Here is a 138,258-nt window from a genome sequence, read left to right as displayed (position 1 = left end):
GCATGTGTCGTCAATTTCGACCAATCAGAAGTAGGTATTTCATAACATATATTATTTTCTTCAATATAAAAAATTGTTATAGAGTGCCGAAATCGATTGACGCAAAAAATTCATCAATCCATCATGGAATGACTGAGCAATAAGCGTTTGAAATTGGACAATTTGCATGATGTACTCAGGTAAGGTAAGGTAAGGTATTATATTATAGAGACTTTAAACTTTTTCAGTTCATTCGTCTCTAGCCTTGAGGAAGGCCCTTTGAAAAGTCTACTCTACTCCAGCACTACCACCTCGACCATCTTGCCTTGAGAAAGGCACTCGATCCCTCGCCGTCCAGCTCGTCCAGCAACGATGTTGTCCAGTCGGTGTCCACGCAAGATGATGACGATGTACTCAATTTTCGATTTTCAATTTGTACCCCAATATGTTCCCGAAAGACGTAATCCTACGTCAAAAGAGGAAAACTTAGGCCAAATCAAAAGTCCCTTTTTTCGACAAATTCAAAGATTCTTTATTTTTTCAATCAGTTATTTTGAAATTAAAGGGTGTGTCACATCAAATTGCATCACGGAAAAAACGCTGTAGAAATTTAATTTTTAGGAATTATATCTTCAGCTTTCGCTTATAATCAGATAAGAGTGTATAGATCACGTTGGCCATGCTTCACTGTCAATTTTTCGTAAATTTGGAAAAATGTCGTCGAACGAAAAAAAGCGTCGTGAATTATTCCTGCGCACTCATTTCGAGAATCCGGAGTTGTCACATCGGGACATCGGTAAGATGCTGGGAATCGTCCAATCCACGGTCAGCAGAGTACTAAAACGATACTTCGAGAACCTAACCATCGAACGGAAGGTGAAGAACGGCAAAAATGGATGCTCCGTCAGTGAAAAAGATCACAAGTGCGTAGTTAAGCAGTTTAGACGTGATCCGAGAAGTTCGGTCCGGGATGTCGCCAATAAGCTGAATTTGTCAAGTTCATTCGTCCAGCGGACCAAGCAGCGGGAGGGCCTGCGTACATACAAGGTTCAGAAGGCTCCTAACCGCGACGAAAGGCAAAACATGGTGAAGAAGACGCGAGCCCGGAAGCTGTACACCGAAATGCTGACGAAGCCGCATTGCCTGGTAATGGACGACGAAACCTACGTCAAAGCGGACTTTCGTCAGCTGCCGGGCCTGTTGTTCTTCTCCGCAGAGGACAAATTCAGCGTTCCGGAGGAGATTCGCAAGCAGAAACTATCCAAGTTTGCCGAAAAGTACATGGTGTGGCAAGCGATCTGCTCTTGCGGAAAGCGGAGCGCCCCCTTCGTGATGACCGGCACGGTAAACGGACAGGTTTACCTTAAGGAGTGCCTACAGAAGCGTTTACTACCACTATTGAAGCAGCACGAGGGCCCGACCATCTTCTGGCCGGATCTCGCTTCGTGCCACTATTCAAAGGACGTGTTGGAGTGGTACGATGCCAACGGGGTCACCTTCGTGCCAAAGGAAATGAACCCGCCCAACGCGCCGGAGCTTCGCCCAATAGAGAAATATTGGGCGATTATGAAGCAGGCCCTCCGGAAGAACCCAAAAGTTGTCAAATTGGAGGCGGACTTCAAGAGAAAATGGATTTCTGTTCAAAAAAACTACAACCTGACGTTGTACAGAACCTTATGGAAGGGGTAAAGAGGAAGGTGCGAGCATACGGGCTTGGGCTCGAAGTATGAATAAAAAGAAAATGCCAAAAGTTGTTTAATAGTTTTTATTTTACTGTCTAAAATTTTCAAAAAGATCGGTCTACTGGGCGAATTTCTACAGCGTTTTTTCCGTGATGCAATTTGATGCGACACACCCTTTACTATCAGTAGCAGTATGTTGATTCAAGATATTTCGTATATCAGTTTCTAGATTGTATTCAACAACGTTTGATACTTTCTTACCGTTTCCGGAATTGCTAGATATGTAGGGGAAACCAGGGTAAAACCGATACCCTAAGAATTTCCACATATTCCCATGTGTCTTCGACCTGTAATCGTTACAGAACCTCTCTTCAACTGTTTATGAACCATTCTACAGTATCTGTTGATCATTTTTTTAGTAGAACTCAAATTTTGATAGAATATGAAAAACGATGTTTTCAGGTGGAATGAATAGGAGTGCGGGTGAGATCGACAACCTGTCGGGTAAAATCGACACCTTTGAAGAAAAGAATGAAAACTTGTTACAATAATTCCAAATTATCAAGAGGTTATCTATATACTATGAGGACACTTTAAGATCCTAACTTAGGTGAACATCCAAATGCCGAATGCCAAAACATTGAAATGAGCCGATTAACGTTGAACGAAGGGATACCATGAGCTCTGCCAGGCTTTTATTGTTGTGCAGGCGATCTGGCGTACTGGTAACATCCATGCCTCTCACGCTAAAGGTCACGAGTTCAATTCTCACTCCCGACATTCTTCCAAAAATGGAAGTAAAAGTGACGAACCAGCCAAATGAGTTGAAAGTCACTATAATACAGATAAAAAAAAAGCTGTTTTATTGACATGCCCGATTCAACGTTGGTTTTGGCTGTTTTATCAGTTCAGCTCAGCCGTTTTGTCTTTCGAATATAAACACGAGGCATCTACAAAAAGTACATTTTTCCTGTCTGTGAAACACAAACCAGGTTCCGGTTTTACCCTGACTGAAGGTGTCGGAGTTACCCCGAATGGACTCGAAATTTCAAAACAATGTTTTCGAGCATTGATAAGCAACAGCACCACCTACCGTCTCACAAACTACACTGAACAGTGATCTACGATGAATCAAACTCATAAAAGTATCGAATTTTACAAAATTTCCCGACATAAAAACACTTAAATTCCACGAGCGAAATTTTACATGAACTGTCTCCTGTTTCATAACCGGTTCTGTTTTGTTGTTTTGACAGCAAAGCGACTTCCGCAGCTGTGGAGTGACCCGAAACGTAAGAAATGACAAGTGTGTACACGAGACATAGGAAAATTTTCAAAAAATTGCTTCTAACTGAAAAAATCAGGAGGTGTCGGTTTTACCCACAGTGTCGGTTTTTCCCTGATTTCCCCTATTTATCAGTGTCAAATTCATCTGTCGAGCTGCTATTCACATACTGAACTATTTATTCTATCTTATGCAGATTGATGTCAACCAGAAATGCAAACCTGCCTGATTTTTCAGGCTTTTTGGCTCGTGTCCTGATATCCTGACAAACGCTCAATTTTGCCTGATTTTTTGAATGATCCTGACTTTTCTGATTTTGAGCTTTTATCACAATAGATAAAATATTTTTTTTATTTTTTTATCCAAAATATATATTTTTATTAAGGCTCATATGGCGTCAGCCTAACGGGGCCGGGAGTTCAATATTTCGACAATGTTTGCTTACAACTATGTTAGTAATATGTAACCGATTACTCGCGGTTGGCTCGAGGTTAGTATTACAAGTGTTCTCATAATTGGTATGTTGCAGTCTTCGATGCTCTGTACGTGTGCCCGAAACGGGATACCTCCTATTGGGATGCAGCTGACCATTAATCAGCAACGCCCCCCTAGTCTGCACCCCATATCTAGTGGTGCGTCTTTCTCAACTCGAGGAATCCAGGATAGAATGGTCACTAGCCGGCGCAATCATCAGCTCGTGTAGAGTTGTCATAAGCGGTACAACCTTTGGCTCTTGTTGAATGATCAGTGGACTGCACAACCTTTGGCCCGTGTATCTGTAAAGAGTGTGTGTATGTATTGCCGCGACTAAGTAAAAGTTTATAGATCGGATAGGAGGGGTATGGAACAGGGACACAACGAAGGAAACATCATTAAACGTTGACATCGGCGTTTCTGAGGAACATGTATAGATGAAGCAGAAGATCAGGATCACGGCTACCTAAGATATCCCGGACGGGGATATCCGATTGTCTGCCCTGTGCTCTCAGTGCTCTAGAGAGCTGAGAGCGAGCAGCGTGGAACCGGATACACGACCAGACAATATGCTCGATGTCGTGGTAGCCATCGCCACAATCACAAAGATTGTTTGCTGCGAGCCCAATGCGATAGAGATGCGCGTTTAGGTTGTAGTGATTGGACATAAGCCGAGATATCACGCGAATGAAATCACGACCTACATTCAATCCCTTGAACCATGCACTCGTCGAGACCTTAGAGATAATCGTGTGTAACCAACGACCGAACTCATCTTCACTCCACATGCGCTGCCAACTTACGAGTGTGTGCTGACGAGGAATGTGGAAAAATTCATTATAAGAAATTTGCTTTTCAAAAAGTGTGCCTTCTGATGCACCCACTTTAGCTAACGAGTCCGCTTTCTCATTCCCCGGAATCGAGCAATGAGAGGGAACCCATGCTAAGGTAATCTTGAATAATTTTTCGACCAAAACACTCAATAGAAACACTTCTTGTTAGGAAATAAGATGAGCGTTTATCAACTTTCATTGAGCGGATTGCCTCTATTGAGCTGAGACTGTCTGAAAAAATAAAATAATGGCGATGGGCAAAAAATGATCCCTAGTGCGTAGTATATCGCACCCAGTTCAGCGACATACATGGAACAAGGATATTTGAGTTTGAAAGAGGCACTGGAATTTTCATTGAAGATGCCGAAGCCAGTGGACCCGTTTATGAATGAACCGTCAGTAAAGAACATTTTATCAGATCTAACTTTCCCATATTCTGCCGAAAATATCTCCGGAATGTAATCGGAGCGTAGATGATCTGGGATTCCATGGATCTTTTGTCGCATGGACAGATCAAAATTGACAGAGGAATTGCAAAAGTATGGGAAGCAAACTTGGTTGGAGATGCCCGGTGAAGGGTGCACTTCATGGGTAAGGTACTCATGGTATAGAGACATAAAACTTGACTGAGGAGTCAGTTGGAGTAGATTTTCGAAGTTATCAATCACCAATGGATTCATGATCTTGCAACGGATGAGAAATCTGTAGGATAATTCTGTGAACCGAAGAGTAAGCGGGGGTACTCCTGCCAAAACTTCGAGACTCATCGTATGTGTCGAATGCAAACACCCCATGGCTATACGCAAGCAACGATATTGTATTCTCTCCAGCTTGAGAATCACAATAGATATTGTTCGTAGAAAATATATGGCGATTCCTGTCAGAGTTTACCTGGTTGGAAATAATAGCTGTCAGAATAGCATACATGAAAACATTCCGGTCCCCACATATACAGAGTGGCGCATAAGTCACGCAACGCTCTCTGAAGGAAAAAAATAACGATCACGCTGCAACAACCGAGCGTGTTCCTAAGCGGTTCAGTTGTTCGACTGCCGTCATAGAGGTAATATATATGTCAGAGGTATATTTGTGCAAATCGATTGCGTGACGTATGCGCCACGCTGTATAATTATTACTATTTTTTTCGTTTATTATCTGCTCCGAAGTGATCCACTTTATCAAAGGTATCGACATTTATCAAAGTTTGAAGCTGGCGTGAAAGGAAGTATCCTTATCTGATTGACACGCTTGAAGGCAGTTTTAAATTATTATATTTTGAATGAAAATCGTTATTTGATGTTTCTTGAATACTTAAAACACGTAGTACGTCTAATCCACCTAAAAATATATTATAATTTCTGCTACACAGCGACAGGAAATGAAGCCCAATGCCGTCAAATTGAATGAATGAACATTGGGGATAATTTTGCGAGATCTTTTTTCCTCTCAATCCTGATTCTAACATCAATGTTTACTTAGCTATAGATTTTGTTTGTATAGTTTATAAATATAAACTATTAAAAAACTGTATAAAACCTTCCTTCAAGGAGAGACGCTGCGTTAAAAAAATCATGAATTGCATTACAATCACCATCGAAGTGTTTTTTATTGGTGTCTGTTTATTGTCGTAGTCATACTATCACAAATCACAATAATTATAATGTGTAGTTGTGGAAATGCCTAAAAAATTGCAAGCGGAAGTTTGCTCAAGTATAAAACGAAGTAATAAAAGTATTAAAACAAAGATCTAAAATAGACTGGGTACCGCAACATTGAAAGACAAACTAGCCACAAAGAATTATATATGAATAGATACAGTTTCCGTTAGGTTTTCACAGCAAATATCCTCCAAACACAACAAATCGATATATAAGAAGTAAGAATATATAAGCATCTTTTTCAAATAAAATGTATTCATTGTAATGTAATACATTAACAAACAACCGTTGCTGAGCATCTGGTGAAACTTGGTTCATAAATCGGTACGATATGTGGAATCTACACAATTTGATCGAAATACCTTCAATGGATTGTATTTCAATCTACGACTCACTCCATAAACGCATCGAAAATGCCATTTTAAAGCAAATCGTGACGGGTGATGAAAATGGGTTACAATAATTTTGAGCGGCAAAAAACATGATGTACTTGAAATAAACTGTTAGCCAACCCCAAAGTCGGTCTTAATTCGAAGAAACTCATCTTCTTCTTCTTCTTGAATGGCGTTAACGTTCCCTGTGGAGCTTTTGCCGTCTCAATGTATGCATTGACTAGCGTCATTTTTTAATACTTAGTTGAGATTCCTTAAGCCAAATAACACGCCTTGAATGTATTCCGAGGGGCAAGCTCTAGAATACGCGTGACCGCAGTGCATGTAGAGTAATTTCTTTGACAAAAAATCCCCCCGGCCAGAACGAGAATCAAACCCGGGTGTTCGGCATGATAATGTGAAGGCCACGGGTGCACGAAGAAACCTACCTGAAATACCTGAGGCAATTGGAAAAAAAATCTGTAGAATAAGCTTTTAACAAGTAACTAGTCGATAAATTCCCACGAGTACTGCCCGCAACGGTACAAATGGAAGGCAGCGATCCATGATAAACTTCGTGAATTAGTCTACGTGAGAGGCGCCACGTTCTATCAGGGCAACGACAAACATCATGTCTCTTTGGAAATACGATGAATTGGTGTTTCAACCATTTCTGAGGAAACTAAATTTGTCCTAAATAAATATTTATGAATAGACAAAAATTGGAAAATTTCGTTGCTCCAAAATCAACTTAACCAGTAATTTTTTACAGGACACCATAGAGTTACAAAAAAATCATTTGATGCCATGAATTCTTTGTTCCCTAATTTTAATCTGAAATTACATTAGATGAAGAATTCAAAATCTAAAATTGAGAGATGCCACCAATGGATATTCAGTTCCTGATTCTGTCTAGTTTTGAGTTGTACAAGCAAAATTCTGCAACGTCAGTATATCGACACCATCGTTCGTACGACAAAGTTGTGGTAACGGAACCGAAAATCGCCACCCATTTCTCCATAAAATCTGCACGGGCGACGTACGAAATATTTTCATTGTCACTTCTTTACTGCCTTCGCCCTTGGCGGTATTTGTGCATTTTTTATATCCGTTTTCTGGCCATAAATACGTGCGAGACGTCCCCGCACTTGTTCTGTGATCACTGGCCACCGGGAAAGCATTTCGTGGGCGGTACGCGAGAAGATTGCTTTCTATCCTACATCCACAACAATTTGCACCATTCAACGATACCCGCAAAAAAAAAATATAAACGTTATGTTTTTTGATAGTTGTTTTTCCTTTCCCCTGAGATATCGTGATAATGTGAATCTGCTGTAGAAAATAATAGAGCGTAGCATCGAATTGAGACGTATCCATATGGTAACCATATGAGTTCACACTAGTCATCAATGCGGGAAACAAAACATCAAAGGGTTATATTGCGAAGGCTAATGACTGCTCTCTTGGGACCGTTAAACAATCACCCAGAGCAAATTGTCCATAAGTTTGTTTTCGCGTAGAAACCGACCTGCTTCATATGCATCCAAAGGATCCGAAAACTGCCAAATTATGTTCAGCAGAGATGATTAATAAGTGCTAAACGCATCGGAGGATCACCCATTCAGCCCAACTTAAAAATCGTTTCACTCAAATCAGAAGCATGACGCCTCTTCTCATGGATCATAAATCTATCTCGGCTGCCTTTTTTGCATAAATTATGTTCGATTTATGAAAAAAGAATCCATGTTAATGATTCATTCATGGTAATATTCCAAACCGGGAGACGATCTGCTTTCACTTTATAAACGGGCACAAAACAAACACACACACACACACACACAAAACTCGCTGTAAAACTATTGTGTACAATATATTTCCTGTAATCTATGCCAACGAATTATAATTTATAGAAAAATAATTTCTGTGACCATTTTCCGCACATAACAATATACCGTGCTATTGCCTTTTGCACCCGAGAGGGGAGAATTACAATACAGAAGTTACTACGTAGGGAGTAGCTCGCCAGAGATTGAGAGGCGTGTCCGGGATCATTAGTTTGGATGATGACAAAGGGAAATTTTATTAGATTGTCCTTTTTGTTGCTCTCCGTTCGCTGGTAACGTTGGTAACATTTCTCCGATCCGGCTTTTTATGTTTTCGTATCTGATTTCTGCCTCCGGGTGAAAAAGCTGCTACCGTAAGCAAGTTTTGGAGTATGTAATTTGATTATCCTTGCGGGTGTGCGCTCGACCTCGGATGAAGATAGTTTGGTAATTGTGAAAATTTAGAATTATTATAAGCACATTTGTTCTTGATATTTCGATGTGGATGTTGTTATTTGAATATTCAACACCACTTCAATAGAAAATTGATGAGTCTTCATAAATAGACGAGTAGTGAAAATGGATCTTTTTCAACAGCGATTCTCAACATGCATGTGTTCGAGTTGGATTCCCGTTCTGGTCGGGGAAATTTTTCGTCAAAGAAATTTCCTCCCTCTTGTGCACTGTGGTCACGCATATCCTAGAACTTGCAACTCAGTTATTTTGCAAATAAATCTCAATTAAGTACTAGTAAAAAATACGCAAGTGATGCTACGTTCAGACGACGAAGTTCCTCTAGGAACGTTACTGCCATTTAAGAAGAAGAAGAAGATAAAGCAACGATAAAGCTCGGTCTGTACAGGAAGCATGTGGCAACTGTCGCGTCTTAGTGGTTTCCTATCAATCAACGATTTGCGTTCCGTAAACTCCGTAAACCGTAACCTCCGTAAACAAACCTACGAGACTTCAACTCCGCAAATGATTAGCCATTTGCCATGAGGTAAACCAGACCTCAAACCATCGGATTTTTCACTTTGGGTCGAGTTAGAGGAGCATGGAACGTGTACATCATTGGAATTACCTATCGTTGAAGAATTATATCGAGAAGCGTGCAGCGATTGACGATTGGCCTTACGGTTTTCGACTCTGCGTGAAGAAGAGATAGTAGAATGATTTTGCCGAAAAATTCTGGATAAAAGAAATTCTCAATAAATTATTTTTTTTCTCTATTATATAGTGACTTTCAAACGCATTTCGGCTGGTTCGTCACTTTTTACTTCCATTTTTGGAAGTATGTCGAGAGTGAGAATTGAACTCGTGATCTCTGCGTGAGAGGTATGGATGTTACCACTACACCAGATCGCCTCCACATTCTCAATAAAGGTTTTTATCTCATTTTGTTATAGAACTATAGTTTTTCCAGGTATAGAACTGAATGCTTTCTAGTTTAAGTTAAAAAGTGAGTCAAAGAAAGTACCGGTTGAATACGTATATTTTACATTTCATTATGAAAAGTAGTGAGAACAAAATTATTGCGGCCCGCGGCTATGATGAAAATTTTAATTCGGCCCGCATCATGCCTGGCCACCACTGCTCTATACAAAAGAAGAATGGAATATAGATATCGCGCATAGTGCAATTTCGTTCGGAGGAGACCCCACGTTAATAATCACACCGTCTGGTGGAGAGTATTTATGTATTTTAGCACCACATCATTTTTGCATCTGTACTGGGTTGTAATTGTGAAATTTCAAAAACGAGAGCATTACGTTTGGGGTGCAAGGATCCATACCTCTTTGTCGGATGAACTAATTGGTATGACAACCACTTCATTGGAAAGATAAAATGTTTATCAATGATTCTTGTGTCATTTTGACCCAAAAACTTTGTTCCATAGCTCAAAAACTGCTTAAAAGCAAACTATTGGAATCACAAAAAGTCTATAAATATGAGGCGAATGGCCGCGAAAGCGTGATTCCGTGGTGTGCTATCGTGTTGAACGACCTTTAAAAATGTTCGCCTCAGAATACATTATGAGAATATGTGCGAAGTGAGCATAGTGCCGAGCTTGTACTGACAGACAGTAGAAGAGAACAAAGTAGGACTCTCTTACATCCAGGAGACCTCATTCAGTTGTAAAAAATAACGATATTATCAGTGTTGGAATATGGAGTTTTTGCTTCGGATCAGCTGCCAGGATTCATATTCTCAAGCTGAAGAGAATACAATATCGCTGCTTGCGTATAGCCATGGGGTGTTTGCATTCGACACGATGAGTCTCGAAGTCTTGGCAGGAGTAACCCCGCTTACTCTTCGGTTCACAGAATTATCCTACAGATTTCTCATCCGTTGCAAGAACATCAATCCATCGGTGATTGATAACTTCGAAAATCTACTCCAACTCAATCCTCAGTCAAGCTTTATGTCTTTGTACCATGAGTACCGTACCCACGACGTGCACCCTTCACCAGGAATCTCCAACCAAGTTTTCTTCCCATACTTTTGCAATTCTTCTGTCATTTTTGATCTGTCCATGCGACAAAAAATCCATACAATCCCAGATCATCTACGCCCCGATTCTATTCCGTCGATATTTTCGGCAGAATATGGAAAAGTTATATCTGATAAAATGTTCTTTACTGACGGTTCATTCATAAACGGGTCCACTGGCTTCTTCATCTTCAATGAAAATTCCAGTGCCTATTTCAAACTCAAAGATCCTTGTTCCATGTATGTCGCTGAACTGGGTGCGATATACTACGCACTAGGGATCATTGAAACATTGCCCATCGCCATTATTTTATTTTTTCAGACAGTCTCAGCTCAATAGAGGCAATCCGCTCAATGAAAGTTGATAAACGCTCATCTTATTTCCTAACAAGAAGTGTTTCTATTGAGTGTTTTGGTCGAAAAATTATTCAAGATTACCTTAGCATGGGTTCCCTCTCATTGCTCGATTCCGGGGAATGAGAAAGCGGACTCGTTAGCTAAAGTGGGTGCATCAGAAGGCACACTTTTTGAAAAGCAAATTTCTTATAATGAATTTTTCCACATTCCTCGTCAGCACACACTCGTAAGTTGGCAGCGCATGTGGAGTGAAGATGAGTTCGGTCGTTGGTTACACACGATTATCCCTAAGGTCTCAACGAGGGTATGGTTCAAGGGATTGAATGTAGGTCGTGATTTCATTCGCGTGATATCGATGGCGATGGCTACCACGACATCGAGCATATTGTTTGATCGTGTATCCGGTTCCATGCTGCTCGCTCTCAGCTCTCTAGAGCACTGAGAGCAAAAGGCAGACAATCGGATATCCCCGTCCGGGATATCTTAGGTAGCCGTGATCCTGATCTTCTGCTTCATCTATACATGTTCCTCAGAAACGCCGATGTCAACGTTTAATGATGTTTCCTTCGTTGTGTCCCTGTTTCATACCCCTCCTATCCGATCTATAAACTTTTACTTAGTCGCGGCAATACATACACACACACTTTTTACAAATACACGGGCCAAAGGTTGTGCAGTCCACTGATCAATCAACAAGAGCCAAAGGTTGTACCGCTTATGACAACTCTACACGAGCTGATGTTTGTGCCGGCTAGTGACCATTCTAGATATGGGGTACATACTAGGGGGGCGTTGCTGATTAACGGTCAGCTGCATCCCAATAGGAAGTATCCCGTGTCGGGCACACGTACAGAGCATTGAAGACTGCAACATCTCAATTATGAGAACACTAGTAATACTAACCTCGAGCCAACCGCGAGTAATCGGTTACATATTACTTACATAGCTGTAAGCAAACATTGTCGAAATATTGAACTCCCGGCCCCGTTAGGCTGACGCCATATGAGCCTTAATAAAAATATATATTTTGGATTAAAAAAAATGGGTGGGTTATATATATGATATTACCGCAAGGTTGACGTGGGACTACCTTAGCTTAGTAATCATTTGTTTGTATTGATTAAATTTTTGATTGAATAAAACAATTTCCGAATTCAATTGAATTCAATATATTTGTGTTGTGAGAAAAAATTTGAACAAATGGAATGTCTCTAGTGTCTGCACGATCTTACCAGGTACCTAAGTTTAGAAGACCGTGTTAGGGAAACGCATTCTAGTCTGTACAAAGGTAAGCGAGTACAAAAGTACTCGCAGTTTGCATGTATTTTCAATGCCGATTTCCCCAGACACCTTGGTTTAGAAGTCTTTATAGGTAATCAGATTTCAATCGGAACAAAAATACTCCCGACCTGCATGAATTTGCAATTCCAATTTTCCTAGACACCTTGGTTTTGAAGCCTGTGTTGAGGAAACATATTTTAGTCGGAACAAAAATGCCCTCGACTTGTATGTATTTGCAATGCCAATTTCCCCTCTCTCCATGGATTTGAAGTCTGTGTTAGGGAAACACATTTCAGTCGGAACAAAAATGCCCCCGATTGCATGAATTCGCAATGTAAATTTTCCCAAGCTCCTTGGATTTGAAGTCTGTGTTAAGGAAACACATTTCAAGTTGGAACAAAAATACCCCCGACTTGCATGTATTTGCAATGCCAACTTCCCCACGCTCCTTGGATTTGAAGTCTGTGTTAGGGAACACATTTCGGAGAGAACAAAAGTCCCCCTACTTTCATGTATTTGCAATTCCGATTTCCCCAAGGCTGCTTGGTTGTGTATGATTGAATTACACGTACGAATTGTTGATTTTATGCGTTATCAAAAAGATAACGGCGGTGGGGGAACAAATAGGTAAAATATGTAAAACACACACTGGCCCAACTGACAATTCCTTATAATTGTGACGTTTTGAAGAAGAACTACGTATTTCATTAAGGGTGCCAAATCAGAAAATGTTTTATGAAATAAAGCTAACGTTAATAACTATTTTTTCCGCGAACGGATTGTGACGATGTATATACCAAACGAATCGGAAATTCCCTTATATTCGTTTTTATGCTATATACTACAATCCCCTGACGTGTAAATGACTTAATTTGATGAAACTAGAAGCATTTCCATTTTCCCATACATTTGTTCTGCTCATTTCTGAGCTTCCCAACCCCGTGCCGTCAATAACGAGCAACTTATCCGCGTTGACGGCATTGAGCTTCGTATTACGAAATGGGGGAGCAGGCATGACAATATGGGTTTGCAAAAGAAATGAACGTGCTTTTAAAATAAAAATTATGAATGAAAATTATTTTTACCAAACCACTTATATACTTATAGAAGGCAAATAACGGAAAGAAAAATTCTAAAATTCATTCAAATTTTAGCAATTTAAAACTGCCTTAGGGTCGACTAATCTGATAGAGAATAGTTGACCTCATACAAACTAATATCGTATCCAGATGTCGACACCATTCCGCCGTCAACGCGAATTGGCGAGCAACGAAGGGGAATGATTTGAAGTTTCTGTGAATGAAGGAAAAAAGATGAAGAAGAACGAATGGGAATATTCGCCTAGAGCATAAATATTGGATCCCGCTGAGGTTAGCTTCCAGTATCGTTCCAGATACGATGCAATGAACATCGCTTGTTCTTCCTTGTTTTGCGTCATCACATGTCTTCGTTTCGGTCGCAAAACTTCAACTAAGATTGCATTTGCGCTAATATTGATCATAATGAAGTAATGCTACTCTTTCCGAGGATATTGAGATCAACAGAAAGAGTTTATTTCGTTCATTTAGTCACCAAGAAAGTAAATGTCGTTCTGGAATTTTGTACGTGATTTGGTTTCGCTTGCCAGTAGCAAAACATTCTCCACCAAGGATGACAGCTGCGCTTATCTCGAGCATGATGCAACTTTTTTCGAGGCCAGTAATATTAACAAAAGCGTTTCTTTTGAGAATGGCGCAAAATGATGGGAAGTGTTTATATTCCTAGTTGCTTCAAGCCACCAATGTATTGCTCTGTACAGCGTGGCGCATAAGTCACGCAACCGATTTGCACAAATATACCTCTGACATATATATATTACCTCTACGACGGCAGTCGAACAACTGAATCGCTTAGGAACCAACACGCTCGATAGTTGCAGCGATAGATCGTTATTTGTTTTTTTCCTTCTGAGAGCGTTGCGTGACTTATGCGACGCTCTGTATAGTGCATTGCCCTGCGAGGGCAATAATGAATCATCAATCAATTTTTGTCATCTGATTCTACAATAAAAAAAAACATTTCAGGGCGACCAAACCACTCTACTAAAGAGTTATTTCTAAAATTTCGCTGCAATATAAAATAATATCTGAAGTTATAAACAAGCGACTTGAATAAAATAACAGCGTAGTTCTATGTCAACAATGCGTTCATGTCTTGGACACAATCTCCTATAATTTTTGATAGTTTTGTTCAGCTATATGCTTAATAACACCTGAAGTATTTGTCATCGAAACCTCTATTCAACACTCGTTCACGCAAATTAGGAGAAATTTAAGGCTATAGCCAATATACAATCCTTTAGAAAACGATTAACCAACTCCAAGGTGTGGTGGTTTATTCGACCATATTTTGATTTGTTTAGCTCTACTTAGACTGCGCTATCAGAGTAGATGGTCTTTGTCTGAATAGAATTTGTTTTTGCGCACCCCGACAGATAATTGGGCTTTGGAAAAAAATCAATAAAATGACCGAGATTCAAAGTCATGATATTTGAATCGATGATCCTAGATCGAACCATTTGCTCCATTAGATCATTTAAAAATGTTACGTCAAGCTTAAAAAACGCTTGTAGATAATGTTCATTGCGGTAGTCCGTCATGTGTTGTATAAAAGTTACTTTGCAGTTGAAGGGACGTCTTCAAAACGTTCCGCTGGCATATTATCCAAGTAAATATTAATGGTTGAACAAAAGCTTCCGTTTCCTCGGAATAAGTTTTAATACAACGTATAGTTCCGCTTAAAGTCTTATGAAGCCCTCAATATTATTGTTCGACCGTTATTCAACTGGCTAGTTCAATAACAGCTGATGATTGTTTTTGGAGGTAGACGTAACACACCTCCAACAAACTATCATGAGCTTAAAAATAAGAGAGCTTCTTCGGTGGTAAACTAAAGGTGAAAATTTATTTCACAGCGGTTGCCCATTACCGATTCGGTTATGATTTTCTGTTGTCGTTCTGAGTGTTCTTTGGAGCGTTGTTTTTGGGAGCGTCGGAGATGTAATTTTGCTATGAGATACTGAGAACTAGTTGGATATTAAATAAATTCAGTGTTTCAGCGCTAGATAGTGAGCAATCAAAAGTACATGTTAATTCTGAGAGTTAATTTTCAAATCCGCTTGAGTTGGCGGTTCGTTGTTCGTTGTGGTTTGCTTCGCGAAACGTTCGCGTTCCACACTCTGTTGGAACACTCATTCATCGGCCCTTGTAAGTGCTACCAAATATTTGTACTAAAAAGCTTCCTTCTCGAGCTTCTGTATTGTTTGTTTCTCGCCGGCTACAGTTTCGTGGTCCTATGTTAAGTACGGTCGTGTCTTCGATACCAACCTTTTTATTTATTTTTTTCTTTCTTTGTGACCCACGATACAAAATTATCTTCATATACAATTTTTGTAAGAGGTTTTTTTCCCTCATAAAGGAAACAAAGTTTTCCATTCACATTGAACACTAATTTCATACGAGGAAGTTAATTTTCCATTTTCGGGTTTTGAAATTTTTTGAAAAACCCATTATCTTTGACGCCTCACTAACTCGTAAAACGTAGTTCAATGGCGTGCCATTTATTTCGTTTTCACCGTGAATGTGTACGGGAATAAAGCCCATCATCTGTGCCTGAAAGGATTGGTAAGGAATTCTGTATTATAAGCTTATATCAAGCAGCCAGTCTATAGATCCCAGCAAGTGTGGCTGGACTTGCCGAATCGCCTTGGACTGGACGAATTAAAGGCAGTGATTCAGGAGCGACGTCCAGAATTAAACAGTATGATAGGTGTCGTATAAGGTTTCTTTGAAACCCCGAGTTTGTCTTCCAAGGTATAAAATTTATTCCACAGACTGAGAAAACTTTACCGTAGACCTAACATTCATTTTTGAATTAGCTGCAATTCTTCCGAGGAGTTCCACATTGAAAACATTAGTTATAATCACATGCTTGGAATAACTTGCTACTTGCAGTGATAAAAAATGACGTAAGCAACACATCATTAAGAAGCCGTAGATCCTCAAGAACCCGACCGACGAAGAAGAAGAAGCAGAAAAGTCAGCTCCCGAAATTTCGCCGACAAAGCAAACCATCAAGTAGCATCCATTCATACCTGGCAATTAAACGGCAGTCAATTCATTGGAACACCTCTGTTGAATAAATAATAACATTTGTCGCTAAATGACACGATTCGATTGTTTGTTCTAAATTTTTATCGATTACTACCATACCGGACTGTGCGGTCCACCGTTTTCATTCCCGATCCCCTTTGTTTTCAATGGGATTCTCATTATCAAACAATCGGTCGGTGCTAATGATGATTTAAAAGCTTTTTATCGCGTTGTTGGGTCTGATTGAGGGTTCATACCGCCGCTCAGAACAAACGGTAAGCGTCGGCAGGTTTATACCTGTGACAAAGCTGCTCAGAACTATTCAGAATTTGTTAGCTATCAAATTTGAACAAACCGAACAATTTGGCTTCATATCGATTCGGTTCCATTCATTGTCTTTCGGGACTGTGTTCTCGGAAATGCGTGGTATTCCAGTGGCTGAAGAAACCCATTAATCTTGTCCAGACATTTTTCATGCTAATACGAACAATGTCGATGATTTGGAGAAATCGATAAATGTTTTTAATGGTACGTGACCTGGGAGCTTTATTAATTGCGCTTCCAAATGCACATGATGTTCCGTCTTGCCTCGCATGATGAAGACATCACGTGTCGTCTCACTGCACCGCGATATGAGCCAAGAAGTTACAGCGCATTAGAAGAGAATATATTGCGAATGATTTTTATCAACTTGAGCCTTTATTTCTTGCTTGTGAATTTAAATGGTTTTCATCATACTATTACTATTTAGTGAATCGTATGAATGGCGCAATATAAAATCAACGAATGGATGTCATTGCTGAATGAATGAAAACAAGCAGACGGATTCGGATACCAATCGAGAATTCTATTCAGTAATATCGTTTCGATCTATGGTCTGCATCGAATATACAACATGTGATGATATCTTAGGATTGCATCGTATCTTCTTCAGCAGTACTAACATTCGTAGGGAAACTTCGCCGTCTCATCGAGGTCGTTTCTAGAAACAAACGAACCTTTATTATTTCAACGTTACGAAGTTGATGTTTTAAAGGCTCTCAGTGTCAGTGTGTATGTTGTGAGCAAATAATCGCCAATTAATAAAAAATTCACCGAAAATGTTACTGTTTTCGAGAACTAAGTATACGACTACTCTCTGGACCTTTTTATTACATAAATAATCGGAATAAGCCAATAAACAAACAGTTGAATGATTTCATGAGAATTCCGGCTCAAATTATCATGCAACCGTGAGTAATTTGAACATTGTTTTGTTTCTTCTACATACATTCCATATTGAATGCAAATAATTACGACACGATATTTTGCTTGCCAATACAGATATACTTCGCCTACTGCTCCACCTCGATATGTACCTCATTGATAGTAATCCATGAGTTTTCAAAGAAAATTTGCCAGCCCAATCAGTTGAACTGTGGAAGTTATGGCGAAGATAGTAAGGTAACTGCAATTCATGGTTTGTACGTGGGAGCTCCATCCCTTTGCGAAGAAGCGTCTAGTACTTCGAGTCCGCCGCATACGCCCGTTCCGTTCTGTAATATCCTACATTTCTGAAAAAGAAAGAGAGCATTGAACGGAAGTCTGATTCCGGCCGTGCGACGGTGCTAAGCGATCGTAAACTGCAGCCGAAGGTAAAACAGAAGACAAAGGGAAAGGTGGCTACATCATTCCGGGCTTTGGGTCGGGATGTCATAACAACCGGGCCAGACAGTGAAAAAATACCTAGTGGAGATGGACATCATCATGCGGAAACGTATGTCAAGACCGACCGTCTCGGAACAGCAATATATGACCCCGAAACAAAAGCTGAATGTGATGGAGAATGATTTTTTTCCGACCAAGCGGAACGTCGCGGTGGTCATCGACGACGAGACGATTTAACGCTGGATGGCAACGACTGGCAGAGAACCAGCTACTTATGTCCCCAATCAAGGACGACGATGAATTCCGATGTGGAGTACATCTCCCACTTCGAGTACCTGAAGAAGGTGCTTCAGTGGTTAACCATCAGCAAAAAAGGGATCTGGAAACTGCCAACCGGTTCCGGCCAACTATCGGAATTCCTACCGAAATAACTTTGTCACATGGTCAATAAAACTATGCTTTATGGGAAATTTGTCCCATTTTTTTGTAGCTTTTATCATCATCCGAAAATTGTCTATTTTTTAATGCAAGCGTGATTTCAAATCCACAGTGTGTGACGTCCTACCACGATCGAACCATCGAGATGGAACCCGGAGTAGATAGAAAAATAGGAACAACTCATTCGAAAGCGATAGTGCTCCCGTGGCAGAGCGAATAGCGTCACACATTATCCTGCCGGGGGTTTGGGTTCGATTCCCATTCTGGCCATCGGATTTTTCGTCAAAAAAATTTCGTCCGACTTACAATTTGGTCCCGCATATTCTAGAGCTTGCTACTCAGAATACAATCAAGACATGTTATCAGACAAAGGAAATCTCAACTAAGTACTAATAATATAAATGACGCAAGTAATACCTAGGTTGAGAAGGCAAAAGTTCTACTGAGAACGTTAGTGCTATCCGAGAAGAAGTTCATTTCAAAAGTGTTCAAGTTGTATCGGATTGCAACGCAAAGCAAAATCAGAAGATTAGGGAACGCTCCAGAAAGTGTTACAGAAATTGGCTGACAAAGTACGATTGCGTCGTTACGGATGATGAAATATACTGCAAGGTCGTTTTTGGACAGTTTCCCGGACAAGAATTTTATATCTCGCTTGATTATCAGAGTTCTCGGATTATCACGCATACGGTAGTAAAATAATGAAGTTTGTGTCAGGTGATGCGATTTCACGGAGCTATCGTTTCCAACGAATTTCCTTAGCATTAGCATTAGCATTGAGCAAGTTGCACAATATCGTAGGTGGTACGAATTCAGAACTGTTAAGTTGAAAACTAGCCTCCATCCGTTGCTGATGATTGGTAATATCTCTTAGATGAAGGCATGTTTTCTCCAACAGTTGAGAATTGTCCTGGCCACGTCCTTGCAACTGCTAAGGAAAGGGAAGGAATGTTAGTTCAACATTTACTTAAGAGAGATGCAGAGAACTCTACGACCTCTCATAAATGTCTCGGGAATTTAGGAGTGTGTTAGTAGGGAAGGTAAGCCATAGGATACACTCAGCCGGTGTTACTGGCAGGGCTTGTTATTGCTAATAATTACTCACTATTACTATTACTATTACTATTACTATTACTATTACTATTACTATTACTATTACTATTACTATTACTATTACTATTACTATTACTATTACTATTACTATTACTATTACTATTAGCAGCACTATCACTATTATTATTGCCACCACTATCACTATTATTATTACTACCACTATTAATATTACTATTACCTAGTGCAAATGGTATCTGGTGAGGAAGAAAATTGATTAGTAAAATTATATGATACCAAATCAAATGGTGTAAATGCGCTCCGGCCTTCGTTGTCACATTAGTAACTGTAAGGAAAGGATTGTTTTGATAAACTATGATTTCATTTTTATTGACAAACATTTAAAAAAAATTTAGTATACACTATCGTTTCCAACGAATTTCCTTTACACAAAAAAAAACGCGAAAAAACTGAAGTCGATTTCAGGAAAATGCGTTTAAAAATGTTTTGATGATTAGTGCCAAATGATTGTTGGTGCAAACAATGCATTACGATGAATATTTTGTGTATAATTAACCGGGGTATTTTTTTGTCGGACTGTAAAGGGTGTGTCACATCAAATTGCATCACGGAAAAAACGCTGTAGAAATTTTATTTTTAGGAATTATATCTTCAGCTTTCGCTTATAATCAGATAAGAGTGTATAGATCACGTTGGCCATGCTTCACTGTCAATTTTTCGTAAATTTGGAAAAATGTCGTCGAACGAAAAAGAGCGTCGTGAATTAATCCTGCGCACTCATTTCGAAAATCCGGTGTTGTCACATCGGGACATCGGTAAGATGCTGGGAATCGTCCAATCCACGGTCAGCAGAGTACTAAAACGATACTTCGAGAACCTAACCATCGACCGGAAGGTGAAGAACGGCAAAAATGGATGCTCCGTCAGTGAAAAAGATCACAAGCGCGTAGTTAAGCAGTTTAGACGTGATCCGAGAAGTTCGGTCCGGGATGTCGCCAATAAGCTGAATTTGTCAAGTTCATTCGTCCAGCGGACCAAGCAGCGGGAGGGCCTGCGTACATACAAGGTTCAGAAAGGTCCTAACCGCGACGAAAGGCAAAACATGGTGAGGAAGACGCGAGCCTGGAAGCTGTACACCGAAATGCTGACGAAGCCGCATTGCCTGGTAATGGACGACGAAACCTACGTCAAAGCGGACTTTCGTCAGCTGCCGGGCCTGTTGTTCTTCTCCGCAGAGGACAAATTCAGCATTCCGGAGGAGATTCGCAAGCAGAAACTATCCAAGTTTGCCAAAAAGTACATGGTGTGGCAAGCGATCTGCTCTTGCGGAAAGCGGAGCGCCCCCTTCGTGATGACCGGCACGGTAAACGGGCAGGTTTACCTTAAGGAGTGCCTACAGAAGCGCTTACTACCACTATTGAAGCAGCACAAGGGCCCGACCATCTTCTGGCCGGATCTCGCTTCGTGCCACTATTCAAAGGACGTGTTGGAGTGGTACGAAGCCAACGGGGTCACCTTCGTACCAAAGGAAATGAACCCGCCCAACGCGCCGGAGCTTCGCCCAATAGAGAAATATTGGGCGATTATGAAGCAGGCCCTCCGGAAGAACCCAAAAGTTGTCAAATCAGAGGCGGACTTCAAGAGAAAATGGATTTCTGTTCAAAAAAAACTACAACCTGACGTTGTACAGAACCTTATGGACGGGGTAAAAAGGAAGGTGCGAGCATACGGGCTTGGGCTCGAAGTATGAATAAAAAGAAAATGCCAAAAGTTGTTTAATAGTTTTTATTTTACTGTCTAAAATTTTCAAAAGGATCGGTCTACTGGGCGAATTTCTACAGCGTTTTTTCCGTGATGCAATTTGATGTGACACACCCTTTATTTTGTATGGGTTTATAGATTATTCTAGTTCAAATACCTTCCAACTCTGAACATTTTTCCTTCAACCAATACAGTGTAAACCAATTAGAGAATCAAGTTTCAGTTCTCTTCGTGGCCTCAGTTCAAAATAGTCTAGCTTCTATTGAACGCCTCGAACTCACGGTGCCTTAAAAAACGTACTTTCGTCGCTGTCACTCATCTTTGTGCCATGATAAATCGCTTACAAAAATATCCCCTTGTTTGTCGTGTTGTTTCATGAGGATGAGAGGGATAATTATGCGGGAAATCACAACGCTCTGAATAATCCCGAACGAGCACTCAACGCAAATCGTTGCCGTTATCCTTATCATTTTTTTAACTTTCCTTCCCCTAGCGAAGCCGTTATCGTGTCTCTATTTGTAAGTGATTTGCTACAGATTCAAGGCAGTGCGTGGATGGGGTGGCAATATGTGAGTAAGAGCAGCAGGACGGGGAGGAGGAAAATCATCAGAGGAAATATTAATCATAAATGTGGATAAAGAGTGGCAAATGCATTCCGTGTTGGTTCCGCCTCTCAAAAATCATAACACGATAAATGAATTAAGAGCCCGCACATTTTGTCCTTGCTCGTCGTCTATTCGGAAGTGATTCTCCAAGGTCCTTGCAGCCAAATCCTACACAGCCACAGATTTAATCGATTCTAAACGACTTCAATCAAAAGTTATGATGTTACGGTTCCGGACGCGACAGTGTCGTGCAGCAGAGCAGCAAATCTACATAATTCAACCCCCATTGCCTGATGACAGGATCGCTTTCAAGCGTACGCTTTTGAATGTAAGAATGTTATATCCATTACCCCGTTACCTAGGGGTTTGTTATGAATGAAGGTCGGCTCTAACCTGGCGGATCGTCACGTCAAATATTCTTTCAGGCAAATTCAATGGCGATGTTGCATAGAAAAGAATGCTTGACGTTGACAGAGATGTGCATGATGTAGAATCAAATTAGTTTTTGAAATGATAATCAATTGTGACTTGATGTTATGTGATAGACTGAAACTTGTGGTTATTATAAGTCGTTGATTAAACGAGAATGGCATCTTAATTTGGCATAATATGTTAAGTTAGGAATTTTGGTCTAAATCAATTATTGTAATTCAGTCATGATTCACAACCAACCTCTGTTTATTGGCAGCGTAAATCAATCGAATTTCATTTCAGTAAACTGCTAAACCTGCACATCTCGAGAAAAGCACGATTTGAGAAATTCTTGCATAATGCCAGGTCGCATAACAGCAGGTGCAGGAATTTCAGTATACATACCGAAATATCCTCGTAGAATTCATGTCACACATAATTTAAAATGAATTGATTTAATCATTTTTGTCTTTGCCTTCGTTTTGATTCACTCCGCTCTGATGCTTTCGCTTCGCAACGATCGTTTATAAATGAATCGATTCCATAATTCAAAACTAATCGAATCCGAGCTTTGAATATATAATTGTATGCTGTCAACGTATGGAACGAAGAGCCCATGACATATGTCCGTTGAAAATTACAAAATGTGTCTTTCTACAGTGCCATTACCTGAAGATTTATTGCCTTCAAAACCCATATACAAAATTCAAATGATTCAATATTGATTTGTTACTATCCTGTTAATAACAAATCTCAATTGTTTCAAATTTCAGGAATGTCTACAAAACGTGTATTTCTAATGATTGCATTGACTAGAGTTTCATCCCTTTCTTTCCATTATAATTAGATGCATCACTTCTTTACGAATACATTAGAAACAACATAAATTCAAAAAGATCGCCGCCACAAAATGGTCGACTGTGCATTTTTGCAATCCCCTCAATATCGGTATCAAATGAAATGATTTGATTTGAAAAAAATAGGTAAGAAATAAAAATTTTTAAAGAAAAATTTGAATATTATTAATATTTTATTGTAAAGAAATATACTAATAATACAGATAATATACTAAAAATAGAAAATAAAATAGGCAAAAAATACCTTCTAAGTTAAACGGTTTCATTGTGATTAAACAGTATTAAATACAGGTAATGTACTGAATGCTAGAAAATAATCAGGCAAGTAGCAGTTAGCAGTTATCGCACCTAAAATAAAATCGTGGGGCATATGATGAAACAACAAATTGTGGATAATAGAAATCTTACGTAATTCATGCCCCACGATTTTATTTTAGACTCATCAATATCACTATAATACACACAAAAAATATCCTAGATTAATGAAGGAAAGGGTCATACTTACCTTCTTATTTTCTAGCTTTTAGTACATTATCATTATTATTCTTATGTTTAATCACAATGAAACCGTTTAACTTAAAAAGTTTTTTTTTAATTTTTATTAATTTACATTCTCACCTCTTTACGAATATAGGACTTCGTATTTTCGCAATTACGATGCAGAAAGAAACGCCTTGTTTGGATAACACAAAATAGGCACGCTTTTTGGAGAAATAGACAAATTTTTAAAACAGAAATTGTGGAATTGAAAAATCTTTTTTATAATAGTTGAGTCAGAACTACATGTTTTTAGTGGAGGCGATCTGGCGTAGTGGTAACATCCTTGCCTCTCACGCTAAAGGTCACGAGTTCAATTCTCACTCCCGACATTCTTCCAAAAATGGAAGTAAAAGTGACGAACCAGCCAAAGGAGTTGAAAATCACTATAATACAGATAAAAAAAACTACAAAAATCAATTATTGATTTTTACTGAAGATTTCTAAATATAAAACAGCGTGCTAATCTCAAGGGAAACTCAAAATTACTGTAGGTATCTTCGAAGATGTGAAAATAGGGCAATTTGCAGATCTGACAGTTGAACCTAACCGGAGAACGAAAAATGCAACTATACTGCCAATGTTTGGATAGGTGACGTAATCACCAACACCATTAGTTTTGAGAAAACGCATATTTGTTGTTTTTCGGTCTAATAGCATAACCATGCACGTTTTCAATGAAATAATCTGTCCAGTTAAAGAAAATTCATCACGGAAGTAGTACGACCCAATGACACCGCCGGACCATAAACCGCACCAAACCGTTTTTTTTTTCGGGATGCAATGGTGACTACGTGTGAATTGCTGCCTAACCAATAACGCATATTTTGCTTATTGACGAAGCCATTCAGCCAGAAATAAGCCTCATCGCTGAAGATGATTTTTCGATGAAAATCCGGTTCATTTTCAAGTTGTTGCTCAGCCCAATTCACGAACATACGACGCTTCTGGTGGTAAGGCAGCTGTCGCATGTCAGAAAATAAATTAAAATAAAAAATGCTCTCTCGGGAGCCACTCGGCCGTAGTTTTGTGCGTTTGGAATTTAAGGAATTTCTAGTGAAATTTAGTTTATTTGACCTGATATTTGCGACAAATCAACAGTTTGGACGGCTGTTCACATATTCTAGGGGAGGTGAACAGATATTTTATCCAATTTCAACGATTATTTCGCATATTTATCATCTCTATGTTTGGGGGAAAAAGTGGTCAGTGGAGGATTACTACTGACAATGTTCTGTTTTCAAAAGCTGATATACCTTATCACCTTCTGCTCCTAAAGAAGTCCCTTTTGTGGTTTTGAACCAGGAAAATATGCCACCCCAACCAAAATCAAGCCTCATTTTGAAAAACGTTATGTATTTCCAACTACGTTTTTGTACGTATGAGAAAATTTCAATTACGATTCTAGGTGAATATGCCTAGTTTATTTCATATATTTACCTACTATTTCAATAATGATTTGAACAAAATTGGCCAAGAAAACACGCATAAATCTATCTCTTCTAGCGTGATATGTGCGAGTGACCACTTTGCCCCCCATAGGTGACCACTTTACCTCCTCACTAAAAAAAAAAGTTCGATTTTTCAACCTTTTTTCTAATATGAAAAATGTACTATTTTCAATTTTCATAATAAAAGCCATAGTAAGCGGCTTGAACTACAATAAGTTGAGCTACAATATTCTTCGAAGAACGGGAATTTTAGTGGTATGTGGACACAGAAAGTGGGCACGTTCCTTAGGGTGACCACATTCCCCTCAGTTCCCCTATATGCAAGGTAGCATTTTAGGACCTCGCATTTCTCGCTGCTCGTTAACGACATCATCCAAATGTGCATCTCACAGAATAAATCTTGTTCAAAGCAATGTCTATCGATGTGGAAAAGGTTACGATGACATCGATCACGCAGAATACCCTCGAGGCTCAAGGAAGACAACCCTATGTTCCTATCAGAGACGTGTTGAGAACTCGCGACAACTGCTATATGCAGTAGATCTATGTGTTTGTGAAATGGTCTAGTATAAGAATTTAAAGCCTTTGAGTTCTTCTTTTTCGTTATTAGTTTGTTTGTTTTGTACCCTCATCTCACCGCCGCCCACCTTCGACAGTCAGTCGAACACTAGATGCCATCCCTGGTACCAATGCACAACGCTACAGTGCGTGTGGCAACTCCTGGTTGAGACAACTTCACCCAATCTTGACCAGTTCCACAAAATTGTTGCCCCCTTAACCTCGAGTAAACCGCGAGTAATCGGTCGAATCCTTCAAACCATAGATTTAAGATTAAATAATGTTAACAAGACTGAATTAGCGTCTCCGCAAAGCTTCTGCGATTGAGCCTTACAAATAAACGATTTGGGAAAAAACAACATCACCCGACTATGGTTTCAAGAAACAAGGTTATGCTACGCCTTACGATGTAAAAATTTATCTGTCAATTGAGACCGCACCAGACTGTTTGCAACTCCAAAACTTGGTTGACTTATTCACGGAGTGGTGCACCATGAATCATAACTATCAGCATTCCGAAATTCACATCTATCAGCTTTACCCCTGAAAAACAGCCTATAGTTTTTGACTATAGCATTAATGGCTCGTTACTCCAGCGCAGTGACATCGTCACGGATCTCGGTGTTATTTTGGATAGCCCAATGTCGTTCAGACAACACTACATCTATATCATCAACAAAGCGTATCGTCAGCTTGGAACTATCTTTCGGATTGGTAGAAAATTCTGTTATTCTAACACTCGACGTACTCTCTATTGCTCTTTAGTACGTTCCATCCTTGAGTCTAGCTGTGTTTTTTTTTGGATCCGCATTATGACTATTGGATTTTCTTTAAAAAATTATAAAATAAAGTGTTCGAAATTTGAATCAAACTTTTTACCTGCAATTCATATTTCGGACAGTTGAAATTGGTGATACTACAATGTGAGTTTTCAAGTTTATTATGGATGCAAAGCGTAAATACATATAATGCACCAAAATATTTTGAAATCTTGTATAAATAATACACAATAATTAGTGGGCAATGTGCAAACGGATGAACTTCTAACAGAAGAAAAAATAAAGGATCAAGATCAAGTGAATAACCTTGAGTTATTTTATTACTTTGAACAACTAATAACTTGAATTCAAATATAAATTATCATAGAAGCAACATAACCCTTAGGGTATTTTAATCCATGAAGCTACAACATAAAGAAACATCAAAAAACGACAAGCATTTTGGGAGAAAAAAGGGGAAAGCTTAAATGCTTACAAATATTACAAAAGAGGTTGTTGAAAATTATTTCAAGTTAATTAAAAAAACAAGTGGTAAAGGTTCTATAACAAGTTTACAAGCCATCAATAGTTGTAGACAATTTTTCAAGACATTTGTGTGTGCATGGAAGGTTGCAGTACACTTTTAGACAGGCCAATTCGTTGTTATATTCGCATGTTTAATCATTTTATTGCAGAAGTAATTGTACAGGAATATAAATTGAGCTTAAAACCACCAGAAACCGTTATGCTAACAGAGTGTCAGAAATTTCAAATTCATTCTGTCCGAAATTTGATTTTTTTTTTCATAAATGGTGTCGGAAGTTTGATTCTAAATCGCTTCAATTAAAAAACATTTTTATTCAATAATGTTTTATGTTTTCTATTAAGTTGGTACCACAATAGAAAGCTTAAAAGCATATTGAACTAATTTACTAAAAATATCAACCAAATAACACCTGTGCATGAAGTTTAGATCTGTGTTCTGCATCAAATGCCTTAAACGTACGAAATATGATTCAGAACGATATCTAGTAGCTTCAAGAAAATGTTGGGTTGATTCGAATTTGGCGCTTGGAAATTGTTCAAACTCAATATACAACTGATTGACACATGGTTCGCTCTGTCTGCACATGATACATAGCCATATCGCGCTCACAAACAACGTAACGTTATAATTAGCATGTTTAGCCTCTCACTTCTTCGTAACAATGTTTGTGCTAGAAATCTGAAAATTTGGTATGCATCCTAAAGATTTACCAGACCTCCTCTCTTCTTAGCGCGTTATGTAAATTGTGAACGCGTCATACGCCCTTGGGAAGTCAAAATGATTAATGTACAAACAATATGTATAAAATGACCTATATGAGTGTCAAATATACAGCTCAGTTGCCGCAAACGACCCATCTGATTTTTTTACGTTCTCATCAATCCAAGATATATTGGATGTGGATTCATTACTATAGTTCATCTAACGCCATTGTTTGTCTGCGATAGTAACGGTCGAAATGGTGACTTACACACTCCGAAAGTACTATTACAAACGAGTGAAACGTCTCCCGAACAACTACAAATTAGTGACAATTGCCAATAATTACCACTCGAGACGTCTGTCACAGCAATTGCGATTCGTTCCAACCCTTGAGGGAAGAAAAATGTTTCCACGACAATAACCTACGCCCGATGCTGAAATCTGCTTCACGCACTAAGGAGTAGAGAAGGTTTAAATGGTAACCGATAATAGTCAGGGTAAAGTCAACAGAAATTAACACCGTCACTAAGTGGCTAATTTCACGCGCCAAATTGTTGATGCGGGAAATTCCCTGTTCCCAAGCGCCAGCAGCGTCCCGTTTCTCTCCACGCCATTTATTGATTAACAATGAAAAAGGAAACGAAGCGACGTCGGGAAATAAATCTCGGTATGACTTTTGTGCCGCTCGCACCGGTTCATAACCAGGTGTCTCACGCCCATTTCCATTTCGGCCTCGTTTATGCTGCCAGAAGTTTAATCGAAAGGCTCGCAAACAAACGAACGTGTCCGCCCCTCGTTTTCGGGGCTCACACTATTGACGTCGTCCTTTGCTTTTTCGTCCTAGAGAAACAGATTGTGCAGTTTCAGTTGGTATGGGCGCACCCTCCGCAAACGCGGTATTTTACGCTCATATTGTACCGACAGTATTTGAGCCAAATGCAACTGTGCTGCTGCCACATTGGTGGTGTCGAGCTGAGAGAGGATTGAGGGGGATTTAAATGCCACTAATCTGTCTTTTTCTAATTGTTTGAAAATAATAAACAACGTAAGGACACATGCGTTCTTTCCGTTATCGGATTTTTTTTTGTTTCAAAGAGTTGTTCAAAGAATACATTCAATCAATCAATTTCATATCGCAACGATCATAATACTCGAGTGTTTAAATGTTTGATCGATTGCAATATCCCATCGATGCCTTAAAATTTTAGGAATGAATCTTATCCTTTTTATACACGAAGTTAAACACAGTTTTTCCCGAGATGAACACAGCTGATTATGAACCAGGCATTGCGAACAAATTGTTTTAAATTACTCAATTCAACCAAATTAGAGAATAATTATTCTACTTCTGGTTTTTTCTCCAATCTACTCATATGAATTAATAAAAACAAACTGCAATTACGATCGGAAGTGCTTTATTAGTCAGAGTGTAGCTTTCCGCTTTTACTGGTCGCCTCTTATTGCCGCCTTCTATAAACATACCTAAAATAGTTTTTATATTAAGTTGCTTTTCATTTGTAACTATACATCTGTACAACTTGCTGTGCACGTTGTTGTTAACAGCGAGTGATTTCGAATTCAAAATTAACTTTAATTGAAGTACATCTCCCATTATTGTCCCCCGACTAGTTAACCCTCATGGAACGATTTGAAAATAAATCCGCACTAATTGACCCTAATTCCACTCGCAGCTGATGAGCGAATAATGAGGAAATTACATTTGTTGTTTCAAAACATTGCATTTGATATACCCTACACATCGTTATCCTTACATCTATAATAATCACACAATTCGTTCGCTCTGTTCCGCACTATTCCTGAAACGATCTCAGAAGCTTCCACCTGGCTTCGGTGTTAACTTGTTCAAACCGAACCGTTCGAAACTACTCGCTTCTAAGCCCAAGTCTTTCCGAAGTTCCGCCTTTGGTCCTACCAGATTCATTTTTTCCATCTGTTGGTGTTGGGATCTGATCGCAAATCGGTTCACGTGCACCGGGATGGGAACTACAATTTTGGTGTTGCTAGCGTTTGAAGCTGCTCCCCGGTTTGTCAACCCGTGTGAGTTGAGACCGGCTTTTACCCGTTTCCATTTGGCTCTTCGATTTTGGAACCATATTTTCACCTGTGCAAAAGTTCAATAGATTGGTGTCAATTGATCTTATCTTAACAATGTGAAACCGCTCACCTGAACCTCGCTCAGCTTCAAACTGGTGGCAATCTGACTACGCTCCGTAAGGCTCAAGTATTTCTTCGCATGGAACTCCCGTTCCAGCTCCAACAGCTGTTCCGATGTAAAGGCCGTTCGTCTTCGGCGTGACTTTGAGCTGTTATCAGCCCCGCAGGCGCTAGCTGTTCCATTCGCTGTCTTGGAATGAGATGAATTATGCAACGAGCTTCCTTCGTCGTCGGAACAGAGCTCGGAATCTGATTCGTCTAGTTCTGCGAAAGAAATTTTGTAAGAAAAACAATTGCGTCAGTCAATCATTGAGTAATTGGGTCAAAATGCGAGGTGTATTTATCCGATTTACAATTAGCTGCCTAACTAATAGATCAACTTTTCTGATCCATTTGATTCGAAAAATACACACACACACCTCATAACCGTTATACGGATTCGAATTCCACGCACACATTTCCCCACTTTTGGCAAGAACTGCGTGAATTATTCATAACGCACTTAAAGCAAAACGACGTCACGCTCATCCTTTCGATGCGTGTCGTCCCCTCTCCCCCTGTTGTTAATTCACGACAATAGAATGAAATCCCAGCAAAACGATGATGAGGATCATGATGATGTGACTAAGCCAACAGCATATCATAATGCCACGCTGTTTTGGCTGCTAATTCAGAGCGATGAATGATGAGCTAAAAAAGCATTACACGAAGCCACGCTTGAAACGACCGTCCGACCGCCCTCTGCTTCCTGTGGAAAATGCTAAAACTGCTGCTGTTTGCTGTTCCCTAGTGGCACTGCGGTGGCATGCCTGCCAGGACGCCGCCGTTAGGCCGATGATTGTTTGTGCGGCATTTATCGAGTCAATTGAATTAAGTAGGGAGAAAATCAGTTCGGTAGCTAAACGGATTTAAAGAAGATAAACATCAAGTGGGGAGGTAAGTGACAATAATAGGACGGAAATTATGCGTTTTTCCTGTGCAAATTAATTTGATGTGCCCACGAACGGGAAGTTTATGAAGATTAATCGTAATTGACACGCTTCGGCTCTCCTTGGGAGCACTTACTGCTGTGGGATGTGAGCAGTGCATATCGCAGAATTGTTTTTCATTATTCACTGCACTTTTGGGTTGACTTATGTGAAGTCATAGTCAAGTATGAACCATAACAACGAACACTCCCGGGAATGTTTCATCATTTCGAAGAGCTAACTCTAAATTATCAAGAGTATTGAAAAAAAATAATAATAACGTGAATAAAAGAGTAGTGGAAGGAGAAACTATTCATGTGAGTTGATAAAAATGCTGTGCATGCTGTGAGATGTTTCTCTAATGAAAGGAGCAAACGTTTTCGTGACACGGTTTATTTACCATTTTGACCGAACCAGAATTGAAATAAATGTTGTAGTTAGTTTAATTCGTATTTTTTAGTTGTTTAAATGAATGAAAAAAGTTTAAATAATATAATTCTATCGTTCAGAATAATAAACACCTAACATTTGGCGAGAAGTAAATTTGAATTATAATCAAGTTTATATTTGTTTTGAAGTCAATAATTCTGACATTTCAGTATCTGCCTGTGTTATTACCTCTAATACCAATACTTTCTATAAGTGGTGGGTTATTATAAGAAAAGTAACATTTTTCTTCCCTCCTGATTATTGGATCTCTTTTGACATTTCTATTGGTTTTTTTTTGACAACCAATTTGATTCTATCCGCATGACCCAGATTGCAACCATTGTTTGTGAATCATATGTTTGTCACGGTATGTCGAAACTCGTTCGGTTTACTTATGTTCGAACCGACATCTGATACAGCGATTCACAGCTGGTTTCTCAAATATTCCATGTGAAGTTTGAAGGGCTGCTCGACGAACCTGAGCATCTTTGGAAAACATCACATCCACGACCCGACCCTTGGGCCAAAAACTTCGAGGGAGATTACTGTCTACTATTAATACGATGTCTCCCTTCTCGATGGGTTTTATCGACTGGAACCATTTCGTTCATCGTGTCAATGTTGGAAGATATTCAGAAATCTACTTCTTCCAGAATTCGTTGGCATGAACTTGTGACACCTTCCAGGATTTTTCAGCATCGATGAACTGTCGTCAAAGGGAGTCAACGGCTTACTACCATTAGACGAGCCCATTAAAAAGTGGGTAGGAGTCAATGGAAATCAGGATTCATCATCTAACGGTACATGAGTGAGTGGACGTGAATTAATCATCATTTCCACTTCTAACATCATATTTTGCAAGATCTCATCAGTAGGATGTCGAGGAAACTTCATCTGGTGCAACACCTTTTTTACCGACTGGATCATCCTTTCCCAACAAACTCCAAAGTACAATGAAGCTTGCGGATTAGAGGTACAATTAGTGTCCGGACCCTCAAAATACTCCATCATCCGCTCTTGACTAAGTTGTTGTATGACCGCACGTAATTCGCGTATAGCGAATTACCAATTGTACCACGATCGCTCACGATTATAATGGCACAACCTCTACGTGCAATAAAATTCCCCAATGCGAGAGTACACGAGTCAGTTGTTCAAGAATGTGCGGCCTCGATGTGAATCGCACGGATTGGTAAGCAGGTCAATAATACTCCCCAGCGAATCTCCACTCTTCGTCCAACTTCCACCATGATGGGTCCGAAATAGTCAATTTCAGTGTAAGAAAACGGACGAGTAAATGTTGCAAGATCAGCGGTTGGAAGATTCCCTATGATGGGTGGTTGAGGGTTTGCTCGACGAATTTTGCATCGTTGACAATTATGACGCACACGATTGTATGCTGATCTAAGTTGCGGAATGTAAAATTTCTGTTTATATTCGTTCATAGCGCTTTCATGGTTGATATGTTGGTATTTCTGGTGGTAGTAAGCTATCAATAAGTCTGTCACATGATCTTATTTCGGGGGCAAAATTGGTTGCTAGCAACAGTCGGAAGCGTAGACACAGGCATCAATACGACCTCACATGTGAAGAACAACGTGTTTGTCTACAGCTGGACTAAGTTTATATAAATTATTTGTTTTAAGGAGTAGATACTTGTCTAGGGATTTTGCAATAGCTTCACTTCCTCAGGATATGTTTGCAGTTGAAGCTGTCGGTATAGGAAACGTTCTGCTTCTTGAAACTCGACTTGTGTAAGTGGTCCGATGATTATTGATTTACGCTGCCTTTTCAGAAGAATGTTTAATACGAAACGAAGAACATATGCAACAACACTGAGTAAAACTTCCATTTGGAGAAGTTGCATATGCGCATTATCAACGGCTCATGAAGTGTATGATGCAAAACACTCGAACGTAGTTCTTCAGTCGTCGTCTCTCTGTCTCTTTTTTCTTGGGGCCATTCGTTTTCGGGCAGCCATAGAAATTCTGGACCACGGAGCCATCGATTAGATGGAGAAAACGATGGAAATTTTGGCCATTTCGTACCTTCATCAGCCACATTTAATTTCGTTTAAATCCATCTCCAGTTATTCATCGAAGTGCACTTAAGTAACTCGCCTATCCTGATTGCAACAAATAGGCTATAACGCCTATGGTCAGATCAAAGCCAACATATAACGTCTCGCGAAAATATCGCTCTGAGATTTCCATCTTATGTGAGTTGATGATGCTATTCGAAAGCCGTGCTCCAACTACTGTTACTAGTAATTCCAGACGTGGGATGGACAAGTATTTAAGAGACGATACAAGTGTCTTGGATCCCACTAGCACACACTCTACGATATCATTTTGATTAAACCTAAAGTAAGCCACTGCTGAGATGCCATTCTCGCTTGCATCTACGAAAACATGGAGCTAGATGTTTGTATTTTGAATTGTGGTAAGCTGGCGGTAGGATCGTGAAAACGAACAGATTTGACCATGGGCAGGAATCTCAGCCAAGTTTTCCATTTCTTATGCAGTTCTGGCGTTATGCTATCATCCCAGCCGGTCCCGGATCGCCATATTTCCTGCATGAGTATTTCAAGAAACATCAGGAAATACGCTATGGGGCCGATGGGATCGTAGATGGTCATTAGCGTTTTCAAAACTTCTTTTTTGTAGGAATTCTACATCCAGGGAGTAGCATCATGTCGTGCCTTGCAGGAAGTCGGAAAGTGAAAACATCACTTCGTGTACATCAATACATTCCGAGGAGCTTTTCGGTTGCCATTTCAGTACAAATATCCATATTCTTTTCTTCAATATGAATGTCTCCTAATGCCATCAACACCTATTTGAGTTGAGTATCCTTTACTTTATGTATTTTAGTTTTGAGCCGTTATGAATAGATTTATGAGCTACAAAAAAGTAGTTTGAGACTCATAAAACTCGTCGCAACAGCATTTGTAACCATTTATCGTAATAGTTCACTAAAACGACTGCATATGTATTATATTTGAAGTAAACGATTTTGTACATAGTTGTCTCTCTGACAGACAACAATATGTAACATTGAATAATGCCAAATACCCTCTTTATCCAATAAATGTTGGCGTTTTCCCAGGCATTAATATTGGAACCCTGTTGTTCCAATGAATATAATTGACATCGGGAACCTGCCAATCAACTCTTTGCGATGGCTTGTCTGCTCTCAGCCACCATACCTTTTTTACCGTTCTGGTCGTTTGTCTGCTCTCAGCCACCACAGCAAGGAATCATACGAATCTTATACTCTATTCAGACATGTATCAAATTAGACTTTTTCTTAACGAATCCTCATGTCTGGTGAACCTGTTCACGAGTTAATATGGTGCTTCTATGAATAATGAATAACGGTTCTTAGTATAATTATCGAGGAAACATAAGAGGATCATCACGATGCTGAATAGCTACGAAACATCGGATACAACAGTTATAGTATAAAGGACGAAACGAGGCGGCACCGTCTACGTTAGTAATCCAAATTTTATTTTATACTACGATATGAATGGGGGAGGAGTACCAAAATGTGTACGAAAGTTGGTGGAATGTCTTGTAGACTTATTGCCTTTATTCGAAAGACTTTCACACGTAGACTGGTTCGTAAGACTTGAGTTTACCTAATATTATGTTCAAGCATTTATTCTGCATGCTCTATAGGGCACCGAAGAGAATGCTCCATTCAATATTCCACAAAAGGAGGACTTTTTTTTCATTCAATGTGCTTTTTTGATAGATTTATGATAGGTTTTATGTCTAAAAATATTCGAAGATTATGAAAGTGTTCAATACTTCCAAATCAAATATCCATAATGGCAGGGTCAGGAAAAATGGGTTTTTCTTCTTCTTTTAGAGAATGAAATATAAAATGTATTTAGTTTTTATTTGAGTACAAAAAATAACTAGGATGTAATCATACAGAACATAACAATTTTCAATGTTTGAAACTACAATTCTAGCTTCGGAGCAAAGATAAAAGAATGCGATAGATTTCTACAATCTTCTCGTGATCCCTATTTCTTATCACTTAGGTAGATTTGCAATGCGAGAAAAGGGTGGTAATCTGGCACCAAACGATACATTGGATGTATTAAAATTCCCCAACCAAGCTCCCAGAATTTCTGGTATGTCACTACAGGCGTGTGTGGCTTTGCGTTGCCCGATGCAAAACAAAACCTCTTCTGTTGGCCAATTTTGGTCGTTTCTGGTCAATCGCTAGCTTCAAACGTCTCAGTTATCGACAGTAAAGATCTGAATTTAGTGTTTGCCAGTCATAATAAATTATTCTTTTCAAGTTCCACCAAATAAACCGGAGAACCTTTCTGTCCGATGCATACGCTTCTCGTATTTATTTCGGCTAACTTAACTCTCTAAAACCCAAATTTTTGACTTGCGTGAAAAAACTATAGTAGATCATAATTTTGATGAGAAAATCGAAAAACATAACAGCATTTTTTTAAAGTCACTGATTTTTTATTTACACCACAAAACCAGTAATCCGCCTTAAGGCCACTCGGCCACGGAAGCATTTGCTAGATGACTAGACAACAAATGACTTTTCAACTAAAAAACGTGTTTTTAAAATATCTGCTTTCATATGCATACAACTGGCACTATAGAGAAGGTTAAGGTATGATTGGAGATTTTCAAAACACATCAATCATGAAATCAAAATCTGTTCTTATTTAATTTAATATTTGGCGTAAAGTTAAAACTAGAGTGGGTCTTTGTCCTGGATTCGACCAGTTGCGAGCAGTTAATTCATCGACTAGCTACTTTTCAAAAGCTCATACAACAAAACTATTTTCCAATTCCACAAGACACAAAGCATGACTCGGGTGAAGATTGACTCTGAGGGTAGCTAATGATGGTTCATAACTTTCCTGGCTTGATTGTTTTCCTCATGATTTTTTTGTTTCTCTCAATACTGTTGTAAATAATCCACTTTTCATTACCTGTCACGATTCCGATTTTGAATCGAGTCCCAGAGGTGAATGTATATTTGTCAAATTCCGAGGAAGCCATACATCGTAGCGGTTCAGGAAATACATAACAGTGATGGGCACAAACAAAAATTTGAAATCAAAGTGTTCCAATATTCAAACCCTTTCGATATGACAAACATTTCGGTATTCCAGTCAATACTACGTAGAAGAAGGTAGGGTAAATGATCTTGGTTTGTCCGATTTACGGTGTTTTCACGCAACTAGTAAATGCGAATCGATTTTTCTTTATGAAAATCACATATAATCGATACGAGTTTGGGTTTGTTGAAAAGCCCCAAGTTCCTAGTTGCTAATACTACCATAAGGCGTAGAAATTATTCAAATTTTTATGTTTTTTAACTATTTTCCACAAAGAGAAATTATGATCATGGTTTGACCACCTCTGATCATGGTTTGTCCGGTTTTAGAAATCACCATTTTTTAATGAAAAAATCGGATTTTCATGTAGATGTTGCATTTATCATTGTTTGAGTTTACTGTCATCATATTGATCCATTCATAATTTAGGCTTTCTTCAGAATATTGCCTTTTCTTGGGCATTTTAAAAGTGTTCACCTCAACAAACTCAACGCAGAGAAACTTTATTTCTGCTATGCGCGAAGGACACAATAAACAAACTGCAGCGCGTCTAGTGGTTGCCATAGAAATCATGTGGACAAAACAACATAAGTGAATTGGACAACTCATGATCTTAATTGAGGTCATCTAAATGCGTTAATTACATGGTTTAGCTATGTAAATCTGATACAAATGGTGTGCAAGCATGATGTTTACAATATTTGTAAGTGTTATAATCCAAAAAAGGTCTGAATACGTGCCAAATAATCATCTGGTGATTGATTAAAAGTTAGTTCAAATAGGGGCGCATTGACACCAATAGAAGGTGTATTTTATAATCCTTTAAAACATGTGAATCCATAAAAATATACTATAAAACTACTGTAAATCATGAAAAAGACAATTTTATTTATAAGTTTTGAAACATTCGAATACCTGATTTGACAAAGGTGTGCTAAATTAGAGCATTAAAAAAAGTGGACAAACCATGATCATATTTTCGACTGGACAAACCAAAATCATTTATTTTAACGTTTCGCCATTTCAGTGTCTTTGATTGATTTTTAAGAAAAACAAAAAATTACTTTTGTTCCTAAATGGGTACTCGAAGAGTATGGCATAAAAAATCCACTTGCGTAAATTTGTTCTGCCGAGTTTTGTTCATCGATGCACCCCTGGTTACATCTGACACAAACATAATTTTCGTAGCTGTTTAGTTAACTTTTGGTGCGTTTTGACGCTGAGAAAGCTTCCAGAAAATGGGTGGAAAGTGACTTCTAGAGTGAGGAGTCTCAACGAAACATTGCTGGGAAGCATGAGGTAAGTGGTCCAGCAGGTTATGCGGAGGCACCAGATGCTCGGCATGGTGGCCGATCGACCGGGAAGAGGTCCGAAACGAGACACTGATGCAAGAACAGAGACGCTTATCGTCCGGGATGTAAAGAAAAATCCACGAATGACCATTCAGGCGATTAAAGAAAAGGTTAGATCTAGACCTTTCCAATCGGGACCTGAAGAGCTACTTCGCCAAAAAGCGATCGATCATCAGGAGCACCAACAAAAAACGGCTTCAGCTTGCGAATGACCATGTCAACAAGCGGCTGGAGTTCTGAGAGTACGTTATTCGGTCGGAGAAGACAATGTTCGAGCTGTTTAACAACAAAAGGGGACTCTGAGTGTGACGGAAGAGCGACGAGAGCTTCGAGACCGGCATCTACAACCGACTAAGTATCGAAAAGTAATCTTAAACATTTAACACAAACGGTGAACTTTTTTTTGGCGTGTAATCAGAGCACGCTTTGTTTACGTGTCAAAAATCAAAATACAAGTAATATAATCGCGGTCATAAAGTTGTTTTCGAAATGTTACGGATTGATTTGGAAACTAAAAAGAAAATTCTGCACAATTGGTGCACCGAAAAGGGTGTTACATACCACAGAATAGCAAAAAAATTCAAAGTTTGTCCAAAAAGTCGCAAAGTTCGGTAATGAGATCTCAGCAGAAGTGGACGAAAACCCGGACCAAGTAATCCCGAATTGGACCGGAAAATTGTAAATTATATTCAGAAGAACAGGTCTGCATCTATTTGTGATTTGACCAAGAACTTCAAAACCAGTGTTGGGATGATTCAGCGGATTAGACAGAGACATGGTCTAAAGACCTATAAAAAGCAAAAAGTGGCCAAACAAACACCGGAGCAGCAAGATCGCGCTAAAACACGAGCTCGAAATCTATATGAGCGTATTTTGAATAATCCCAACCTGTGCATTCTCATGGATGACGAAACATACGTCAAAGAAGATTCCAGTACGCAGCCGGGATCTCAATTTTATACCAGATCGATTGGAGAGAATGTACCATTTGCCGGTACGACTATTGCGATGGAAAAATTCGCCATTTGCCAAGCCATTTGCACGTGTGGCACTATAAATGCTCAAACTTATGTGAAAGAATACTTGAAGAAGAGATTGCTTCCACTTTATAGAAAGCACGAGGTTCCTCTTCTGGCCGGATTTGGAATCGGCACATTATGCCAAATCCACTCTACAATGGTTTAAGGAAAACAACATCATATTCGTCGGAAAATACCTCAACCCACCTAACTGTGCCCAGCTGCCGTCAATTGAACGTTACTGGGCAGTTGTCAAAGCCAAGTTCAAGAAGGAAGGTACAGTGTCAAAAATATGTCAGAGTTCAAGAAGAATTGGTTTGCAGCGTCCAGAAAGTGCACAAAGAATACTGTGCAGATTTTGATGAGTGGAGTTAAATCTAAGGTTCGATAATTTTTTTTTGAAATCAACAATAAGCTTGATTTTTTCATTTCATTGCTATGTAAAATTAACAATCTTTAATAAAATTCACTTTGGAAACATTTTCTGAACGTTTTCTGTTTTATTTTGATGTTTGAAAGCTTAACACTACTTTTCGGTACACTCCTTATGAAGCACGGTGGTGGAAGCATCATGGGCTGGGCTGGGGTGAGAAACGCAAGGCAGATCAACGATATTATGACTGCCGATGGTTACATAGCCGTTTTGTGCGAGAATCTGGAAGAATCCATGCTGAAAATTGCACTACACCTTCTCCCAAACCCGAAGCATACTGCGAAGAAAACGGCAGCATTCTTCCGGACGACCCGGATCAAATCAATATTGTGGTCATCCCAAAGCCCCGACTTGAATTCTATTGAGAATTTATGGATGATTTTGGACAAAAAAAAAAGATGGACAAAAGTGATGTTACGATCAAGCAAAACCATTTGCTGCGTTGATAAAGACTTAGGACGAGCTGAACCCCCAACACCTCCGGAACCTCGTAAAGAGTATGCCAAAGCGTTGTCAGTTGGTTATCGAGACCAAAGGGATTCATATTGACTGTTAATTATTTGTTTTCATTATTATTTATTATTATTTAAATAAACCATGAAGTGGATTTTTCATGTCATACCCTAAAAACTTCCACTGTTTTTTTTTTGTTTTTTTTGTTCTTCTAAAAAATAAATCAACGATACTGAAAGTGGAAAATGGTCTACTAATTACCTACGTTTACGTAGTATTCACTAGAATACCGTTTTTTTAGATGATGTAATGTGATTGTAGACTGTGCTCCCGTGGCCGAGTGGTTAGCGTCACACATAATCATGCTAGGAGTTCGGGTTCGATTCCCGTCCTGACCGGGAGATTTTTCATTTTTCATTTCACGCGTATTCTAGAGCGTGCCACTCCAAAATACATTCAAGGGGTGTTTCTCAGCACAGCACAGTAAAAGAAATCTGTCAACTTATGGAAAATGCTTTGTCTCCAAAGACCAATTTATATTTAAAAAAAACAACAATAAGGACTGTACATTATATGAAGCGGCCATGTTTTTCCTCACAAAAAAGTGAACTCTATTTCAGGGTGTAAGATTGTTGCTTATTTTGGCAACACACCTAAGAACAGTGAAAATAGTTTCAAATTCTCATAGCATGAGTCGAATCAGCACGTCGGCATGCAGTAAATGTAGTTCTGTAAAAATGGTATTCCAAGAAACAACCGTTACGCGAATTGACTAAATCGTTATTTTGTTATTTTGTCCTTGTAGCTTTCGTTTGGGAAAAGGTTTGGAAACACTCGCAAAGCACAAATATCCCAATGAAGTGACAAATAATCAATTTCACTGCAATTAATGAACAGAATATTACGACTCTTTATTCTTACCGACGTTTTTCCCACACCCGGTTGGTGATTGTGACAAACTGATATCGTCACTGAATGAGCCGTCGTCGTTACTCTCCGTGCCCAGATCTCCCGGATGATCATCCTCATCACGATCAATGTTCAAATAGGAATGCCTTGAATCAGCATCATGCATTTCCATACTGGTTCGGGCAGTCGCAGCGAGGTCGTTGCTGAAATTTCTGAGGAATATTCTACTAGCGGTACCACTGGTTGGATTGTCATAGGCATGATTTATCTTATCACCACTTGTGCCACTTTCACTGTGTTCCGTCGTATAGAAGGATCGCCGGGTATTGGCGAAATATTGAGCCGCCACTCCAAGGGGGGAACCGTAGTTCAATCCGGGATACGTTTTCGATGGATTCACATCTTTCGTCGGTTTATCACCACTATGACTAGCATCCTCACTGCTATTGGCAGGTCCCACACCGGGTTCACTTCGTTCACTTGATACTGATTTATGGGCACGTTTGTCACTATTAGTAGCACTGGAAAACAGTTGCGATAGTTTTTCATTTGCCGTTTGAGACAAATATCCGACCCATGGATTGTACAGAGGAAAGTTGGTGAAGGATAGCATTGCTGCATTATAACTATTAACAAGGCATTGACTAGGATCCCCAGTGACCACTCGCGAACGGTCCGATACCGACGGAGACTGACCCCGTTGCTTGTGTTCCGTCGCGATTAAATTCTCAATTGAAAACGATGAGCTAGGTATCCTCGAGAGCTTTAATCGTTCGTCTGGTTGAATTAGATCGACTGCTTTATCCATTTCCGTTTCTGGAGATTTTCTTTACACATAAACCAATTTCATAAACCGCCACGCACAACATACAACAAACCGTGACTTCATCGACCGGGGGACACTGTCTTACTGAGCATCCGGGGACACACTATGTCAATTTTAGTTTTTCACTTTTCCCTCTCGCGTGTACGGTATATCGTCATACGATACGATTGTGTTTGTTGCGCGACCAAATCCCTCCTCCTATGGATCAACGAAGCACCATTGGACCAGAGGAATCCGTCTTCGAGGGGAAGGGAGACAGAGATGGAAAAACAACATTAATTTATTTGTTTTGTTTATTGCTTGCTAATCGCTCTCTCACACACAATCACTTGTGGTCAACTTTTTCATGCTGTTTATGAATGAGTGTGAACGAAATTAATCAATGGCGATTATTCCGTTGCGAGAAATTCCAAAGCTGATAAATTTATACACAGACAATAATTGGTTGTTGGTTGTTGTATAAAATTAGCTTTCTATCATTCTATCATTCAATTAACAAGTATTTTCCTTCGGCTATTTAGGTGGCAAATGCAACCTAAAGCTTAAATCACTTAGAACTGGGGCACTTCTGAACAAGCAGAAACACTTTCTGAGGCTGACACAAAGGTGACAATGTTGTATTTTATTTTATTTTATTTTATTGTATCAATAAATCATGTAACTTGAGAAACTCCATTTTTTTTAATGATACAATTTGTTCTACGTTAAAGAATATCTGAAAACTACTAATTCATTTTTTTAATTACGACGTATTCGTTTCTCAATTTGCAACGAGCTAATTAATGCTGTTTAGGTGAAAAAGTAAATCCATCTAAAAATTTTGCTTATATAAACAATTTTTGACATTAGTTGGTAACTGATTCTAAAAAACTATGCCTCTAGAGAACAGCGAATGATTATAATAGTACGACGAATGATATGAAATTAAAAAGTGGTTGAATCGTGTACCACGGAAATGAATCAATTCAGTAAAAATATAATTGGGTACCTTTGGTATTATTAAGCGGAATAAAAAAGAGCAAATTCTGTACTTATAGAACTGGGTGAATGGACCCCTCAATAATTGTTTTAGTAAATGCGAGCTTCTTCGAAGTCTTGGAAAATTGAAAGCATACCTAATACAACAGTTTAAAGCTACTTTCAGTTTGTTTATTGATTGTTAAGTGGCATTGGTATATACAAAACCACCAAATATAAAATATGGAAAAATTAGTGCTTTGAATAGTTTGAGTTTAACTTTTACGTCTAAATGTTTAGTAACTAAATGTGACTGTTTAAGAACACCAAAAATTTTACTAACTTGAAAATTAATATGTGATTCCCAACTAAAATTAGACGTAGAAATAAGATTGTTAAAGATTGTTAGATTGTTAAATTTGTTGAAAAATCGGATTGGTTCATTATTGATACCTAGTTTATGTAAGGATTTGCTTTAGTTTTAAAAGAATTTATGGGCAAAAGGTGTTCCTGAGACCAGCAATAAATTCGATGCAGATCTTCGTTGATCTTCATAGAAACGATCAATACTGCATCAATAAATTTGAACGTCATCAGGGTAAATATGTATACTACAATTTTAAATGGTTGATAAAGAGAGAAAATAGAAGTGGTCCTAGAACGTCCCTGAGAAATACGGAGGAAGTTGGCTTGAGGGAAGACAATATTTCATTGTAGAACACTACTTGAGTTTTATCACAAATATATGACTTGAGGTGAAGGTGGAACAAAGCCATTGTAGTAGTATAGGTGAAACCACGTGTTCTTATGGGGTAATAGTGTTTGTGAGAGAAGAGCAAAGCACACAGTTTTGTTTTTAGTACGTAAATAAATCAATTCACTTATCAAACTGTGTGGCGCTTCACTGCCACGAGTCTTAGAATACATTTGAAAAAATAACAATTCAATACTGAAGTAAAATGTATGAACGATGTGTTCCGATGAAAATTATTCCTGTCTAAAGGGTGTGTCACATCAAATTGCATCACGGAAAAAACGCTGTAGAAATTCGCCCAGTAGACCGATCCTTTTGAAAATTATAGACAGTAAAATAAAAACTATTAAACAACTTTTGGCATTTTCTTTTTATTCATACTTCGAGCCCAAGCCCGTATGCTCGCACCTTCCTCTTTACCCCGTCCATAAGGTTCTGTACAACGTCAGGTTGTAGTTTTTTTTGAACAGAAATCCATTTTCTCTTGAAGTCCGCCTCCGATTTGACAACTTTTGGGTTCTTCCGGAGGGCCTGCTTCATAATCGCCCAATATTTCTCTATTGGGCGAAGCTCCGGCGCGTTGGGCGGGTTCATTTCCTTTGGTACGAAGGTGACCCCGTTGGCTTCGTACCACTCCAACACGTCCTTTGAATAGTGGCACGAAGCGAGATCCGGCCAGAAGATGGTCGGGCCCTCGTGCTGCTTCAATAGTGGTAGTAAGCGCTTCTGTAGGCACTCCTTAAGGTAAACCTGCCCGTTTACCGTGCCGGTCATCACGAAGTGGGCGCTCCGCTTTCCGCAAGAGCAGATCGCTTGCCACACCATGTACTTTTTGGCAATATTGGATAGTTTCTGCTTGCGAATCTCCTCCGGAACGCTGAATTTGTCCTCTGCGGAGAAGAACAACAGGCCCGGCAGCTGACGAAAGTCCGCTTTGACGTAGTTTTCGTCGTCCATTACCAGGCAATGCGGCTTCGTCAGCATTTCGGTGTACAGCTTCCGGGCTCGCGTCTTCCCCACCATGTTTTGACTTTCGTCGCGGTTAGGAGCCTTCTGAACCTTGTATGTACGCAGGCCCTCCCGCTGCTTGGTCCGCTGGACGAATGAACTTGACAAATTCAGCTTATTGGCGACATCCCGGACCGAACTTCTCGGATCACGTCTAAACTGCTTAACTACGCGCTTGTGATCTTTTTCACTGACGGAGCATCCATTTTTGCCGTTCTTCACCTTCCGGTCGATGGTTAGGTTCTCGAAGTATCGTTCTAGTACTCTGCTGACCGTGGATTGGACGATTCCCAGCATCTTACCGATGTCTCGATGTGACAACTCCGGATTCTCGAAATGAGTGCGCAGGATTAATTCACGACGCTCTTTTTCGTTCGACGACATTTTTCCAAATTTACAAAAAATTGACAGTGAAGGATGGCCAACGTGATCTATACACTCTTATCTGATTATAAGCGAAATCTGAAGATATAATTCCTAAAAATTAAATTTCTACAGCGTTTTTTCCGTGATGCAATTTGATGTGACACACCCTTTACGCGTGATTTCCCAAATCTGACAAATGTGGAATTTAGCTTACAAAATGTTTAATCTAATATTATATAATCAATAACTCGAAATTTTAAATTTTGCGACTTGATCCCCTCTGACTTAACCCCGACCATATGAAGTAAAATTCTGATCATACGCGAGCGTAACATGAGCAAATTTATAACACATGCGAATTGGGGCTGTTTTGGTATTAACAAGTTCTTCCGCACAGTAACTCGATGTTGATAATTCCTTAATATTTTTCTTCATTGGTCGTATTTTTTCACATATTCTCGTTGGAGAGCTTTTAACCCTTCTCTTCGTTGGTCGAGGAATTTCGATTGAATGTAATACTTTTCCGATTGCTATTTTTGACAGCAGAGGCAGCCGTGGCAGTGTTCCGAGCTCTGCAATACAATTTTCTTAACCAATGTTAAAGTTGATAAAACTTACATTATAGACCTATTAAACGTAAAAATAATAATTGTATTGATATCAACACAATTTTATGTTATTGATTTTCATGACATGAAACGCTATGACTCAGAAATATCATTTTATTGAGTGGTTTTTATTGCTGTTTCGATGATGTTGTCTGGCATCAGTGTCGAAAAAATAACGATGCCTGCACCAATCCAAACAAAACCATTGCGGAAAATTGAAAAATGAAAATTTAACTTTCAAAGCCCTAGCTCAAGTTTTCCGACGTTTTTCATGATGCATTTCGACGGCAGATGAAAATTGATTATATTGTGAGTAATCGATTAGAGTTTGGTTGATATTACTTGATGGGAAGTGTGCGAAAACGATCATTTTCTACACACTGTTTCGCAAAATAATTGTTTTTTTTTTGCATATCGGGCGAGGGGTGAGAGAGAGAGATGAAAGAAGTGAGCGCCATTGTGGCAGCCATTTGTGGCTTCGGCGTAAAAAAAACTGGGTGTACAGGAGAATCGTTAGCGGATGTTAGCAGAATATATTAAGCCCGCCAACTCCATAATTGATGAGGTGGAATTTGTAAGATATTCAGCCGAGTGGTGAGAACATCCCAGTACATTTTTCAAGAAGTGAAATGTAATGGCAGTAACTACCGTATTGATCCTAGGAGTAGTTACAATCAACATCAATTGAAACCAGCTTCTGTTCCTTTAACCAAAACCCCGATGGTTTAAGCTTGGATGGTGCGATCTCAGATCGATTCTTAGAAGATCTCTTCCATTCTGATTTCCGATTTTTTGAATCGATCTTTTGTACTCGAGAGAATCTAGAAAATCGATTTTTTGTTTTCGATTTTTTAAATCTTAGAAAAACTTTATGTAGATTTGTTTTTCAATATACATCGATTTTAATCTCACCAAAGACCACCTAACAATTGGATCACTTCTTCTACGATTTACCTGCGTACAAATGTTAACAGAGACAGAACTAGCTGCAGCCTCTGAGAAGATGTACTGCAACCAGTGGCTCATAGGATCTCTGGACTAGATGTTGACATCGATTCCGGACGAAAGGTTGTTTTTTGGGACTGGTGCTTAAATCAAGAATCGGCTTCGACTAAATGACAGACGCATGGCACGATTGGGATCGTTGTCAACTGAGTTATGAGCAGATACCGGTTGTTGAATTTCTAATAATCCTATTTGAATAATTTTATTTACCAAAACGTCACATTAACATGATCACATCACTTACCGCAGTGAATACTGATTCTTAATCCTCCCCACTAACAACTATACCTTCCATGATAAATTCTAGGGAACCACGCTATAGAGGCGACCCTTCCGGCCTTCCGGCGGCGAATATCATACTAACATTCCTTCCCTTCTTCTAGTGACTGTAAGGACGTGGCTTGCGTCGTTATTGGCCATTTAAAGCTCGAATCACCGAAAATTGCACGAGTAGTTAGTTCAGTTCAATCACGGAGAGCAACTACGAATTGTACAGTCTACCCAAGCTCAAGCTCAATGTGGCATTGCGGAACGCAGGGTTCACCGTCACTACCGCTGGAATCCGAGAGGACAAACGTACCAGGAGAATTATGGAAGAAACTACTAGAATTTCCGGATAGCTACGGCCTAGCTGTAAAGCTTTTCGCGGGCCGAAGCGCAGGAGGGTTCGAGATCCCAAGCTAGCAGCCAACTTGAAGAAGCAAATGGCTTCCTACCAGGTAAAAGGTTATGCGCATCATGCAACCGAAGACGAGTTAGTAGGAGGAAATCTAAAGCGTGTTTCGTATATGCCGCTGGATGCAGTGTCAAATCCAGGAAGGTCAGGAAAAGTTTGTTTGATATGGGACTTTGCGGCTCAAATAGATGGAATATCCCTAAATTACGTGCCGCATGAAGGCCCGAATGTGCTCCCGTGGCCGAGTGGTTAGCGTCATAACTAACATGCCGGGTGTTCGGGTGCGATTCCCGTTCTGGTCGGGGGAATTTTTCGTCAAAGAAATTTCCTCCGACTTGCACTGTGATCACAGCTTGCTTGCCACTCAGAATGCATTCAAGGCGTGTTATTTGGCATAGAAATCTCAACTAAGTACTAATAAAAATGACGCAAGTAATACTACGTTGAGACGGCGAAGTTCCTCTAGGAACGTTAGTGCCATTGAAGAAGAAGAAGAAGATGAAGGCCCGAATCAACTTACGTTCTCGCGGGCAGTACGGAGTGGGATTTTCTGCAGATATCAAAAAAATGTTCCATCAGATATCGATACAGAACCAGTATCGCCACTCTTTTTTCTTGGATGGTACTAACGTTCTCAGTGGAACTTTTGCTCTCTCAACGTAGGTATTACTTGCGTCATTTTTAGTAGTACTTAGTTGAGATTTCTATGCCGAATAACACGCCTTGAATGTATTCTGGAGTGGCAAGCTCTAAACTACGCGTGACCACAATGCAAGTCGGATGAAATTTCTTTGATGGAAAATCCCCCGGCCAGAACGGGAATCGACCGGAGCCTCTGGTATGATAATGTGTGAGGCTACGGGATCGCCACTCACAACGTTTTATATAGACACAGAGTAGAGCCTCTGGAAACCTTCCAGGTTCACCAGCATCGGTGTACAAGAACGTGAGGAGTTTGTAGAACGTTTTCCACGGGATCATCGTTCTCAACAGTTTCGAAAACGAAGAAACATCCGCGCACGTATCCCAGAAAATTGGCTACATCCACCAGCAAGAAGACTTTCATATCCGAAACTTTATGTCGAACAGCGCCGCAGTGTTGAGTGAAATGAAGGAGACAGATCCGTAAGGTAGCAAAAATTTTTGCGAGGATCCAACGGAAAGAAGTGACCGAGTGCTGTGGATGCCGAAGACCTTCAGCTGACATCGGACAATTGGATTCCGATAGAGGAGAACAGTGCCACTGCAAACCATTCCTAGAAATTTGCGGACATAATTCCTGACGACACAAGATTAACCTACAAATGTATGTGAATAAAAAAAAACTTTCGCACTGGAAGTTTTTTTCCAGTTTGAGCAGACTTAAACCGAACTGCCACAAGAGCAGTTTCAATTCTCAACAGCTTCAAATCGTTCTTGTTCCCTCCGCATATACACTTTTTCTTTCGGCATTTTCAGCAAATTCTCTAAAATTTATAGAAATTGAGAAAGATATGTTTATATTATATTGCAAATTATATTTGATCACCTTAAATATTCACAATATATTCAAAATCCACTTTTTATGTAAATAATTGGTGCAGTTCTGTAAATAATGTTCAATGATTATTTACGGATTGTACAAAATTGTACCGTTGTTTTAAATTCGGACACTTCTTTTCATGTTTTGAATTCCGGACACTCTTATTAACTCCTTCAATATGAAATTTCATCGTTTACTTTGATTCACCGTCCGGATTTAAAATCATCTTCTGAAAATGCTTTTTGATGTTTGCCATTTTTTGTCAACAACCAGCTATAATGTTTGATACTACATTAAAGTGACCAGATGGTCAGAGGTCTAACGCGGGACACAAAAAACAAAACGTTATGTATATACGTTATGTGAACATAAACCATAGTTTAGCGAGTCTAAACTGATCAGTATTATTTCTTTCTGAGTACCGGCACTCAGTTGTGATTTTTCGGTGGTTTAGATTTTGTTTACGCTCGAAAATCACTCGCTCAATCAGAGCATTTACGCCTGGCAAGCACGATTTAAATTTTACAATTTTCTTCAAATTACCGAATGGAATTCTCGAAAATTCCAATTCATTTTTCATCGACACAAAAAAATGGACTAATTTCGGATGGCGATGAAAGATAATTTATAGGAACAAATTTTCTTTAAATCTTACGTTTATTAAGTCTACAACAAAAATGATTGAAGGCTGTTGATTCGCAGCAGCAGCACTGTCAAGCAACATGATGATTTTTCCATACTGCAAGCTCCACCCCACAGTGAAGGAATTGGATATCCTGAGGCACTTTGTGTCCGCCAGATATAGCCGATCTGGTATTTACACTATCATCTCTTTGCCGCTCCTTAAGCCGGGAGATCGAAGCAACCGGCCAAACGGTGGAGAAGAATCTGGCCAAAATGGACATTTTTATGTGGAAGCGTCAGACGAGACCGGCCGTATCTGAGCAGCAGGCAATCACCCAGAAGGAGTAGCTTGAGGTGCCGGCGAAAGAAGTGAAAAACTTCTTTTCGTACTCATAATGAAAGACGAGACGTACTTAATGCTAGAATTCAACGAATGGCAAGGGACCGGGTACTTTACGTTTCCCAGGTAAGCGATGACTCCGAATATATCATTCACATCAAGTTCTCGAAGAAGGCCCTTCTCTGACAGACGTGAAGGGAATGTCCAAGCCGCTCTTCTTTCGAGTCATATGGTTAACGGGGAGATATATAATACGAAGTGCTTGCCGGAGTTGGCAAGTTGATGTGGTCTTTATGCCGAACCTGGGATCAGCCCATTATGCCAAATGATCACTGGAGCATGGATCGGCTGGAGATAAACATTGTCGCGAAGAGCACCAGCATTCTCAACATTCCCCAGCTGCGCCCGATAGAAAACTTTTGGGCGAATGGCCAAAATAGAGAAACAGGCGACCACCAAAGCCACGAAAAGGTAAAATAACACGCCGATATTCATCTATTCATCGGCCATGGTTCAGGTTCCGGCCAACTTCCGTAAGACCGCCCAGTGTATCATTTACGATACTTCATAAAACAACTCTGCCTCTTCCTGTGGAGTATACACTAGTTCTTCCGGCTTATTTAAAACGTCAAGCCCTGACCGAGCTAGGGGACCAAAGATGAACTTTTCGTCTGGCTCACGTTGGTCCCTGCGGATCAATAGAGATTATACTACATCAAATTGATACAATAATAACTAGCAGTCACATTAATTCAACATGCAGAAGATGTGAAAAAGTGTCCGGAGTCAAAAGCATTAATGTATTTCGTTTATCCAACACAACGCACCGACTAGCTCAGGGATAGAAGCTATCAAAAGTATATTCAAGTCCGAAATATGATAAAAACTAAGTATTGTTGAAATTTTCATCAAATCTCATAAGCAGCTCTTGTTATCAAAACTTTGTATAAGTTGCTTCATGACTTACTCAATACAATAGAAAATTAAATTAAATCTTTTCGTAACCTCTAATGATCCAATGGAAAACGATCTAATTTAATACACAACTCACACTCCACTTCGAAAGAGAAGATTATGTTTGCAAAGTTCAACCAAACCCAGTTACCATCACCTCGCCATTGCATTTATTTTCCTTATGCTACAAAACATACAACATACAAGACGTGACAGAAAAACATGAGCGAAAACAAGAAAAACAGCTTCCCAGCTAGGATCCCCCCAGGCGGCGCCCCCACTATTCGGTTTCAAAAGTACCACTCAATAATCATACTCCCCCAACCTAAACCTCGCTTCGACCCATCTTTTATCGCCTGCACACGTCTCAATCTAATTAGAAAGTCATTCGTGAGTCAAAGCCAAACAAAACAAGAGTTTCTTGTTCACCCATACCTGAGCGAAATGTAAATAATGGAAAATCGGCCAGTGCTTGGCTCCGCCCGCTTTCACTGTGATTGGACAACGGGGGATCGTAACGAATGCGCATGGCTGGTTTGTGAATGTAGTTGTGCTCAATTCTCTACACGACCACAGCTGCCAGCGAGCTTGAACTAGATTTTCTGTTTAATCAACAAACAAATTGATGTGCAAGTTTCATAATTGATTGTACGAGAAACCCGAGAGTAAATAATTGAGTTTATCGCTGTGACTAACATGAGTACTTAATTACTACTGTGGGAAAGAATACATTTCAATAAGTGTTAGAAATTTGGTTACATGACATTTTTCGCTGTGGCCAGAGCTGCTTAATTGTTAACAGGAATTTATTCTGTGAATCAATCACAAAGAGTGGCTTGAAATTGACGTGGGAACGATTCTACTGTTCATGAACCGTGATGTTTGTCCTTTTATTCTCTCTTCTACTTCAATTTGGCGACATGACATGAGTCTGTAATGACATCAATGTGGGCAATAATTCTAATGGAAATGTAGGGGTGGTAAAGACGGACACCTTAAGTAAACGTTATTTTGTTTTCGTGAATTTCACAAAAAAATGTACAGCTATCTCACCACAAATTGATATTCTAGGACTCTTTTTATAATAAAATTTATCGGAGAAGACGGACACTTGGCAGACAAGATGGACACTAACTGAAAATCGTCCGTAAATGAAATAGTACTTTAATGACAGGTAACGAATTATAGAACAATATGAGAGAACTAATCCCTAGTACCCCAATGAGGTACATATAGAGGTGGAGCAGTAGGCGAAGTATATCTGTATTGGTAAGCAAAATATCGTGTCGTAATTATTTGCATTCAATATGGAATGTATATGTAAGAAACAAAACAATGTTGAAAGTTATCACGTTTGCGTGATATTTTGAGCCAAAATTTTCATGAAATCATTCAACTATTTGTTTTTTAACAGATGACAATTGTATCATGGCTTATTTCGATTATCTATGTGGTAAAAAGATTCAGAGAGCAATCGTTTGCTTAGTTCATGAAATCAGTAACATTTCTTGCGAAATTCTGATTAATTGGCGATTCTTCTCTCACAACATACACACCGAAACTAAGAGCCCTCGAAACATACACTTCATAATGTTAAAATAATGAAACTTCGTTTGTTTCTATGAACGCGGGAGAGTGAAAATGGCACATGGAAATATCACTTTTATCCGTCTTTTTCGACGTGATTTCACAAATATTCACATCACGCTATCACATTAGCTTCATATTTAGCGGGAGCTCTACAAAAATGTACGTTTTTAATTGATAAATTACTTCCTAAAAATAGCATTTTCACATGGATGCGGAGGGCAATCAAAGATAAACACAACGACTGACGTCACTATTTGAGAAATAGTTATGGCAGCGCATGCTATGTCGCATGAAACTCAACCATCTTCGTTACCTTTTTTCCAGAACATTGCTAGTACCCCAAGTTGTGCGATGTTTTTGAAGGATAGCAGAATATTGTCATATAGAGTTGAAACGAAAATGACTTTTTTTACAATGTTTAAAATAAATTTACATGTTATAGGTCCCCAGAGAAATAACTTACACCACCATTCCAGAAATTTTGTCAATGTTCCATGTAAATTAAGATAGCGTGTTTCCCCTCTTCGTGTTATTCCAATATAGCATCGTTCCAACCACTCCTTTGCTGGTATGTAACTTTCTCGCCAATCACTGAGATATTTATAATACACTAGCTGACCTGGCAAACTTCGTCCCGCCCAAAATTTATTTTTCGTTAACACACGTTTTCTTACTAAGCGCACGTTCATGGTTCCAATCGCAGAACTGTTCATTGATTGATCTTCTAATCTACCCTTTAAAATTATTCATTACTATAAAATTTCAGTACTTCTACCAAAACTCGACAATTCTCGTGCAAGATTTTTCACCCACTTGCAAATAACATGTTTCTCCGTTACATGAAATAAATGTTTGATACAGAAAATATGATAGAATGAAGACAGTCCCAAATCGGACAATTCCTTTCTCGAGTTTTGCTCTTATCAACACATTCGGCGATCCATTTTTATAGAAGACGATATAGGAGTGCGTTTTATCACGATAAAATCCATTTCCACTTTCGAACAAAGATCAATTTCGTTACCGCAAACATCAAATGGACTAACAACGCTTGTCAATATGTAATTGTAGAACACATGCGAATTGAATTTTTCGAATCTTCCCATTTTCCTTCAGAAAATTCTCAATTGTCATGTTTGGTTGGAATATGTGTATTATTTTTATGGAACCCTTCTTTCCATTCCAAAGAAGGGAGCGATGTCATACCATCATAAAAACATTCCTCGTACCCAAAACCCCTCACATCCCAAATTCGGCTCCATTTGCTTTATTAGTTCTAGAGTTATGCAGAAATCTGTGTTTCATTTGTATGGCAACCTCCCCTTAGAGAGAGGGGAAGAGTGTCGAACCACCATAGAAACGTTTATCGATCCCTAAAATCTCTATTTTCCAAATTCGATTCTATTTACTTGAATAGCTCTCGAGTTATCCTGCGCACCCCTCTCTCCTTCCTGTAGAGGGGGAATGAGTGTCAAACCACCATGGAAACGTTTCTTGTCCCAAAAAACAGCTTTACATGCCAAATTTGGTTCCATTTGCTGGATTAGTTTTCGAGTTATGAAGAAATTTGTGTTTCATTTGTATGGCAGCCCCCCCTTAGAGAGAGGAAGGAGTGTCTAACCACCATAGAAACATTTATTGCACCCTAAAATATCCACATGCCAAATTTGGTTTCGTTTGCTTGATTAATTCTCGAGTAATGCAGAAATTTGTGTTTCATTTGTATGGCAGCCACCCTTTAAAGAGGTAGGAGGGGTCTCGAAGAATCATAAGAACCTTCCCCGACCCCAAAAACCTCTACATATCAATTTTTATGTCGATAGGTTCAGTAGTTTCCGAGTCCATAAGAATCAGACAGACAGACAGACAGAGATTCCTTTTTATATTAGGCTGTCAAAAAAGTCCTGCGGTATTTCCGCGAGGTGTCGTTGTAAGCGCGTAGTTCTAGTTGTAATTGTAATTTTCACAGGCCTCTTTTGTGGCTAACTTCTGACTACCTAGCTCGTTCGCCATGGACAAAAACAGGTGGTAGTCACTTGGTGCAAGGTCCGGACTATACGGCGGATGCAAAAGAACCTCCCATCCGAGCTCCCGGAGCTTCTGGCGCGTCACCAAAGAAGTGTGTGGCCTGGCGTTGTCCTGATGGAAGACAATGCGGCCTCTGTTTATCAAAGATGGCCTCTTCTTCATGAGTGCTACCTTCAAGCGGTCCAGTTGTTGGCAGTACAGGTCCGAATTGAGCGTTTGGCCATAGGGAAGCAGCTCATAATAGATTATTCCTTGACAATCCCACCAAACACACAACAGAACCTTCCTGGCCGTTAATGAGGGCTTGGCCACCGTCTGAGCCGCTTCAGCGGGCTTCGACCACGACCGTTTGCGCTTCACGTTGTCGTAAGTGACCCAATTTTCATCGCCAGTCACCATCCGCTTCGGAAACGGGTCGATTTTGTTGCGATTCAGCAGCGATTCACATGCGTCGATACGGTTAAAGATGTTTTTTTTGCGTCAACGTGTGTGGCACCCATACATCGAGCTTCTTTGTGAATCCAAGCTTCTTCAAATGGTTAATAACGGTTTGATGTCTTATCCCCAGCTCTTGGCCGATGCTACGGCTGCTACTATGCCGGTCTTTCTCGGCTAATTCAGCGATTTTGTCGCAATTTTCGACGACAGGCCTTCCGGAGCGTGGCGCATCTTCGACGACCTCTACACCAGAACGAAAACGTTGAAACCATCGTTGTGCGGTGGAAATGGAAACTGTATCGGGTCCATAAACTGCACAAATTTTATTGGCAGCTTGAGATGCATTTTTGCCTTTGTCATAGTAGTACTCTAAAATATGTCGGATTTTCTCTTTATTTTGCTCCATATTTGCGACACTATAACTCACGAACGACTTAACCAAACAAAACACAAAACACAAAACACAAAACACAAAACAAAACATATTATAGCGCGCAAAACTACCTTTCCAACAAGCTATAGTATGACTCGATACAATGAATACAACTAGAACTACGCGCTTACAACGACACCTCGCGAAAATACCGCAGGACTTTTTTGACAGTCTAATATCTACTATATTCGGCCTGTTCATACATTTCTTCGAATGTGTAGTATAAGAATTTAATTCCCTTGTTTTTTTTATCTCTGTTTTATTAGTTTGTGTCTGTCTTATTCCTCGTCTCATCGTCGCCTACCTTCGACAATCGGTCAAACACCAGATGACAACCCTGGTTACAACGCACATCGTTATAGTGCTGGCATAAAACCCCTAATGAGATAAAGTTACCTTTTTCCCATGCTCCTTCACCTGATCCTTTCATGTTACCCTACTAAATTCGAGTAAACCACATCCTACTAGATTTAGATATTAAGAAATCAAAATTGTATATATTGAGATTAGTATTAAGATATTATTTAATTAATCGGTCCGATCCTACTAGCAATCAAATATCGAAAAATCAAAACTAAGGTTAAGATATTAGATATTAAGATACTTTTTTTTATAAAATTTATAAAATGATGTTTTGATTTATAAATCGAGCCGTACAAATAAACGAGTTGGAAAAAAAACTACCTAATTCCTTGTAATTATTCTAGTTTTCTCATTTAATTACTAACAAAATATTAATTTAACACCATGTGATCCCTGTAAAAATATCCTTGACATGAGGACCCCATCCCTGTCGGTTGCTTAATTTAATAATGGCTTCACAGCTAATTAATTTGCAAGGCATTTTCACATTTGCTTGAAGGCGTGTAATGAGAATATTGAGTTAAAAATAAAGAACGAGACAGTCTATCTAAAACAACGTGTAAACAAAACACTAACTAGAGTCATCAAAGTGCCATCAGCGAACCGATCTGTGCTCAGACGCAGTTAGCGCTCTCGTGCATCATCATGCAATGAAAAACAGATCCTACGTTAATGTATCCTTCGCACATTCAGACCATTAACAATGTCGGTTTCCCGCCTCGTTGCTCGTTATTAATTGGATGAAAATTTAAATCTTCTACTTATATGCTTTTTCGTTCGTTGGTTAGTCAATTTTCCCGCTCCGTTCACAGTTTTCCACTGAATTAACCTAACGAGAGTTTTCTTTCCCGCTCTGCCCCCTCGTGACTTGTTAGCGCTGGCATACATGACATCTACGACGATGGATCGACTTTGCTCTTTGGGAAGCATACAAAAATGAGAAAAATAAATATACACGTTTCGATAGGTAGCGATGCATGAAATTAAATGACACAAAATTAGCTTCATAATTAAGAGAATTTGTCATGACGGTCCCATTGTGATAGTGTTGAACTCATTTTTGTGGTAGTGTTGAACTTAAGGTTACATGAGAAAAATAATGTTATAAATGTGAAGATAACTGTCACGTTCAGTCAACTGTACAAATCCATCGTTACACATTAGAGAGATTAGCATAGAAAAGTGGATCTTCCTGGTGTGTAAATCGGTTGTTAGTTGAGAATCACATTGATCATTTTGCAATGCATTCAAAATTTAAAAAGAGATGGTTTCACTGGCATAAAATGATATTTTACTGGCTAAAGCCTTCTGATGTCGTTTTCCTTTCATTTGAATTATAAATGTGCAAAAATTAGTGAACAAATCTATAATTTGTAAAATAAATCTGGTAAAAAAAAATAAAATAAATTTGACTGCTCATATAAAAATGTGTTTTGTGAATGACTGATAGGAAAAAAACATACGAAAAAAAAATTACAATTGAGGTTCTACACAGTGTTAACTACAGCTTACCCGTACTGCCCTTCCTAACTCATCTCGTATTTTATGTTCCTCAGGGTCGAAAAGGGACTTCGGGAAGACTGTTTCGGCCTTATTTTAAACACCTGTAAAGCGGAATAACGAAATGCGTACACGTACATGGCTTTGATATAGAAAAAGTTTGTATTTTTTCGGCTTTGGCTTTGATATAGAAAAAGTTTGTATTTTTTCGGATTATGGGGTTATTTTTGTACCACAATCGATTGTGCTCTCTACTTCGTTCTTCGTTTTCTGATAGGTGACGCTCGTTACGACAAAAAAATGTTATAAATGGCGTTCAGCTAGATCCGACGCACACGAAGTCTCGAAATGGTTCATTCACACGAAGTTCTCGTGATATCCATCACGTCAGCCGCACAATGCACAATGAATTATTGAAATTCTTCAAATCACAAATGCTCGGATTGCAAAAAGACAACCACGCTATTGTGATCAATTCTGATAAAACACCAGCTGGAGAGCACGTGTGTATATTCAATGCGCAAGTGTTGCTGGAATCACGGTAAGCGACTGCACAATAACGCGAGAAATTGTGATTCGAAAAAAACAATAATCTGGAATTCATCGTTGGCACACACCGTTCATACTACTCTCTCTCTCTCTCTCTCTCTCTCTCTCTCTCTCTCTCTGTTCTTCTTCAATCGCACTATAGTTCTGAACGTTCGCCTTCTCAACATGGTATTACTTGCATAATTTTTATTAGTACTTAGTTTTATATTTCTATGCCATGCAATACACCTCGAATGTATTTGAGTGACAAAGTCACATGTGTTACTATAGTGCATGTCAGAAGGGGTTCTTGATGAAAAATCCTCCAGCCATTATGGAGGGACAAGATGGGTATTGCATAAACATCAAACAATGAGACCCCACCACAGGTACTTCATTCATTAAGAAAATTATTTCTCATTTTTAATTAACATTTATGAACATGCGGTTAAAGGAGATGAAACAAACAAGAGACTGCGCTCGATGGATTTGATGGATTTCGATTTGATGATTCGAAATGGTCAGAACAACGCCATTCTACGATGTCGTGAGCTGTGCCAACTATTTATGGTCGACATGTACGCGAAGGTAGAGAGTGAACGACTGCGATTCCTACGACACAATTAATTCACAAATATCAACAACGCAGACATTTAGATTGAAAATCGTCGAGTAGTGCTCAATTCACCCCAACTGAGCAAAATATTCAATGCTCATATTAATGTTGAGTTCTGTAGATCGGTGAAGAGCGATAAATAGATTTGCAAGTACGTAAACAAAGGAAGCAATATGGCTGTTTCAAATTTAGAATATCGATGTGGATAACCCTCGAATGAATGACAACGTTGGATTCCCAATCATCAATGGGATCAGCAGTTATAAATGTAGCCGTCCATCTTGAAAATGACAAGCGAGTATTTCCCACCAACGAGACAGCAATAGGACGAAATGAATATTTATTTTCTTTATTCCATTTCTCTACTTGAAAGTTTACGACAAAAAACATTACTTTTTTCTCTTTGCATTTAACTATTAAGAAATCAAACATGTTAGTAACGATAATCAAATACATTGAATCAAGAAAGATTATACAAAATTTCGTTCAAATCGTTCCATTCGTTCGTTTTTAAAGATCACATACGATTTATTTTATAGATTCTTAAAACATTCGGACAAACTTACAATTTACAATTACAATTACTTATGTTTTATTCAACACCCAAAATATTCCCTAGAAATAATTTATATTGCAGAGCAACGTTTGCCGGCTCAGCTAGTTATACCATAAAATATATTAGGCATCTATGAAGTATACAATCGAGAAATGTGGCAAAACAATCAAATGTCATCTGCAGAATTGAGATTCAGCGGATGTGCCTCACACATACCACATGTTTCTGAAGATCGAGAGTTTAGTTGTTGTTTCCATAGTTGCTCAGAGAGTTCATTCACCTCTAGTTGAAAATTTACAAATTTGCCTATTCAAGCCTTCATAATCCAAAACATCATCATCATCACTGACGATAGAGCAAACCGCGGTGGTTCATGTTCTCAATCGATAGAATTTCGCATACAATTATGATTATCACTAGGTGTACAGTTCATGAAGAGAAGCGAAAACTGCATCTCAATCCCCACCCCTTAGTGATTCGTTAGCCAGCCATAAATGTATAAAAGCGGCGATCTAGTGGCGAGAAGTATTCAGTACATTTCGAACCGCGAAGCAGTTTACGCAGAAATCATAGTACGGAACGTTGGCTTTCTTTTTGCCATTTACTCGAACGGATTCGCGCGATTCATCTAGGGGGCTGTCCACATACCACGTGGACAACATTAGGGGGAATAGGAGTACGAAAATGTCCAGGCTTGTCCACGTTGAGGGGGGAGGGGATACAGGAAATGTCTACGTGGACGCGTTAAATTATTTTTTCATGAAGAATACATTCAGATCTATTTAAAAATAAATTTGAAAAATATGAAACGAATTAATCTGTTATATTTTCTGAGAATGATTGAGCTTTCCGCCCACTCAATTCATTTTGCATTTATCCATAAAATGGTTAAACTGGCTGATAGTGCCGCCCGGTAATGCATTCATAGTTTTCCATATCGTTGAACTTCTTCTCTGAAATCTGTATTCCTAAAATATCTCACATAAATTGTAAGCGATAAGCCATTGGTAATAGAGGATCATTGTGTCCAACGTAGAGTGATGATGATTCCTGAGCTACGTCATGTGGCACGTTATTATTGCAATAATCTGAATAAACTGATGGAATGTATGGAAAAATTGGAGGATTTTCCAGAGTTCGGGAAGTACTTTGCGAAACGAGTGCTATTAAAATGTTTTTAACTACTGAGATTTGCACTTATGTATGAAATGTAGATTCAGGCCACCTCGTCTGATGGACAGAACTCTCGTTGGATATCTGTTCCGAATGTAGGGTCAATTTTGCAACGTTATCTTTGCTTTGCTTGTTAAGTATGCTCAGCTCCGATGTAATAAACCATAATTTGGAGTAGATATGAGTTTGAGCTTGGGTAGACTGTACACTTCGTAGTTGCTCTCCGTGATTGAACAGAGCCAACGAAATTGCACAAAGAACACACCGGATGACGCTTGAGAGCAGCAAATCATTTTCATTGTGCAAGTTTCGGTGAATCGAGCTTTAAATAGTCAATAACAACGCCGCCCACGTCCTTACAGTCACCAGAGGAAGGGAAGGAATGTTAGTATGATATTCGCCGCCCGAAGCCCAGAAGGGTCGCCTCTATAGCGTGAATCGAATATCAAGGAAGAGGTAGTTGTTAGTGGGGAAGGTGGTAATCTGGATTCACTGTGGTGAGTGATATTATTAGGAATTTATCCATATCTTTCTTGATTTTATCCATAATGATTTTATCCATATCATTTCATATTTTTCCGTGTATGTCGCTGAAATGGGTGCGATATACTATGCTCTAGGGATCATTGAAACACTGCCCATCGACCATTATTTTATTTTTTGACGTAGGATTACGTCTTTCGGGAACATATTGAGGTACAAATTGAAAATCGAAAATCGAAAGCATCGAGAAAATTGTCCAATTTCAAATGCTTATTGCTAAGTCATTTCATGATGGATTGGTGAGATTTTTGCGTCAATCAATTTCGACACTTCATAACAATTTTTCACATTGAATAAAATAATATATGTCATGAAACTAACTATCGAACAATTGAAAAATATCAACCCCTATCCTAATGGAAATACCCGCTTCTGATTGGTCAAATTGTCGACACATGCGGCGGGTCCCTAACAGAGACATCAAAACCAAGCTGCCTGAGGGAAATCGGCATTGCAGATACATGAAAGAAGGGGGAGCTTTTTTCCCCACCGACATGTATTCCCTAACAGAGATTTCAAATCCAAGGTGTCGGGGGGGATATCCGCATGTTAATACCCTCGTGGTCGATAGTTTAACTAACGACGCGCACAAATGAATAGTGCTCATTGTAACTAGCGATGAACGAGTGTTTTTTTTTTTGTTATTTTCGTTCCAATAAGAATCTTTCTATGGGTTGATTGAAGAATGATGTTTCAACGAACTGAATAGAACTTATGCTTGATAGAATATAAATAAAATTTAATTTTGGAACTTTTATGTTGGTAGCTTCGTGAAATTTCATATTAATGACCGATCATTTATTGTGAAACTTTTAGCACAACTGTAAGTGTAAAATTGTATATGCTAGCTATTGTTTTAACATGACTTGCAATTTGAAACGCTATTTTTTCCCCAAGGATAGTTCATGCGATAAGCAAAATTGGAAAAATGAAGGAGTATTCGAAAAAGTGATTTCACATATGCTCTACATATGGCATATGAGGCATGTAGCATCGTGTTCCGTTGGGTTTAAAGCGAAAAGGAAATGGATTGAATAAACACCCAGAAAACAAAAAATTATAAATGAAATTACCTTTTCCATTTGCTCCCGTGGCCGAGTGGTTAGCGTCATAACTAACATGCCGGGTGTTCGGGTTCGATTCCCGTTCTGGTCGGGGGAATTTTTCGTCAAAGAAATTTCCTCCGACTTGCACTGTGATCACGCGTATTCTAGAGCTTGCCATTCAGAATGCATTCAAGGCGTGTTATTTGGGATAGAAATCTCAACTAAGTACTAATAAAAAATGACGCAAGTAATACTACGCTGAGACGGCGAAGTTCCTCTAGGAACGTTAGTGCCATTGAAGAAGAAGAAGAGAAGACCTTTTCCATTGCAAATATATTTACTCTATACTAAAGTAACCTTTTTTTCTGGTGAGAAAATTTGTGTTCGATAATGATAATTATCTTATATTACATTGATGAGCCTTTTTTCTTTTATTTCATCCATACATAACACAGGAGCCATCTCGTCCAGAACAACAGAGGGCGACTTTGGTACGTGATACGCACCATCTAATGACTATTCACCATCCTCCTATCACTATCACTCGGTTATGGACACTGGTGGAGTGAACAAACAATACCTAACAACCAGACAAAACAGACCCAAATTATTATCGAAGAGTTTAACAATGTAATTCTTCAAACATATCCAAAATCAGCATGCAACAGATAGCCTAACGGAATCCTACGTCAACTCTGCGGTCGAGTCTTGAACACAACCCTCCTGTAACTTTTTTCAGACAGTCTCAGCTCAATAGAGGTAATCCGCTCAATGAAAGTTGATAAACGCTCATCTTATTTCCTAACAAGAATAAGACAACTATTGAGTGTTTTGGTCGAAAAATTATTCAAGATTACCTTAGCATGGGTTCCCTCTCATTGCTCGATTCCGGGGAATGAGAAAGCGGACTCGTTAGCTAAGGTGGGCGCTTATAATGAATTTTTCCACATTCCTCGTCAGTATACGCTCGTAAGTTGGCAGCGCATGTGGAGTGAAGATGAGTTCGGTCGTTGGTTACACACGATTATCCCTAAGGTCTCGACGAGTGCATGGTTCAAGGGATTGAATGTAGGTCGTGATTTCATTCGCGTGATATCTCGGCTTATGTCCAATCACTACAACCTAAACGCGCATCTCTATCGCATTGGGCTAGCAGCAAACAATCTTTGTGATTGTGGCGATGGCTACCACGACATCGAGCATGTTGTCTGGTCGTGTATCCGGTTCCATGCTGCTCGCTCTCAGCTCTCTAGAGCACTGAGAGCACAAGGCAGACAATCGGATATTCCCTTCCGGGATATCTTAGTTAGCCGTGATCCTGATCTTCTGCTTCATCTATACCTGTTTCTCAGAAACGCTTAATCAACGTTTAATGATGTTTCCTTCGTTGTGTCCCCGTTTCATATCCCTCCTATCCAAACGATAAACTTTTACTTAGTCGCGGCAATACATACACACACTCTTTACAGATACACGGGCCAAAGGTTGTGCAGTCCACTGATCATTCAACAAGAGCCAAAGGTTGTACCGCTTATGACAACTCTACACGAGCTGATGATTGCGCCGGCTAGTGACCATTCTATCCTGGATTCCTCGAGTCGAGAATACGCACCACGCTAGATATGGGGTACATACTAGGAGGCGTTGCTGATTAATGGTCAGCTGCATCCCAATAGGAAGTATCCCGTGTCGGGCACACGTACAGAGCATTGGAGACAGCAACATCCCAATTACGAGAACACTTGTAATACTAACCTCGAGCCAACCGCGAGTAATCGGTTACATATTACTAACATAGTTGTAAGCAAACATTGTCGAAATATTGAACTCCCGGCCCCGTTAGGCTGACGCCATATGAGCCTTAATAAAAATATATATTTTGGATAAAAAAAAATATCTTTCTTTCCATAATGACCATGGATAACAGCTATTACAACCATCCTCCTGCTCTGGTTCTCAATAGATTCAGGTTCTTTTTCGGACATGCTACTATAGAGATCCGTCATTCGCTGGCGGAGTTAAACCATAATTTGGAGGAAATATGTGTTTCAAACTACACGTATGTCCTCTAATTGGACATACCGAGACACCACTCATAGTCGTATTAGAGGTGATTGTTACCCTGGAATTGGGCATATCAACAAACACAACACAATCTGAAAAACGAGTTGAAACAGGAAAATTATTGACAATTTAAAAAATAACCAATAGAAAAGTGTGCAAAATACATAGACTAGTAAAATGATTGAAAACACTCCTAAAAATTTATCGTGTTGTAGAAACTGACTTCAAATGTCCAATTATTCGTGTCGCATTACAGGCATGTCCGATTAGAATGAAATCACTGTATAAACTTTTGATTAAAGTACAAAATCCACACATTTTATTTATTTATTCGGCTGTGTTTGTACGATTACAAGGAAATTTTTTGTTTCATTGTACAGTTCTACTGTTGTATGGTCGTTTGGAGTAATAGAATGGAATCAATGGTATTTTTGTGTCTACGTTGGTAGCGATTTCCGAGATGAAACGATGAGATTTTTTAACCAGGGATGTATTTTGTTTAGATTAAATTAAATTTAAAAAAAAGAAAATTCACATAAATAATTAAATAGAAACTACAGCACAAAAACTGATTGTTCCTTCGAAATCCTCTGGAAATCACACATTCATTTTCGATCTGAAGAAAGTACAAATTTATTGGTTAGTAACCCTCTATTGCATTCAAATGCCATAACTAGTTTTTCGCGTAGCCATAAATTTCACTTTTATTCAAACTCTGAGATATTTCGGTGAGGGGCAGTGTAATCAAGACAGCATAAATAGAATTTGAAACAAACTGAAAAGTGATACACAATTTCCCGAGAATTTAGCATTTTTAGTTCATATGTAGTTTATCGTTTCACGCAGACGACACTGCCCGTTTTAGCTCTTCAAAACTCTCGTACTGCTCACTAGCTGCATCTACTTTTCGTATGAAGATCATGATACGACCACTCCTCATAAATTATCGATCGGGCTTTGATCGGGTAAACAATCTGACCAGTCCAGAACCTAAAACCCCTCATGCCATTACCGTCCGGATTTTATTCAATTATCACGATGATTTTGGTGCAAAAAAATAGAAGTAAATGATTATGAAGTACTTCGTTGTACTCCTGACGGATTATTTGTGTTGATGATCTGATATCGGAATCAGGCCTTTCTGAGGAAATTCTCCCCAAACCATGAACATTCCATCTACAATCGAGATCTCATGAGGAGTGATCGTACAAAGAGTAGATGCAGCTAACAAGTTTTAAAGTTTTGAAGAGCTGAAACAAGTATCCTGCGGGGAACGAGATTCAAACTGAAACATGCCGCATATTAGTCGAAATCACCCTGAATAGGTTCTTTGAACTGATCGACAACTAAAGACGACCTATGAATTAGAAACTTATTGTAATTCATCCGTAATAGATGTTATAATGATTTTATAAAGCAGTGAGAGTTTTTTCGTCTGGTTCTATAGTTAATAAACACCAGCGTTTTTTTTTCGTTTTTTTTAATGAACAAAGCAATAAATTTTAATTGGCCATTCTTATCAACAAAGATAGTAATTATATTCTAGACTATATACTTCATTCCAATGGAGATCTTACATATCTCTGGAAACTCAAAAAACGTTGTGTGGTTCTAATGTTATGACACGTAATGTATACAGTGACTCAAACTCGTAATCGTGCTCCATCATGCAGATCTCTTTTCCCTACTTTTGAAATTCGGAAACAGGCCTTCGGAACATTCTATTTAGGCAAAGTCATAGTGTCACATGAGAGTTAAAAGGTTTGTTATCTGTTTTTAGAATAGTCGTTTTTATTTCTTTAAAAATGGCGAAGGTATGTGCTAATGTATGAAAATCGACTCAAACTCATATTCGTACGCCGGTTGCAATCTCAACTCGGTTTCGAAGCCGTTGACCAATTTCCGAATTCCATCATTAGTATGGTATCCCTTGTTCATTGCATCTATCTTTAGCTGTCTTTAGTCGTTATCTACGAGTTTTTTTTTGTGTATTCGGAAGGAATATTTATCAATTGTTCCATCAAGTAGTTTTTAAAATCGTTATTTTTAGAAATTTGATGGTTTCTAAATTTCCTACATAGCTGACTTCCTTGGTTTTCTACTGAGATTGATGTCGGAAGATTGTGGAGGAATATCAATAACTTTTGAGCAATTGTAAGGCAACCATTCGCGAGCTCTACATGCCTTGTGCTCTGGGTCAATGTCTTGGTAAAACTTGAATCCTTGATTCCATCCCATTTTATTGACACTTTGCTTCATATTTTCCTTCAGAATGTTCGAGTAAACATACTGATCCTTTATACCATCGATGAAGACAAGACATATAAAGTTCGCACATGGCTGCATTGCAATTGCTCAAAAGTTATTGATATTCCTTAGAGCTGATTAACTGCGTACAGGTGTTCTAATACTCGTGTTCATCCGAAGACTGTTATCCCGCTTCACCAACAGGTTCGGTTTCTCTACTACACAACTCTTATGATTAGGATTAAACAGGTACAGCGCAAATTCAACTGCTATACTGTAAGACAACTCCGATGGAACGTGCTGGTTAATATGTCGTAGATTTCCGCACACTGTAGCTTTAATAACCTGAAGACATTTTAATCTAAACGAATCAAGTTGCTTTGGGTATTCTATGCTATCTATTGGAAGTTCGTTTCAGTTTCCATGTAGACATCAGATTTCTCACGAAAAGTATAGATTGCCATATCATATATTCGAAGGAAGGGACTCATTGAAACCTAACATACAGTCTCCGAAGTGCATTTCCGCAGTTATTTGCGCAACAGATGGTATCGGTACGCAGAATCAGTGAAATGAAACGCCAATTTATAAGGTCCCTGTTGCAGAAACGTTTGAACACGATTGATATTCAGCTGATGCACACATTATAGCCTCATAAGAATTCTTCGTGAGCTCCAAGTTGAATTATCAATTAACGAACCACCATGTAAATCTTGGTAACAGACAGAGGAATTCGTCGCTAGTTCATACTGATCCTAAAAGTATCAATGCAAGAGATTGCAGAAATTTGCTGTGATCAATTAATTATCTTATTCACATAAAGGGAAACCAAAAAATGCACTTCATCGCACAGTTGGAACAACGGATGACAAATGTCTCGGTTTGAATGAATATTCCAAATCATTCATGCGTATCGAAAGAATGGCAAGACACGAAGGCGCGAAAAATAATTATCCCTTCGGACGACGTTTTTCTGAATGGATCACACAGTGTGAGAAGGCCGCGGCGCTTTAGTTATTGTCTTGTGCGTTTTCGACACCGCGCTTAGCCGTCCCAAGAGTGATCAGGCTTAGCAGTGCAGATACGCTTCTTCCAATACTCGTTTGCGGTAATTAATATTCTGCCGCAAACGGACTACAAACTGTCTGCTTTGTAACGATATGGGTTGCTAGCAAGGGAATTTTTAATTTCAAATAGAATTCGCTTAAGAAAGTCGATGAGGTTTGAAAATTTCGAGACGCTCGAAAACGAGGAATTTTCTAATCTTGAAGCGTTACGCTACGCGAAGTATACAATTTATAGCTTGTTACCACATATTATTAGGAATAATTGAGCGCAGATGAAATTGGCTTCTACCCAATACGGTTTATCACGTGTAACTCGCGGTTTCTTTCAAACACCAAAAAATTGATATTCAAAACAGATCGATGGCCACAATAACGGCTACTGAACATTCCCTTTCCAACAATTGCTTTCTGTTGATACACAACCTGCAGTGCAAGCGGTTATTATTTTTATGTCATTTTAATTGGCTACAAATTGGTATTTACATACGGGTAAAGGGTATACTTTGACGAAACCGCACATTTTCCTGGGCGGAAGAGAAAAAATGCATTATATATGTAAGCACCATACGAAACAAATGAATTATCAATTCACGCTGCTCGCGCTTTTCCATACGTGATAGGTTTGTATCTAATAGCCCTCCGGTTCGATAAAGCTGAATTCAACACGACACAGAACTTCGTAGTCGGTTGTTGTCGTGGTGGAACAGGGGCATTTAAAATGCTCATAGTCCGGGCATGAATGTTTGTTGCGAATGTTATGTTTAACTACATTTCCCATTTTTCCCTTTAGAGAGAAAACATCTGTCGCTAGCCAATCTGGCATGACGTGTCAATGCAGCCAAACTTTTTAACAATAATTGAGATTTTTGCTCAATTTAGACATCGCCCGGTACTGCATACACAGGATCTTATTTTAAGGATGGGGAAGACATTCCGACTAGAAGTAATGCTCAAAACCACACCCAATAAATGTTCAACCAGCGGAGGAATGTTTTAGCATACGAGGGTCACTATTTATATTTCGGGAATAGGAACAAAAACAAATAGTTAAGCTGCGAATATATTTTTATTGTTTTTCAAAGTACTCGCCACGATGATCGATACACTTTTGCATGCGCTTAAACCAAAAAAAGTCGTAAAAAATCATCGCACGAAAATGTTCACGATTCAGTTCCATTTTTTGCCGAGACCAAACTTTCAACTAAATATAAAATAAACAAATAGCGTCCGTATGACAAAATGTTCTGAGTACATATATCGTCAAAAATGTCAAACTTTACGATGGAACCGTCAGATGGACTCACATGACATCAGTGTTGCCAATTCCCGAAATATAAATAGTGACCCTTGTATATGATATGTGCTCAACCAAATCTAATCATAGAAAAACTCACAGTGAATTTATTTTCAATTTATTTTTGAACGAGGCTTATTTCATTCAAAATCCAAGTTGACATCATTTTCGCCACTTCTTTTCACCAAATACACGTATTTTCAATTAATTGCATCCATAGAGTAGTGCGGGGCAAAGGTGCGCACTTAAAAATTGTCGTACAATAATTCTTGAAATAAAAGCAAATAAAATTCAGTATGCTTACCAAATGGTAACTATACAGCCATTCCATGCCAAACCGATATAGTGGTTCTCAGATTTTCGTCAAAAGTGGTAGTTTTATTCTTTATCGCAAAATATGAGACCCGTATTTTTTTTTTTTTTTTTTTTGTTGGGGTGACCATTTCCATTTTAGGGTGGGTCAAAAAATCCATTTTTTCGCATTTTTGCCAAAAATTATTTTTTTCCAAAAGTCATAACTTTTGAGCTACTTGACCCATTCAGATGATCGACATTTCAAATTAAAGCCTATAGCGTATTTGGTCCCGAGACTATGCAAATAATAAAAAACAAATACAATCAATAATAACGAGAGCAGAATCCAATTTTTCTCAAAAAAGACCAGGTGATTGGCTTTAAATTGATATGTTGATCATCTGAATCGGTCTTGTAATTCAAAATTTATAAATTTTAGAAAGTCATTTTTGGAAAAATAGTTGATTTTGATTTTGAATTTTTTGGACAACCCTAAAATGGAAATGGTCACCCTAATAAAAAATAAAAAAAAACGGGTCAAATGTTTTGCGATAAAGAACAAAACTACCAATTTTCACGAAAATCTGAGAACCACTATATCGGTTTGACAAGGAATGGCTGATAGCGTTCCTTCTTACTTAGTATGCGTATCGAACTTTATTTGGGTCTGATGTTGGGTCTTGCAATTGCGGAAAGCGGTTCAAAAATGGTATTGCGTGAGCAAACAGGAATAATTCTAATTTTTTAAAACCCTATATCCTTAAATCGTTGATTGGTTAAAAAAAATCCCTAAAGTTTAATTCAATTCATTAATACGAGAATCGTAACAAATTGAATGTTCCCTACTTTTAGTGTTCCCATTCTTCACTATTACCAATACTTTAAAACTTAATTTTAGAGTTTGACTTGACCGAATTGAAACTTTATCATTTTTATTTTATCACTTTTATACTGCCGTTCTACACATAGTTGTCCCATGTAACTTTTAGACAATTTTCACTTTTCTTCATAAAACAATTTTTATGCCTAATCTTCCAGAAAAACAAAAAAACTTATGGTTTGTTCCAAGCTTTAAAAAAACAACATCAAGCTCAATTGTGTTGATATTCTAGGTATAACTGCCCCACAATGTATTTTTTTGTAGATTCATGATAAATAAATCGGTTCGAGTACAATAATTTTACGTTACACTTCCAGCAAGGCTGATGCACGCATTTCTAATTTGGAAGAACGAACTAATACTCAAACAAATCAAAAAAAGTTTAACAGAACACGCTAACACCTTGTTAGCGAATGCCTATTAACAATAAGATTTATATTCTGCAAAGTGTTCAGATTTCTCCCTTCTTCATTAAACGATGTTTTTATGCATAATTTTTCGGAAAAAACACAAAAAAAAACTTTCTGTTTGTTCTCAGTATTTCAGAAAACAACATCAAATGCAATCGCCCATGTTGATACTTTAGGCATAACTGTTTCACCATGAATTTTTCAACCGATAAATAGGCTTGATTGATTCAAGTTTGGGGAACTCTTCGCATTTCATTAGACAGTAGTTTACTGCTTATAAAAAACCCGGTGCATAGCTAAACTGAAATCTTTAAAGCTTCTGTAGACAAATATGGTACAAAACTTTGATCCCATTTTTCTCAATTGCTGTGGCTGTTGAACCACAGTTTGGAGTCTGCTCAACGGACACGACCCGAACCTTGGGCTCAAAATTTGGAGGGAGATTCCTGTCCACTATAAAACAATGCTTCTCTTTTCAATGGGTTTTATCGACTGGAATCACTTTGTTCATCATGTCGAGGTTGGAAGATATTCAGAAATTCATTTCTTCCAGAATTCGTTGCCTTGAACTTGCGACATCTCCAGGTTTTTTTTCAGTATCGATGGTCCGTTGTCGAAGGCGATTAACCGCTTACTACCATTAGACGAGTCCATTGAAAATAATGTAAATGGAAAACAGAATTTAGCATCTAATATTAATGAATTAATCATCATTTCTACTTTTAACATCATATTTACCGTGAACGTAGGATGTCGAGGAAATAGAGTCTGATTCATCACTTCATTAACCGACTGAATCATTCTTTTCCAACTTCTTCCAAAGTGCTGCGAAACTGGTGGATTGAATGTCCACTTAGTGTCCATACTCTCAAAATACTCCAGTTTGTACCCTCAAATGCACACTATGTCCAACTTCTATAAGACCAGGTGATGATCTTGCTGATTTGTGCCATTGTAAACAAACTGTAGCGTCTTAAATGTAGTGGACTGTAAAACTGCTACATAACCCCACTGCGTGATTCCAAAGCTGCCTCAATTCAGCTTGCCCAGTGAGAGAACCAAATTCCCCCCGTGGGTGCGATACTGACTGCCTTCATTGCAGTGATTCAGCTGGGATTTGCCATTCGCGTGAATACTTTAACTTCACTGTGGCGGATTGAGGGACTCGTTGTTTTGGAGACAAAACACTACACACACTTAAACTTAAACTATGTGCATCGCATATATCTTAACTATATTATACATGAAATTATACAAAGTTGAACCACTTCCTTCAAATTCCGCTTCAATAGGCTATTGTTGCTTACGCTTCGCTATCCTCATTTGAACTGATTTGTGCTATCCTCGCACAGCAAATCTATCATCCGGAACATGTTTGATCCTGTTTGCACGAGAGCGATTAGGGTGTGGCGTCGGGGGATCGCATCTCATGCATCGGTTCTCCCTTCAGTGCGATTGCGACTGAACATAATCCCACCACGAAGAAATGACCATGCTGATCTACCACATGCTTACATGAACTGCATCTGAATTGAGCAATGTAGGTAACCTACGAATTGGACGCTTCTTATTTCCCATATGAATATCTAAAACACAGATGAAACCATCGGGACCACGTGTTGGTACTGTTGGTACGTGTTGAGGATTATTTCCACTCTCCGCTGTTGTGGCGGGATCTCTTTGACGGACGGTTTGGGAAAGGCAGTTAAAGGTTATTTCTTCAATCATCGAATGGTCGAGGGTCGCAACATTTGGGTCATTAGGGCTAGGTCTTGTGTTCTTAATGTAGCAAATTACTTAACTGTATGTTAGGCGAACTGGCATACTCTCTTCAATGTGGACTTAACGCTTTTCACACCAGTCTCCATAGTTCTTAATGGTTAGGTGCAGTAGGAGGGCAATAGACGTTTTCATCTTCTTAACTTAATGAATTTATAATAGCTTATGGGTTGTTAGTTCAAATTTAATCAGCCCGTGCAACTTAAGTTGCATTGCCGTAGTACTTCTGTTATTTCCTCATAATTTTGATTCATCGAAAGATTAATGACTAAGTCCAAGCATCTTAGTAATTTTCTACTAGTACCTTCTATCTTCATAAATGAATCCCGATCTTTACTGGGGCTTGGCTCTAAGAGGTACTTATCGTTGATTGCTAATTTGTATAGATACACGTACTGAAGTTGTCGTTGGAGTTTCTTGAGTTTTATCATTCCATTATCACCACTTAATTTATCGCATCTTCACAACTAGTTCAGCTGGCAATGGTTTCTCAATTCATGACTTCTTTCACGAAGTAACAGTTCAGTCTGCAATGCTGAACACGTTTCATTCGATACATCTTTGGCTTTCCAAAGTTGCTGAATTGGTTCGCTTGAGTAATCGTTGAACAGCGTTGCTACATGAGAGTAGAAGCTAAATCCAGTTGGAGCATTACTACATTTTCCACCAACTAACCAACCAAATTCGGAATCTTGGAATGTAGGCATATTTTCAGACAGTTTGAGTTGACCAATCTTAATAACTTCGTTATACCATTCCATTTCAATGAGTAGCACGATTTGTCCAGGACGAAAGAATGCTGGATCCGCAAGTTGAATCCACGTTGGAATATTCCATGAAGTAACATCTAATTCAATTTCTCAGATACCCCAGTAAATTCTTGACCCAAATACTTCAGATTTTCTACGCGACCAACGCATGATTCAACCAACTCTCTTAATTCAGAGTGGCTTTCATGCACCATTTTCTTCAAATTTAGAAGCCCAGAAATATGATGATCAACCATTCGCCTCTTTTTTTTATCCCATTTATTTATTTATTAGGCTCATTAACATTTTAGCTGTAACAGAGCCGGGTTTTAATCGTGTACATGTACATATGTTTATGTTTCTATAAATTGTAAATTACACAGTAGTTAGTAGTAGCCATTTAGGCGTAAGGGTATTCTATCTGTTCTTCCATTGTTCAGCAGACCGGACAGCGGAGACAGTTGATATTGATCATTGTTGGGTTATTTATAGAACAGTAGCCCGATGATTCTTGCAGTGCAGAGCAGTTGTATGGATGCATCGATCATATTCCGACCGTGGATCGATCTCCATCGCTGATGATGGTTGCGTGGACGTAGTTATTCTATAACAACACAAAGATGGTCAATTGAGGGCCCTGAGTTTGAAACTCACGATCGATCGCTTGGTAAGCGAACGCGTAACCAAGTGGCTACGAAGACCCCCCCCATTCGCCTTTTGTCTTCAAACCTTTCTGCCTAAACTTCCCAAGCACGGTCATAATTACCATCCGAGATGGTTTTTGCGTCAATTGTGCCTGCTGCATCCCCAACTTTTTCAAGTGGTAGAGCTTTATACGCGGTGGGTCACTTGAACTGTCCACCACATCCCTAAACATCACTTTAAATTATTCCCACTGGTCATATTTTCCGTCAAAGTGCAAAGTGCAGATCGCAAAGAGAATCTTCTGTTGACGTTATGTGATATTTTGTAGTGGCCAGTTTTTAGTCTGGACAGGAATCACTGCTCCCTCATCGATTCCACGCCTTCGGCTTCAAGCCGCTTCAACGGACAATTTTCGTGAGATGAAATTCGTGAAATTCGACAAATGTTTGCTTCAGGCCCACTGAGCTCGTCCCAGATCGGAAGTTGTTTCTGATGGTGTTTTCCACTCGGACCACCAGCCTTTCCATTGGCCCCAAACCAAATTGTTCAGCTATCGATGGGGGGTTGGAGTGTGTCACCTATTGATTATTTTTTGTAAAGACAGTTGATTTTTTTGTAGAGACTCACGGTTCTAGAGATTTTCGCCGCGTTCATGGAATATCAAACGGAGGTTCCCCTACTTCAGCACATACCGAGGCTGTTGCTATTGATGGTAGCAGATCAAAGATAATACACGTCAGTTAGAGATCATCTTTGACCACCCGTAAACGGATCATCCGGTTATTACTCCGTTGAGGTTTGGTAATGATTCAAAACAAATTAAACCGGGAGACACAGTTATTCCTCAACTCGTCGACATGGTGCTGGAAATTCAGGTTGCAGTTGACCTCCACTCTCCGTATTTCCAACGATCTACGGCGAGGGATGCGTTCGTTGTATATTTTGACTCCTGAACGCTTCCCTGTTGTACTAAAAAGTTGTCGTCCGCAAAGATGAATACGAACACCAAGATGGAATCTTGAGGTACACCAGTTTGTTGAGCTGACGCGGAGTTTTTCACAATGTGCAGAAGATTGTCTATCCCCCAGTCTGTCAATGTCTTCAGAACTAGTTAAATCCTGGTTGTACGTCTTCTCCAGACTTAGGGCTACCATCTCCAGTTGCTGTCGATTCCTTCTAAATTCATAAAACAGAATTCCCAATTCGACATCCCATCTCAAAGAACGACTTCCTCCAAGTAAAGATCGGCTTTGGGGATAAATAATTGAGGTTCATTTTGCTTGCCGCAAAGATTTTTTACGTTCAAAATTGTTGTAAAGGATTAAACTTTTCATCGCCCATCACGATTTGCTTGAAAACTGCGAGTTTTCGTTGCGTTTATAAAGCGAGTCGCTGATGAAGACACGATCTATTAAATGTTTTTCAGTCAAATAGTCTGAAACGCAGCGTTTTACGTAAACAATGTTCACCAGGTTCCAGGTTCACTCATAGAATTACATATTTTTAATGATTCTGCTATTTCATATGTCGTGTACTGAGAATTATTCTTGATCTGCATCTCGATTTGATTATCACCCGGACAACCCAATAGAAGTGTGTTCTATCAAATATTACATTTCAACGAAGATTGTCGTCATTACTAAGGACACTTATTCAGAGATACGGTCTGTGCACCCATAAAACATGTTGTTCATGCTCCATTTTCGCAAAAACTTCATCAATGACTTTCTAAAACAAATGAAAGAAAATCGATCGCTCTCAGTTCATGTACGTTATTCTCAGAATACACATTTAGGAAGGAAGTTCAACGATATAAAAAAATTGATGTTCGACTATCAGACAGTTCAACCTTTTTATTGATAAATATGGCTTTTCTTTTTTGAACTAGCAATAATCGCACCTTGGTAAAACCTAATTGGTTACTATATCGTCACTGCGCAAAGCTCTGGCTTTTCTTGGAAATGCAGAATAGATTTCCCGTATTGTTGAATACAGAAGTGATTGTTTTTTTTAATAGTCATCTAACGTGTCCACGTGGACATCATTTAAACCCACTCCCCCTTCACGGTGGACAAGCATTTTTGTAACCCCTATCCCCCCTAAAGTTGTCCACGTGGTATGTGGACAGTCCCTAAGGTATATTTGAAGATGTATTTTCCCTTTTGACGTAGGATTACGTCTTTCGGGAACATAATGGGGTACAAATTGAAAATCAAAAATCGAGCACATCGTGAAAATTGTCCAATTTTAAATGCTTATTGCTCAGTCAATTCATGATGGATTGATGAAATTTTTACGTCAATCGATTTCGGCACAAACCAAGCTGCCGGGGGGAAATCGACATTGCAACTACATGAAAGTAGGGGGAACTTTTGTTCCTAGCGAATCCTACGTCAACTCTGCGGTCGTGTCTCGGACACAGCCCTCTTGCGATTTTTTAGAGTGCACGAATAATGATTATTACGCTGTTAACAGCTGGATGCGTAGACGCTGTCTGAAAATTGATGCCTTGCTGGTGGTATCGGTTCCGAAGCAACGGGATGTCGCAGAACGAATTCCAATGAATATTTTGAAAATTTAGGACAATACCTAGAACGCTACATAAGGGTTTTTGAAAATTCGAAAAATTGAAAGGTGGCGGCCATTTTTATTTTAAATTAGTTATTTTCCATGAAAAATCTTTGTTTAGAGCTCACAAAAAATCGGAAAAATGAGATATCAAAAAACGGATATGTAACGTTTTAGATAATTAATTTTTATATGCTGATGAAAAATTTCTGCCAAATCAATCAAGTAGATCCTGAGATATCGATACCACCAGTTGAAAAAAATGGTTTCTAGAAAAACGCGTTTAAAAATGCAGAAAAAATCGTTTTTTTTCGTTTTTCCAGACCGAAGTCCCCCCTTAAAATGTTCCAGTATTCATCGAGTATTTTTGTATTTTTGTAGAAGACTTAATAATCGACGGATTTAAGGAAAATTTGTTTTTTTTTCCATCGCCATCCGAAATCAGTCCATTTTATAAAATACATACGTTGTTTCACTTAGATATTTAATCACATATTTTTCATATATCGACAGGGCAACTATCACAACATGGTTTCACCAATAAACACGGTCAATGGCTGCCATTTTCCAAATTCGGGCCACACCGATTCTTGTCAAGCTTCTGTTCTTCTTGTCCTCACCGGATTTGATGGGCACACCATCTTTACGGGGCTGCTATTCGGCAATCTTGCAACATATCCCGTCCATCGCACTCGTCCGGTGTTGGCGACTTTCCAGATGGGATGGGTTCGCCATAAAGTTGCGCCAGTTCGTGATTCATACTCCGTTTTCCAGTACACCGCCGTTTATTGTTCTCAGCACTCGGCGTTCGAATACACCGAGTAATTGTGACCATCGTCATGACAATTTGCAGCTATGAGAGTGTATAAATACGGAAGATATTCCATTGGTTATGATTCTCAATCTGTGTGAAAATTTTTAAGAAAAAACATGGATTTCTTTCTTTTGCTATATGGATAAACCAAGGATAAACATTAATTCAATTAAATGTGTATGCATATATTACTCGTGTTATACTGTTATACGGGTTCCCACAATCATATTTTTTTTATCGATATAGACTTATTCAAAGAACATCAACTAATTATTCCGCTCTATTCCGTGCGGCGAATAAATAGTGACGAATAATTCATTTACTAGAGATTCCTCTGAAATCCAACTTCCCTGTTAGAGAGAGAATTGTGGTTTTCCGAATGCAAATTATATCGCAAGATTACAGCCTGAATACAAGAAGTTTTCTATACCTATATCCGAATGTTCCAAACAGCATTAAGTTAAATACTGCCTAATATGACCATGTCGATAAAACAATATCAGGGTGTAAACATTATCACTATTCACCATATAAGTACCTCAATAAAGATGGAATGTACGTCTAATTTCGTTCACAAATTATTTCCACCGCATTCGGTTCCATTAAAATTGGTTCCAAACACCGCAATACTGCCGACCCCAGTATCTCATCCAACAGGACATGTATCAGACTGAAAGAATAATATTCATTAAATACATCAAGCCCAGAGCTGTATCGACTCACTTCTCATCCGAGACAAACCGCCATAAATTCATTTGCAAATAATGTGCATCGACCTGAATCTGCTGCAGACCATACTTGCTGAAGGTCCGCAAACGAACGCATTCCAGCAGCGTCTTCAAGCATATCTTGATGATGCCTGTTATGATTGAAACTTTCGAAAATTCCACCGAGCTGAAAATCTCGATTTTCTCCGAAAACAGTCGGTGTATATTCGAAACGAAACTGCTGTCCATCTGGGATGGAGTATATGTGGACCAGGTCGAACGATACTGAGACTGCTTCGAAGTTGTCATGCTGAAATGGGTTTTCCGACTGGAATCACTGCTCGCTGCTGTCCGCAAATCGTTACTGTCGTACAACTCTCCGAGAACACTATCGATCACTGAAAGTTCTTCCACTACGCGCTTCATTACTGCCCGAACTGATCGTGGCTCTAAACAATTCAGCCAGTCCCGAGTTTCGACGCTTTTACGCAGCATTTGAGATAGGTTCAGCCCTTGGAGACGAACGTATGAATCCAGAAGATTTTGTGCTGAATCGCGCATTTCCGAGCAAAGCTCGGTTTCATGAACCAGAGTGGTGCTATTCTCCGAATCAATGTCATACAGTTCATCTGCTAGCGAAATCTGAAAAGACAGCAGATATTGAAGATTTGTCCTTTTTGTACAAAATCGGATTCCAAATATTGATCTTACCAGAACATGAACTCCTTTCTTGTCCATTTCCAAACACATTTTAGAAAGAATAAGCAGCAGAGTGGGACTAGAGGAATTGTTATTACCAAATCCATTCATGGTGTTGGATATGTGTCGCAAAAACCCAACCAACAAATTCTCTCGGATTCCCTCAATACAAGCTGCTCCTTTGGCGTCCGTTTTGAGATTAAACGACCAATCGGACTGTAGAAAAATCAGCAAATCTTGTAACAGTCCCTTCACTTTCTCCATCGTTGAAACGTATAGATTAGAAATCAGGTCTTTCAAACCAGCTAGAGGAGAATTGGACGAGGAGGAAGAAGTATCTGATTTAACAGAAACCAACGCCAGTCTAATGGAGCTCAAATTATCAGAAAAGTGATCTTTAAGAGATTTCATATGGGCTTTACAAAGATGGTAGGCGGCATTAATGATTATGTCAATGCCGGACTTGCTCATATCCACAGCGCGACACAGGGATTTCATCGCGGTCAAACGTCGGTGAAGACGGTCCAGCCCTCGCAAAATTATTTGCGAATCCCCATGGCCTATTTCAACCTCGGCACGGTCTTGAACCAACGATAAATATTCGTCAATATTTCTATTAACAAAATTATTCAAATCAATCCTCGCGGTCTCCTCAAAATCATCGGCTTCCTGTTCAATATGCTTTGTCAAAAACATGTCGTTGTACGAACTTATAACCAGTGTCAGATCATTTAGGAAACCTTCGATTCCTAAATCGATAAACTCGATCATATCACGGTCAGTTTGATCTTGAAGCATCACTATCTGCTCATGTAGCCTTTTGGTGGCATGTTCCAGCATCTCTTTTGCCAAATCTGACGGCTTCTCATCAAGCTGTAGTAATAATTCACCAATTTCGGTCAATGATTGTGCACTTCTCCCTGTCTTCTGGAATTCTTGCTTAAGCAGCATTTTTAAGTCGCCCAGAATTTTGATGCAATCTTTCTGGATCCCCTGGAATGACGGTTGATTACCGTACTGCTGTAACACTGTTTGTGCATGGGCATAGTCCTGTACTGCTTGGTGATAGTTTCCCTCTTCTATTAATGTTTTAAGCTTAGCCGGAAGAGAGGACAAAAATTGAAGTTTCTTCAATAGCTGATGTTTGCCAGAAAGCCTCGTCAGCTGACTTCTCGTTTCTTGCAGTGTATCTGTTATTTTTTCGCTGAATTCGGTAATCGTGGCCATATTTGACACCAGTAAATTCATTTCAGTCTCCATACTTTTGAAATCAGTCTTCATTTTCCGGATTGTGTCGGTAGCCGAAATAAATTTGTTATAGTTTTCGTAAACCAGCGTTTGCATATCGCTATGTAATGTTTGTGTTTGACGGACGATAACCGTCTCGGTATCCATAATTTGTTTAAGCGAACATTCCTGGAAAGAAACATTGAATTAATGTTTGGTTCAAATCGAGAATGTAAACAAACCTTCAACAATTTCTGTAGATAACGGTCCGGATCAAAACCTGCACTGTCCATGTCGTACGGGTTTCCTGTTTTATCTCCCATGTTCAATATCTTAAAATTGTACAATTTCTCATTAGATGAAGTGAAAATTTCAAACCTGAATACAATTTATTTTGCTAAAAAAGTAGATGACGCATTCGATGTCAAAATCAGCTGTTTGATTACGTTGGAACTTTACAATTGTCTGTTTCATTCTAAGCCGTAGACGTGGGGTCGAAAAAAGCTTCGCTATAATCGAAATTTATAGCGAATTCGTTTTTTAAATGGGTTAGTTCCAAACTGACTCTGTAATTGGCGATCTAACGTACAAATCTACACATAGGTGGCGCTGCGGTGAAAGTAATGATGGTTTTAAATTTTGCCATGTGAGCTTATGGCAGGTTTGTAGTTCTTTCCATAAATTACAATTTTATAATCATAAAAGATTATTTGATTGCGATGAGTTTGTAAGAAATTTAATTCTGCGCAATTTTATATATAACATGTTATTTATTTACCTCTTTTAGTAGTGAAAACTATAAAAATGTTGACAATGGTTGAATTAAAGAAGGAAATTCGAGAGCACAATCAAACACAAGTAGAAGAATGCACGATTCCTGCATGTGAGAACTACCTTGGAAAGCCCGGAAGTAAAATATACTTGTTTTGTTTTTGAGTTTTAGGTTACATTAGCATCATTTTCTTAGTTCAAAAACAAAATCCAGATGTCTCACCGATCGTTTACGTTTTGCGTTAGATCGCCAATCAAATCACGTATATTTCACTTCCGGTATTTCGAAGGTAGTTCTCACATGTAGGAAACAGGCATTTTTCAACTTGTTTTTGATTGTGCTCTCGAATTTTCTTTTTTGATTCAACCATTGTCAACATTTATACAATTTTCACTACTTAAAGAGATAGTTAAATAACATGTTATATATAAAATTGCGCAGAATTAAATTTCTTACAAACTAATCGCAATCAAATAATTCTTTATGACTATAATATTGTGATTTATGGAAAGAACTACAAGCCTTCCATAAACTCACATTGCAAAATTTAAACCGTCATCACTTTCACCGCAGCGCCGCCTAGGTGTAAATTTGTACGTTAGATCGCCAATTGACGAATTTAAGGCCCATTTATACGTTGCTAGTAGCTGACTTGACAATGAGCAGCTACTGACCCGGTGGACTCGCTTGACAATTGGTTGACTCGCCTTGTCCGTTCACACAGTGTGAGCTGCTGGCGAGAAACTAGATACTACGGCACGGGTTTACCAGGGATGCCAGGCGACTTTTCAAATGTCCATCAAATAGTCAGAAACAGCAATCAGGTCCGAATTTGTCAAATGATTGGTCCAAAATCGACTTCTTTATTGGCAGTTTTCATCTTAGGTTTTCAGTTGAATGTATCATCACACAATTTTATAGCAAAACAAACGCTGATCGTGTTTAAAAATACATACTTTGTGCTGAATTTCTTTGAACTGAAGGTACTATCCGAAAAAGCAGAAAGAGAAAAGGATTCGGGCCAGGAATTAGATGCAAAGAAAAGGAGCAACAAATACAATATTGAAGGAACTCTACGATGAGGATCCCCGAGATTACAGAGCAGTGTTGATAATAACACCTGAACAAGTGAAAAAACTGTTGGATTTAATTGCTCCACGAATACAACGCCAAGATACAGTCATGAGGGATGCTGTACCTGCAAGAGTTAAATTAGAAATGACATTGATGTGCCTTTGTTTTGGAATATCGTTGGGATTGTTGTCGATATTTTTTAGAATCTCGAAAACATCCATAGCTCAGATAATTCCGAAAGGATGTGATGTTATAAATGGTAGTCTAAAAGATTTTTTTTTTAATTTTATTTATTTTGTGAAATGAAAATGATAGTCGATTTGCAGGTGCAATAAATACGCTTCAAAAATTTTAATAATGAATGAAAATGTACTTTTTTAAATCGAATATGTATTCTGTTTCTTAGAACAATACTTTTTTTTGTAAGTTGTGATCTGATAATGATTCTATATTAGAGATTCTCAAGAAAACTATCTCAAAAAGAAAGCGTGCCCCGCCAGCGTGCAAAACGAAATAACAATTATTTCGTTTAGAAACTATGAGGGTTTTATTTGTTTTTCCAATAATTTTCAAGTCTATAAATATCTTCACATATTTTCAAATATCTTAAAAATAGAGACATTTCATTACATTTGGCATCACTGATTCGAACGCTAAATTCTGTTTTTGACGTTGTGAAGCATGCAAGTGCGAGTAAATTCAAAAAACTTTGAAGTAGCTCGCACGCCGGATCACACATGACAATAACTGGCATGATGTGTTCACACGGTGTGAGTAGCTGCACTGCAGTAACTGACTAGACCGACTCGTATGCTTACTCGCACCGTCTGAACCCGGCTTTACGCAAAGCTGAATCAGCTCATGCGACATCTACATTAGAGCTCAGAACCACAAAAGTGAGGGTGTATGTTTATTTTATGCACTGAAAAGCGCGATTCGGTCGTAATTATTAATTTTATTTTTATTTAGGTTCATTTCAGCCACTAAATGTCGTCAGTATATGGTTAGAAAATTATTGTTTTGTATATTGCCGATGGTTTCAACAAGCGATTTTACCAAAGTCATAGATAATCTTCGGAAATTTTAGGTTTGATGATGCATACAGATTATGAGTATTAACTTCGAATATTTTCCAGAAGCTTATGCTGTAGATAATGGCGATGAAATCGATATCACTATTAAGCTGATTGATATAATTGATTATGTCGGGGATTCTGTTCGGCCGATACGAGAAGGATCTGCTGTATTTGAAGTGCAACACATTAAGTGCATCGGGTACAAAAAAAGAGGTCCGGAGTACATTGAATTTGTTGGCTATGTTCGACAGTCATCTCATCCGAACCATGTTCCTCATGAAGTTGAATTGAGGATTGGTGAAGGTATTGAGAACTGGATCTTAAGATGTTCATGCAAGGCAGGCACAAACCGATGCAAACACATAGTTGCATGCCTTTTGCATTTAAACATGTATGTATGTATTTTTGTGAACTGTAGAACCATAATTATAATAATATTCTTCCAGGTCGGGTAAAGCTGAATGTATTACATTTTTAATTTTTTTTATTTTTTTATCCAAAATATATATTTTTATTAAGGCTCATATGGCGTCAGCCTAACGGGGCCGGGAGTTCAATATTTCGACAATGTTTGCTTACAACTATGTTAGTAATATGTAACCGATTACTCACGGTTGGCTCGAGGTTAGTATTACAAGTGTTCTCATAATTGGTATGTTGCAGTCTTCGATGCTCTGTACATGTGCCCGACATGGGATACCTCCTATTGGGATGCAGCTGACCATTAATCAAATGTATTACATGTACCGATGCAGCCCAGGTTTGGGGAACAGCGAAAGCGGAAAAAACGTTCTATGGAATGCAAAACCCATTTCCGAATTATGCTATGTGCGTCGTGCGAAATTACATCAACCAACAGACATCGAGCGTAGGAACAATATTTTAGGTGACTGTTTTAGCAGAACTCTGAATGGTGAGTGCATTTTATTTTTGTGATTTATACGAATTTATGATCACTTCAAGCCAGTTTTTCCTTCATTAGAATACTTGATGAAATAATTCTAGGAATGTTTTCGATTCTTGCTAAAGCATAAATATAAATTATTCGTTTATTTGCAGTTGCTAAAGGATCTGCTATTCAAAAACATCGGGATGGTAGATACTTGAATCCATCGGTCGCACAAAGCAGTCGTGTTTTTCAAAATACGAATGACGACTTGTTCTGTTCAACTAAGGAACTGCAAGAACTAATTTCACCTTGGATTTCTCCCAGCACAATCGATGTCACTATTGAGAGCGCACCGTTTGAAACTCCTCAAGAAGAAGTTTACTACAATAGCAATGTAGCACGAGATTTGCAAAGTATTCTGCGTATCACAGAAGAAACCCAAAGACAATTTTCAAACTATTGGAAGATTCAGCGATCGTTGCGAATCACGGCAAGCTCGTGTTATAAATTATACACTTACCTGCACAATGCGAATCCGGATTGGGCGAGAATATCGAGAGTTATTGGAACATGATAACATTGAAGGTTCGTGCTGTAACGTACGGCATAAAAACCGAGGCGTTGGCTTTGAATAGCTATAAGACGAAAAGGAATTCACTGGTAAAAAAGTGCGGAATAGTTGTTAAACCAGGTGAATGCTGGTTTGCATCGTCGCCTGATGGTGTCGATCCAATGAATCGGTTGGTCGTTGAAATCAAGTGCCCTTTAGCAGGAGAAACTGTAGGAATAGAAGAGCTACAGAAAAACAATGCTGTTCGAAAATATATACACCGTTCTGAGACAGGAGGGTTCACGCTAAATAAACGACACGCCTATTTCTGTCAGGTTCAGATGAATATGTGGGTACTACAATGTGAGATGTGTGACTTTGTTGTGTATTCAAAAAGGGACGATGATTTTATTGTTATTGAAGTTCCCTTCGATAGTTCTAAATTTTTTAAAATTTAAATATGCATTTTTCAAAATTTGTCGTCTTTTAATATAGGTTTGCTAAAATTCACTATCCCGCATATAATTGACATGATATTATCTATGTGTCCTAAGATACCAGCTTCCAGTCTTTCGTGTAAAATTTTGAATATTTTTATCCTCGCCATTATACGCTCAATGTGAATTCGGACTTTAGCGATTGCTTCATTCAAATGGGCTTCAGTTGGTGACAATCGATTTTTTCTTAAAAATGGTGGAATATGCAACTTGATCCCTCGTGTAGACAATTCTGTATCTATTGCAAACCCTTTGTCAGTCATCACTTCATCTATATGTGGCTTCAGATCATCTATTAACTTTCCATGGTTAAAGATAAACTTGTCGGATGCTTTACCGGAATATGCCTTACTCGTATATGAAATGAGACCCGCTGGAGTAACTCCTACTAAAAACTTAGATGTTCTCGTAGATTTATATGGTGAATAGGTTGTAATTCTACAATTGAGGTATTTGAGAGTTGCTATCGGAACTTCTGTGCAATCTAGTATAATAGTTATATTTTGAAAGCTTTCTCTGAAGCAGATTGGTATATTATTCTTGATTTCACTCTTTTCCGGCATATAAATAAATGTTGCGAGGATTTGGCCCAACATATGCACAGTATGACAAAAATATGTTGCTACAGTGGCTGAATGAATACGAAAAAGCGTGCTTAAGGCTGCAAACGATAAATTTTGTTTGATTTTTGTCATAGTCAAAATTAATCGATCAGTGCAATGCATCGAGAATTTGTTCGGATATACTGTCTCCAACTGCTTGACGGAATAGCACAATTCTTGTAAGATAGCTAAAGATGGAATCCCCGTCCAAGTGTTTACATTCTGATCAGTTATCAATAAATCTGAAAGAATTATGTTGCGGGTGTTGAGTTTCTCACTTAAATCGTGAATATCAATTGGCTCAGTTTCTGGACAAAACGTGTTATATGCATTTTCACCTATTCTAGCATCATTCAGTGTAACATTTTTAGCGTGCACTGAAACAGGATCTTCTTCTGCCTGTACTGAATATGTATCGTTTTTCAACTGATAAAGTGTAGACGTATCATCTAAGGTTTGTTGTTCAGCATTGTCATCACATGACATAACTTCGTTGGAACTGATATTTGCTTCATCATTCGGGAAACTTTATTTCTTCGTTCTTTTTAATTTATTCATCAGCCGATATGAAGTACGTTTCGTGGCATATGGAGATTCACTTACCAACTGGCCAGTTTGGCTGCAGTTTGGTAAATTTTGTGTCCGTATAGCACATCGTTTTAAGTGTTTGCCTCCTAAAATGAAATCACACTTCTAGTAACTTTGATGTCAAATTTGATGTAAAGGCACAAATACCTGAAGAATAGTTGCTTTGCGTGAAATGTTTACTGCAAACCTTGGTGTTTTTTGCTGATGCTTTTCCAAACCTCAATATGGAAATCCAGACTTTATATCGTTTATCATATGTCGATGGAAACTTGTGCAAAACGATACCATTACCAGCGCGTGAATTGCATCCGTTAACTGCACACATTCTGTGGCTCTTGGGTTTCACTTGAAGCCGGAAGTGAGTATGGTCTACCAAATGTGCTGGCAAGGAGTCCGTCCTCGAGGTTTTTGGCTTAGAATGCTTAATGAGCTTCTTCACTCTGCGACTTGGTATAGAATTCGGTCTAAGATACAACCGTTTGACTAGAAGAATTGAATGAAATAGTAAAATGAGTATCAGATATCAGTACGTATCTTGAAACTCACCTGTTACTAAACCACTGTCGTCAAAATAACGCGCGCAGATTTTTAGACCGGTAAAAGCATCACAAGCATTCATTTTCAAGGATTTTCTCCAAGCTTTTACATGCTTTTGGTTACCCTTTGACGGAAACAACATGAGGTTTGACCTTGTTTTGCAACCGGTAACGCAACATCCTACACCGCTTTTGACGGCAGGAAATTTGTCTCGAATGAAAAGTGAGGGAACTGCAGTTTTAGATAGGACTCGTTGCACTTCTGTAAATGAAATGGGAGAAAAAGCAATCAAAGCAGTGTACATAGCAATCTTTTAAAATTTTTATACTCATACTTTCAATGAAATCAGTCGATTGAAAGTGAACTTGACAAATTTTTTCGTCGCCGCGACCAGCTAGTTTCATAAATTGGCACCATTTATTATAAAACTTGTTCCCGGTCGAAGGAACATTTAAAAAATTGCAGTGCCATCCGTGTTTGCACGCTGCAGAATAATGCACTTTTCCTTCGTTCCGCAACTCATCGTTTGCCTAGTAAGAAAAATGTAAATTACTACACTTATACCAATCCATTATTTATAATAATTTAACGCAATGTAAAATAATGTTTTTCTAACCCTTTTAACGCAGAAATAAGACCTGAACACAAAAAAATTTCAATGAAAATATAGATTTTCCAAAAACTTTTTGCAAATCACTTGTAATTTGACACCTCAAAAAAAACATCCTCATTTTACTAGCTGCGCCATCTGGTTGTAAATCCAACGTAAATTCGTCAATCGCGAATATTATAGCAAATATTTTTCGATTATTCGTGCTGGACGCCTGTCATTGTTTCATCGAATTGGACATTTCAGCTGTCAACGAGCGTTTGCCGATTTGTCAACAAAATATTTTTTCTCGCACTCGTTCATCTTCAAGTTCCTCTCACTGAATCAGTTCTTATCCGTTGTTCGATGTGAATTGTTGTGTACTGCTGCGGTTTGTGTTTTAAATCAAACTTCTACAATTATACCTCCAATCTAATAGCCGAAGCAATTTCATCTCGAGATATTCGCAATTGTTTGTGTAAACATGTTGTGGATTGTAAGAAACGTGACAAATCTGTGTTCATTGAAAGAAACTAAAAGCTGTTAACGTGGTTGCCACATTCAACAGCATCAGTTTCTCACCTTCCTCTTGCATCCGCCAGTAGCGTTCGTCTTGCCCTCAGGAAGAGGGACAAAAAAAGCGATGCGTTTTGATTAGTGATAAATAACAAGAAAAAATTGTAAACAAACACATCGCGTATTAGTGGAGTACCAATGCTTTTGCAATAATGTTTTTTCGCGGAGGACTCAGCATTCGGCGGAATGTTTACTCGAAGCTGATATTAGTTTTGATTGTGGCACTGATTGTGCTATTTTATTTTAAAAGCTTAAACGGGAACAGCAGCCCAAATAGCATTCCCATTGCAAATGGTCTCGTAAGCAATTTGAATAAGGGAAATCTGCTAGTGGCAATAGGTACCGGTAGCCAAGATCAGTTCTTCGAACAGCTCGTGCTGAATGATTTAACGAAACAGGAACCGGGCTTAGGTGACAATGGCAAAGGAGTGGAATTGAGTGGTGAAGCGAAGGAAATAGGCGAAAAGCAGTTGGCAACGATTGCATTGAATGAAGAGCTAAGCGAACATCTCAGCTACAACCGGACTCCTCCAGACGAACGCCATCCGTCGTGCAAGCGAAAATCTTATGACCTTGCCAACTTTCCATCGACTAGTGTTATTATAATCTTTTATAACGAACCCTATTCGGTTCTGGTTCGAACAGTGCACAGTGTATTGAACACCGCCGATCAGCGGTTATTGAAGGAAATTATCCTTGTGGACGACGGCAGTACCAACGAGGAGCTCAAGGGAAAGCTCGATTACTACATCCGGACTCGATTACCTTCGAAGGTTAAAATCCTACGGCAACGAAACAGGTTTGTGCGATGTTTTTTTTATTGTCCCATTAATAAATCGTGAGGAATACGGTGTAATAACTCGAACGTGAATCGAGAAGGGCAGAAATAAAATTCCAAGAAATTATTGTAAATTTTTGGGATGTCGAATCATATGAACCGCATGCGGCTAGAGTAGCGGTATTTGTACCTTGCAACGTGTCGAATTCCATATTTTTTTTTGTTTCGTTTCTCTTAAAGACGTTCTTTATAATCAGTGCGACAACTTTTTGGTGAATTTCTCTTTTGTCCGCTTCATTTTCCACTCCCATATGAAGTCGCTATGATAATTTTGTGTACTGAGCGGGAAGAGCAGGTTTTGTGGGACGATTTAAATAAATAATCGTATTCTGAATACAAAACCGAGACGCGTTCGATCAAACCATGTGGTATAATTCAGCAACAAGTATTTTATTCAAGGTGGAAACAACATTTATATTTTTACCAAATTCATTGCGTAAAATCTGAGCTCGGAAGGTTTTTTATCCAGTATTTTTATTACAAGATTTCCATTAGCGAAGCTTCTTTTTTTCTGTTATATCATGAAAACTGGGTAAATAAATGTGTATTCGAATTCATCATATAATTTCGGCTTAAAACAGTTCACTGAAGCCTAAAATTATAAAATCTTTAATTGTAGAAATTTAGAAAACGTTACGTGTAACAAACCGGTAACATGCCCACTAGTACATGATTGGTCTTCATTGCCAACAGTGGAAGCTGGATGACTTCTGTCGTCAAAAGTCGCAAGACAAGACTTTGAGATAGGTTCAAAACTTAGCTGTTATTCATACTTTGAATTACAAAGGCAACAGATTGGAATTCATTACCATGAATTGCAACGAATATTGTTCCTAGCAGCGAGTTTAAGTTCAAGTCAAAATACTTCAAAAAATTATTCAAGCTTTTTAAATTGTGTTATCTGATCATTTAAACACGTAGTACTGAATCTTACTTAATGATTATCATATACATTTCCTGATATTTCCAGCACACCACATCATTATAATATAAGATTACTATCAGACACAAATTTCGTTCAGGATTTTTTCACTAATTGCAAAATAACGAGTTACTCTTGTGTTGTATTAGTACATATTTGATACAAAAAAGTGGATTTTCGTTCATAATTTTAATTTCTAAAATGTGTTTTTTTACCATTTGAAAATCCATTATAATTTCCGCCTCACGGATCGAACAAATGATGTGACGCGAAAACGAATCAATGAATTTGAATGATTATTTTTAGGTCTGATGCGTTTTGGTCTGCGTTAGGGTTATATGCCAAAAATACCATGAAAATCAATGGGGAAGCATATGAAATTCTAAAGTGATCCCTTTAGTCAGTTTTGTTCATCTATACCAGCACGTTTATATGAAATATACTTAGCAAATGCAGAGTTTGTTCTACGGACTATGTAAACGAAATATTGCAATATAAGCACCGCCCGTTTTCAATTCATTGAGTATAAACAAAGAATCCGCGAATAATAGCATTCACGAATCATCAGTTATCCAGCAACGACCTGACAGCTTTCCAAATGGCCTTTCTCAAGGCCGCGAGTTTAGTTTAATTTTCCAAACTGGCTTTTTTCAAGGCTAGAGGTGGATGAACTGAAAATGTGGAAGCCTCTATAATTCAAACTGTTCGCGCGCAACCGTTCAGACGTTTCGGATACTTAACAGGAAAACAGATTTGAATTTGAAGTACATTCACAACATATAAACATAACGCGAACTACATTTAATTTCCTTAACGTACAAAAACTGACGGTATATTTTTGACTTCTATCTCCTGTTCATTTTATCCATTTTATGCTGACCATCAGCTGTTCTTAGTCTGTAAAAGCGAATACTCGATCAAACAATAACAGAAAAATCCTGTTCTCTCGAGAGATTTGAAATTGTGAGTTATTGCTCAACATGAAACAGACCAAGTGATTTTTTTTTTTTTTTTTTTATCCAGTTCATTTATTTGTAAGGCTCAATCGCATAAGCTTTGCGGAGCCGCTAATTCAAGGTTTGTTTATACAAAGTTTCAACTAATTTCTATGTTTAGTAGGATTCGACCGAATACTCGCGGTTTACTCGAGGTTAAAAGGGCAACATTTTTGTGGGACGGGTCAGGTTGGGGATATGGATATGAGGTATCGTTGTCTCAACCGAGGGTTGCCGCACGCACTGTAGCATTGTGCATAATGACCAGGGATAACATCTGGTGTTCGACTAGCTGTCGAGGGTGGGCGACGGTGAGATGGGGGGACAAGACAAACAAACTAATAACGAAAAAGAAAAACACAAAAGCATTAAATACTTATACTAGACCGTTTCACAAACATATAGATCAACTGCATATAGCAGATGTCGCGAGTTCCCAACACGTCTCTAACAGGAACATAGGGTTGTCTTCCTTGGACCTCAAGGGCATTCAATAGGTACTCTCTGGCTGCGTAATTATCCGTACATTGCCAAACTGCGTGATCGATGTCATCGTAACCGTTTCCACACCGACAGACGTTGATTTGAACAAGATTTATTCTCTGGAGATGCACATCTAGCGAGTAGTGGTTGGACATAAGTCTACTCATTACACGAATGAAGTCACGACTTAAGTCCAAACCTTTGAACCACGCTCTCGAAGAAACCTTTGGAATAATTGAATATAACCACCGCCCAAGACTTCCAGTGTTCCAATCAGTTTGCCAACTCAAGAGGGAACTCTGACGCAGTAATTGGAAAAATTCATCGTATGAAATCTGTCTATCAAACAATTCGCCTTCCTGGGCACCCACCTTTGCGAGAGTGTCCGCCTTCTCATTGCCAGGAATTGAGCAATGAGAGGGGACCCAAACAAAGGTTAACTTATAAGATCTTTCGATCAGTGCACTCATCTGCTGTCTCACTTTTGTGAGGAAATAAGATGGGTGCCTACTAGTTTTCATCGACTGGAGAGCCTCAAGCGAACTGAGACTATCCGAGAAAATGAAGTAATGGTCTGCAGGCTTGTTGGAGATCATCCCCAATGCGAAGTCGATTGCTGCCAGCTCAGCAACATAAACGGAACAAGGTTCCTGCAGTTTACGGAAGGCGCTTGAATTTTCATTGAAAACACCGAAGCCAGTGGATCCATTGAGGCGAGACCCATCAGTGAAGTATCTTTTCATGCAATTGACTTTTTGGTACTTTCGGTTAAAAATACGGGGAATGAAAGTTTGTCGAAGCTGATCTGAAATCCCAAGTATTGCTTGTTTCATCGACAGATCGTATTCAATTGAGGAACTGCTGATGGTGAAGTGAGCACGGTCTGGAGTAAACGATGGAAGACAAATATCTGATGAAATATAGTGATGATAAATTCTCATAAACCGAGATTGTATATTTAGATGAAGCATTTTATCAAAGTTTTCAATCACAAGTGTGTTCGTGATACCGCATTTCACCAGTATTCTGAGAGAAAGTTCCCAGAATCGGTTCTGTAGAGGAGTTACTCCTGCCAGAACCTCGAGACTCATGTTATGCGTTGAGTGCATACAGCCGAGAGCTATACGCAGACAATGATATTGAATTCGTTCCAATTTTAGAAGGTGACTTTTAGCTGCTGAGAGAAAGCAGAAAGAGCCATACTCCAGAATAGATAGAATAGTTGTTTTATAAAGCGTTATGAGATCTCCCGGATGAGCTCCCCACCACGTGCCGCAAATCGAGCGGAGAAAGTTGACTCTTTTTTGACATTTTTGCTTCAAATACGTAATGTGGGTATTCCAAGTGCATTTTGAATCAAACCAGACACCAAGGTACTTGAAGGTCAATGATTGGGTAATGTTTCTCCCCAAAAGCTTAAGTTGCAATTGGGCTGGGGACCGCTTTCGAGTAAACACTACCAGTTCTGTTTTCTGCGGCGAGAATTCTATCCCTAAGTTCCTTGCCCAAGAAGACAAGTTATCTAGGGAATTTTGCAATGGTCTTTGCAAGTTTTCGGCATGGGGACCTCTGACGGAAACCACACCATCATCTGCAAGTTGTCTTAGCGTGCATTGTTCTGCCAAACAACTGTCAATATCTTTCACATAAAAATTATAAAGAAGGGGGCTGAGACATGAGCCTTGGGGTAGACCCATATAACTATTTCTGGAAGTTGTCAGCTGTCCAAGGGTGAAGTTCATTTGCTTTTCTGACAACAAATTGTACAAGAAGTTATTCAAAATTCCAGGAAGTCCACATCTGTTCAGATTGTCTGACAGAATTTCTATGGAAACTGAATCAAAAGCTCCCTTAATATCCAAGAATACTGAAGCCAGTTGCTGCTTGTGCGCAAAGGCCAGTTGAATATCTGTAGAAAGCAACGCTAGACAATCGTTTGTTCCTTTGCTCTTGCGAAACCCAAATTGTGTACTTGATAGCAAATTATTTGTCTCGATCCATTGATCGAGTCTTCGAAGGATCATTTTCCCCAGCAATTTTCTAATGCACGAGAGCATAGCAATCGGACGGTATGAGTTATGGTCAGACGCTGGTTTGCCAGGCTTTTGAATTGCTATCACTTTGACCTGTCTCCATTCGGGTGGCACAATATTGTTTTCTAGTAGAGTATTGAATAAGTCTAGCAAGCGTCTTTTCGCGATATCGGGAAGATTTTTTAGAAGAACGAATTTAATCATATCGCTTCCGGGTGAAGAGTTGTTCGATGAAAGAAGAGCCATAGAAAATTCCAGCATTGAGAATGGTCTGTCCAGAGGTCCACCGCTCGGAGACGTTTCTCGAAGAATATGTTGGGCTGGAACTGAGTCTGGACAGACCTTTTTAGCGAAATCGAATATCCATCGGTTGGAGTATTCTTCACTCTCGTTGGTAGATGAGCGGTTACGCATGTTGCGAGCTACCCTCCACAAGGTGCGTATTGAGGTTTCACGAGAAAGACCTTAGATGAAATTGCGCCAGTAACCGCGTTTTTTTTGCTTTAACTAATTGTTTCAGCTGTATTTCAAGCTTTGAATATTCCTCGAAGTGTGTGGATGTTCCATGTCTGCGAAAAGCTTTGAAAGCATCAGATTTTTTCAAATACAATTTTGTGCATTCATCGTCCCAGCCAGGAGTGGCTGGTTTTCTTTTAAATGAAGCACTTGGAACTTTTCTTTTTTGTGCTTCCAGTGAGCTTTTATACAATAAATCGACGAAGAATCGATATTCTTCCAATGGTGGAAGTATATCTATTGATTCGACACCGATTGTTACCGCCGTTGCAAATTTTTGCCAGTCGATGTTCCTTGTTAGATCAAATGGAACTCGAGATGGTTCAGTGGATTGCGGGCTAGACTTGATTGATATATTGATTGGCAAGTGATCGCTACCATGGGGATCATTGATGACCTTCCACTGACAATCTAATGATAGCGAGTTTGAGCACAAAGATAGATCGAGTCGGCTTTCCCGAGCCGGAGGTTTTGCAATTCGTGTCACTTCACCAGTGTTCAAGATAGTCAATTTGAAATCGTCACATAAATCGTAAAAAATAGCCGCCCTAGCGTCATCATAAAGATCGCCCCACCCAGTACCATGGGAGTTCATGTCACCCAAAATTAGAACTGGGGTTGAGAGAATCGAAATTAGATTCCAAAGTTGACTACGGCTAATGGAAGTATTCGGGGGAACGTATACTGAAGCTATGCAGAGTTCTTTATTCTTTGCTGTTATTTGACAAGCGATGATTTCGACGTCTGATAGAGCTGGGAGAGGAATTTTATAGAAAGAGTAGCACTTTTTGATCCCTAAAAGTACTCCACCATAGGAATCATCTCTATCCAGGCGAATAATATTAAAATCGTGGAAGTTGAGTTCTGTGTCAGAAGAAAGCCATGTTTCGGAAAGAGCGAATATATCACAATCATAATTTTGAAGTAAAAATTTGAACGAGTCTAGTTTAGGCACTAGACTACGGCAGTTCCATTGTAGCACATTGATCATATCTTCCACTACGTTAGGTGAATTATCCATCGAAAGATATGATTGATGCAAGGAGGGGCCATGAAGCAGTCAATTGCTTAAGATAAGACTTTAAAGATGGAAGCAAGGCAGAAATAAGGCTTCTGAGGGGGTCTTGAATTTTGAACGTGTTTAGTATGAAGTCCACAATGTCCGAAAAAGCTATCAATCCTCGATTAGACGCGAATTTTCTACGAAAAGATCGAGGAGCAGCGTTTTTATTTCTCTCTTCTCTGGGTAATGACGTAAAATCCTTGCTGCAACCAGGAACTGGCTGAGAAGGAGCCTTCGGATTCGTTTTTTTGCTACTATTACCCTTGGAATTAGACAATCTTCCGAGGGTCATTTTAGCTTTCTTACGGTGCACCATTGGTGAAGAGAGCTTTCTTTTTGATGATTCATCCTTTATTGAACATTCTGGTGCAGCCGAAGTATGACCCTCATCAGAATCAGAATCCGATTCTTGAGATGACAAAACCGAAAATTGGTTTTCATTTTGAGCGGCTGATGCGGTCTTTAGCATTTCAGCATAAGTCCGCTTGGAGCGTCCAGCGATAGAACGCTTCACTTTATCGGAATGCTGTTTGTACCTTGGGCACTCTTGTAGAGGGTGAGGATTCTCGCCACAGTGAATGCATTTTTCCACTGTTTGAGTGCAAGAATCCTCACTATGTTTATCGCCACATTTGCCGCAACGAAATTTGTTGCCGCAGTGGCTAACCGAGTGTCCCAACTTTTTACATTTGGTACAATTATAAACCCGCGGTACAAACAGGCGCACTGGGAAAAAAACATTTTCTACTTTCACATAGTTTGGGAGAACAGAACCTGCGAAAGTAACTCGAAAAGAGTGCGAGGGCTTATAAACTTTTTTATTTTCTTCCAAAGATGCTGAGTGCAGATTTCTAACATCCAGGATCTTTACAAGATCTCCAATCATCGAGTTTTTGAAGGAACCCGACGCTTGTTTTAGTTCATCGACACTCAGACTCGCGTCGGTTACTACGCCTTCTATCTCCACATCTCGAGAAGGGATGTAGATGTGATACACACTGTTAAAAACTTCGTGGTCAACAATCTTGTTGGCCACATCAAAAGTCGGTGCTTCTACACGCAGTTTGTCCGGTCTCTCTTTATGTATCGAGACGCCCTTATAATTACGCAGCACATCTCTTGAAATATCAAGAGTTCTCAAAGCTTTTTCCTTGGGCCGAAAGAAAACAACCCATGGTGCCTTCGAGGACTGTTGATAATAACGCGTCCGCGCAACATTGGCATCAGCAGATGTCATAACGGTTGCGCAGACGGTGCGCAACCGCCTATGAAAACGAAAAAAAAACTCGCACGCACACACACAACTCACACGCACACACTCGCGCAAAAACTCAACTTAAAACTAACTTAGACTAAAAACTAACTTAAACTAAAAACTAGCTCAAATCAAAAATCTTCTTGAAAAAAAAACAATAATTTCGTAAAAAAAAAAAATTAATAAATAAAAACTCAATAAAAAAATTTAGTCTGATGAGTTCGAGCAACTTGAACAACCCTATTCAGGGATCTATACAACGCTGCACGCTACGGTATAAGCACAGTAGCGAGACGGCAAAAACTATTCTATTGTACTTCTCTGTTTGATGTTTGGTGAAGATACAGATGTGACGCTCAATGGAACCAATTCACAGAACACCGGTCCAGCGTCGCTGGAGAGGTGCTGCTTCCTCGCTGTTCCGGATGCGTTGGCACGTAACTTGTCACCAATGGGCGAAAGAAAAAAAAACAACCAAAAATCACTTTGGCGGAGGGGGAAAAAAAACTTTCCAGCTTCGATATTGTAGCGGAGGACGGACAATGTGTGTCCGTCTCTTGCAAATAATCGACGAGGAATGAGACCAAGTGATATTGTGTGAGTAAAAAAGTACACAATATCACTTGGCTATTGTGGATCACGTTCACTCGGGATGCTCAAAATAATTTCGGCACGAACACAAACCATGATTATTCAAGTCACACAAGTCACACATGATTATTCAAGTCGCTCCAGCTAGCAGATAGCTATCTTCCTCAATGCTAATGTCAGGCGTAGCTGTTTTGCTCGATACAAGTAACCCGGACGACGTGTGGGGGCAGCACCCACCAAAACTAAGCCCTCTCTCTACTCAATCCCCTCGGGACCACATCTAGGCGACTACTTTGGGGATGGCTGTGCTCATGCACTTCTCTTTGTTTAATTATTTGTTTCGCTCTCTCTTTGTTTAATTATTTAGTGTAACACAAGTGATTACTGTCATTCATACAAGTATCTGAACAATCCACTCATTTTGGTTATATATTCGTGAGAGGTTACTTGCATGACACATTGTGTATCATTCGATATTGGTCGAAATCCAAACACTGCAAGAAAATAGGTGCGAACCATTAATTAAAAAGAAAACATATTCACTGTTCAAATGAATAGTAGCTATGTTCTATTGAGTGAACTATCAGTATTTAGTCGGAAATCCATTACTTTTCAATACGCAACGTATTGGCGGAGAATGGACAAGCTTCTTTTTTCACCAATTTCAGATCTTTTTTCACCAATTTCAGTAATCGGCGGTCGTTCCTAAAACTAGTTTTCCTTTTCTGTCCTCGTGTTTTTTATTTCTTCCGGTGTTTCAGGGCATATTCTGTGAGCAGTCGGTGGTTTCTGCTATTTCTTTAAAGGTTTCACCTTCATATAGCAGTTTTTTGATCAGCCGTCTTTCATCGGGACTGCAATGTTTACCACGACGATGTCTGTAAACAAAAAGCAAAATTTTAAAGCCAACTTATGAAATATTAGTTTATCAGTACAGACTTACTATTTCAATTCACAGAAAACCGTAAATCAATAGCCAATTTATGTTAAAAGTCACGTCACGATGTATAGTATAGTAAAACAGTTATATTTTTTCCCACTCAAAAACTGGTCAATGAAAGTTTACGTTCGCTTACGGTAAACTAATATTGATTTTCACAGATAACATTGTTCCATTAATTGTTCATAATATAAGCAATCTCACACAAAGATGGCGTTTTATTACGCATTATATATGATAGGTTATAATTAAGGAATACTTACACCTATTATTTTTTCCACCACTGTAGGACCTCCACCTTATTTGACAAAAATTGTCGAGGTGATCCACAAGATTCTGCGCCAAAATTCCGAAATCGATCAAAGTGTCCAGTCAGTCATGCCTAGGCACCGACACGCGATGAATAGAGATGGGCAAAACAGTTCACTTTGATGAACGGTTCACTCACTAACCGTTCATCTAAGTGAATCAGTTCTTTTGAACCGTTCTTTCGCTCTTTCGTTCAGCGGTATTAAGAACAACATAGAATGTTAGCTGCAACCCAACATCAATAGACAGCTATTAATTGATATCGTTGGATTGGATAGTGTACGTATGGGATTTTTATTTTTTGAAATTTAGTGGGGAAAGATAAGCTGCTTCTTTAAAAGTCACAAACTGTATGTGAAAATATGTATATTGATCGACAAAAGTTTATGTAATAATTTGATGCGCACAACATATGTGCAATTTTTCATATTCTCTTTTTGGACAACACACAGGTTCCATGTAAGATCATATTTTATAATTTTCATTCAGACAAAAAAATCAGCAGCGATTTTCACTAACAATCAATCATACAAACAATCACGATAACACGTACACGCAATAGGCCAAACAATGAATTGAAAGCAACGAAAAAACTTTTTTCTCAACATGCCCTCACTATAATATTTTATGTTTACCTAATCCATGAATCGCCCCAGCTTCCCCCAGATTTTTTCTGATAATCAGAAAGTATATGATTGTTACGCGGAATTGAAAAAATACATGAAATTGAAAATATATAGTTTTGCTTTTAAAACTACGAAAATCTAATTTAATTTTTAATCCAAAATTGAGTATACATTAACAAAATAAACCATGAGTTACATGCATTTTGCTCATAAATGACAAATCGTTTTATTTTCCTTACAAGCGTTCTCGTTATATTTATCCATTCCGTCCAGCGCAAATCAGTTCAGCTGCACTAGTTTGTTCGCAAACAGTTCGGCCGCAAACACTTCGTTCTCAAACAGTTCGTTCCCAAACAGTTCACTCTCAATCAGTTCTTTGCCATACAGTTCACTCTCAAACAGTTCGTTCACAAACAGTTCACTCTCCAACAGTTCACTCGCAAACCGTTCTTACGGAATCAGTTCGTTCACAAACCGTTCGCTCGCAATCAGTTCGTGGGGAGAACTACCGTTCTTTGAAAAAGAACGACCGCTCGTTCACTCTTTTCAGCGAACTAGTTCTTTCGTACCGTTCGTGAACGGTTTGCCCATCTCTAGCGATGAAATTTGTCGATTAGTGAATGAATAAGTAGCTCGGGCTGCCCATAGAATGTCTGCAGGGTCTGTATCGTCTCTTAACCGTCTCTAAAGCTCGGTCGCGTAGACACCTCTAAAGGCGGATGTGGATTTCCGCATCCGCGTTGCAACAAGCGATTGTAGACTGATGAATGCTGCTGATTGAGATGGGTCAGTCTTCGAGATTCCCTTTAAATGTTGCTAGTTCTTTGACCAGCACTTGTCGAATTTTTTGGAATTCTTTCTCAAGCTGTCAAAAAGACAAACATACTTGAAGAAGATCTGCTTTATTGAAATTAAAGATACATTGTCCATTGTTGAAAAAAAAAAATTTGAAAACATTTAAAACCGGTCCGTAATCGGTTAATCGGCGATGGTTCCGTTTGATACCGGAACAGAAGCGTTATGCGGCCTTCATGTCAACTTTGTGAATGCATCTATTGGTTCTATCAATCAACTGTTTGCAATTCGTGTCTCACTAGTTATTTTTGTACACCAAGGAGCTCAATCCCGAAGAAATCTTCGGTTGCGCTTTATACGGCCGAAACACGTATTGTCCATCTGCATGGTGTTTTTTTTGTTGAAACGGGATCGAATTTTCTTTAAACATTCGTTCTGGTACACATCTTGACTGAGAGCCAAACCAGTGGCCTTAAACCATAACTAAGAAATATGTACCTCTCTAGGAAATGACAATGTACAGCACCACTTTCCGTTCAAACTTATATCTTATGCTCGGAGATGCAATAGAACTATCCATGAAATAGTATCGATCGTTTCCGGGAATGTGCGTCTTCGAAAGTGGGATGTAACTTTCGTCGTCCAAAACAAAACATTTTCCGAAATAATTTCTTATCAACCAGCGACAGTGTTGAGCATAGGGCCCTCGAAAAAATTTAAATTTATTCTATTGATTGTTCTTAAAAAATGAAATTCAATTGCTAGTTTAATGATTAAGAGCAAGATTTAATGACTATTTACGGCGTGATCAATTCATGCAAAATACATGATCTTCACAACTGTATTTTACACAATTGTAAATTCCCCAGATTCTGCTACCTGGCCACAATGTATGAAACTTAATTAAAAATGTTATAAGCTTATCCGCATTCCTATGGCAATTTCCCGTCACCCATCTGCGTTAAAGACGTCATGAAAAAGCCTCCAGTGTTTTTGCATTAAAATCCAATCTAATCGTACGCCATCTGTAGTCATACAGCTTCTACTTATGACACGTACACTTTTTTCTCTTGTTTATATTCGTCCACACAAGTCAAGCGGAGGAAGGTTTGTAGAAGAAACTGCCCGGTATCGCATTATTCTACTTTCCTTGGGGCCAACAGCAGCGGCATACACACGAAAGAACACCATAACATAGTGAAAGGTTACGAAGGCCACTCACACACGGCATCGTAAGCAATCTGCAGGTTTTTTGTGCTCATCGCCGTGAGAAGTTGGGTAAATTTTTCATGGAAACAAAACTATATTGACTCTGCCACGACAGAGCTTCGAAGACTCACTCAGTCCAACACCCGCTCCGATAGTGCCGATTTGATATTTTCTACAGATTGATTTGCATGCGGGTTTCATTTGGTGTTACACCTGATGACACCACAGAGAGTATCGTCTTCCAGATGCATAATTGATCCAGTCAAGCATGCGGTCATGCCGCTTTTTCAATTGAAAAGGTCAAATGTGGTCGAATTTCTGATAGCGCCTCTTTCGATTGTGGCACACATTTTCTTCACCCCTGGGTTTTCATGTTCTGTTCATTTTCTCAATAATGAAAGTGTTTCCCTATCTTCAATGATACGTTTATAAAACCATCGTGCATTTTGGTGCATTCTTTCTCGCCAGCATAGCTTTCGAACAGTGCGTGCCGTTTCGTTTATACAGAGAGTCACACGCGAAAGAGCCGAGTCAATGTAAACAAAAATTCGCTTTCAACTTACAAACAATCATTCGTTTGGTTTGCTGATTTTCTAAGCTTCCTCTCGTTCAGTTTGTCCTTCTCGCATGAGTCTGGTCGGTCTTTGTAGATGTACCGTATCGGACGGACTACCGATCTCATGTGGTATTTAAAATTCAAGTGACGTGAATTCAAAAACCGTGATTATTTTTTTGATATAATATATTTTATATAATATATATATCTTTGATATATTTGATTTGATTTACCAAGTTAGATTCGTGTACAACTTCGATCGTTGTGTTTTTCAATACGTGTCCGACTCAATTTTTTTTCAGAACATAGTCTACGTTGATTTTGATAGAATTTTTTTTACGTGGCTTGATGGTTTTAGATCTGCTCGGTGGAAAAGAAAAGTTTGTTTTGTTATCTCCCGAAACGCACGCTATCAGCCAACAGTTTCAGTGTGTTCAATTTATCGAGCGCCACCCCCACCCTACAAGTGGTCGCAGAAAAGGAGGTGAAAACAAGCTGCAAAAGAGACGACGAGGAAAACAAACGCTTTTGCTACTCGAAAGTCACGCGTTTTCCCCTATCTTCGGATTAAAGCGCTCCTTTTGTTGGCATCCGACATGGCCACAATCTGTGTTTTTTTTTTGCTCTCCACTCTACATTCACATGGGACGAGATGTGTGAACCTGGAGGGAAGGTGGAAGGGAAGTTAAAGATTGGAAGGTTTTTCTTCCGTTTTCGTCCAAATATGTATATATACGCCTGATAGGAACCGTTGTTCTGTACAAAGAAAAAAACCCTCGACGACTACTAGAAGAAACATATTTAACTTTTTTTTCTTATTTTCTTCATATCAGCTTTGTAAAATGGTACATGCAGTCTATAGCATCGACTTGATTTTTATGGAATAAAAGCATACAGCAAATCCCAAGAACCTTTTGAAAGGCGCCAAACCTCGGCTGGATCTGATCTCCAAATGATTCTCTTTATCAATAATTTACCCTACATTGACTCTAATCAGAAATCAGAGAGGCGTTTTTTCGTTTCTGAGCTATGATTTCCCAAAGTTAACATGTTTTGGTTGCACAGGTAGCTTTATGAAAAATATCACAAATGAACTAATTTTATTCAGAACATGCCATGTGCGTAGTAACAAACCATGATATATTGAATCTGATAAAAATGGATATCGAAATGGAGCATGAGCTTAAGTAGACTGTACAATTCGTAGTTGCTCTCCGTCATTGACCTGAACCAGCGAAATTGCACAGAGAACCTCCAAATGACGCTTGGGAGTAGGACATCATTCTCATTATGCAAGTTTCGATAAATCCAGCTTAAAATAGTGAATAACGACACCGGCGACCTCCTTAAGTCACCAGAGGAAAGGAAGGAATGTTAGTATGATATTCGCCGCCCGAAGCCCAGAAGGGTTGCCTCTATAGCGTGGTTTCCTAGCGAATATAACGGGAAGGATAAGTGTTAGTGGAAAGGGTAAAAAATCAGGATTCACTGCAGTAAGTGATGTGATTTCCTAAACGCGGAGTCTCAGCCATATGACGGATACCTGAAAAGGCAATCCAGAGCTCCTATAATTTCGCTATCTGCAAAACATATGTATAATCAGATATCTCATCAAGTGTATGTGTGTGGAAAACATATTCCGAAGACAAGTGAAAGGAAATTGTATAGTGTCAATTATAAGATTAGAAGAATCAATGAACAGTTCTGCGATTGGACCCATGAACGTGCGCTTAGTAAGAAAACGTAAATGTTTGAAGGTATAGATGACAAAAAAAATCCATTTTGGGCGGAACGGAGTTTGCCGGGTCATTGGCCATTAATTTACAAGGGAAATTGTGTTTTCTCGATAACTGTTGACTAATGCGATCGTTATAATTCCTGACTTCTGAGGAAACCCAAGCTAAATTATTAATCATAATATTACGTCTCCATTGCAATTCGCAATCAAATATGTTGTAGAGATAAAATTTACGACTATTCCTTCATTCCTGTTTCCACTGTGTCCGGGTTGTTCGGGTGGTTATTTTATTATAGACGAATTTCATGCCAACTCGTCTTAGGAGTTGGCAGCACCATCTCAGATAGTAGTGAAACGTTGTGGGTGTAAAGACATGAGTCGTTCAAGCAACTTTGCATACTTAAAATATTCGAAAAAAAAAATTTGTGGGTTATATCTATGATATAACCGCAAGGTTGACGTGGAACTACCATTCGTTTGTATTGATTAAATTCTTGATTGAATGAAACAGTTTCCAAATTCAATTGAATTCAATATATTTGCTTTGTGAGTAAAAAAATTGAACAAATGCCATGTAAAGTCAATTCATTTATTGTGATTGATTGTTCTTCGTTACAAGTAAATTTAATGACAGACATTTTACGTTTGGTATTATGACTAGAACAAAATATATGTACGGAAGAATTATCAAACGTTTGATGAACCAGCCTAAGGCTGAAAATCTTTCCAATAAAGACAAAAAAATAATTACCAAACGATTATTCTATTTTACATTTCCCTCTGAAGTTTACATCCCAAAAGTGTACATACTTCTCGAATCTCGAATTTGCTTGAAACTGGGAAGTTCATTCGCTTCTAGTGTCTGCACGATTTCCCCAGGTTCCTAAGTTTAGAAGATCGTGTTAGGACAGACATATTCCACTCTGCACAACGGCAAGCGAGGACAAAAGTACTCGCAGTTTGCATTTATTTGCAGAGCCGATTTCCCCAGAAACCTCGGTTTTGAAGTCTGTGTTAGGGAAACACATTTCAATCGGAACAAAAATACCCCCGACTTGTATGAATTCGCAATGCCGATTTCCCCACTCTCCATAGATTTGAAGTCTGTGTTAGGGAAACACATTCCAGTCGGAACAAAAATACCCCCGACTTGCATGAATTTGAAATGCCGATTTCTCCAGGCACCTTGGTTTAGAAATCTCTGTTAGGGAACACATTTCGGTGGGAACAAAACGAATGTGATAACTACTAACTGTTACTTGTCTAATTATGTTCTAGCTTTTAGTACATTAATCCGTATAACCTCAAAAGCTGTTTTATTTATTTTATTTTCTAGTTTTTAGCAAATTATCTGTACCATTAGCATACTACAATGGTATCTCTACAATGAAACCATTCAACTTTTTTTAAATTTTTATTTCTTACCTAACTTTCTTCGGAATATTTTAATTATTTACTGTATTCTAATAGTCAAATCATTTTATTTGATAATAATACAGGGTAACTTCGATATAACGTACATTTTACTTTCAAAATTGTACGTTGTATCGAATTGTACGTTATATCGAAACATAATAAAGAACTCAGAAACGTAGCTTATATTACTTTATTGTGTTACTGTTTGAGTAAGGTTAAGGGATAAATTCAACTAGAAGACGAAGCCAACCTTTCTCTTGATGTTTTCCTTCGTACTGTTGATTAAAATTTGATTCATTTAGAATCCGGAATCACAAAACAGTTGTACTTCGGGATTGGTTAAAAGTACAAAACAAGCTTTAGTATCAAAATACAGATAATTCATTGTTCTTTCAGAAAAATACTATTAAAAAATTATTCCTTTGGACTTTGAAAATGTGTACGTTATAACGAGGCTACGCTATATCGAAGTTTCCCTGTATTGAGGGGAATGCAAAAAATACATAGTCGACTATTTAGTGGAGGTTACCTTTTCGAATTTATGTTGTTCATAATGTAGTCTATTCTCCAAGTCGAGCCATTCAGCCATTTTTTAGGGGCGGCCAAATTGAATTTTCAAGCAGTTTTATAATGGCAGTATAATTAAAGGTATGTTCCAAATTTCAGAACAATCAGTGATCAGGAACGGGGTCAAATTTCAATCAATGTGGGGCAATCCTACAAACACTCAAACATACATACAAACAGGGCAATCTGAATGAAAACATTAAAAAGTAATCAGTTATTTGCGGACTGTGGCCATCTTAGATTTGAATTTTTCATGATCTGCTATGTTCTTCTAGTCGAGCACTTTCATTTGATACCCATATTGATGTGGTTTAGAAAAAAATATACATTTGGCGCACCTTTGTGGTTGCGGCTATTTTGGATTTGCATTTTTAATAAATAACTGTGTCAATCCCTTTCATTTGATACAGGTCGGACTCGATTATACACAGACTCGATTATATGTGATTCGATTATATACAAAGTTGGACTCGATTATATACAGTTTGAGAAAAAATAATTTTTTTTCATATTTCAAATATTAGGCTGTCAAAAAAGTCCTGCGGTATTTTTTTTGAATTTTCATTTGTTCATAAAATTAGTTACAATCATCTGTTTTAAGTCAAATATGCGCCGTTTTGTTCGATGACTTGTTCCCAACGAGATGCCAACTTTATAATACCCCTGTTATAGAAGCTCGCTTCCTTATTGGCAAAAAACTCGGATAGCCAATTTTCACAGGCCTCTTTTGTGGCTAACTTCTGACTACCTAGCTCGTTCGCCATGGACAAAAACAGGTGGTAGTCACTTCGTGCAAGGTCCGGACTATACGGCGGATGCAAAAGCAGGGTGTCGACTACCTTGAAAATCCTTGAAAATCAGGGAATATCAGGGAATTCAAATATGGTCAGGGAAAATCAGGGAAAATCAGGGAATTTTACCACAATCAGGGAAAAATGAAATTCGTTGGATATAAAATATAAAAGTTTTTAGCCTTCCAGGTTTTATGTGTACATTTACTTCAGTGTATGTTGTTTGTTTTTGTCTGTGAAAATGGCGCGAAAGTAGAAGTCTTTTACTTTCGTGCAGTTTTTGCCAACTCCGTGTTAAGCCGTTATTTATCAGATACCATCATCTCGAGCACCAGTTTGACAATTGTTGAATGCAACTGACAGCTGATATATTTGCGCTTTCCGAGCACAGCCAGTAAGATAGGCGATGTCACGGGGCTGTTTTTTCGACCATTTGAAAGATGTGTTTGCGTAAGAAGAAATAGAACTGCAAGAATTTAAGTTTGAATTTCGTTCAACGGAAGCGACTGTTGGTGCTCGTAGGCAGAAACAGAACTGCAAAAATTTAAGTTTGAATTTCATTTAATGGAAGTGATTGTTGATGCTCGCTTTGTGTTAAAGTTGAGGTGGGTGAGCCAATTTTATAATCGGTGAATACAGTAAAATAATTTATTCATTATTTTAGCAGAGAGGTACGATAAAATCATAAGGTTGTCTGGCATTCTTCCCCGACTATCAACTGAAGCGAAGGTGTAGTGTACTGACAATTTACAGTGACCTTTTTTACTGATAATTATTATCTTTATCATAGGAAATCCAGTAGAACTTAGTTCGAAATGGCAAGCAAAACCACGTTCCAAGGCGTTTGGTTGCATGACCCGGAGTTTTCATCATGGTTGAAACGAATTGACACTAAGCTAGGATGCGCATACTGTTCTGTATGTTCCTGTGAAATAGTTCTCAGCAACATGGGCAAACAGGCTCTCAAAAGTCATATGAAATCAAAGAAGCATAGTCAACGAACCACAGCCGGAAATATTTTCAAATATCTAATGAGTGATTCACACCAAACGTTCGAACCAGGCACTTCCAAGAATATCGGATTCAGTTGTGCTAGAAATGATCATCCACCTGTGGAATCAGTACCTACTGTTGCGATTCCTTCAGTTTCCTCTGCGAGCATTCTACCTCCTTCGAAAACTATCGATAAATTCATGCTGAAAAACGATACCATCAAAGCTGAGATCCTGTGGTGTTTGGAAACAGTTATGTGTCACAAATCACTCCGCACAGCTGAAAAGGACATGGTAGTATTGAGAACAATGTTTCATGATAGCCAGATTGCTGAGAAGGTTCAACTAGGCCGTGATAAAATGAGCTACATGATGCTGTTTGGCATTGCCCCCTATTATAAATCTGAGCTCGATAAAACTCTGCATAATACAAACTGCATTGTCGTTGGTTTTGACGAGTCCTTAAATAAGACTACAAAAAAGCAGCAAATGGATCTAAATGTCAGATTTTGGGATGAAGAAAAGAAGGAGGTGGTAACTCGTTACATGACCTCAATGTTCTTGGGACGATCTCGAGCAACAGATTTACATGCAGCTTTTAAAGAAGGCCTGGGAAATATCCCTTTAAACAAGCTTCTTCAGGTGTCGATGGATGGTCCCAACGTGAATTGGTCATTTTTACGCGAGCTGAAAATGGACTTTGAACATGGAGAAGAAAGGCTCTTGGATTTAGGTAGCTGCGGATTGCATATTTTGCACGGTGCATTCAAGGAAGGTGTTCGCTGCTCTGGATGGAATGTTACGAAGTACCTGCGAGGCATCTATCACATCTTCAAAGATGTTCCAGCACGACGCGCTTTATTCACATCGTATTCGGGAAGTGCTGTGTATCCACTGAAGTTTTGCGCTCACAGATGGTTGGAAAACATTAACGTAGCACAAAGAGCTGTGGAGATTACTCCTCATATAAGGAAGTTCGTTGAGGGTGTTCAGAATGACAAAATTGAACCAAAATCAGATTCGTACGTCGATGTAGTTGAGTGTCTAAAAGATCCTCTACTGTTGGCTAAGTTGACCTTTTTCAAATCCGTTGCCGCTGAAGTAGAACCATTTTTGCGCGAGTTCCAAACGGATAATCCCATGGTGCCATTTTTGTATAACAATTTGAGTCAAATGGCTAGAAGTATATTGGGAAGATTCATGCAGATCGATCAGCTAAAGAACATCACTCAGGTATATTTAATCTCTTGTGGATAATTCATTCTATCAAATGATTGATCCAATAGCAATTTTATTGCTATTTGAATAAAATTTACTGTTTTCATTTCTTTCAGGTAACAATAGAAGAGATCAATGAAGCCAAGAATCATTTACCAATGAAAGAGATTGTATTGGGTTTTGAAACAAGAAAAGTTTTAAAAAACTCGTCAAAATTGACCCAAAAACAAATTCTGCAATTTCGTCTGGAATGCAAAGGATTTTTGAAAGCACTGATTCTAAAGCTTATGAAGCGATCGCCATTGACGTATCCTGTGACGAAAGCCGCATCCTCTCTTGACCCTTCAGTCATTGATTCCGATCAAAAATTGGCTGGAAAACGATTCGAAAAGCTTTTAACTATATTGATGGATTTTGGTCGTATCAGTGGAGCTTCAGCAGACTTGGCACTGAAACAATATTTAAAATTAGTTGGTAGCAACAAAAGCAACAAGTTTGCCTACTATGATCGGAAAAATGAACGACTGGACCATTTCTGGAAGGGATTGCTATCGGGGGATGAGTTTATGGAACTTTTTACCATCGTAAAAATGATCTGCTGTCTCTCGCATGGAAACGCCAACCTTGAGAGGGGCTTTTCCATTAACGCTGAATGTCTTTTTGAAAACATGCGTGAGGAATCGGTTGTTGCTAAGCGACAAATTTATGACGCTGTATTTCACGCTGGAGAGATAGCATCAATACAAATTTCGAACCAGCTAATTCAACGAGTTCGAAATTCTCACTCCCTTTATATAGAAGACAAGGAACGCCGTAAGAAAGAAGATCTTGCGTCAAATGCGTCAAAGATGATGAAACGTCAACGAGAAGCAGAAGCGAAATCTTTAGAGATCAAACGGAGTAAAATTTTGGAAAACGCACAGAAGGAAGCCGAAAGTTTGCAAGAAAAAATCGCTTTGTTGAAATCAACTGTTTTGTAAAACTCATCCGAATCAAAATAAATAAAATTTTCTGCTGTATTAGTATTTAAGCATCTTTCATGAACTGCATGAATAAATCATGTTCTATCTTTTACGCCGTTTCTCAGTCTTTGTATAATTCAAACAAAAAAATACAAAAAACTCATTTATTGGATTATATTCGCTCATAAATTTACTTGTTCTAGCCTTCATAGATACTTACTAGCTGTTAAAAAACAGAACTAAAATAAAAATTTTGATCACTAGTCTATATCTGGAATTTTTCTGGAAAAGTACTGGAAAATCAGGGAATATCAGGGAATTTTTTTTCGGAATTTGAGTCGACACCCTGAAAAGAACCTCCCATCCGAGCTCCCGGAGGTTCTGGCGCGTCACCAAAGAAGTGTGTGGCCTGGCGTTGTCCTGATGGAAGACAATGCGGCCTCTGTTTATCAAAGATGGCCTCTTCTTCATGAGTGCTACCTTCAAGCGGTCCAGTTGTTGGCAGTACAGGTCCGAATTGAGCGTTTGGCCATAGGGAAGCAGCTCATAATAGATTATTCCTTGACAATCCCACCAAACACACAGTAGAACCTTCCTGGCCGTTAATGAGGGCTTGGCCACCGTCTGAGCCGCTTCAGCGGGCTTCGACCACGACCGTTTGCGCTTCACGTTGTCGTAAGTGACCCACTTTTCATCGCCAGTCACCATCCGCTTCAGAAACGGGTCGATTTTGTTGCGATTCAGCAGCGATTCACATGCGTCGATACGGTCAAAGATGTTTTTTTGCGTCAACGTGTGTGGCACCCATACATCGAGCTTCTTTGTGAATCCAAGCTTCTTCAAATGGTTAATAACGGTTTGATGACTTATCCCCAGCTCTTGGCCGATGCTACGGCTGCTACTATGCCGGTCTTTCTCGGCTAATTCAGCGATTTTGTCGCAATTTTCGACGACAGGCCTTCCGGAGCGTGGCGCATCTTCGACGACCTCTACACCAGAACGAAAACGTTGAAACCATCGTTGTGCGGTGGAAATGGAAACTGTATCGGGTCCATAAACTGCACAAATTTTATTGGCAGCTTGAGATGCATTTTTGCCTTTGTCATAGTAGTACTGTAAAATATGTCGGATTTTCTCTTTATTTTGCTCCATATTTGCGACACTATAACTCACGAACGACTTAACCAAACAAAACACTGTCAAGGACTAGATTATAGCGCGCAAAAATACCTTTCCAACAAGCTATAGTATGACTCGATACAATGAATACAACTAGAACTACGCGCTTACAACGACACCTCGCGGAAATACCACAGGACTTTTTTGACAGCCTAATATAACTTATTTCAAGAAGAAATGTAACCTTTCAACGTTAAGGTGGAATTTGAGTGGCTATTACATGTACAGTGGGGTAAAAATCGTGATTTTTGGAGATTTTGCTTGATTTTTTACCAGGAATTCTTTATATCGATATTGCAGTCAAATTAAGAAAGATAGAATTTGGGTGTCAAAAAACAAATTGTAGAGCGGTTAAAGAACTTCACTTTAATTGATAGGAACAATCCAATTAGTACAATTTTTAGGATAAAAGTAATAATAACACATTAAAAATTATTAACTTTTAAGTTTTTCACTTCCAAAATGTTATTAAAATACACTAATTTAGATGTTCCACTATTATATCCTATACTAAATTTTCTCATCTTTCAAATGAAGGCAACAGAGTTGTCTTCCGTAGCGTACTTTTTAATGTAGAGCCAGTTTGAGGCAACAGAGTCCGAAACAGAAAAAAAGTTCTATAACTCTGTCATTATTGAACTTCGAACATATGCGTAGAAGAATTTTTTTTATCAAATATGATCGCCTATCATCTCCTGAGAGAATCTGGATAAATTTTTTTTTCATGTGAGAAAGGTGTTTTCTGACTTTAAGGGGATGAATCAGAAATCAAATTCCTCTTTTATATTCAAAAAAACAAAAAAATACATGCAAAAAAAACGAATAAAAAACATTTTTTTTTGACTCGATTATCCGGAGAATTGATTATCCGGAGTGAAAAAAAATCAATACTCCGGATAATCGAGTCCGACCCGTATATGAATAGCCCCTAAAATTTCCAACAAGTCGTCCATACATCGGAATATGAGCACTTCTACAGGGAAAAAGTTTTTCTACCAACAACTTTTTTATGTTTTCTTTGAAAAAAAAATACAACCAATCCTAATTTTGTTTTAAGTCAAGATAGCAATATAGTGTATTCGACAAAGTTTTAGATCTTATCAAAATATGAACTTTTGTCGAATACGTCAACTTTCTATCTGTTAAAGTTTTTGGAATATAAGTCATTTTTGTATGAAGACTCTTGAAAAAAATAATGCGAATCACAGATGAGGATGCGATTCATTAAATATTTTTTGGTCAAAATTCAACAACCCATACAACGCAGTAATGTACGCAACCAAGCTTGGATGCGCCTGAACGATGCTTTATAATACCAGTAGTGAATTTTCTAACTCATATGTTACATGTGACAAACCTGTCACAAGCTCAGATTACAGTGACCTACGTTACATTTTTTTCTCTATTTCAGTTCTATTGTTCCTAGATATAAATTCGCGGTTCCCGATATTTACAATCAATAATAGTAGTACCTGGAAAATAAACATAATCTTCAAAAATCAAGAAGAATGAAAATAAAAATCAGGGGAAATCAGGACAAATTGGGTTGTCCGGAAAATTTGTGCCGAGTTTTGGGAAAAAACAAAAGTATCATTTGAATAGACAGACATACATTAATTCGATTTTATATGTACAAATAAGGATTATATCATCCCAGGACATGTTTGCTTTCACATCGAAAACTGTTCAAGGTATTTTTAATGATGCCCATAGGGTCCAAGATTATTCTCTCGAGAGAATTTTCCAGGAACCTGTGATAATCTGACGGTGCAATACCCGGTTAGTTTAGCTGGTGGGTTAACACTTCCAGCCAGACTCCAAAATAATGTGTTGTTTTGTCGAAGATACATGTAGTTTGGCAACGCCCTGATGGAACATGTATTACGTATTCTCATATGGCATTTAAATCCTATATATAGCCATTCCATGCGACACACATATAGTGGCTATCAGGTTTTCGTGGAAAATGGTAGATTTGTTCTTTATCGCAAAATATTAGTTTCCATTTTGGGGTGGTTCGAAAAATCAAATTTTTCACCTTTTTTTCCAAAAAAAGGTTTTCCAAAGTCATCCGATGGTCCGAAAAATCAACATTTTCTCACAATGGTTTTTTCAAAAATTTATAGTTTTTTAACCACTGGACCGATAAATAATCAACATATTAAATTGAAGCAAATGAACTAGTATTCTTTCAAAAAATATTACACCAAGAAATAAATTAGGTTTTGTTTTCGTAATTATTGATTGCGTTTGTTTTTTTATAGTTTGCATAGTTAAAGGTAGTGCGTCCCATATTATCATGCCGGGGGTTCGGTTTTGATTCCCGTTCTGGTCGGGAGATTTTTCTTCAAGGAAATTTCTTTCGACTTACGCTGTGGTCACACGTATTCTAGAGCTTGCCACTCTAGAACATATTCAAGGCGTGTTTTCCACTGTTCCACTGGAAACGTTAGTGTCATCCAACAAGAAGAAGAAGAAGAAGAAAGTTAAAGATAGAGCGCGCCGAGGTATTTTTACATAACATATCCAAAAATCAGCTATGTGACTTTTATCGTTCTTGAGTTATGATTTTTCGAAGTTAACTGATTTTCAGTCTTCGTTCAATATTCATATGCGGCTAAAATACATTGAAAAAAAATTATAGCGCTTTGAAGTCAAAAGCCATGAAAACAACAAAAAAAATTACGTAAACGAAATCCAAAATTTTTGCAAATATAATATGTTTTTCAAAAAATCATTAGTTAATTGGCTTTAATTTCATATGTCGATCATAAGAATCGGCATAGTGGTTCAAAAGTTATGAATTTTTGAAAAAAGGAGGAACATTTGAAAAGTTTATAAGGTAACATAGTAAAACTATGTTTTTTTGCAAAATTCAGTTTTATTATTCAACATAATTGCCTTCGAGGGCGATACAGCGATTATAGCGATCTTGCAACTTTTCGATACCAGTTTTATAGTACTTTTTCGGTAATTTCCAAAAATCATTTCTTTTATTTTATGGTATATTTGGTAGTTTGAAACTTGATACAATGATTAAACATGTTTGATTGAGAGAAACCAAGTGTAGCTCAGTGTTCAATGTGACATTTTTCATTTAGACCGTATTGGTTTGGAAATATTAGGCGATTTGCTTAGAGGGTCCAAATTACCCCCACTTACCCTAATACGCTTTCCACGTGTTCTGATTGACAACACACTAACAAATCGGGAGAAATGCATTGAACGTAAACGTATATCCCTCGACCTGCACGGAATTGACCCGATGCACTGATCACGATACATGTGATTACAACACAATTCTCGTTCAAGATTTTCCAACCACTTGCAAATAACACGTTTCTGCGTTACATGGACTAAATGTTTGAAACAGAAAATGTGATAGAATAAAGACAGCCCTAAATCAGACAATTCCTTCCTCGAGTTTTGCTCTCTTCACCACATTCGGCGGTCCATTTTTATTTATGTAGATAGAAGAAGCTATAGGAGTGAGTTTTATCACATTAAAATCAATTTCCACTTTCGAACAAAAATCAATTTCGTTAGCGCAAACATCAAATGGACTAACAACACTCGTCACTATGATATTGTAGAACATATGGGAATTCAATTTTCGCAAATTTTCTCGTTTTCTTCTGAGTTTTCCGAAAATTTTCAATTGTCATGTTTGGTTGGAATATGTTTGATTGAAATTTGTGTTTTAATTTTTTGGAAACCTCCCCCCCCTCCATTCCAGAGGAAGGAGGGGTGTCATACCATCATAGAAACATTTCTCGTACCCAAAAACCCTCACATCCCAAATTTGGTTCCGTTTGAGTGATTTATTCTCAAGTAATGCAGACACACCCACCCCACCCCCCTTAGGAGGGGGAGAAGTGTCAAACCACAATAGAAACGTGTATTGCTCCCTACAACCTCCATATACTGAAATTGGTTCCATTTGCTTGACTAGTTGAGTTATGCAGAAACTTATGATTCATCTCTATTTTGCAACTAGTCGACACATATTGATCATCATCCCTGAAATTTCTTTTTGATGTCAGCTGAGAACAATATGAGAATAGATATTTCTATCGCGCATCTTCATAATGATTGTTGTAGTTTCAACCCAGCTAGGAATAACCTAAAACAATAATAATCAAACAGTTACTAGTTATAGCATTATCAACTGAACGTATTTCCCCAACTCTTGCTTTGCTTTTGCTATGTATTTGGTTCGAGACCTTAAACAATTTCCGATAGTGATTGTAACGAACGAGATATTCCCTCCATCCGTGCCCATTACGTGCTTCATTTGGAGATGATGCAAAACCCCGAAGCGTTGATTTTGGGCATGTAGGTGAGCAAACGTATTCATGTTATACAACCATCATCATCATCACCATACGCGAGAGGAGTGCATCGCGCTAGCAATGTTTTGATTGTTGAATTCACCGAAAGAAACTGGTTAATAAGAGGTTTTTTCTCCTATTTTTCATCTTCTTTGGAATACGCAACCTATTGACCGATATCACAAGATAGATTCATTCGCGCTAGATCGTGCCTCCTCGTCGCAAATCCCGCGCCTATTTGAACACGAAAATCAACACCACCGAATGAAACGGAACATCAGTTGTCAGTTATTTTGTTTAATCTTGAACTTTGCGCGTCTTTATTTTCTCGTGACGAGTCTATCGCCCGTACCCACGTCGATGATGCAACCGTAGATGGTTTGACGCTACAAACAATTTATATTAATTGTTGAATTCCGATTCATCAAAAACAGTGATATTGACTTGTACATCATTGAAGCAGCCGTGCCGTTACCGAGAGCCATCATTCATATGGAAAATGTCTGGTCTGAAGTGTTTGTAGCGGAACTAACATTGACCCTCACTCTGCATGGAAGTAAGAACATCAACAGAGGGCAACAATATTTGTTGACGTTCTATCATATCAATGGTTTCGGCTGAATGCAATCTTCGGCGTCGACATATCAATTATTTTCTCATAAAAGGCATGCTTGCATTCGTTCGCCTCGAATTGATGGTTCTTTGTCGCTATAATTTGTATAGAAGAATAGCGATTTGTTCGATTTCTCCTTATCTTTATATTAACCAACGTGATCTGTCATTTGTTAGCAGAGCAAAAAAAAACAAATGAAAGATTTGCTCATGCGGAAATTGCATCCAAGTCTTCAGCGGCTTTGCTGTAAGGTGCATGTACATAATGGCTCAAGTGACCATTCATGTTACGGTCCACAAGGTGAGCGGGAAGTTTGTTGCTGTGAATAAGCGCAAATGATTGTCTTCTTTAAAGTACAATACTATTGCATACATGAGATTCACGTATGAAGATATGCATCGATGGACCATAACCTGTGAAACGTGTACAGTGTTTGAATACTTTGACACAAACTTGAACATTCTGGTTTCAGGAAAAAAAAATGAGCAATTGCAGTTTCAAATTGGCATAAGCAGAATTCAGAACATAAAACCTCTAAAAAACCTCTTCAAGTTGGAAAACATTTACCTCGGAATTTTTATATCCATCCGGATCCCTAAAGGAAAGTCCACTACTGAAAGCTTTTTCCTGGAAACGCAACACGACTTTGCATGACTTGACAAACCGGACAAATAAACACGCATTAGTCATTGAATATCAATCGCTGAAAAGGGTGCGTTGTGCCCTCAGGGGATCTAGGCGAGAAATCAATGTGTTGGAATAAACAAAAAACATAAGTAACGAGCTTAAAATGAATGCGTGCGTGTGTGTCCGAGAGCCACAAGTCACGAAGCTAGATGACGAGTTTATGTTGCCGTAGTAAACTACTTCTAAATTCATCATAACAGATTCCACAAGATCAAAGTGCTTAGCGGACCACGGTAATGTCAAGATGAACTGGAGTGCTAAATTTATTCAATTTCGTAGGTGTCGTTTGGAATGATTCAAATAAATGTTCGATTGAAAAATTTCTGTGAAAAAAAACATTGTTTTTCTAATTTTTCTATTTTTTTTCTGAAAAATTTTAGGGTATATTGCGTAGCTATGACTTGACGCCTTATCAATACAATTTCGTTGACTGGGACAGTAATAAAAACATTCTATCCAATCTCGACGCATCGTAGAGATTCCATATTAATACTACATAAAACACACTTGTGATGGATCGTGTTTCTATTATAAATCCCACTGCTCCTGCTGCTGCTGTTGCATGATTGGAATTGTATTTCAATCAGGCAGTTCTCCCTCCCTATGCAATCCGATCAATTTCCGTTCATCATTACACTGTTACCACTCCTCTGCTTCGGATAGGATGCAAGTATGACGTCTTCAGTTATAAAAATGATCACTCACTAACGAGATGCGTTGGTGTATTAACAGCAGGCAAAGAAAACCGGAGAAGGCACAGGCTTCCGCAGGAAGTACCAAACACTCTCAAATTAAACTCTTGAAAATATCATTATTGAAATCGTCGAAATTGCTATCCGATGCTATTATTTTTATTTGATTGTCACATTCAGTGGAGAGCTTTTTCGTAGGAGTAATTTGCACCGCTTAAATCCTCATTAGCATGTTATTGGGAGAAAAACGTTCCCGCCAATTAGAATAACATAACGGGGGACCGTTTGTGTAATTCTTTTGTCGATATTTTGTTTCGCTCTCGAAAATGCATAACGCTCCAACAATGGCAATATATATTGCAGATTTCCCTTTTTGGGGGCCCTCCACGCTATTACATAATCTGAAGCAGCATGTTTGTATTGCGCTTGTGGGCTAACTGTGTGTTCATTGTGGGACGTCTGGGAGTATCCATTTACTCCTTCATGACCGCAAATTTTTCTGTTACACTGATTTCAAACAATGGTACATTTTCGTAACGGTCGACAGAGGAAAATCTGCCACAGCCGCCGCCACTGCAGACCCACGATTATGTTTTTATTTGCATCGTTTTTCGCTTTCGATTTTTCGAGCCCATTCATCCTGGTCCTCAAAATATGCGATAAACTACACGCTAGTCTCCAACAGAAGGCAAGTGATTCACTCGAAGTGTTTGTTTTGTTTCTTTGCGACGATAAGCTTTCGTGATGAGTCAATGATGTAAACTGTTATTTTAGGTATTATGCAGCATTCATAAATAGAGCCTCATCCTAATACCCAGAATTCGTGAAATAGTTATCAAAGTAATAGTAGTACTGATGCAATAGCTACAATTGTATCAGTTGGCCCACATGCAATACTTTTGAAACGCACGCTGGGTTTATTTCATTGAGATTAGAGATTCATAATGTGTTAGTTTTATCATTAGTTGCGCATAACTAACAAAAAAAATGAAGTCAAAACAACAGCTCGTTCGCAAGAAAATTAGACACACGGGTTTGGAAATTAGAATCTTCGTATCATTTCATAACATTGAAAAAATATGGGAGACGTGAAATTTACAGTTTCTTGAGTAATACAAATTTAACAAAGATTTGAAGAAGAACAGTTCCTATAGTGTTGACGATTCAAAGCGGGTAGTGGGGGTCTTCGATCGAAAACCATACTCCTCCGTTCGTGATGTGGTCAAAAACAGAATCTGAGTGCTTCGTGCAGATCGAGCTGAATTACTTACGTTTAAGGTTCAGAAGTCCCCAAGCTACGACGAAGGGTAGCATACGGTAGCAAAAGCTGCGAACGGTAGTTATCTACTCAAATATTGACAGCATATGTGAAGGCGTGAAGTCCAGCAGATTCCGGATTTCAATGTTCAATTGCTAAAGTTAAGTTTGATGTTCCACAGTACCAAAGAAAATGTTGTAGAAATTGTCGAGGTTCCATCTTCCTCCCTAACCACTCGCCTAATATGCAAAAAAAAATCAATAATTTTCCAAAACAATGTGTAGAAAGTGATCGTTTTCGCACACTGCCCATCTAGTAATATCAAGCAAACTCTAATCGATTACTCACAAAATATTAAATTTTCATCTGCCGTCGCAATGTATAATGAAAAACGTCGGAAAACTCGAGCTAGTGCTCTAAAAGTTAAATTTTCATTTTTCAATTTTCCGCAATGGTTTTGTTAGTTTTGGTGAAAGCATCGTTATTTTTTCGTCACTGATGCCAGAATCGTCATCGTAACAGCTATAAAAACTACTTAATAAAATGTTATTCCTGAGTCATAGCGTTTCATGCCATGAAAATCAATAAAATAAAATTGTGTTGATATCAATACAATTATTATTTTTACGTTTAATGGGTCTATAATGTATGTTTTAGCAACTTTAACATTGGTTAAGAAAATTGTATTGCAGAGCCCGGAACACTGCCACGACTGCTTCTGCTGTCAAAAATAGTAAACGGAAAAGTATTACATTCAATCAAAATGCCTCGGCCAACGAAGAGAAGAGTTAGAGCTCTCCAACGTGAATATGTGAAAAAAATAACGATCAACGAGGGAAAATATTTAGGAATTCTCAACTACAATCAACTGTTAGATGGTCTGCTTCGGTCTCCTCAAACACCTTGATTCTTTGAATTTAGTGATTATAATAAGTTTAAATTTGTGACTTCTCGTGGCGTTTCTACAAGGTAAGATCGCAATTCTTTCCTTTCTATTTTATGCCCTGGGACATTCTTTCAGTCTCAATGGCCAAAGTATAAAGGGTGTGTCACATCAAATTGCATCACGGAAAAAACGCTGTAGAAATTCGCCCAGTAGACCGATCCTTTTGAAAATTTTAGACAGTAAAATAAAAACTATTAAACAACTTTTGGCATTTTCCTTTTATTTTTGCTTCGAGCCCAAGCCCGTATGCTCGCACCTTCCTCTTTACCCCGGCCATAAGGTTCTGTACAACGTCAGGTTGTATTTTTTTTTGAACAGAAATCCATTTTCTCTTGAAGTCCGCCTCCGATTTGACAACTTTTGGGTTCTTCCGGAGGGCCTGCTTCATAATCGCCCAATATTTCTCTATTGGGCGAAGCTCCGGCGCGTTGGGCGGGTTCATTTCCTTTGGCACGAAGGTGACTCCGTTGGCTTCGTACCACTCCAACACGTCCTTTGAATAGTGGCACGAAGCGAGATCCTGCCAGAAGATGGTCGGGCCCTCGTGCTGCTTCAATAGTGGTAGTAAGCGCTTCTGTAGACACTCCTCAAGGTAAACCTGCCCGTTTACCGTGCCGGTCATCACGAAGGGGGCGCTCCGCTTTCCGCAAGAGCAGATCGCTTGCCACACCATGTACTTTTTGGCAAACTTGCATAGTTTCTGCTTGCGAATCTCCTCCGAAACGCTAAATTTGTCCTCTGCGGAGAAGAACAACAGGCCCGGCAGCTGACGAAAGTCCGCTTTGACGTAGTTTTCGTCGTCCATTACCAGGCAATGCGGCTTCGTCAGCATTTCGGTGTACAGCTTCCTGGTTCGCGTCTTCCCCACCATGTTGTGCCTTTCGTCGCGGTTAGGAGCCTTCTGAACCTTGTATGTACGCCGGCCCTCCCGCTGCTTGGTCCGCTGGACGAATGAACTTGACAAATTCAGCTTATTGGCGACATCCCGGACCGAACTTCTCGGATCACGTCTAAACTGCTTAACTACGCGCTTGTGATCTTTTTCACTGACGGAGCATCCATTTTTGCCGTTCTTCACCTTCCGGTCGATGGTGAGGTTCTCGAAGTATCGTTTTAGTACTCTGCTGACCGTGAATTGGACGATTCCCAGCATCTTACCGATGTCCCGATGTGACAACTCCGGATTCTCGAAATGAGTGCACAGGATTAATTCACGACGCTCTTTTTCGTTCGACGACATTTTTCCAAATTTACGAAAAAATGACAGTGAAGCATGGCCAACGTGATCTATACACTCTTATCTGATTATAAGCGAAAGCTGAAGATATAATTCCTAAAAATTAAATTTCTACAGCGTTTTTTCCGTGATGCAATTTGATGTGACACACCCTTTAAGTGGAAATACACTTCCAAAAGAGCCCCAATTTACATGTGTTATGAATTTGCTCATGTTACGCTCGCGTATAATCAGAGTTTTACTTCATATGCAAATACACCTTCTATATATACAGTCATTCCACGCCAAACCGATATTGTGGTTCTCAGATTTTCGTGAAAAGTGGTAATTTTGTTCTTTATTACAAAACATTAGACCCGTATTTCTTATTTTTTCGTTAGGGTGACCATTTCCATTTTAGGGTGGTTCGAAAAATCAATAAGTTCCACTTTTTCCCAAAAATGTCTTTTTTTAATTCATAACTTTTGGACCACTGAATCGACATATCAAATTGAAGCCAATGAGCTAGCATTTTATTAAAAGATATTGAACCAACAAAATAATTGAATTTGGTTTTGTAATTATTGATTGTAGTCGTTTTTTGTTGTTGACTAGAGGGCGCTATTTGTTTATTTTTTTTTTTTTTTTTGAAAGCTGAGTATTTTTAACATAACATATCTCGATATCAGAGATGCAACATTTTTCGTTTTTAAGATATGATTTTCCAAAGTTAACCGATGGTTCGAAAAAACAATATTTTCACCTTTTTTCTATTACAAAAATTCATAACTTCTGAACTACTGGACCGATTCAGATGATCCACATATCAAACTAAAGCTTATGAGTTAGTTTTCTTTGAAAATACTACTTTTGGGAAAAATTTTGATTTTCGTTTTTTTTGTAATTATTGATTGAGTCTGTCACTGAGTCATACTTTTCTCGGTTAAAGATAGAGGGCGCTAGATATGTTTAATATTTTTTCTGGAATGCTGAGGATTTTTTACATAACATATCTTGATATCAGAGATGCTATTTTTTAAACGGTTTTATTTAGCTTGCCCTGTAATCTGTTTGTATGTTTGTATGTTTGTAACGTGTTTGTCTGTAGCGCTGACCCACATTGATAGAAATTTGACCCCTTTTCTGTTGACCGATTGATCTGAAATTCGGAACACACCTTTATCCCTATAGTCATTATAAAACTGCGTATTTCATGATCTTGAAAATTGAAGATGGCGGCCGCTACAAAATGGCGGATCACATATTTTTTCAAAACCTCATCGATATGGGTGTTCCAAAACCCCATCAATATGGGTATCAAATGAAAGTGCTTGACTAGTAGAAGTTATGAAAAGTTATGAAAGTTATGAAAAATGCAAATCCAAGATGACTGTTATTTATGAAAAATTCAAATCCAAGATGGCTGCCACTACCAAATGGCGGACTACATATTTTCTCAAAATCCTATTATTATGGGTATCAAATGAAAGGGCTTGACTAGCAGAATACGGTTATTTAGGGAAAATGTAAATCCAAGATGGCTGCCATTACAAAATGGCGGACTTCATATTTTCTCAAAACCTCATTAATATGGGTATCAAATGAAAAGGGCTTGACTAGTAGAACACGGTTATTTATGAAAAATGCAAATCCAAGATGGCTGCCACTGCAAAATGGCGGACTACATACTGTCGCAAATTTAGCTGTCATTTTTTGGACCACTTTGAAAAAACATATCTCAAAAACAAAAAAAAATCATTTTCATGCAGGACTTCCTGCGAAATCTTGATTTGCACGATAATATACAAAAAAACGTTATTCCGTTAATTTTTTTTAACCATGATTTCGTGTATTTCTAAACACGGCACCATCAAGTCTCGTTTGAAAATTCGAAGGTCATTTTTTTCATACATCCATCGGTACTCTAAAGTACAGTAACGTTGGGACACCTTTCTTCGCCAAAAACTCGTTCACAATGAGGTAGGAGTAAGCCGGCGCGTTGTCATGATCCAGAGGTTTTCGGCCAGTTTGGGCCCGCACGGAAAATACCGAATCACCAGTCTTCAGAATGCAACGCGGTACTGATGTGCAATAAGTTCTCGGCACTCAATTGAACTCTCACTCCTTATATTCAAATACGTTTTGGCGAATGAACACGCACCGAGACATAGATGAAATCTCGCGTAACTTTTGAAAAGATCCTATGTAACATTTACATTAACTCGAGAAAAACGGAGTTGAAGACCGGAACATTGCTCCGCGAATTGTTTTGATAGGAATCAATCCTCATCACTTCTCTCACCAATAGCAGTCAATAATAACTCTGAAAAACCAATCGTAACTGTTGTTCCGTGATTTTAGTTTAAAATTGAAGCCTCCGAGCGAAAAATGTTACATTGGACGTTTTGACTAACCTCGTTTGTACACTGGACAAATTACACTGCACGATAAGAATTTGAAAATAACTACTGAACAACGACCCAAATACCTGCCCTTCGTTTTTTTTTTTTTTAATCTGTATTATACTGACTTTCAACTCATTTGGCTGGTTCGTCACTTTTACTTCCATTTTTGGAAGAATGTCGGGAGTGAGAATTGAACTCGTGACCTTTAGCGTGAGAGGCATGGATGTTACCACTACGCCAGATCGCCTCCACCTGCCCTTCGTGCTAAACGTAGATCATTATTGTTATCACTCGTTGAATTGCACTAAAAACGATAACAACACCCGAAAGTAACAGAAACTCAAAACGCGATGTTGATTGTTGCTTTGTTACTCCGAAGTAACAGTTGAGTGCTTAAAATCCGAATCTTTACATTGGAAATATTTTTGTATCGGTAATATAAAGGTGCAAAGAATAGATACTCGAACGATTGTTTCCACAACACATTCTATGATTGAAAACTAATAGTGTGCATTCCATTAACTCGATTTGTTTACATTTGTTACATAGGACCTTTTCTAAAGCTACGCGAGAAATGTTCTGTTGTCAACACCGTTAGTTTTTAGGTTCGAACATCGTTACCGCACCGTATTCATACACCGTGTTTATATACCCTATTTCTAAACTGCGCTCGAAGTTCTTTATTTTTCTTTGCCCAAGCGTATACGGTTGGTAAGGATACAGCGTTGTAGTTATGCTATGCGTGTCTGCGACATGCATTCATTCTTGTTCGCATCCCGTAATTTTCGGAAAATTACTGAAGGTTTTTCGCCAGCTTTCACAAAAAAAAAATACTACAACCCGTTGCTTCTAAATTTTTGAAATCAACGTTAAAAAGTTACCTCTGAAAAACACGCGTAGAAGATGAAACCAGACTTGCTATCACCATGAAACCTAAACTGAGACTGAACTAAAAGTTCCCCAATACCATTCACCCGAAACACATACATATATAACACATACTCGAATGATATTCACCCAAATGTAACAAATACTCGAATTCAACATATACCCAAATGCGACAAATACCCGAATGCAACGTTTACCCGAATGTTACAATTACCCGAATGCGACATTTACCCGAATGAAGAAGAAATAATCCGACAAATCAGATTATGAGTTTTATCGAATCTCCTGCTACGAAGTAAAATGAGAAATTGTAATGAGGAAAACAGCGTGCAGTGTTGCAAGATATCAAAATACAACTCGATTCACGGAATGATTTTTTTAAGCTTGTATATTAACACTAGGTTTACGGATGTTTCATATATTCCTACCTCTACGAACACGCGTCATTTTGACGCAACACACATATAACAACACTTAGAAAGCAATTTAATTATATACTATAAGTAAAAACTGAAAATATGTAGAATTGAGGTTCACATTAATATTATTAATTCAAAAAATATTCTAGTATTTCATTTTTCCGGATCATAGTGAGGTCCATCCATAGAAGCATTTATGTAAAGTTATGCATCCATTGGTAGTTGATAGTCTCGAAAATTTTCTTCAATTGAAAACTGCACAGTCAAGGTTCATTACCTTATACTGTGAGTATCATGAGTATCCATGCTTCGAATGATATTCCGGACCGTACGCTCGAAACCGATCTTCAGAAAGGGTCTATGCCGTGGTCAATCCCATATAGTTGACACGTAACCCCTCTAATGTATTCTAATAACACAACACTGTAAGAAAAAGTGACAGTGTACCATTGAGCTTACATGAAATTATTGTTATAAAATTTTGTGGTTATGCCTAGCTGAGTTCGAAAATAAAAAAAAAATATTCTCTTAATGATCTATTTTCAGAGTTGGACTGATCCGAGCACGATTGGCCGGAGCCCGGTTCGCAAAGGCAGATGTATTGGTATTTCTGGACGCCCACTGCGAGTGTATGGCCCAGTGGCTGGAACCGCTGCTAGAGCGCATCAAGGAATCTCGGACCAGCGTGTTAGTACCGATCATTGACGTGATAGAAGCAAAGAACTTCTACTACAGCACCAATGGGGTTACTGATTTCCAGGTAAAAAAGGGCAGAAGTTTGACAAAATCAAAACTAAGTTTAATACTTTTTCGTGTGCTATTGTGCTCAACAGATCGGAGGTTTCACCTGGGACGGTCACTTCGATTGGCACGATGTGACCCAACGGGAGAAGGATCGACAATCGAAAGAGTGTAACGAAAAAGACGCCGCCATTTGTCCTACAAACAGCCCAACAATGGCCGGCGGTTTGTTCGCAATATCACGGGATTATTTCTGGGAAATCGGTAGCTATGATGAACAAATGGACGGCTGGGGTGGTGAGAATCTAGAGATGTCTTTCCGAGTGTGGCAATGTGGTGGTACTCTGGAGACGATACCCTGCTCCCGGATAGGACATATATTCAGGGATTTCCATCCGTACTCGTGAGTATTGATTTTTGTACGAATAAGGGAGCAGATTATTTAAGGCGAAAACTGTTTGTAGATTTCCCAACGATCGAGACACTCACGGAATCAACACTGTCCGAATGGCTGTGGTTTGGATGGATGACTATATTGATCTTTTATATTTAAACAGGCCAGATCTTAGGGTGAGTATATTATTTTACATTTATACAGACACAGTGTATTACAAATGTTGGTCTTTGTATGCTTAATGGTGTTCTCTGTTTCCGCATGAATTTGTAATGGAAAATTTTGAGCAATGTTAACATTGTGAAACAACAGCTTTTAGGCACAAAAATCAACTTGATTTTTAAATGCAGTGTATTATTCTAACATTCTGACAGAATGTTATCTGATCAAAGAATCATCTCAAAGAACGGTTTATCTCTTGACCTGAAAACATGTTATTCTGGTCACTCCTTTTTCATCGGTTCCAAATTTATTTTTATGAAGTATGTTCTTTTCTAGTCAGTACGTTGCGCAATAAACGGATTTCATGCCAACTCGTCTTAGGAGTAGAGACGCCGGTTAATTGTTCGATTAATTCAAACAATCAAATATCTGCAATTTGAATCGAGTAATTTTGTATCGAATAATGAAAAATCAAAATATGAATACATCGAATAATTTTCACAGTAATCCTGATTAGTGAAAAAAGAGATCATTAGGAGTTGGCTGTACCATCTCAGTTAGCAGTGAAACCTTGTGGATATAAAGAAATTGGTCATCTAAGCAACTTTTGAAAAAAAATTAGACTACGTTTTGAAAAGGGCCTTCGTTTTTCACAAAAATTCATAACTCAAAAACTTACATTTCTACAAAGTAGAAACTGTAGGAAATCTTTTAAATTTTCGTAAGAAATACTACAAAAATTTTAAAGAAAAATTACAATGAAAAAAAAATTTAAACAATTAAATTCATTTTTCTCAAAAACGGATTTTTTTACAAATTCTCAAAAAAATATGTGGATAGTTCTTGATTTCCAAGAAGTCACCCATGTATCGGAAAATGGGCATTTTTACAGAGAAGAAGTTTTTTTAACAACAATTTTTTCATTGTTTCTTTTGAAAAAAAAAACAACTAATCTCAATTTTATTCAAAGTCAAGATAGCGATGTAGCGTTTTGAAAATTTTTTAGATCTAATAAAAATATGAACTTTTGTCGAAGACATAAACTTTGTATCTTTTGTAGTTTCTGAAATACATGGCATTTTTGGCTCCTGAAAAAGTAATGCTTTACTCGTAATATTTTAAATTCTCACGTTTGACATGTAAATCGCGATAATTTATAAATAAAAATGTTACGAGTTGATCATTCATAGTAATTTTTGAAAAATAACATGAAAAAGTTGTTATTGAAAAAACTCTTTACTGTAAAAGTGCCCATCTTCCGATATAGAAAAACATAATTTTTTGAGACTTCGAAAAAATACGTTTTTGAGAAAAATGAATTTCATTTTTGAAAATAATGTGTAACTTTTCTTTAAAAAAAATGGTATTATTATATGAAAATTGAAACAATTTCCTACATTTTATCTTTTGATCAGAATTTTGTAGATATTATAAATTTTCTGTTTTCGAAGATTTCAAATATGAAAAGTTTTTCAAATGACCCATGTCTTTAGACCCATAACGTTTTACTGAAATCTGAGAAGTTGCTACCAATGCCCAGTCGAGTTGGCATGAAATTCGTCAGTAGACTTGCGTTAACTTGAGAGAGAGAAATAGAGAAAAAAAACAGAAAAAGAGACATAAGAGAGAGAGAAAAGAATAAGAGAAAGAGAGAAAAAGAAGAAAGATAAGTAAAAGAGAGAGAGAAAGAAATAAGATAAAGAGAGAGAAAGAAAAAAAAGAAAAAGAGAGAGAAAGAAAAAAGATAAAGGGAGAGAAAGAAATAAGATAGAGAGACAGACAGACAGATAAGAGAAAGAAAGAAAGAGAGAGAGATAGAGATATAGAGAGAGAGAGAGATAGAGATATAGAGAGAGAGAGAGATAGAGAGGGAGAGAGAGAGATAGAGATAGAGATAGAGAGGGAGAGAGAGAGAGATAGAGAGGGAGAGAAATAAGTGAAAGAAAGAGAGATAGAGAAAAAGAGAGAAAGCGAGATGGAGATAAAGCGAAAGAAAGAAATAGAGAGTTAGATAGAGGCAGAGACTGAAAGAGAAATAGAGAGAGAGAAAGAGAGAGAGTTAGGTATATGCAGAGACGGAAAGAGAGAGAGGGAGGGAGAGAGAAAGAAAAAAGAGAGAACATATTTCCTTCTTTGTTTGTGAATAGTTTTTTTCGATTGCTATTTCGTTCTCAAACTCACTAGGAGGCAAAAAAGATTACCTCACTAGTAGCACTTTTTCGGCTTTTTTTTTGCTTTTTGAAAAGCACTATGACACGATTTCTTCCGATAGCTTATAAACAAAATACTGACAAAACATGTCAAATTAAAATTTTGTGTGCATTTCTACTTAGGATGAATACTCTTAATACTCAATTCGTGCGTTATTTCAGGATCATCCCGAAGTAGGAGACGTCACTCACCGAAAAGTGCTTCGCGAGAAGCTCCGTTGCAAGAGCTTCGATTGGTACATGAAAAATGTGTACCCAGAAAAATTTATCCCCACCCGTAACGTTCAGGCGTATGGCAGGGTTTCGTCGCTAGCGGAAAATCTGTGCCTCGACACGCTGCAGCAAAACGCGGACAAACCCTGGAATTTGGGCATTTATACATGTTTTCGTACGGAAGTCTCCGCTTCACAGCTCATGTCGCTAACCAAACGAGGTGTTCTACGAACGGAACGCAGCTGTGCAACCGTACAGGATAACAAAGCGGACACCAGGTTCGTGGTGATGATTCCCTGTATAGACGACGAAGACATCGATGATACATGGCAGATCACCGAACATCATCAGCTTATGCATGTCTCATCGGGACTGTGTCTAGACAGCAGTGATCTGTCTACCAAGAGTTACGTTCATGTAGCGCCTTGTCTTCCGAGAATACGCACCCAAAAGTGGGAATTTCAGCATTAGCTTAACGACTGAATCAAAATACCAGGGGATGAAAAAATAAGAAGATGGTCTGTAGGGTTTTTGCTATTTATTGATCGGGACAAACATTACCTCGTTTGCAGTTACCCTGTGAACACATCCGCTGTAGGCGGAATAGAGATATTATATGGTGAGCAAAATGCAGAAACAAAAATACCGTACAGACGTGAAATTATATATGACGCAATATTATTGTATAATATAACTATAATTTAGTTAGATCCTAGATAGAGAAAATCGCGAAAACAAAGTGAATCTTTTCACACCTGTCAATTCCAACCATGAGCAAAACTACAAAGTGCTCCTGCAGGCTTAGCTATATCTGTGCTGATACGAATGCGCTTTTCATCATTTTCTCCTCCTCTATTAATGTGACCTACCATGCAAATAATTCAAATCACGTCGAATGTTGGAAGATGCGGAAATTGAAATCGAGAGTGAACGAGATAATAAAAGCTAATGTGATAATAGCACGAGACACGATATTAAATATAATGACGAGAGTAGTGATTATTGGAAGAATTATTGTTATGATTGCAAATTGTTATAATCACTTCGTCGTCCTATAACGTGCAACAATAAGTACTGTTACAACCAACAGTAGCCGCTAACGATAATGAAGCATGTTTGAATGCAACGATGCATGAATAAGGATGACAAGAATGCGGGCAATTCAGAACCGATCAAGATTCTTCTTGGCATTATTTTGCGTGGTTCATTATGACTGGATGGTGGCAATAGATAATCTCGATATGTTTCAAAGAGAAGTTTAGCTAATATGGCACTCCCTCACTTTATTCAGTGAGAAGCATCACATATCTACAAAAACATTACAAAGCTCGCTCCCTATTGTGCAGAAACGGATATTTTTAATAACAATTTTATGTTCAACTGGTTTTCTTTTAAAACTAAAACAATAAACAACCATTTCTCGATAAGGTGAAGACACTTCTCATACCGACTGGTTTTTACTTAGACGTACTTATAAGAAGAAAAAATGGAACCAATTTAAATTTTAGGAAAATATTGCCGACAATATTTCTGAATGGAATAATTCAAACCATCATGAGATCTTGACAGAAGCGAATCGTTTGTCTTTCCTTCTAATCCGTTATTTATACTTTGTATACTTAAGCATAGTTTATTGTTATCAAAAGTGCCACAGTACTAAAACTCCTCGAATCGTTTTATTAGTACATAAATAAGACTTTCCCGCTATGAAGCTGCAGTTCTTTACATTCTCGAAAATAGTGTTGCGACACTGATAGTTTTGAAACATCACAATACGCTTGTCAGCAAAAATTCTTTTTTGAACTTTTTTTTATCGACTAGGCTAAATTAATCTTCGGTTCCCTAACTTTAATCCCTGTGCCAAGTTTTATTCCAATAACGAAATATTAGGTAGTATATTGAAAGCATCGAAAAACTTTTCCATTCTTTGGATTGAACCCTCGAAAGGTTTTGAAAATGGAACTATTGTAATTATACACGATTGGTCAAACAACTCAACATCTACTGAACTAAACTGCTCAAAACCATTTCAACTTGATTTAGTGGAAACCGCATAGTCAAAATATAATTTATAACGTAACGAAGCAATCAAGTCAATGTTCAATGGTCAGTAAAAATTGCTTTATTAATTCTTTTCTATTACCGGGTATCTGCTGGGAAAAACTTACGATTTAAGCAAGGTCATTCCGTTCCAGCAGAAATATATTCTGTACGTTTCACGTATTCTTTATCGATATTAATCCAACACGTATTTTAATAAATGAATGCAAGAGACGTGTTATCGCTATCGTATTGCAAAAATCTGTAAAGATCTGACAAAAATTGAGCAAAAATGAAAAAACAGATACATTTGTTAATACATCTATTTGTTTATATTTTTACATGAAACTGGTAACAGAACATAAATTTGAACAAAAAGAAAGCCTCTGTCCGATTGGTTGAATTTTTTCACATTTTCCAACAAGTGTGAGCGTGAAAATAAAAAGATAAATCATAAGAAAAAGAAGAAAATAAGAATAAAAATCGTAATTTGAACATTGTTCATCGGGATCTTTTTTCTCCCTGGAGCTCCCGGGTCGGATCCTGTTTTTTTTTCAAGTTTATTGCTGCGACGACCTGCGACGAAACGATTTGGATCGTGTTGACGGTATTGAACCTCGTTTACAATTTTAGGGAAGCGTCGAAGAATAATTGATTTTCAGACGGAATGAACACGTTTTTAAAATTAAAATTATGAATGATAATTAACTTTTCCGTATAAAATTAGTATTCTAGGTGTGGCTGTCATACAAATGAAACACAAATTTGTACATTACTCGGGAATTAATCAAACAAATGAAACGAAATTTGGCATATGGAGGATACAGGGTGCAATAAATGATTTTACGGTGGTTAGACTCTCCCTCTCTAAGGGGGGGCTGCCATACAAATCCTTCTGCTTTACACGAGAATTAATCAAGCAAATGAAACCAAATTAGGCATATTGAGGTTTTAGGGTGCAATAAATATTTCTATGATGGTTAGACTCTCCCCCTCTCTCTCTCTAAGGGAGGCTACCATACAAATGAAACTCAAATTTCTATATTACTTGGGAATTAATCAAGTAAATGAAACGAAATTAGGCGTATGGAGGTTTTAGGGTGCAAGAAATGTTTCTATGGTGGTTAGACTTAGTCGATGGTTCGAAAAACCATTTTTCCTCTTTTTTTTTCAAAAATGACTTAAAATTCATAACTTTTAAACTACCGGACCGATTCAGATGATCGACATACCAATTTGAAGCCACTTGAAATATCACATATGCATAAAAATTGGATTCTAGTTGTATAGATGTTGTCCAATCGCAAAGGAATATTGAACGAAAACTGAAAACATGTTAACTATGCAAAATCACTCGATAACAAAAAAAACACCTCTCTGATATTCGGATATGTTATGTAAAAAAAACCTCTGCTTCCAAGAAAAAATATGGTGATTTTAGTTCCGAAGCCATGTAAGCTATGAAAAACAATTACAATCAATAATTACGAAAACTAAAACTGTTTTTTTTTTCAAGTGTAATGTTTTTCAAACAGAACTAGCTGATTGTCTTTAATTTGATATATCGATCACCTAAATCGGTCCACTAATTCAAAAGTTATGAATTATTGAAAAAGGTCATTTTTGGAAAAAAGGGGGAAAAGTTGATTTTTCGGACCACCATAAAATGGAAATGGCCGCTCTGATGAAAAAAATAGAAAATACGGGTCTAATATTTTACAATGAGGAATAAAACTACCAATTTACATGGAAATCTGACAATCACTATATCGGTTTGGCATGGAATTCAATTTTGTGCTTGACCCATTCTCACCCCCACTCAGTGTAAATAAGAGATTATTTTAAAAATATTGAAATTCGAATGGAAAAAAATTGATGTTCAAAATCAGTAATGACTCATCTGGCAAGACTTAAAAGAATAATTCTATCCAATATTTACAATTTTAGTAGTTCTGTATAATGCTGGGCATGAGATTTTTTTCTGATGTGTTATTTGATGGCTATTTACAATTCAAACTTTGATGAATTAAATAAATAACTATTTATACTACAGTTAAGTATAATGCATTGGAAGTAGTGGAAATACGTCTCCTATCAAACGGCTCACAGCTTCCAAAAATATTCGCAATATTTGTCAAGATATTACCAATAGTAACTTTCTCCAGACGTCAACACTGTTCCACTGTCATCACGAATACTACCATTCTACGCATATTTTTGCCATGCTACTTTTTGATGATGATGATGATGATGATGTTGGATTAAAGAGGCTTTAAACTTTTCAGTTCATTCGCCTCTAATATTTTTGATGATTTTTCACTTTTCTTAATAAAACGATGTTTTTATGCATAGTCTTCCGGAAAACCCGAAACAACTTGATGTTTATTCCCAGTGTTCAAAAAAGCAACATCGAACTCAGCCCCCGCGTTGACGGCATTGAGCTTCGTATCACGGAATGGGGGAGTAGGCATGACAATATAGGTTTGCAGAAGAAATGAACAAATTATGAAAAAAATATGAAAATTATTTTTCTCAAATCAAATTAGTACTCAATGTAAATGAAAATCACTTCTGCTAGCAAGTAGTGGAAAAATATCATACTAAAATTGTGTCTAAAGATAATTTTATATTATAACGGTAAGTTTTGGTGAGAGTATCTGAAAATTCATAGAAAATAGTTTAAATTAGGGTCAGAACAACGTACTTCTAGTAGGTAAATAACGCCAAGAAAAAAAATTCATACAAATTTTAGCAAATTAAAACTGCCTTAGAGCCGACTTATCTGATAGAGAATAGTTGGCCTCATACCATCTAATGTCGTATCCAGATGTCGACACCATTTGGCCGTCAATGCTAATAATCCCATGTTGATAAATTAGGCATAACTGTCCCACCATGTATTTCTTGTATATACATAATAAATGAATCGGTTCAAGTTCAAAATCCTTACAACGAATTCGTTTTTGAATCAGGGTTAGTTCCAACCTGAGTCTGTAATAAAAAAACGTTTTCGGGCTCACGGATGAGGCGGTTTGTTGGTATGCGTTATGTAGTTGTTTATATTTTCGATCCGGGCCCGAAATCTTCGAAGGTGAAAAATGAAGACCGACTCTACTCTCAGTAGCTTCGCTTCGACTAAAGCTGCTTCGGCGATCGCCGTCAACAAAAAATGGATTGACTAGGAAACGAATTGACTAGCGTTGAGAACGAGGATGACTGATGAACTAGTCCAGTCAGTGATTATTCTAACTGACGCGACTAATGAATACAAATCTGCCTTTTCATTCAACTGACTTCAATCCACATTTCTACCCCCCTGGTAACGAAATTGTTACCCGCGTACGTAATCTTATTTTTTACGAGGAACCAAAACTTGATTTCTGATGCAAAAAAGTAGTTATACCATTAATGAACGGTTTATTGTCTATCCATCGTGAACTCAAACCAACGAACTTAGACAGTTATCAGGTGTGCTCAATTCATTATTATCGTTTCCCGCTTATTTCCCTAGCGCACCGAGAGTCGAATTTGGGCCCCCAAAACTCGACCGATTCGCTCTAGGTGACGAAAGTGTTAAGTGAGGCCAGCTCTATACCCCGTTGCAACATAGACTTGATGCGCAGCGTCAGTGGAAACGGTACCTTCGTCATGACGATCTGGAAAACATTCAATTGATCGAACCACCGATCACAATCATCGGCAAAAGGTTTATGAAGTTACCCTTTATCAAATCCAACAACATAACGGTGGAATTAGGATTCTGGGTGGGCTCGTTTTTGTGTCTCGAAGTATCCAGGTTCCTCATTATTGAAGCAATGACCCCGCATTCTCTCGCAGCAGACGAGCACGGATCATTGCTTGGCTGTCCAATATGTATCAATATTAATGAAAGAACCTAAATTGAATTGATTTTCAAGAATGTCACTTACCAATCCTGAACCTGGGTTTATTCGTCCTTCTTCTGTGAATGAATCAATATCGGAAAGTAGCGCCGTTAAACTTCAATAATAATGTTATGTTTACATTTTCCTCGCGGTTGCCAGTAATGACAACCGTTAAAGTTACCAATAGCGCGTAGTAAAATGTACCAATCGTTGGTAGGGATGTGTATTGCATCTGATATTCATTTATACTTATGACAGACATATAACTGTACTAGCGTTGTACTTCGAAAATTGTATGTCTGTCACCATGTACAGCGCTAGAACCTATTTTACCGCTGTACATGGTTACAGTTGTACTGTGCGCAGCGCCATAGACGGTTGGTGGTGGGTAGCATGAACAAACCGAATCAAAGCACTTGGTAAACGTTCTTTTCATTGATTTTCTCATAAGTTAATAACTCATATTGGAGGCTTTTTTGTAGTGTTTGATAGTTTAGACGTTAAATAGAAACCTTTTTCATTGAAATATGTGGTGAAAATTGGGAAAATTTCTTATTGTCAGTTTGACATACGGTACAATGTACAACCAAAGTATGTCTGTCATGGTACGATGGTACCTGTACAACGCTGTACACGTACAACGCAAGTACAGCTGTATGTCTGTCCCTGGTATTACATACGTTTGGTAATTTTTCCAGAAAATATGTACATTAGGGTTCCAATGAATGTACGGGAAAAAATCGACCCTAAAATTTCAATAAGTTATCCCATACAAAATGTTCACCACCTCGAAAAAACAACCTATGCAAAATTTCAGCTCAATCGGACTTAAGGGAAGGTGGCGCAAAGCGGTCAAAGACTGAGTTTTTTGAAAACCGTTTCGTGCAATTATAAGACATTTGGCATCAAAAAAAATTGAAAACCTCGATTTCCGGTGATTTTTCGGTTTTCAAAAAACTCTAATTTTAATGTCTACGACACCAGTAAATTATGTCCGATTGAGTTAATATTTTGAATTGGGTATATTACCGTGCAAATCAACATTTCGCAGCAAGTTCCGAATGTAAAATCGAGATAACACCCAAAACCACACGTTTTGCCTTGTATTCCGAAAGAAAAACTCAGAGTGTCGATTTTCGACAGTTTTTTTTCGAGATGACAGTAGATCCCGACGTTTCATTCAATTTTAAGACATTTGGCATCAACATTTTTTTTTAAACCCCGATTTTTCGAGGTGGTTGTCGTATCCGGATATACGATTTTCCTTCCGCCGATTGAAAAGTACCCCGCTGCTGCTGCTGCTCGATGTGTGCTCCGCTGATGCTGTCCCAAAAGTACGCTCCGCTACTGTACGAGTGAACTCTGCTGCTGCTGCCCAATGCGCACTCCGCTGCTGTCCAAAAGGTTGGATCCTCTGCTGCTGCTGTCCGATGTGTGCTCCGCTACTGTCCAAATGGTCGGTTCCTCTGTTGCTGCTGCTGTGCCCGATCTGTACTCCACTAATGTCCGAAAAGTTGGAAGATTTACGTGTTCATTTTACTAATCTGGATTTTATCTTTTTTAATGATCATCATTTAAATTACTTTTCAAATTATTAAAATAAACCTAACTACTAAACCTAAACCTAAACCTTAAACCTAATCCACTATGTACAGATTGCGTACTACCTCGTGCATGGAAGTGGAGCACCTCTCTCCAAATTTGCGAATGAAATTTTCAAACCTTTCATCTAAAGTATCCAGGCAGGCTCTTTCATGAACCTCCGCTGTTCTCGTCCAGGGGGGCAGGTTCAGGATGATTTTAAGAAACTTATTCTGAAGGCGTTGGAGTCTCAGTTTGTGTGACCGTGCACAGGTTTTCCAGACAGGGACCGCATATTCAATGGCTGGGTAGATGATCTGTTTATAGACAGCCATCTGATTCTTCAGGCAAAGTTTTGAATTTTTGCCAATTAATGGATACAATGACCGGAGTAAGATGATACATTTGGTTACAATTTTATCAACATGAGATCTGAACATCAGATGGCTGTCTAAGGTTAGTCCTAAATAAACGACTTCCTTGGACCATTCGATAGAAGAATCACCGAACCGAATTCTGACGTTGTCAGCCGGAACAAGTTTAGGAGAAACTGGTCCTGGATGGTCCGGGTCTTATCCGCATTGATCACAATTTTCCAACTGGTGTAATATTCTGTTAGAGCATCCAAGCCTCTCTGCAGTTTGTGAGTCAGAGCACTTATGACGCGACCTTCGAACATAATAGCAGTGTCATCGGCGAATTGAGATAGTATTCCGTTACCTGGAAGCGTTGGAATGTCTGCAGTATATAAATTGTATAGGATGGGCCCAAGAATGCTTCCTTGGGGTACACCTGCATTTATGTTGAATTGCTCTGAACACATATTATGCAGGGACACTCGGAATGCTCTATCAGAGAGATAACTTTTAATTATCTTTATAAGATATATTGGAAAATTGAATCGACGCAGTTTGTAAACCAGACCATCGTGCCACACATTGTCGAAGGCCTTTTCAATATCCAAGAGCGCCATTGCTGTCGTCTTGGATACCGATTTGTTCCGCTGAATTATATTTACAACTCTAGTAAGTTGATGAATGGTGGACAATCCCTTCTGGAACCCAAACTGTTCCTCAGGGATGACACCATATTCATCTGCGAACGAAAGAATTCGATTTTGGATGCACTTTTCGAACAGCTTGGAGAGAGCAGATAGTAAGCTGATGGGTCGATAGCTCTTTCGGACAGATGGATCCTTCCCCGTTTTTAACACTGGGATAACTTTAGCTAACTTCCACACTGAAGGGAAGTAGCTAAGCTCCCAGCATCGGTTCAAAATTTTTGCTACAAAAGCGAATGAGTCGTGGCTCATTTGCTTTAGCTCAATATTGAAAGTGTTGTCAAAACCGGGGGCCTTCATGTTCTTTGATCTTCTGATAAGATCTATCAACTCATCAGCAGGACTCGTGAACCCTCCGGGATCACGCTGTCCGATTGGTCAACCTCGGCCACTCCTCCAACGACGGTCTGTTCGTAAGGACAGATAATGTTTTGTCCAAGGTTGTGAGACGACACAAACTGTTGCCCCAACGCGTTTGTTTTTTCTATGGGAGTTAACAATAAACTACCTTCACGTAAACCTCCAGACGAGAAGAGCGGAGGCAAAGGTTTTGGTCTCTTTTTAAGAACTTTAGTTATGGACCAAAATGGCTTTGAATGAGAAGGAATTTGACGGAGTTTATCTCTAAATTCTCTATTTCGGAGTTCAAGAATCCTATCCTGGATTACCCTAGTGAGATTGTTAGTTGATATCTTCTTATCCCGGTCGCCAGTACGCTGGTATTGGCGCCGATAAATATTCCGTAAACGGATAAGTTGTTTGGTGGTGCTATCAATCTGGAGAGAGGAACTCACCTTACATTGTTGTAGCGGTACCGCACTGTCACGGGCGATGGGAATTGCTTGCTGGAGGGAATGCACCGCCACATCGATATCTCCCGGGGAATCCAATGGCTGATCGTGGTTAATGCTGTTATCGATGACACGCTGGAACACGACCCAGTTGGCACGATGAAAATTTCGCCGATATCGGGTAGCCGTCGTTTCGACAGCTGCGCCCAGCTTCAGTACCACTGGATAGTGATCGTAAGATAATTCCTCAAAGACTAGCGGATCCTCGGAGATGGCCATATTGGTGAGGAAAATGTCCAGTATCGAGTGAATTTTGGAAATTTTGAAATCCTGGTAGGGCTGTCCGGTGCTAGGATATTATAATAGCCGGTCTCCAAGTCCTCCGCAAGGATAATCCCGTTCCGGTTTCGTTTTCGCTTTCCCCACAACTCATGCCGAGCATTCAAGTCACCTGCGACGATGTATTTCGCCCGCCGCCGAGTTAGCTTAGCCAAGTCATTTCGTAATAGAGCAGCCGAACCGTCCCTAATGTTCACTTGCTTGGGACAGTACGCCGCGATGACGGTGATTGGCCCAATTGATGTACGTATCTCGATACCAATAGCTTCAATGGTTGTGAGCTGAAAATTCGGCAGCAGGCGGCAATCCATGTTGCGCCTCACAGCAATTGCTACTCCCCCTCTATCTGCACTGGTCCTGTCGAGTCTTAGAAGCCGGAATTCCGGAAGAAAAATGTTGATTTCCGGCTTGAGGTGCGTCTCGGTAATAATTGCTACATCGATCTCCTTATTGTTGAGAAAATCGAGTAGCTCAACGTGCTTACTTCTCAATGAGCAAGCGTTCCAATTTACTATTCTGACAACTTCACGGAACATACTTGTTGGTCAGAGATAGTACAGCATTCAGCTGTTCTGTTTTTGTTTTGTACGTACGCATTATGGTTATGACCTCTGAAATGAGCGTTACTAGTTCCTGCGTCGTGAATGCAGAAGTGTCGGGGGTTACACCAGACGCAACATCGGCGTATGACAATCGAGGAGAGGGGGAGTATCCTTGATTCGGCTGGGCAGCAGCAGCTGCGAGGCGGGGTTGGGCTGAACGACGGTTAACGTCCGCTTGGTTGAGAGAATATGCTGGGGCGGATATATCGGCGGTGCGCTGACTGTTGAGAGGAAGCGGTTGTAGATTCGGAACCTGTCGTTGATGCTGGAAAGCAGGATACTCAGCATCTGTAATAGCCGGTGGGGGACGCACGTTGCGCCTGCGTCCAGGCTGGTGGGATGTTGTTGCTTTCTGTCGAATGACGATAAATTCTGCCCTTTTAGGGCAGGATCTATTGGATGAGCGGTGTACGCCTTCACAGTTAGCACACTTTAACGATTTGTCATCAGTTAGACCACAGGACACAGTGCGATGATCCCCAGCACATTTACCACAGCCCGTCTGCATATGGCAATTTCTAGTACCATGCCCGAACCTTTGGCAGTTCGTGCACAGCGTGACGTCTCGGTGCTGGGGACGATACAGCTCCCACGACACAATAACTCGGAACAAGTCTCCACCGTTTTTAAGTGCATTGATGTTGGTGGTACCCTTTGCGAAGTGCACCAAAAACAGCTGATCTCTGCAGGTGTTGTTGTCAATGTTTGACCGTCGAGTCATCGCATACACATTTTCTGGCTTTAGTCCAATCCTTACCAGCTCAGCCTTCACAACTTCCGTGTTCATGGATGGCAGACTACGTAAAACAAACTTTTGTGGTTTCGCTGAGGGCATGTCGTGCGTATAAAATTGCATACCTTCAGTTTTCAGGTATGCGCCGATTTGTTGGTACTCCGTCAGATCGGAGCATACAATTTTCGTACCCACACTACACAGTTTAAATCGCGGTTTGAGATTAAGCTTTGAAAGCTCAGAGTCAAGTTTCACCAAGTCTTTCGAGGTTGTGAATAATGGAGGAATACGCTCCTTCCTGACAAAATTGCCATTACTACTATCCTCCGGGAGCACTGCATAATGGTTGCTCTGAAGGAGCTGATTGTATTCTGTATCCGCTGGAACAGCGGAATGTGTTCGAGCCTTTTTTGATGGTCCTTCTGTGGCAGAATTACTGGAACGCTGTCGCCCCATGTTTTTCTTTTTGGCGATATCAACCAAACACGCCAAAGCGTGTGAAGTCGAATCAACTTCCAGCGGTAACGGTAAAATGAGCGAATGGAAAAAAACAAACTAACGAGAGCGGAAAAAAAGAACACGTGTTGTCGCTGCGAATGACACACATAAACTCAGCTCGCTCGAAATTGCGCGGCCGTTTATATAGCGGCGTTCATTATGTTTTCCTCCAGACGATACTCTATTGGCGATCTAGAGTACAAATCTACACCTAGGCGGCGCTGCGGTGAAAGTGATGATGGTTTTAAATTTTGCCATGTGAGCTTATGAAAGGTTTGTAGTTTTTTCCATAAATTACAATGTTATAATCATAAAAGATTATTTAATTGCGATTAATTTGTAAGAAATTTAATTCTGCGCAATTTTATATATATAACATGTTATTTATTTACCTCTTTCAGTAGTGAACGCAAACGCAAAACGTAAACGATCGGTGAGACATCTGGATTTTGTTTTTGAACTAAGAAAATGATGCTAATGTAACCTAAAGCTCAAAAACCAAACACGTATATTTTACTTCCGGGCTTTCCAAGGTAGTTCTCACATGCAGGAATCGTGCATTTTACTACTTGTGTTTGATTGTGCTCTCGAATTTCCTTCTTTAATTCAACCATTGTCAACATTTTCATAGTTTTCACTACTGAAAGAGGTAAAAAAATATCATGTTATATATATAAAATTGCGCAGAATTAAATTTCTTACAAATTAATCGCAATTAAATAATCTTTTATGATTATAACATTGTAATTTATGGAAAGAACTTCAAACCTTCCGTAAGCTCACATGGCAAAATTTAAAACCATCATCACTTTCACCGCAGCGCCACCTAGGTGTAGATTTGTACGTTAGATCGCCAGTCCGGTGAATGTTTATTTATTTTTATTTGTACCACATCTCTTTCTTACAGTGGTGAATATTTTTTATGTGGTAACTTTTTAAAATTTGAGATGACCATTTTCATTGGCACCCTAACGTTTGCATTATCAAAGATTTGATAGCTTATTTTAATAAGCTATTTTCTGGGTGTAGAGATTAATTACACTTTCGAGTTTGGGCCCCACATTATCGCCCAAAATTGAAAGTCGTCACAAGACGTCGACACTGTACAACTGTCATCGCGAATTGGTGAATGTTGTCATTCAGTTCTGCACTTTGTGCATTTGCTTGTGGTTGTATCTTGTTTTTTTTCGATTATAAATTGCAGCAATGAGTCTAAAAAACGAGTAAGTTGAAGTTGGAGATATCCAATAGCTTCATCAATAATACCTCCTTCTCTGCTTATTGTAGTATCAAAATTATGCATCGTTCTATGGTTTGCGAAGACAGCAACTTAAAAGGCGATATAACGATTTCCAGCGGCTG

The 138,258-nt window shown here is 38.6% G+C and overlaps 7 protein-coding genes, 1 long non-coding RNA gene and 2 pseudogenes across 9 annotated transcripts in view; 4 read left to right on the top strand and 6 right to left on the bottom strand.

The window, feature by feature from the left end:
• Window positions 1–29,104: 29,104 nt before the first annotated feature.
• Window positions 29,105–51,335, bottom strand: LOC129770933 (homeobox protein unplugged). Its single transcript, XM_055774133.1, has 4 exons — window positions 51,245–51,335; window positions 40,564–41,615; window positions 29,892–30,145; window positions 29,105–29,828 (listed from the first exon to the last, which is right to left on the bottom strand). The coding sequence occupies exons 2-4, from the start codon at window positions 41,357–41,359 to the stop codon at window positions 29,535–29,537; spliced, it is 1,344 nt and encodes a 447-aa protein (XP_055630108.1). The 5' UTR covers window positions 41,360–41,615; window positions 51,245–51,335; the 3' UTR covers window positions 29,105–29,534.
• A 22,874-nt stretch (window positions 51,336–74,209) lies between these two features.
• On the bottom strand, window positions 74,210–74,379 carry LOC129772309 (U4 spliceosomal RNA; annotated as a pseudogene).
• Window positions 74,380–75,996: 1,617 nt separating this feature from the next.
• Window positions 75,997–78,893, bottom strand: LOC129767396 (vacuolar protein sorting-associated protein 51 homolog). The gene is made up of 4 exons (XM_055768259.1): window positions 78,692–78,893; window positions 77,235–78,638; window positions 76,540–77,165; window positions 75,997–76,486 (listed from the first exon to the last, which is right to left on the bottom strand). The coding sequence occupies exons 1-4, from the start codon at window positions 78,770–78,772 to the stop codon at window positions 76,378–76,380; spliced, it is 2,220 nt and encodes a 739-aa protein (XP_055624234.1). The 5' UTR covers window positions 78,773–78,893; the 3' UTR covers window positions 75,997–76,377.
• Window positions 78,894–81,403: 2,510 nt separating this feature from the next.
• On the top strand, window positions 81,404–82,834 carry LOC129766705 (uncharacterized; annotated as a pseudogene).
• Window positions 82,835–82,914: 80 nt separating this feature from the next.
• LOC129766704 (uncharacterized) lies at window positions 82,915–84,395 on the bottom strand. Its single transcript, XM_055767293.1, has 2 exons — window positions 83,557–84,395; window positions 82,915–83,023 (listed from the first exon to the last, which is right to left on the bottom strand). Exons 1-2 carry the CDS (start codon window positions 84,393–84,395, stop codon window positions 82,915–82,917), a joined length of 948 nt encoding a protein of 315 aa, XP_055623268.1.
• LOC129766703 (uncharacterized) lies at window positions 84,354–86,218 on the bottom strand. The gene is made up of 6 exons (XM_055767292.1): window positions 86,206–86,218; window positions 86,049–86,137; window positions 85,369–85,564; window positions 85,044–85,295; window positions 84,645–84,980; window positions 84,354–84,583 (listed from the first exon to the last, which is right to left on the bottom strand). Exons 1-6 carry the CDS (start codon window positions 86,216–86,218, stop codon window positions 84,438–84,440), a joined length of 1,032 nt encoding a protein of 343 aa, XP_055623267.1. The 3' UTR covers window positions 84,354–84,437.
• On the top strand, window positions 85,922–127,756 carry LOC129768209 (polypeptide N-acetylgalactosaminyltransferase 1). Its single transcript, XM_055769690.1, has 5 exons — window positions 85,922–86,998; window positions 122,195–122,408; window positions 122,482–122,792; window positions 122,854–122,959; window positions 125,318–127,756. Exons 1-5 carry the CDS (start codon window positions 86,352–86,354, stop codon window positions 125,837–125,839), a joined length of 1,800 nt encoding a protein of 599 aa, XP_055625665.1. The 5' UTR covers window positions 85,922–86,351; the 3' UTR covers window positions 125,840–127,756.
• Window positions 103,887–107,355, top strand: LOC129768208 (uncharacterized). 2 transcript variants are annotated; one of them, XM_055769689.1, is made up of 3 exons: window positions 103,887–104,571; window positions 104,633–106,067; window positions 106,169–107,355. In XM_055769689.1, the coding sequence occupies exons 2-3, from the start codon at window positions 104,658–104,660 to the stop codon at window positions 107,030–107,032; spliced, it is 2,274 nt and encodes a 757-aa protein (XP_055625664.1). In that variant the 5' UTR covers window positions 103,887–104,571; window positions 104,633–104,657; the 3' UTR covers window positions 107,033–107,355. The 2 variants fall into 2 exon arrangements, with proteins under 2 accessions (XP_055625664.1, XP_055625663.1); XM_055769688.1 differs by having other exon boundaries at window positions 103,887–106,067.
• A 3,131-nt stretch (window positions 127,757–130,887) lies between the features above and the next one.
• On the bottom strand, window positions 130,888–131,408 carry LOC129767526 (uncharacterized). The gene is made up of 3 exons (XR_008741531.1): window positions 131,338–131,408; window positions 131,129–131,270; window positions 130,888–131,064 (listed from the first exon to the last, which is right to left on the bottom strand). It is a non-coding gene; the product is annotated as an uncharacterized LOC129767526 (long non-coding RNA).
• A 6,581-nt stretch (window positions 131,409–137,989) lies between these two features.
• LOC129768825 (dynactin subunit 6) overlaps window positions 137,990–138,258 on the top strand; it is a 1,156-nt gene continuing 887 nt past the window's right edge. The window contains exons 1-2 of the mRNA XM_055770737.1: window positions 137,990–138,119; window positions 138,184–138,258. The exon at window positions 138,184–138,258 is cut by the window's right edge and continues 382 nt beyond it. Coding sequence (XP_055626712.1) covers window positions 138,103–138,119; window positions 138,184–138,258 — 92 coding nt within the window. The 5' untranslated portion in view covers window positions 137,990–138,102. The remainder of the gene's footprint in view (window positions 138,120–138,183) is intronic.

This window comes from Toxorhynchites rutilus, chromosome 2, assembly GCF_029784135.1.
Source record: "Toxorhynchites rutilus septentrionalis strain SRP chromosome 2, ASM2978413v1, whole genome shotgun sequence".
Taxonomy (NCBI): Eukaryota; Metazoa; Arthropoda; class Insecta; order Diptera; family Culicidae; genus Toxorhynchites; species Toxorhynchites rutilus.
This window is presented reverse-complemented; position numbering and strand designations above follow the sequence as displayed.

Bases quoted from the DNA above. Each gene is read 5' to 3' on its own strand.
- LOC129770933 (XM_055774133.1), bottom strand. From the start codon at position 41,359: ATGGATAAAGCAGTCGATCTAATTCAACCAGACGAACGATTAAAGCTC. The intron at 30,146-40,563 runs GTAAGAATAAAG...TTTCTTTCGCAG, and splicing joins CGGGTGTGGGAAAAACGTCG to AACTAGACGAATCAGATTCC. The intron at 29,829-29,891 runs GTGAGCGGTTTC...ACTTTTGCACAG, and splicing joins TGAAGCTGAGCGAGGTTCAG to GTGAAAATATGGTTCCAAAA.
- LOC129767396 (XM_055768259.1), bottom strand. From the start codon at position 78,772: ATGGGAGATAAAACAGGAAACCCGTACGACATGGACAGTGCAGGTTTT. The intron at 78,639-78,691 runs GTTTGTTTACAT...GTTTCTTTCCAG, and splicing joins ATCTACAGAAATTGTTGAAG to GAATGTTCGCTTAAACAAAT. The intron at 76,487-76,539 runs GTGAGTCGATAC...TTATTCTTTCAG, and splicing joins CGGTTTGTCTCGGATGAGAA to TCTGATACATGTCCTGTTGG.
- LOC129766704 (XM_055767293.1), bottom strand. From the start codon at position 84,395: ATGTCATGTGATGACAATGCTGAACAACAAACCTTAGATGATACGTCT. The intron at 83,024-83,556 runs GTTTGCAATAGA...CTCCTGCTAAAG, and splicing joins GAAGTGATGACTGACAAAGG to GGCACTTGATTTCAACGACC.
- LOC129766703 (XM_055767292.1), bottom strand. The intron at 85,565-86,048 runs GTATAATTGTAG...TTTTCTTACTAG, and splicing joins CTTCGGCTATTAGATTGGAG to GCAAACGATGAGTTGCGGAA. The intron at 85,296-85,368 runs GTATGAGTATAA...TTTCATTTACAG, and splicing joins ATCGACTGATTTCATTGAAA to AAGTGCAACGAGTCCTATCT.
- LOC129768209 (XM_055769690.1), top strand. From the start codon at position 86,352: ATGTTTTTTCGCGGAGGACTCAGCATTCGGCGGAATGTTTACTCGAAG. The intron at 122,793-122,853 runs GTGAGTATTGAT...AACTGTTTGTAG, and splicing joins AGGGATTTCCATCCGTACTC to ATTTCCCAACGATCGAGACA. The intron at 122,960-125,317 runs GTGAGTATATTA...GCGTTATTTCAG, and splicing joins TAAACAGGCCAGATCTTAGG to GATCATCCCGAAGTAGGAGA.
- LOC129768208 (XM_055769689.1), top strand. From the start codon at position 104,658: ATGGCAAGCAAAACCACGTTCCAAGGCGTTTGGTTGCATGACCCGGAG. The intron at 106,068-106,168 runs GTATATTTAATC...CATTTCTTTCAG, and splicing joins AGCTAAAGAACATCACTCAG to GTAACAATAGAAGAGATCAA.